The sequence below is a fragment of the Musa acuminata genome, chromosome BXJ2-11 (genome assembly GCF_036884655.1).
Source record: "Musa acuminata AAA Group cultivar baxijiao chromosome BXJ2-11, Cavendish_Baxijiao_AAA, whole genome shotgun sequence".
Taxonomy (NCBI): Eukaryota; Viridiplantae; Streptophyta; class Magnoliopsida; order Zingiberales; family Musaceae; genus Musa; species Musa acuminata.
This window is the reverse complement of record NC_088348.1, coordinates 31,565,987-31,703,050: the sequence shown is the minus strand read 5'-3', so window position 1 is coordinate 31,703,050 and position 137,064 is coordinate 31,565,987. Positions and strand designations below refer to the sequence as shown.

Here is a 137,064-nt window from a genome sequence, read left to right as displayed (position 1 = left end):
ACATGACGATTCAGCATATGATCCAAAAAGATCAGATCTCATCTCACCAATATCCCCAACATTCTCTACAACATTATAAGCAATCCCCTGTAAGATATATCTAGAAGTTGAAATAGGTAGAGAAGACGTTTACTGTCCTAAAAGGTATTTGTATGAATAGGACATATTAAAAAATAGTTGCTTGATAGTACCTCCTTCAGGTGGAGAAGCAATTTCTTTTTGATGCCTAGAAGAAGTTATTCCAGAACTAAAGTAGTATAATCAGTATCATCTAGTGCCAGACCTCTTTGAGATATTTGATCAGATATTTTAAGAGCCTCTTCTACTCTACCTTCCTTGCAGAATTCAGACATCAATGCATTGAATGTGACAGAATCAGGAACAATACCATTGTTCACCATTTCGTCAAGAAGTTTAGACGCTGCTTCAAGATTCCCCATTTTAGCATACCCTTGTATCAATACTGTATATGTGAACTTGTTTGGGGTTACACCAGCGACACACATTGCCTTGTAGACCTTGATTGCTTCATCCATTTGACCTGACCTACAGTATCCAGCAATAAGTGCAGTATAGGTCACCACATTCAAGCCCAAACCATTCTCCTTCATCAATTCAAAAATTCTTTTAGCCTCCTCTAAATATCCAGTGCAGCAGAAGCCATGCATAAGGGTACTATAAGTCACAAAATTTGGTAATATACCATTACTTTTCATTTCATCGACAAGATTAGAAGCCCCAGTAATATTGCCATTCTTGCAAAACCCACTCACAAGTGAGTTGTAGACAACAACATTTGCCTCTAAACCCCATGTACCCATCTCCTTTAGGAAGCTTTTAGCTTTATCAATTTCCTTAACCTTGCAATAGCCATCGATAATCATACTGCATGTAAAAAGATCCGGAACCAAATCTTCATCCTTTAGTTGATTCAAAAGTCCAATAGCCTCTTCCATTCTACCTAAACGGCATAAACCATGTATTAGAGTGTTCCAGGTAACAATATCTGGTTTAAATCCTCTTTTGATCATGTCATCCCATAGTTTAAACCCCTCGCAGATTTTCCCTTCTTTGCAGCATCCAGATATCAAGATATTATATGTCACTCTATCTGGTGCTATTCCCCTCTCGAGAATTGATTTGAGGAACCCTATTGCTTCCTTGATGTTTCCTGACTCACAAAGCCCATGAATCAATGCATTGGAAGTTGTAATATTCACACCAAATCCTTTCTCCAACATCTTGGACCAAATCTCTATGGCGTTTCGATGCTTCCCTTGCTTACAGAGCTCAACAATCAAAGCCGTCAAAAGAGAGTCATTAGGCCTTAAATTCCTCAGCAGCATCTCTCCAAGTAGCCTCACCGCACAATCTAATCTTTGTTCTTTAGTGACAAGCCAGAAAATAATAGAACCAAACAGCCCAGCATTTGCTTCCATCCCATTTGACAGAATTTCATCAAGAATATACTCAGCCTGCTTCATGTCCCCTGCATCGCACAAGCCTTGTACAATTATATTGTAGGTAACACAGTTCGGTTCTATACCTTTCGCCATCATTTCATCCCTCAACTTTAATGCCTCTGTGGGTCGTCCCATCTTACAGTGCCCATATATCAATGTATTATAGATAACCACACTTGGTGGAATTCCAATCTCTTCCATTTCAGTTAGGACAAGTTCCACATCGCCAAACCTATCCAATTTAACCAAGCCATTGATGAGAATACCAAATGTTACGATGCTTGGATTTATCGAGATTCTAACCATCTTCTCCTTCAATGCAAATGCCTCATTCAACATATTTCTCTTGCAAAGTCCATCAATCAGAGCATTGTAAGTTACAACGCTTGCAGAAATTCCGGACCTTTCCATATCCGAGAACAATGCCATAGCTTCCTCAACATTCCGTCTCTTGCAGAGGGCATCAATCAGTATGGTGTACGAGTAGACGTCAGGAGCAACAAACTGCTGCATTTGATCAAAAACCATGCGAGCATCCTCTAAATTCTTGGATTTCACCAGCGATACCAAAAGAAAATTGCAGGTCTTCAGAGACGGGCAGAGCCCCCGATCGACGAGGATTCTGAAGGCAATTAAGGCGAGCCCTCGGCCACGAAGCTGGGTGCAGCAGAGGTGGACAAGAAGATCGATCGCGGGCGAGTCGCTTGAGGGGACGGTGTCAGCAAGGGCGTGGATGATCTCGGAGAACCAATGATCCGGGTCATCGAGGAAGAGGGGGACGGCGGCGCGGGCGTCGAGGATGCGAAGTAGGAGAACCCGGGCCGCAGATGCGAGGTTGGATCGGAAGAGGGAGTGGAGGATGAGGGCGTAGGCGCGGGGGGTGAAGATGAAGCCACAGTGATCGGTGGCGAAGGAGAAGAAGCGAAGGGCGGGCTCGGGGTGGAGGGAGGAGCGGAGGTCGAGGAGGAGGCGTTCGAGGCGGCGAGGGCAGATGCGAGAGAGGGTCTCGCGGCAGAGGGCAGCATCGAAGGGGGCAGGGGAGAGGAGCAGGGAGAGGCTGCGACGGAGGGCGGCGTCGTCGTCGTCAGCGGCGGCGGCCGCGGAGGAGGAGGAGGAGGAGAAGGAATAGGCACGGATACAGTATAAAGGTTTGGTCCGATCGGGTGGCAGTCTGAGCGGCGGCGGCAATCGCAATCTCAATCTCATTGCGGTCCGATGGCACCGAGAGGAGGGACAGCGAGGTATTTAGAACACGGAAAAGATCGATTCGACGGCTGGGATGAGAGAGGACGGCGTTTCGCGAGACGGATGCTCGTGACACGCCGTTTGGAGAAGTAGCGAAGGAACGTATTTATGGCCACGAACGGGCCAAGTTGGACTCTGTTTTTATTGGTGTTGATCAAGTCCAACACGTACGTGGACGCATCCCGCGAGCCAATTACTAATGAACGCCATGGTTAGAGTTAAATCTCAGATGAATGGGCGGATGTTGCAGACATGGGCTGCATTCCGTGCAGAAGGATTACACGGGGTTTACTACTACATGGATTGTGTCCGAGAAATAAGCCCACTTCTGTTCGTCACAGTCGGATGCAAGCCGCGAGAGAATATGTTTCTCGAGACGGAAAAAAATAGAGATTATGTTACGTGATTCAGAAATTTAATCATCGATGATTTTATTTTTCTTAATATAAATTAATTATCATAAATAATATATTTTTTATTTAAATTATTAACTTCTTTATTTGTTAATATTTTCAATACAAAATTAATTAATTTTTCTAATGAATTATGTTATTTTTAGAAAGTAAATAGTTTAAATTCTATTTTTTGTGTGTGAATCATAAAAATAAATATTATAATGATATATATGTTCATGTATAAAGATAAAATAAAAATTAAATTATTTTTTACCTTTCGAGGTCAGGGTAAAAAATGGATTTTTAAGTATGTGCTAGTATTGCATTAGTATCTACACCGAGGTGGACACACCAATGTGTGAAAATTATGGTTGCTATCTCTCTTGGGTGAAAGTACTATAAGTTTGAGATAAAATTTAATCTCCTTACTCAAGTATTTGTTGAAAAGATTGGTAGGTAGATGTTCCTACGATATCAAAACCTTTTTCTAGCATCAAAAATATTATGGTAAGATGTCATTGGTCATCCCAACATGGTCTAAACTCATGTGCGCAAGGTTGTCAAGATACCACTGAGGTGAAAACGTCAAGCCATCAAAGTACCACCTATACGAAGATTAAGATTATTTCTTGACTCAATCCTTCCGACGCTCAAATTAACAACCCAAGATAGGGATATATAGTCGTGAGTGATCAAAAGTAATCCCTAATTTTATATTGTGTTAAAAAATAAACTCTTATACTTAGTCGTAAAGGAACAATATTATATATAATATTCCATGGAGAGACAACCCTCAACCATCTTTAACGATATTTCTTTAACATTAACAAAGTTGAGACAACTTAGAATCGTTTGCCTTTTTATTTTTGATGTCACGTAGAGAACATATATCGGATGATAAGTGATCGACGATATTCTCCTTATCAAATTCGTTATTTGTTTATCTTATAAACTAATCCAATTTCATTGAAGCAAAGTCACCCCATTAGTCATTATATTTAGTTGGTTTGGTTTATGAAAATATTAAAATTGATCATATGTATAGATTAGGAACGCTAGTTTGAAGATAAAACATTTGACAACAATAAAATATAAACTAATAGTACCACTCTTTCTTATTATCGAGTCTTCTTTCTCTTATCTTCAATGTAACTAAGTTTAAGCTACACCACTACGTATAATGCAAGTTCTTCTCTAATCAGAACAAGTTGTTTCCCTGTAGGGCAAAAAGACAGAGATGCTCATCGTCTTCGACAACCAATGGACTGTGTATTATGCTGCTCGTTGGAGACGTCCCAACCCCCAATAAGTCACCTTAGTTTCGTCGTACACTCCCGTCATCGTCTTCTTGCGGTCCCTTCGTACACAAAAGAAATCCATCCAGGGCTGCGGACACAACAGCGGCGGTGGGTGCCCCGTCGGATAAGGTGGGCCTCTGCGAGATGGACGGCCGATACGGGTCCTTCGCGGACACAGCGACGATGGGTGCCCGTGACCCCGCTTCCCCCTCATGCCACGAAGCTTCCTCAATCGTCGCCTGCCATATGCGCCCGAGTACCCGAGTTTGGAACCACCGCGTCCAATAATTCCCGGACTCCAAGCTGTCGGAAGACGGCTCACATGTTGTTCGTTGATATGCTTAGCTGAATTAGGAACGTAAACGAAGCTATTTTGCCGAGTCTTCTATGTATGACAATGTCTGATGGTGCTACCTCAGTCTCATAAAATATAAGGTTTGAGGCGCGACCAATCATGTCATGATACAACTACAGGAACATCAAAGTGATGTGCAGCTCTCGAGTGGGTTAACCTGCATGACTGTATTTTTTTGAATTGAAACGCGTTTTCGATTCGTTTTAATCTGCCTTTTTATTAGTGCTAAAAAATGAGGTTATAATGAGCAATTTGGACAACCAATTCTATAAAGCGGCAACTAAGTTTATTGGAAGTTGCAGCGATAAGCGTCTATATATAACCTATAGCAGTCTCGCAACAAGAAGAGAAGCAGCAGAAGAAGCAGAGAACATGGGGAACAGCCTCAGATGCTGTTTGGCTTGCGTTCTTCCCTGTGGCGCGCTGGACGTCATCCGAATCGTCCATCTCAATGGCCGAGTCGAGGAGTACAGCCGTCAGGTCTCCGCCGGAGAGATCCTGGCAGCCAACCCGAACCACATCATCAGCAAGCCGTGCTCCCAGGGAGTCACCCGCAAGATCTTGATCGTGTCGCCGGACTCGGACCTGAAGAGGGGCCATATCTACTTCTTGATTCCCGAATCAGCATTCCCAGGCCCTGCAGGCAAAGAGAGAAAGAAGAAGAGGCACCAGAAAACTGGTGGCGACGTGGCCGCTAAGGAGTCGGACCATGACAACGACCGCCTCTCAGCGATCGTCTCGGAGAAGAAGGCATGTCACCGCCGCCGGCGGAGTGGGCGGGTTGGCGTATGGAGGCCGCGTCTCGAGAGCATATCAGAAGTCTGAGATAAGATTTTTCGCTTCAGCATGTGGGTGGTGGAGCATGGCTTGCTGCTTCTTTCTCTCTCTCTCTCTCTCTCTCTCTCTTATTCTTATGTGGATATACACATAATCGTGATCACTTCATCTTTTTCCTCCCACTTGATGGAAACGAGTGGAAGTTGTGAATCCTTTTTGTAATCTATTCTTCAGAGAACAAAAGACACATCAGTTGGAGCGAAATGAAAGAGAAACTTTACTCCTTTTGAACCATACTATCATAATCTTTATCATTATGTAACAAATACAAGTGTTATGAGATGATGACAAGAGAGGAGATTACTCCCTTTGAACTCTTTGCTGGGCATGGCGAAGAGGTGGATGGAGAAACAGCAACCACATCATCCTGGAGAGAACCAAGAAACGAATCCATTTCTTATTACAAAATCCGATCTTTTCATATCAGTCACTGCATATATTTTTCTTCAGACTAAAATACGTTATTGCATATATTGTCATCAAATTTAATGTTGAAAGCATTGTTGCTATTCTTCTATTCTCTTGGAAAAAGTAGTAAAACAGTTGCTAAAGATAAAGGGAAAAAAAAGAAAAAGAATTGTTATCGGAAAGCCATATTTCCACCTTAATTTAGATGTTGCATATCGATGAGACTAACAATAGTTCTCTCACACCTTTAACTGGCCAACAAGGTTGATAAGATTAGCTTTTGTTTGGCCTCAAAGAAGTCTTGATCAAGGTACTGTCCTTTTAGGAATAGATAATGAAGGTATGGTCACCTAGTGGCCCATATATTTTGTTTGATGGCAAGTGGACAGATCTGACCATGTTTAATCTTTCATTAGGAATCCATGGAAGCATGGACTTCTCTCCCAAGTTCAAAGTTATCAAATCTTAATTAATATGGTGACCATGTGCAAGCATCCATGGCTTCTGATATGATATTGGGGATCATCGCAATGCAGCAGATTGCCCTTCAACCACAATGTTAAGAGCCTGCAAAACATAGGCTTCTGCTCGATGATTGCACACAGAGCACCTAATCAGTCTGATGTTAGATTTAGTGTTTAGGTTGCTATCTCTCGACATTTGGCATAGCTTACTTGTTAGAATGATCAATCATATGCAAAAACAAGAAGTGATCATGTTTAATTCCTGAACGGTGTAGGTTTTCCTAGCTCAGAAGCAGGGAGGCAGAATTTAATACCAAGGGTTGTCAGCTACAGCTAATTTGATTCCTTGCCAAGCGATGGTTAATTATAATAACCCTGAGTCAATTTGTTTCTATGGATTCTTTAAAATTTCGATGCCAAAAGAATTGCTTTTGTAGTTAATATTCGGTGCATGTATGCGTAAAAATCACTGTGACAACTAAGAAGTGTATTGATGGTTGTGACATACTTGTTTACTACTTCCAAAACCTATTGTTCCTTCAACTAGCTGTCATGCTACATTCTCACAGTATGGAACTCTTTCTTTAATCATTTATGAGAGTCAGGGTGCTAATGAAATGCCAAAACTAATGCCGATGACACTAAGTAACAAAGAGAGGTTTATTAAAATATGAACGAGCTAGTACCATTTCCGTACTTGATAAAAATGAGTGATTTCTTTATTTGTATCCCCCTTATCAAATTTAGCATACAATGTGCTACAAGAAGGGTGAATAAGTACTTGAATCCCATTGCTCTAAATTTTGGGCACTATAAAACAGTTGAAATTTTTTCTTTTTCATGCAAAAGATTCAGTTAAAAAAAAAAATTGCACTAAGATGAAATGCACAGCAAATATTTTCTGAGTAGAGCCAGATCAAGTAAGTAGAACAAAAGGTGCAAGAAATCTGAATAGCAGATGATGTACCTGAACACTTTTACCCATCAAAATAAAAGATTGGTGCATGCATGTCCTAATGAGTTGGCTATTTGAGGTGCGGCTCACCAGGTCTTGTTTGGCTCACGAACGAGGAGTCAACGACATGAATCTGTAGTTAAACAAAGAGAACAAATAACACAGAGTTAACCATGGATGTTCATTGTAAGATAACAATGCATGATATGACAATAAGGTAGTTGTACTAATCCTGGTATTTATAAATCAACCGGCTTCGGCTGGCAAGTATGATTTAATCGAACAAAAGGCCTTGCACATGGCACCGATGTCTATGGTTGGGAGTTCAGTAACAGATCATGCAGATGTATAATGTAATGGATAATGGAGATAAAACTGTAAGTCCAACCGCTTGTATGTAACCCACTTACTCCTTGCAGCTGCACAAATTTTACAAGCCAACAGGAGAACTGATGCACCACAATGCAATAGATCATTGCACTCTAGGACATCTCGATAATTATGCAAGCCTTCTTCATTCTTCCGCGTTTAGCACACATGTTGACTCTAGTATATCTCGATAGTTGGGACTTACGGCTTTGTTGTTGTTGTTGTTGTTGTTATCGACCAAAGTGACCAAAAACAAGCAGTCAGTATCTTGACTAAAGTGAAACTATTTGGCCTCAAACACATATCCAACATGCTTCTGAACGTGTCAAGCGCCTCTTCCAGCCTCTCGTCACCATTATACGCACTAATGATCCAGTCCAAGAGACAACATTTTTCACAGGCATATCCTCAAACAACATCTGAGCATGTTTTCACCAAAGAGAACAAACTGGTCTCAACAAACACACACACGTCGGTATTGAAATTTTACGCAGGCCTTGATCCGGAGACATCTTCCAGCGGATAAACGGAGACGAGTCCTCCGAGTAGCGGAAGAGGAGGCGGGCCGTGGGCGTGGGAGTGGGAGGGGTGTCCGGCCTTGAATTGAGAGGCGAGGAGGAGGTAGACGAGGAGTACACCGGACGAGACGAGGTAATTTGAGAGACCGAGAGCCCAATGAAGTTATCGAGGGGCAACCTACTGCGTTGGCCCATCAGTATCATACATCTTCGGGCCGTGCTACAGAAGACGGCAGGGTGATCGGCCCAGCTCTTGTCCAAGTTTAATCTTGACGTAGTTCTGTCGTCCACGGCCTCTCGGGACCCTACGTGAATTCCCCGATCAAGCTGGAGACGACAGTGATAGGCCAAAGTTAATGGGTCCCGCCATGAAGTATACCGAATTTCCTGTAGCAACCCATCCCACGAAGTCCATATAACCATAAACCCTTCCCTCCGCATCACTTTGTTGTTCGGTGGGAGGAAGCCACGCCGCCTCTTTCGATCTCTTCTTTCCCATATCATCGACCGCAACTTCTTCTTCTGGTATGCCTTCTCGGAAAGATCAGTTCTTCCTCGAACAATGCTAAAGAAATCCTATTGTCGGTCCTTGCATGTTAGATAATTGAATCGATCTTGATGCAGAATCAAAAACCTGTCGGAAACTTGTGCTTCTTTACGTGTTGATAAATACGATATAGATCAAACAATTTTGATGTTATCACTGTCTTTTGAATCTTTAATGTCTATGCTTACGTTATTCAGATTCCTGTAACTTTCTCGGCTTTTCTTCAGAATCTTAGAAGATATAACATGAAGGGAGAACAGGACGGTCTTCCAAAATTTCCTGCTCGAAAGGTGTTCGCTCTTTTCCCCCTGTGATGCTGTTAATGATCAGTCTCTGAGTTTAGATTGTTTATATGTTTATTTCCTTTAAGCAGATGAAGTTCACCCCTAAGATACCTCCTCGGAAGGCACCAAAGCCTCTCACAACTAAAACGTATGGTGTAGATTATTGAAAGCACTATATTTTTAATGCATTTCCTGGAACTTACATGATGCTTGCTTGTAGGGAAAAACCTGAAACCAAGGATGATGTTGTTGATAAGGAACTGCTCTCAAAGCTTAACCATGCGAAGGTAATTATTAATTAATATTTCAGCCACTTGAAGCTGTCCGCCCTGCCCTTTTTACGATAATTTCTTTGTTTGATTGGAGCCATGTCTTAGCAGGCTAACAATGGTCTCATGAGGAGATTTCCTAAGAGTGATAGAAAAGGTTAGAGATACTCAAATCAACTTTCTGTAAGACAAATTACTCAACTCTGGTTCTTAAAGGACTCTATTTTAATCTGCCTTGGGTATTTTCTCCAAAAAACATATTCTCTTAGTAGTTTCTTTTCATCGACTGACATGCTTTAGAGAACAAATGGTTTCATTCCTTTTCTAAAAAAGAAAATGTCATGACATTCTTATATTAATTGTAGGCTTTAATTCCTAAATTGTAATTTTCCTATGTCATAATGCTTCAAGAAAGCTTTTTCTTTTTTTTGCTCTATTTAGAGTAGAGCATCTCATGTGCAAGCAAGAAGTTGCACAATATGGAACGTAATAAATTGGCACATAAGCAGCCTTATGATACCTCTGTTTTGTGAAGAAGACACAATCATTCTTATAATTACTTCCACCTTGTAAATTAGAAACATTCTTTTCCTCTATGAGAAATGAATCATTCCGGGTGCAAGCAAAAGCCACATATAGAAAAATGCACCTTGTTTTTTTATTATTGGACCTATGAGTTGGGCATGAGAAGTCTCTCTGTGAGTTGGAAAGCTCTCAAATATGAGTTGTTTCTGATATTATTGGACCTAAATGCACAATTCATTATCTTGTTGCCCTCTACGAGTTATATTCATAATTGGATTGAAATATATGGATTTTCATAGTGCAGTTTCCTCAGTGATGTACAGAACATTCAATATTATTTAATATGTACAAGTTGCCCACAGATTAAGATCAAAGGCCTGAAAACCTCCTCACTATTCAGTTGTCACAAAATGACATAATTCATATAGAATGTTCTTTTTAATTCATAGGGTTTACTGATATTTCTTCTGCAGAATATTTAAACTGTGAGTCTGTGATCACAGGATTCTCAATGCTGACTGTTTCTTTTAAAGTCCAGTTATCTGTTTGTTCATTGCAGTTGGCCCGTCAGAAGTAGCATTTGGCCATGGAAGTTCCTCGTTAGCAAGGTCATTTCCCAAGGGTCGTGGTACAGGAATCCAAGATTCAGGTGCCGTTTTGATCATGAATTCATGTCTCTTTGATCTGCCCTAACAAGTCATTGAACAGCTGTTTTTTTTTTTTTTATTCCGGGGTATGTAGATGGCCTTGATGTACAGAAATTTGAGAAAGAATATGTCGAGCCTTGGGTGAGTATAGTAGCATTACTTCCACCAAATCATTCTTTATAAGTGACATCATAGTTCTACTGTTTTGTCTCTTGACAGGATTATGATCATTCATACTATCCTTCCACACTTCCCCTAAGAAGGCCCTACTCTGGGAACCCAGGTAAAAATTGGTTCCACTGTACTTTACACAATCATGCAGCAAGGAGAGACTTTTCAGCTGTGCCCGGTTTGTTTCAGAAATTCTTGATGAAGAGGAATTTGGGGAGGCTTCAGCAAGCTTGGGTATGGATGAAACTAAAATTGATTCAGCCGGGGAACTTGGTCTGATGGTATGAATTTTTAGCATAGCTCATACTCTTCCAGATGCATTGCTCTCATTAGCATCTCAATGACGATCATGGCAGGAGAAGAGGGAAGAAACACAAATGCTCTTCTTTCAGTTTCCTGCAAACCTTCCACTGCCAAAGCAACCTGCTGCATCCACAAACACTAAAGATGCTGCAGGCAAGATAGACCGTGCATTGAAGAAGGGCTGCAAATTGGAGGAGCTGCAACCGGGGTTTATGGGTAAACTATTGGTCTACAAGAGTGGGAAAGTCAAGATGAAGCTAGGAGATACACTGTTTGATGTGAGTTGCATTTTTTGTTGCTTGTATTCTTTTCTAAGCAGCTGATATGTTAGCCCTGCTTGCTAATTAGGATTCAATTTCTTCTTTGCAGGTTTCTCCTGGTTTATGCGGTTCATTCGCTCAAGATGTCGTAGCTATTAATACTAAAGACAAGCGCTGTTGTGTACTCGGGGAGATCGACAGGCGCGCGGTGGTGACCCCGGATATCGATGCTCTGTTGGACTCCATCAATGATCTTGATTGATGTTAACTTTCTAACCCCAAACTTTGATCAATTATGAATCAACTCCTTCGTAATCTCAGAGGTGCACAATCGAAAAATTAGTTTATTTTTTAATTTAATCATAGATGTATAACTTTTGGTTCCTGCTTTGCTTACCCACACGTATGCGGACATTTGACGGCATAAATAAAGGCCATTATCATGCTTTAGCAAGTTTGTGATCTTAGTACATTAGGAGTACATTGGGCAGCATCTTTAATTAGAGCTTAAATAGCATGATGTGCCAAATACCAGGTATAAAATCTCTAAACAAATTTGTTGCAAATGTTACAGGGAGAGCCTATCAAACATGGAGAATTGAAACTGTGTCGTGATAATGGTTAATTGTGATTCAAAACTGACTCGGCAAAATCGATATCTATGAAAACCTTTTTGCCATTCAGTTTGTGTGAACATCGAAAAAGGATTTAGAGGAGTCAGATGACATGTATTAAATTTGATCCATAAATTTAAGTTTTTATTGCTTTCTTATTTTCATGTTAATTATATTTTCTTTAACTATTTACTATTTTTATCTTACACATGAATATTTTTTAATAACTACATATATCGCATTAAAAGTTTTAAATCAGGACAATATGAATTAGGATGTCAGAACAAAAACCAAGCATCCGATATTGCATAAAATATTAGTAATTAATTATTTCTGCTATCTACTTATTTATATACACAATCCATCATTATATGTGTTCCTTTGAGACAGTAAAAGACTGCTTTTTTTGGTTGCAGATATTGGAAGGCAGAATGACAGAAAACAATAGAAACAATTTATATGCTCGCTTGCACTTTGGAGAAAGCTGCACAATTCTGTTCTACTATTTTTCTCCCATCTTTTAGAGACCCTTTTGCTCCTCCATTCTCCTTCTGGTTTTGCTCGTTGCTTAACTTCACATACACTTCTTAATAGCTTGCACCACTACTTGCCTCACCATCTGTGCATCCACGCTCTCATTCTGCGGCTGCCAGAAGAAAAAGAGAAGGATGAATGCCTTTTGAAATGAAATCTCAGAATTCAGCATTGTATTCTCAATGGTTCACTCACTATGCAGAATTCGACCTCTATCATTATTCTTGTATTTTTCACATTATACGCAAATTAATAATGCATGCGCTTCGGAGTTTCTTTCTTCATATGCTTTGTTTTAAGACAATATATGATATATATATATACATATACCAATTATAAGTCAATTGTGAAGTATTGTTTCATGTCGATATCGAACGTAACTAAACATCACTCGAACAAAATTGGGACATGATAAACCCTAATATAGATCCTATCTCCACTTAGAGATATAGTTTGCAGTAGGACCATGCACAATGACCAATTCTTTTGGACTTGATGCCATGTATCTTGTTCAAATACATGTTAATGCATGTAAGAGTGTGGAAACCTTCTTATGTATCTATCTTGTATTACCGGATTGATGAGAAAGGAGCAGTGTGGTCTGCACACCTCTGTAGATACACATAATTATGCAGGAGAAGAAAGCTACATCAAACATATAGTACACAAGCAGACACATCAATGAATGCGTTTATGCATGTAGCGAGAGAGCACAGTGTCTATGTGTAGAACATTACTGGAGGAGCACAGCTTGAACATCAGTCACCTTAGTTACTTGTGTATTATTATATATGAGGATGAGAGATGCATTAGCATGCTCATGTGTGGAGTATACTAGGAGTCTGGTGATGGAATTTATCTGCTTACTTCTCCTCCAACAGCTTCAAGACGAAATGAGTCGGCGGAGGAGATGGTCGCATCCAGCACATCAAGACCAAGTTCCTGGAATGCCTGGAGAACGGAGACAAGCATGCCCGGGCAGTTCTTGTCGGAGAATACATTGATCCAGAAACCCTTTTCTAGGGTTTCGACAGTAACCTGCAGGGATATTGTAGAGAAGTGAAACCAGGCCACCCGTGAGTTCTTCCATGTTCATATAGCCTACTACCGGAGAGTACCATGGGGAGGGAGCTTTCCTCCGCGAGATCTCGTTTGCATGCTTCCACCTTTTGCTTCAGCTCTTGGATGTATTTTGACGCGTCCACTATAATAGAAGCTTTGCTTAGCTACGTACGGGGAGAGCGTTAGATGATGCGGCAAAGTGTAATACCACAAGTACATGAAATCTGAGAATAAAAGAACGACAGTATCTGCGATCAGTACTAAGGTACCTTTTAAAGGATAACTGTACAGTTTAGATGTTGAAGTAATTTGTTTGTGCTTCCAATTATTCTCAAATTAATTGCAGTTCTTGGTCTAGATGGCATAAATGAGTTCGATACATTTGGATCGATCGACTCGTATGGGTTTCCATCCACTCCATGCTCTAATAGAAGAGGAGGATGGAAAAGGGACCATGTCAGAAGTTAGCAGTAAGGAACTATAGGATGACAGTAGGTTTTGCAGTTTGCAAATGGAAGAGAACAATCGGACGTCATTCGATAAATTACAGTGCGAAATAAGGAGTCAGAAAATGGTAGGAGGACTTTCAAACATGATGGAGATGCAGCAGCACAAATACATCAACAAGATACAACAATTATCGAGAAAATTAAGCGTATTACTGCGCTGGAGTTGGTGACAGATCGAAGCAGCTGCAGCTTCTCATGCAAGACAGCCTTCTTTTGATCTCTGGATGTCATCTTTCTTTGTTCCACCCCCGCGCTTCCCTTCCTCCGGCCTCTTCCGGAAAGGCCTGGAGGAGTAGCTTCGATAGAATATAATAGGGCAAGTCCGACACGATGTTGAGGTATCGTAGATTACTTTGCCTACGTCAGCTGTTACAGAAGGACAAACATCATTGCTGATAGAAACCTTTCGCGGGGATGAATTGCAATATTAGCTAACAATCCAATCATTATTTTGTTACATCACGCATGCAGTCTTGCTGTTACCTGAGAAAGCATGGGATGAGCTCCGACGGAATAATGGATAGCCAGCACAAAGTGTCCGTGAGGTCGACATCGCATTCCCCATCAAACTGCTGACTGCTTGGCCCACTGGGAACGGAGATGCACCAGCTGCAATAATTGAAGCCCAATTATGACTCACGAAACCCATTCCCACCACTACATGATGGTCCTTTCGCTTACAAACATTCACATAGCATCGGTTTACCGGCAGTCTTCTTAGAGTCAGTACCGTGAGTGAGACGAACGATGCTGGCGTGCTGTAGCGATGGAGCTCGTAGTGCTAGTGAAGTACTGCTTCATGCATATGCATATGCATGCACAAAGAGCAAGCAGAAACTTGGAACCAAATGCTAAGGGAGAGTTAAAAGTAGGAGAGTGGGGTAACGCGGAAAGAGGGAGAGGAATCTGAAGTGAGGTGCTCGTGATAGAGGCGGAAAGGAAAGCGTCGAGGGGGAGCTGTTTGGGTGTGCCAATGCGACGCGTGTTCTGATTTGGATCTTCTTTGCCACTCTGAGTTGTGAATGCCTCCAAACATCCCTCACGGGTATACTCTTATCGACTTCATTCATTCATTCATCAGCTTCGACTTGGCAGGAGTTGGAAGTGAGGATGATAGGTTGAACTATTCTGTATTAGACAGTTCACCTAATTGTTGTACATATGTTGGATTTTGTAGGTTGGGTTGAACACAATGGATGGGAAAGATGGATTTATCCCACGCATTTTATTCTGCAAATAATTTAATCTTAGACGATGCTGAAGCCCAGCTAGCAATAAAAATGAATGACAGAGTATGAATCATAAAACTATTCTAATTAGTTGGATGATGTTTGCAACATATTATGGCTTCTGTCTCCCACCCACAAGATGCAGACTCTCTGGCAGATGTACTACTCCTCCATCCACCAAGTGAAGAGCAGAGTACAAGTGTTTCGCACGATGATACGGAGGATGTCGGTGTAGAATGGAAAAAAGTTATTCTGAAGAGGAATAATTTTATTGGATGATACTTATTTATACCGAGTTTGATCGAAAGATTTTTCTTAATCATATACTTAAATTATTCAATCATATTAATTATTTAATTTTATAATTAATCATCAAATTATAGATTAATTGAGGATGTAAAAAATTGTAAAGATGTTATTTCGTATTTGATTTTATTATGATCTTTTATCATGCCCGTAAAATTGAGTTTCTATCAAGAATATTAATATTGGAATGATGTAATCAAAGTGTCTTTTAGAGCGAAAAAATTTATGAGGGAGTCTGTTAATTGATCAAAAGCATGAACGTGAGAAACACATAGTTAATATCCGATAACTTGATCTCTAACAAAGTGAAAATCGATGATATTTTTCATGCATGAGTAGAACACCGGATTGGCGTATAGGTAAGTGACACTAATATTATCATAGTATATTATAGGAGTAAATTAGGAGATGATGTCAAGTTCATGTAGTAGATTGGTAACCTAGTTGAATTCTGTAGCAGTTGTAGCTATGACTCGGTATTCAGCTTCAGTGGTAGATTTTACGATTGTGTTTTGTTTCTTGGAACTCCAATTGATTAGATTTATATAGAAGTGAGGAATATAATGTGAAAAGAATATCATTGTAAGTGTGTCTCTATTATGAACTTCTATCATGCTATTAGACTTTTGTCAAGGATATCAATCTTAGATCGATATAATTGAAATATCTTACGAGCGATGGGCTTTATGAGGGAGTTTACTAGTTAATCAGATGTATGTATGTGAGAAATACATAGTTAATATTTAACAATTTGTTCTCTAACGAAGTGGAAGTCAATAGCAATGTATTTGATGCATGAGTGAAACAAATTATTGGCGTAATGGTAGGTGACACCGATATTATTATAATATATTATAGAAGTGGATTTGGAGGTGATATCAAATTTCTATAATCGATTAGTGACCCAATTGAGTTCTGCAGTGATGGTAGCGATGACTCGATATTCAGCTTCAATTATGGATTTTGTAACTGTTTTTTATTTTTTAAAACTCTAACTGATTAGATTTACTCCAAGAAAGATAATGTCGGCTGAAGTAGATGTTTTATCATCAATATTACATACCCAATTAGCATCGACGAAGGTATAGAGATGAAGTGATGAGTGTTTACAAAAAAAAAATCTATGATTGAGAGTCCCCTTTAGATACTGTACGACTTGTTTTACTGTAGACAATGCATAGTAGAAAGTTGATGCACATGATAATTTGTTGACTACAAATGAAATATCTAGATATGTGAGATATAAGTCCTGTAAGGAGCCAAGTACTTGTCGGTACTGTGTGGGATCCATAATAGGGTTGTCATCATATAATTTGAGTGATTCAATAAAAGGGCTATTGATAATTATAGTGTAAGTTATTTCCTAAGTTATTTGGATTAAAGTTGTCATCATGATTGAAGGATTGACAATGTAATCGAGGATGATGGCACTACATATTACCCATGTGTATATGAGGCATCTTATTCGATCCTTTGTTGAAGTTTTTGTTACTTTGATTGTTAATTCTTTTAAATTTTTTACTGACTTAGGTTGTGATAATTAGTCATATCACCCTCTCTTCTTTTTTTAGATATATTTCATGATCAATCAACTTGTTATACTGTTCTTCAAATGACATAAGTGAGTCTCTTGCAAGAATTATTATCGTAAGTTCCTTATATTTATCTCCTAGGTTATTGAGAGTATAGACAATAACTTCTTCATCACTTAGGGGATGATCTATTAAAGTCAAGTCATCTATTATAATTTTTATATTTTACATATAATTAGCATTAGTACTTATCTGCTCAGATTGAGAGTTAGAGTATATGTTGACGTAAATATTATATCATCAGTATTGTTTGCCCAATCAATGTCGGTGAAAGCATGAAGATAAAGTGAAGAGTGTTTACGTAGAAAAAGTTCATGATTGAGAGTACCTTTAAGAAACCACATAATACGTTTTAGTATAAACTAATACATAATAGAGGGTCGATACATAAATTATGATAATTTATTAACTACAAACGAGATATCTGGACATGTAAGAGATAATTACTATAAGGAACAAAGTACTTGTCGATACTATGTGGGATCCATAGTAGGGTTATCATCGTATAATTTGAGTGATTCAGTGATGAAGAGTGAGGTAGCTACTTCTTTGGCTAAGACTTACGAGGAAGGAGGGCTCATTGAGATCTGTTGTCAGAGCAAGGAATGATCTATTGTAGATTGCTAGAGGACTTGTCAGATCAACGAGGTGGATGACTAATCATATTAGTAATGGAGAGGGGAACAATCATCGGAAGCAGTGGATCAAATCAACGTCAGTAGAGGTAGCAAATCATATCTGCATCGTCAGAGGACCAATCAACTCTATCATGCAGGTCGCGAAAGGGAGATTGTAACAATCTGGGTGGAGTAGTGATTGAGGAGGGCTCCTGCTTGGGCTCCGAGAGTGGGTCACGAAGGAGAAAGGAAGCCTTTGGTGCTTAAAGCAAGAAAACTCTAATACCATGTAGAATAAAAGTTGTTACGAAGTGGAACAATTTTATTCATTAAGATAATACGTATTTATACAAAATTTGAATTTTCCTCGCACTTAAATTACTCGATCACGTTTAAATGTATAATTGATCCTCGAATCATAGATTGATTGAGGATGTAAGAAATGCTAGAATATTATTCCATGTTTGCTTCCATCGTAATCTTCTATCAATCAATGATAATAAAATCGATTTGACTTGATTTGGATCTATATACAAAAGGAGTTTTTAATGATACAACCGAGAAGCTCTTGGTTGAAATAGGAGGAGACGAGGGTGAATATTATATAACCTCCATTTATCAAGGTTTGGTTTGCCTTTTATATATATCTGATTTAACCTATTAAAATATTTTACCGAGTGAAGGAATATTTTTTGAATATTTTATATTCGATAAACGTTGACATAACCTAATGATGACCGAAGGTCTTGACCACCTTATGCTGACGGGATTGACATGTGTCAAGCCCGGAAGAGAGGTAAATATTTCTCGCAACCTACATGTATGTTTGTGTATATTTGTATATGTATATGTATATGGATGGATAGTGACACCAAAATGTTGAGACAGACCGCATCTCGTGACATTGCCGTGATACAACGTCGATGACAGCTCAGTGGGAGGTGGAGGATAGCAATACGTACAGTGGTTGGATGGTTGTGGTGATGACTCTCACACCATTGTGGCTTACTAGGTTGTCTGCATGCCATTAGGGACAAACCATGCACGTACCCTTATTCCATTCACGTGTCTGCTCTACCACCCTAATCATTGGCATGCCCACGCACCAATCCACCCATTCACTTCTCGAGGGGTTTGCCACTACCACTCCATCGTAAGTTACCCAAATCCAAATCCAAGTCCATATTTACATGTTAATATCATATGTTAATAACATGTGATCACATCGGTATTTACATGGTATTCTATCGTCGATATATCCATATTGACATTCTTAGGTTAATAATATTTTATCTCGGAATAGCACCTCGATTTCAATATATTATTCTAATAATAAACATTGAAACATACTATGATGCCTCCATAAGATCGAACTTCAAGACAATATCTTGCTATTTTAGTGTGTGATACCAAAAAAGGTTAATCATTCAGAGCAAATTAATATAAATATATTAAAGATTTGAGACACACTCTGACAATATATTGTTATGATAATATATTGACACCATCCAATTTATATCTCTATATGATATGAGAAATGAGAAAAAAAAAAAATAAGGAGAAAACAAAGGTGATAAGAATAGTCACTCTGTTATCTTTTACTATTTATTTATCCCTTATCAAAATCACACAATAAATTTTCTGACTTAAAACAAAAAAAAAAGATTATCTATGGAACCTTTCCACCCTTTGAGACTCCAAAGTAGCGACTCTATTGGGCTAACCCTAGAAATAATTATTTATTGACAAACATGACATATATTGATCTCAAACTTGTTCATGATGTAAATCTCAAACTTCTCTTCATCAACCATGACAAACACGACAGATGTTAATCTCGGTTCTCTGTAACCATCTATAGTCGACTTTTTCGATCATAAAGTTTCCAAAATAAAAATTAAAATGAGGGACTAATTCCCTATTTTAATGTTCCCAGACAAGTGCTTCAAAGTCACAACAGATTGATCTTAATAAATTAGAGGACAGATGAAATAATCATGTTGTATAAGCAGCTCCGAAGCCATATGTATAAGCAGCCCTGCATTTAACTCCATAAAGAATACGATTGAGATTTAAGCTAATCAAAACCAATTGGAAAAACTCAACTTTCGAAGCTTCACAAGGTTTTCTTCTCCATTTATCTTATTTTCGCTCACTCTTCTCTGTCTATGACAATCCCTTGGGCTCTGAAACAAGTTCAAGGCATTAGGCCAGTGTAATAGAATTAGCAGAGACAACAAGAAGGATCAGAATACCTTGTCCACAATCATGAATGAGTTTCCACCACCATGGAATGATTAGAAGCTCATTTCTTCTATCTTCCTTACATAAATCTGAAAAACAAGGTTTGACAAGTATGCAAAGAGATATGCACATCGTGGAAGGTTTCATACATATCATGTCATCAATATTATGCAAAGAGATATACATTGATTGAAAATTTCAATCTTTAGATTGCCATAAATAATTTTACTAAACTTTCTTCTAACAAGAGATTCATATAGTAACTAGACTCTGTTGCGCCAGAGTTATTGTCAGAAACATCTACATTGATAGTCATTGTAGATGTAAATAGGGAAAACAATTGTATGTTAATTCTATTAACTAAAGAAGGTAGAACTTGATCAACCTTGTGTTGATACTAAAACATTATTTTACATATCAATGCTGTATCTCAGGTCTTTTGTTTGTAAGTTTCTATATACTGTAGTTGAGTTTGAGGGTCACATTAACACACTTCAAGAATGTTTTCAGATTAACATATACAGAATCTTACCAAGATTACAGCTCTTGTAGTGGATTTTGATTTCGAGTCAATGACAAATTTATAATGTTTTGTTAAGAAAACCTACAAAGGAAAAATGCATTTGATATCTTATATAACTGTGAAAAAATGAAAATGATGAAATTTCTGCAAGCTTGATGCACCTAATCATTCATGAAAATGGTGTTACACTCGAAGCACATCTAAATATGATTACGCAATATGAAAACCAAAGTATTACATTAGACTTCAACATCAAACGTGTCGACGTGATAATTCTAGCATGTTGTGGCAAAATATAGGAAATATTAGGTTAGTTAACTTGTCGACTAAGTTTACAGAGTCCTAAACTGCAAGGGACTGAAGTTGAACTGTGTCTGAGCTTCAACGATTTCTGAGCAAGGAAGTAGAGATCGAGTTCACAGTTCATGATTCCTAAGGAGAAGATTGTGTAAAAGGTGAACAATTTAGGAATGCTGTAAGGTAGACAAGATGCTAAAATATGGTAGATAGCATATGACATGCATAAGACATTAGAAGATTAAACAGGATTCACTTACAAGATCCAGTATAAGAGAGGCAAACGGACCCTTTCAAGACTTGATAGGCAGCAAAGTTCTCTAAGTTTTTTTGCCTAATATGCTTGCAAGGCCCAAGTTTTATCAGTAGACATTTGCTAATGTAAAACTCACTAGTAACAAACGACTCATATCTAAGAAGCCATGCATGACATTGAAAATTGTACAAGAATATGTCAATAGATATGAGCCAATATAATGCAAGACTTGAAGTAAAGAAATACAATAATGCCAAATTGATACTTCAATAGCAAAATGAAATATACATATGAAGAAACAGAAATATGACAACATTAGGAGCACAACCGTAAACTAAGACAGATATCCTCCACATTTACAATCAAAGCACAAGACTAAATTGCAGTCACAGAAACAGGTTCCAAGAAACTAATGGGAGACGAAAGATTGACTAATTCCAAAGCAGGAAATGTTATCAAACATCATTAGGTATACAAACAAAACTATATACGTTAAACCCACATCAACTGTTTATAAGACAGGATTCTATCTTGAAACTTCTTGGGGATATAGAGATGAAATCTGTCATATATTTCCATGAGTACAGAGCAATAAGAGTTATAAGAGCAGTTGAGAGTGTAAACATCATCCGCACCACAATATAATGAGCACCAACAAGAACAAAAAAAGGTTCCTCGTTTTCTTTAGGGTAAATGCACTATCAAGGAAGAAATACTAGCAACAAATATCTACAAAAGATTCACAAAGCTATTCTTTTAAGTACTAAAACAAAAAATATCTTGACAAGTTGAATTTCAATCGAAATACCTCGCACAGGATAACAGCCAATAATGAGTAGAATTAGGATCAGGAATTGATGTTCATTACATATATGACTTGATTGTTTGAGACTTCTCATGATCAAGAGATCACTCATCAGATCTATTTCAAAGTTGAAAGCTTCTTATCAATCCAGAACCTTTGGTGAAAAAGAACACAACGAAAAAGCAAGCGGTAGCAGAGTATCTGCACCGTCGAACGTTCAAAGTCTCCCTCGCAGCACAGAGGTGCATCTATGGGTTGGTGGCGGCCAAAATTGGTTTTGGAGCAGCAAACGTACCATCAAATGCAAGAAAACATGAAAATAATGCATTCAAGAGTGGAAGAGTTCAATTGCAACAACCAAAGTAACTGCCCGACATGGTTAATCCTTTGACATCACTTATTTCATTAAGAACAGCAAGCTCCTAATACAAGTAGCCAAGCATGCGTTGAACATAAAGATGCCGACAAGATTACGCAGTTAGTTTTGAGCATGGAGGGGAAAAGATGCGTTCTACCTTCGTTTTGCGTATACCTTCAGAGGCAGTGGAGCCAAGACCTTCGGAATCGAACAGACGTCCGTGTCGGAGGGGCCAGGGCAGCAACAACAATCTGCTTGTCGAAATGCCACAACGAGATCAGCAAAAACAATACCCAAAAAATCACTCCGGTAGAATCAACAAGAGAAAGAAGATTGCAAGCGCCAACCAACATTGTGAGAACTCATATGTTGCGTGGCTTTTCTCTGTCCGACGGCTGGTTTGCATAGGTAAAAGGTGATGTTGACGATCGATCCAATTGTCAAAGGTTAGTACATGACATGGCCCCGCAGCAATCGATGCTAATACGTCGTCTTCGGGATGCTCGATGGACCAAATTGGCTCCACCACATGGGAACATACATGATTGATGGGAGGTGTCCAACGGATGCATGTGGATGTCTCCTGAGTGGAATGGTTAATGTTTTTCCACTATTATTGATAATATTAATATAATATAAAAATACTGTAATTGAATCGTCTATAGAAAAAATGAAAAAAATATATATGAGAGAATAAGTGACTGAAGGTATTTTATTTATTAAAAAATATTATTAGAAAATTAGATATTTTTGAAAAAAAAATAATATTTTTCTCAAAAATTCACCCATAATTATTCACTCATCCCACTTTACATCTCATCTTGTTCAACTCCATGACGACCGACCCGACCCTCCATTTGGAGAATTAGTGTTATTCAAAAGAGTTAATTAGTTATTTTTAGTATTTCAGTCTTTGAGATCTTATACTTATGAAAGTAAAACATTGAGATAATTTTATAGGATTAAAAATAAAAAAGAGAAAGGAGTTTTAAATATTTTACATTTGTATTTCAATATAACTTTTAAAAATTAATTACAAAGGATAATCTATAATTAGTCATATTTAAAGTGACGATCGTGTGTGATGTGATGTGATGTTTAACCTCCCTTTGTACGAAGATTGATGTTGAAAAAATTTCTCATGTCATCCATCGAACACCTAAAAGGTTAACTTTTATAAAACATCCTTCTTTAGTTGTTAGTGGTCAAAGAAATATTATTTATTATTTATTATAATATAATCAATGTGACATATTCATGAATTGGCTTTTTGTCATTTTCGGTGGCATAATAGCCGTGTGACTCTCCACTTTTTCTTAATTTTGATCTTAATTTTGGATCGGCTTTCTCTACTTTTTCTTGTTTTTGGCATGAAAATAACATGGTTTAATATAGTTGATAAGACTTCGACGCAAGAAAATGACAACCGGCATTCGTCCCTACTGCTTTGCTGTTGTGGACTTTGATGAGAACACAAGCATAATAATGTGTTGGCAGTGGAGCAGCTTCTGGCTTGACATGGCTACCTACAAGGAAATTCCATGCACTGGGGAAGGCAAGAAAGATATGGTTGACCCCATGTAGATCGCATCACACACCAACTTAAATGATTGATGGCAACTTTTACTTTTGGACTCGGTTAGCTCATATGTCACATAGCTTCATGTGTCAAGGTTCCATATCATAGACAATCTATTGGTTTTAATTAATGTATTATTTCTTTTAGAACCACTAACCCACTACAACGCTTAAAGAAAAAAATAATAATTGTTACCTTTTTATTCCTACAATAAAAAATATAGTAAATACAATAATATTTGAAAAAAAAATATGAATTATTATTATTAATTTGAGCATCGACCACTCACTTTAGTATGTTACTATCACCCGAGAAGTCAGTCAAGTTAGGGACTTTGATGGATATTAATATGATTGACATGTGGGTCATTGACTCCCTACTTAAAATATATTAAACAATTATTAAATGGATCGTAAAATCCGGAATTAGATTTAAATATTTTGGATCAGTGATTTAATCTCAAAATTTTAATGCATCTAATTTGAATTCCTTCCTAAGGAGATGAACGATAGACTCATCTTTTTGAGTCACATGAAGCCTGTGGATTCACCTTTAGTCACTTTTCCTTCTGAGAGAAAGCAAATGTTAGGGAAGATGAGGTGATATGTGCTCGAGTCACAGGACGCCTATGGGTTTAACCGTTCAATAAATAAATACACTTTGACTTCCAAGAAAAGAATTACTACGACGAAAATAATAATAATAATGTAATTTCAGGGGAGGGGAGTGACAGAAAGCTAATCGTATCTGTTTTCTTGATATTTAGGCAATAAGCTCACTATGATCTTTCCATGTCAAAGATGTGTCACACAATAATAGCTCTGTCCTTTTCCCCTCCGGCACTGGTAATTCATCTGCCACACCTACGCTGTCATTTGGTGCCATGCAAACCATCCCAACGCTGTAGGTTTACGATGCAGCCATCACGAAAGCAACACCCACTCGGGCACCCCTCCTATATATGTCGACCCAATGATACATGTGGTGGCCTAGCCATCACAGGAACTCTCTGCGCTCCGATGGCTTCCTCTTCCACGGTCTTTGCCTCTGCAGCCTTGGTTCTACTTCTCCTTCTCGGCGGCACCTCTGCGCAGCTATCCACCAGCTTCTATTCCTCGTCGTGCCCCAAGCTGTTTAGCACGGTGAAACCCGTTGTCCAGTCTGCAATCTCGAAAGAGAAGCGGTTGGGTGCATCCGTCCTTCGCCTCTTCTTCCATGACTGCTTTGTTCTTGTAATCCTCCCTTGCCCACACAACATCAGCTGTGTCTCCTTCTTCTTCGCCCGGCATGTCTATGTTTCATGTACGCATGTATATACGTATACAGGGGTGCGATGGGTCGGTGCTGCTGGATGACACGCCCACCTTCACGGGGGAGAAGACCGCTAAGCCAAACAACAACTCCATCAGAGGGTTCGAAGTCATAGACCAAATCAAGACTGCGGTGGAGAAGGCGTGCCCGGGGGTGGTGTCGTGTGCGGATATCTTGGCGGTCGCTGCAAGAGATTCAGTAGTCATTGTGGGTAGTGCTGATGTTCTATCTGTATATGTCATTTAGAGTAAGCTTTTAATGGACCGAAGAAGAGCTCGTCTTGCAGCTCGGAGGGCCTAACTGGGATGTGAAGCTGGGGAGGAGGGACTCCAGGAGAGCAAGCATATCCAAAGCTAACAAGCAGATCCCCCCACCGACCTCATCGCTTAGCAATCTCATCTCCAAGTTCTCAGCCAAGGGTCTGTCAACTAAAGACATGGTCGCACTCTCTGGTAAGGATCGAAGCTATGGCAATGCAGAGAACACTTACTTTCGATGCATCATACAAACAACTTGCCAGAATATACGAACACAATAGATTCATCTAACATTACCTGCAGATTATTATATCAATCTGCACTCGCTTTTCTGTGCCATCAGCAGTGCAAGAGGTGATCGTGTCAAATTAAGGGTGCCCCTTATTACAAAGACATGAGTTGTCACCTTGCGATTGGCACATGAAAAGCGATAAAGTGATGGAACCATTCAACTTCAATTCATGAAGAAAAAGACGGGAATCTTCTGCCAAAGCACGAAATGGTTCGACTACTGTTCAGGAAGAAAAAAACAAGAATCATAGATTAGCATCGACCAACTTTTATCATTCGGTTCTCTTTGAATCTAAAGAATGACCAGTGGTAAGTATTGGAGACCGGAAACGCCACAACCCCAGGAGTAGAACTTAGAAACATAGATTATTAGTAGGGTTGGATCTAAGCTTTGAGATTGGTAATATAATTTACGACAAACTGATGCGGATTTATGAATTCAAAAGAAGAAGAAGAAGAAGAAGAAGAAGAAGAAGAAGAAAAAGAAGAAGAAGAAGAAGAAAACATCGTACTGATAGAATTGTGCTTCATAAAATCATCTTACTCATAGGAAGGATATAAATTATGGAGGAGAGAGGTAAGTTCTTAGGTTGTGTTAGCTTCTGCTTTCTTATCTAGTGGAGGTCAGGGGGTGTGTCGGCAGCGCTCGCCTGGTCCTACACTCGTGACTGTTGTCATCTTTCTCTTGCCCGGCAAAGGCATGTGCTCCCACAACCATAAAAGAAACGCCAATGGTTTAAAGACCAAGTAGAATCCTTAACGACTTAGTTATTGAAACAAATAGCAGAGATTATTAATGCGAGGGCTGTTGTTCTTGTTCTTCTTCTTCTTCTTCTACGTTCCCAGGTTCTCACACCATTGGCCTAGCAAGGTGCACGTCATTCCGGGGACACATCTACAACGACACCAACATCGACGCCTCTTTTGCCAAGAAGAGGCAGGCGAACTGCCCTAGCGCCTCCGGCTCCGGGGACAACAACCTGGCGCCGCTGGACCTGCAGACCCCCACCGCCTTCGACAACAACTACTACAAGAACCTCGTCCGCTTCAAGGGCCTCCTGCACTCGGATCAGCAGCTGTACAACGTCAGTGACTCCACCGACTCCCTGGTCAAGGCCTACATCAGCAGCACCGGCACCTTCTTCTCAGACTTCGTGTCGGGAATGATCAAGATGGGCGACATCAAGCCCCTCACAGGCTCCAACGGCGAGATCAGGAAGAACTGCAGGAAGATCAATTAACGAACCCTCTTCAGAGCATCGGATCAAGGCTTCAATTCCTGCAAGGTAATCGTACGTAGGGGACCTGCCCAACAGTTTGGGGACCCAGAGTTCTTACGCTTTCTTTGGCTCCTACCGAATGTGCTCATTGCCGTATTGTATTCATTAAAAGCATGTACTGTCGCTTGGTGTCTTCTGTTCGCAGCTTAATAGTTGAGATAATAAATGAATATTAAATCCTATCCTTCTCATTGTCTACTTCTTGACTGAGGTCAATTGTTTAGATCAATATTTCACAGTTATCGTTCTTGGGTTTACTATCTATCGGAAATCACTTGATCCAGCAAGATGAACGAGGAGAAATTTGTAGTCACCCAGTCAGAACTACGTTGAAAGTGGAAGGTGAGATCACCCTGGTTAACGCAAGGGATACAAATTTCGTCGAGCTACCATTCTATAGTTTGCGGAGACACATATAAAGAAAATAAGGTAAAAAGTGATTAAATGTTGAGATGGCCGAGTTGATCTAAGGCGCCAGATTAAGGTTCTGGTCCGAAAGGGCGTGGGTTCAAATCCCACTCTCAACACTTAATAAGTTCTTTTTGTCGATGTGAAGGAGTAATTAGATACTCACATGCTCCCAGTTGACTGGAATTAAATACAAGGTAACCTGTAGCTACCTTCGGTTCTTTGGCATTGAAAGAGCCACCTAAATTCCAGACCCATTTTGGTCATCGACTCATCGACCATATAGCAGCAGCAGGTCGAATGTTTCCAGTTTCTTAAATTGTTTGAAGTCACCGGATCAAATAAGGCATGACCGATGCATTTTGAGACACATTTCTATCGTTTTCATCCACACAGTTATCTTCCGAAGCCATATTATGATACGCCATTTGGTGAGAAGAAACAGAAACACATGTGAAAGCAACCATCAAACTGGACTGGCCGATGCTGATCACCATCCTGTCAAGTATGTGGAGTGACGAAGAGCAGAGGAGGAGAGCAACTTTCCAGGGAAACACTCTTTAAGCAGATCCTTTTCCGTGCTTCCGGACCAGTTTTTTCTTGTGATCACGGCGTCGACGGAATAGGCTGATGCGTGGGATCCGCTGTACCGGAAAGCAAAGCATGGATCTCGTTGATCCGCCATCCGAGTCGTCGTCGTCGTCGTTGTCGTCCCCCCCGGAGGAGAAGGAAGACCGCTGCAGAGAATTCGAGGAGCTTAATCGAGTGAAGGGGGAGGACGTTAACGAGGAGACCGGCGAGAAGGGCAATGGCGAACGCGGCATGCATGGCTTCCTTAGAATAATCCTGCGGAATAAGGTGGCTAGGACGCTGAACCTCGACGCCCTTCTCCTCTTCTTCTTGGTGGCCATGATCTTCCTGGGGTGGTGGAAGTGGGAGGGCGGCGGGGTGAGGGGAGGGAGTCCTGCGGCGGCTACGGTGGCCTTGGGCGTCCCCGGCTGCGACTCCCACACGAAGGGCACCGAGCCGGACGACACGCCATAGTAGACCCTGAAGGAAGGGGTGGCCGACAGGGAGCTTTCCTTGGAGAGGAGCCTGGCGTAGAAGTTGCCCTCCTGCTTGATGCGGAGAGGGCTGAGAGGCCGATCCGAGCTTTTGGCGAGCATGTCGCGACCTCGCTTCGACGTCAATTGTGGTGCAGCGATACCGTGCGTGGAGACCAACTTAACGAGTAGGAACCCCCGGCACAAATATTAATGCACCGAGTTGTGAGCCGCGCAACCTAACTTTCCACATATTGATAAGCTCCACTGCACATGCTGCTGCTCCACGACAGTATATCCACACACAGAGAGAGAGAGAGAGAGAGAGAGAGATGTATATATATATATATATATACTGTATGCAAATGAAGCACTACTGGATGATGATGACCTAGAACTTCTAACCCGTACAGCCAAATTGGACGACGGTCGCGTGCATTTACTTGGAGTGGTTGTTCTCAGGACAACGACGGCAGCGTGCGACCGACTCGGGTGGTCCGGTGAGGATAACGCCTATGTCGTAATTGGAGTAGTTAATCAGCCATTAATAACCATTTTCTCCAACACAAGTAGATTAATCTCATGAATTCTGGAAAGAAACGCAGTGCATGTTCTTTTTTGGAAAGAACAGAGCCCATATGACACCACGTCGATGTGTACGACATATTCCTGAAGAAAAGGATTGCTAGGATTACGAAAGGATGTCTAATGCAAGCATCGGACCGGAATAAAATTGGATGGTTGAGTGACATGGACGGAGATAAGCCATGTATTATATCACATTTCATCTGCCTGGAAATATATCTGTGGCGTGTTTTATCTCCTTGGAGTTGTGGACTGGCGTTCGCGCTGCCAAGACTCCCTAAGACGCTATCTAATATCGAGGAAGCTTTGGACGACCGGTAAATGGAGGAATTGGTGGATACGGCAAACATAGAACTGTGGCCGGAAAAGGAGCTCTCTTATCCTAACTACTGGGGACTGACACCCGCTCTGTTTTCCCATGCGTCGAGATCCACTGCCAAATCCTCTCACGACTTGGCAAACCCACTTGTTAGGTTGATGATGATAGCATCCGAGTGGGACCCAGCAATTGCGAAGGGTAAGAGACGATGATGAAGCACATATAAGCGAAGGGTGTTGAAACGGGTTCCAACCGAACTCTTAGGGCCCAACCCAATCGAATTTATTTTTTATTTGATTTAATTAAAGGAAAGTAGTTTTTGAGATTTTTCGGGCTGGCTATAATCGTTTAATAGTTTAAGATAATGAATTCGATCGAATTGATTTCTTTTTAAATTAAGATTGATTCGGTTCAGCTCAAATTATTAACCGAACTAAAGAAGAGTATATTTAATCGAACCCATTTATAGTCTTTAAAATTAAATCAATTTTAAACTAGTTTTAATAGAAAATATTTCAGCATCGCCCACGTGTCAACAATTAGTGACCATCGAAGAGTCGACATGGAACATGTACCCAACATGTGTTCGAAGAAAGCTTAACCAACTTGGGGAACGATGTATAACCAACTTCGTACCGTTTAAATCATATGAGTCGATGTCGCACGATAGGAGATCGGATAAATCGACTTACATTGTCAAGAGCACACAGACCAGCCGCTCACATGGTCATATCAAACGAAGTATTAACCATCATTAATGATCTAAGTACAATTGAGCCATCCCCATAGGTATAAATACCTAGTCTAAAAAGGAGGACCAAACCTTTTACATCAAAAACTCACTCACTAACTTAACGATGGAGTCAGGAATCTCTCTCCTGATATCGATCTGTTGTGCAGGATCATAGCATGGATGAAGCCGATCAAGTTCCACCTCGAGTCGATTACAAGGGTACAACAGAATCCCGAGAACCAACCCCCTAACCCGACTTCGTCCGTCAACCTCCTCGTTTCAAGAATCCATATGGATGACTTTATGCTTTTAAGTCAGGACCAAGCCATACCGACTATGAACGTGGAGGGCATAAGGTTACACACAAAGTTTGATTTTGATTCAATTTTAATTCGGTTTGATCTGTCAAATGGATTTGAAGATCCTACATGTACCAGTGCAGTACAAGAATGAGACCTAAACTATGAACATGGTGGGCTACTCTTGCGCTTTTGCTGTGGAAAATATTGCAATTTGGGCCCAACCCAACTCATATCAATGGCCGGAATAACTTGTTCCTTCCCCTCTTCGGAAGGTGATACATTCATAGTTTTCTTCAATAGGAGAAGAACGAATGAATCATTGGCTACTCAGGTTAGTCGATTGGACAATTATTTCAGTTAATTCGAGCTATAAAAGCCAAGCTATAGGAAGAACTAAATCAGTCAGCATTGTGGCCACTGATCATTGGATACATGACACGATGATTGTAATTTGTGCAACACAGTTTATCTTGGTTGGAAGACCAAATCACAAACAGTTGGCCGAGAAGAAATCGTACCTCCACTACGTAGTTGCACCATCCAAAGACAAGACAGGCAGAACTCGACGCAGTGATACACGACAGCGGCAACGCAGAGCCCGCACCTCTCTCTCTCTCTCTCTCTCTCTCTCTCTCTCTCTCTCTCTCTAGATTTCCCTAACATATGGCCTTCTCAGTGTTTCTGGAAAAACGATTGCTTCTTCTGAGGCCGAGGAATGGGGCTACACAGTGCAGCTTTTAGACGGTAGCTGCACCCCTCCCCGCTGGTGTCAAGCCTCGCCACACATGCCTCTGTGGCTTCCTTCATTATTGCTGCAGTCGCCTCGGAGCTTTCCTACACATCAATCTATCGCCTGACTCCAGTGTTTTGGAATTTGGACTGTCATTAGCGTTGCAATCCGGACACATCGACTGCATGCTAACATACCAACGAAGGCGGCAGGACTTGCTTGCATGGAAATGACGAAACATGGAGCAGACAGGTAAATCGAGAATCACATGGCATGAGTAGTTTAAAAAGGGATGGATCGAATCTGTGTTGCGGGCTCTGTTTCGGCTTATAGTAAGGTTGCTCGGTTGCGGGAGAAGACTGTGTACATCCGACCGCATCCGGTTGTTTCTTTCCCACCTTTATATGGAGTCGATTAGAATGAACAGAGGAACAACAACAAGTTTGCTTAGATAACAAGGCTCAGCACGAATCTGGGCTGTGGATTGCCGACGAGGAAGCTTAGCGTCGTATTAAATGGTGGAGAGAGGATGAGGAAGACCCATCCATGGTTGGTGGACGAACATTTATGTACCGTACCATCCGACAAGTCGTAGAAACAAAGAAGAAAGATAAAAGAAACATGCATGGTTGCTTGGTGATCAATCTAACACGAACACATTAGTAAATTGCTCTTCATGTCTCACCTGTGAATTAAGGGAGCCCAAACCATCTCATCCTTCATCCTTGTGTTCCTTCTTTCTTTTTCTTTTAAGCTCTTCTACTACATGGACCCCGCTGTGGGCTAAAGACACACCTCAGGTCTCTTTCTCACCCCACCACCACCACCCTCTTCTCCTCCCTATTTATCTTCTCCCTCCCTCCCATCCTCCCCTCCAAATCAAGAACCGCCTCATACACACACCAAGGATAACGAGTCTAGCCTTTCCCTTTCATCTTCTTGGAATCATCCTGTGTGTGGTCACTGTAGCTTTTGTGTTGGAAGGTTCTTGTGTGCATGTCTTCTATATTGGGTATCTCAGGCTTAGCTTTTGTGTGGCCGTTGTAGGTACTTTGGGAGCTTTGAGGTCACCACAGCGTTATGATGTTTCTAATTAGCTCTTCTGTTTCTTGTTTGTGGCCGGTTGAGACTGAGATGAGAAGAAAGCACTGAGAGCACAGAGTTTCCCCAGATAAGTTCTTTTGTGTTTCTGATGATCTAGAGTTCCTCGGATATCTTTCTTGTTTCGAGGTTTCAGTAGCATATTTCCTTCTCTCTGTCCTTGCCATGATACAGTAGCGTAGATCTAGGCTACTGCGAAGTAGTAAGCCTCTCTTCTTCTTCGTCGTCTTCTTGGTGGTCGAATTAGGATTCTGGGTGATGGGGAACTACAGGTTTAAGCTATCTGACATGATGCCGAATGCTTGGTTCTACAAGCTCAAAGACATGAGTCACAGAGCCAACAAGAACCGCAGCACGCCGCACCCCACGGGGAAAGGCCAGCCTTCAAGAGCAGCAACAAGCGCTACGCCGAAGCCATTCCCGCCACCACAGACTAAGCTCCTCCCCTATAGAGCTTCTTGCTACTACTCCAGCAGAACGGAAGCGGAGAGGTTTTCCTTCTCTCCAACTCGCACCAAGGCCTTGGACACCAATTTCCCCGTGGAATCACCACGGAAGTCCAAGAAGAGAAGCAGGAAGAAGCCCATCCGAGCTCCCACCAAGCCTAAGTTGGTCACCTCCTCTGTCTCCGCTGGCTGTAGCTGCAGAGCTTGGAAGACCGAGTCCGTTCCCGACTTCCCTGAGGTGGAGAGCCCGTTGCGTCAACGCGACTACTATATCGACGGCGAGGATCTCGAATTCCGAAAGAGCAACTTCGACGACGACTACGGATTCCAGTGTAATGACCAGTCCTCCCGGTCGAACTCCTGTAGCTGCAGATTTATATCCTCTCCGACCGATATCATCATCGATATGGATACCAAGACCTCGATCACTCCAAAACCGGAGAAGCTCGATGAGTTCGACTCGGTCTCAGAGCGCAGACTCCCTCCAATCATCACCAAGCCAGCAACGAAAGAACCGGAAGCAGTCAAATTCGAGGACAAAGATGTGGAGGAGGACAAGAAGCAATCCATGAAGCCCTCTCCCGGATTTCATCGTCTACGAATGCGAAACAACTCGCCACGGCTTTCAAGCAAGAAAGTTCAGGCTCACCGCAGCAGGAGGTGCACTGGGTCGACCATGACATCGGCCACCGCAATGCAGAAGAGGAAGGGCTTATCGGAGAGCTTCGCGGTGGTGAAGTCGTCGTCCAACCCTCACAGGGACTTCAAGGACTCTATGGTGGAGATGATAGTCGAGAACAACATCCGGGCATCGAAAGATCTGGAGGAACTGCTTGCTTGTTACCTGTCGCTGAACTCCAGGGAGTACCACGATGTCATCGTGAAGGTGTTCGAACAAATATGGTTTGATCTCACTAACATTAAGCTGTAGAACATTTCGTATGAGTCTATAATGTTAGAGCTATAAGCTATCTCGAACATCACATGCACATGGATTAGAGTTCCAACCCCTCTCATTAAGGATTCCACTTCGGCAGACGACCGAATGGTGGTATCAAAGGATCTAATTTTGGAACACCAACTAAAGCACTTGCTGAATTCTCTGTCAAAACCAAGCCAAAATTCTTGGCTGCACAACCTACAGCTTGATGCTGAAGGTCTCTAATTTAGTGCGAGACATGTATCTTTGTGAAAGAAGGAATTCCCAGTGTAAATGTCGAAGCAACAAGGTTTCAGCTGGCAGGCTACGATTGCGATCTCCATGGCCACGTCTAGTTATCAGAAAATTGTAGCAAAGAATAAGAAGAAGAAATCTCTTGTGAATCCGAACTGTGCCATGCCCTCCTCTACTCAGGAAGAAAAGTACAATGAGAGGATTCGATTGAGTTAACAGCATTGACTGACGCTGCCAATGACTGCTCATCTCAAACAGGGCAGGGAAGACCCTTTTAACCGCACAAAGAGTCTCTCAATGACTAAGCTTCCGCTCTGTCTCACCTATCCAAGGTCACCACATGAAACAAAGCTTCCCCGTCTTCACGGGCATCACCAGTATCCGTTTCTCACTAGGAACCTAAGGACAGCATTCAACGTGATAGAAACGCCCCCTCATGCAAGAGAGAGAGAGAGAGAGAGAGAGAGAGAGAGCTGACAGATTCTGGCAAGAACCCCAACTGAATCGACCGAGGGAGTCATAAATGCACCAACCCTGTAGCTGGTGTTCACTCAGATTCACCCAGGAAACAGATGTGCAGGCCTTGGTGAAGAAGGGTAAAACAGGACGCGAGAAAAAGGAGAAGACAGCCTCTGTAACTTTCGAAACCATCAATTTCCAGAACCATGCAAACAGAGAAACGTTCGAGTTAATGTGACCTGCCAAGTCAATTTACCCACAAGCATTCAATATGCTTTGGCTTCTTAATTGCACCCCACCTGCAGTTCCTTCTACGATTTCATCAGGTGTATAGCTTTTGAGACATCAAATCAAAAGATAGAATATCTGAGATTCTAAACAGAAATTAAAGACCGGCTTTAATACCATCATCCTCACCAACTCAAGCAAACAGTCGAGAGTAAATTGAGGATTTGACTTCTCAGAAACACCAGCTTTGCCCCATACGCCTACTTGGTGGCAATCTTATAGAACTGTCGATGAAGGTTCCGAAGAAACTTGAGCGGAATAAAAAAGGGGAAACTGGTTGGCAACTAGCACTTGCTTCTCTGCCTTTGATTCCTTTCCTCTTTATCTTACCCGGAGGACATTCTGACTGTTTTTTGTTTCTTCCGTACTTGGGTGTCGTGCTCCCCATGTGTTCTCCACAGCCAACATGGGATCAGATCCTTACCAGGATTCTTGCTTTGCCTCTGTCTTTGTTTCACAGGGATGAAATAGTTGGTGATGAAGTCTGCTACATTGTTCTTGGACACCATCAGATCCACCGACTTGGGCAGAGTGCTCGGTGTAGTTATCAATCGATTTATGCGCATACGACATGCAGATCGAGCGTCCCAATCTACTCCCTGAGATTAACCCGTGCAACTTCGGCCTCCGTTTATTTCCACTGCATGAATGAGGTCACGTAAACGGGGAATTGAGGCACGTCCGGGGACGGACGGGCGTCTACCACGAAAGGGGGTATATGGACCCCCCAAATCCCACTCACTTGTGATTGCCGGGCTATCTTTTCTGCACCCGGTCTCGATCGACCGGAGGAAAACCTTTTCATCTTTCATCCTGCAAACAGTTGGTGGATGTCTCTCGACATCCGGAGCTACACATTCACATGGGAAACAGTGAGTCATACCGACGACGGAAAGAGACAGAGCGCGCGAGATGCGAGTCACGGAAATAAGTGAACGAGGAGAAGGAAAAGATGTTTATGTAGGGCGAGCAGTGTAGATGGGGTGCCCACCGTCCATGCAATGTACACAAGGAGGGGAAGAAGCTGGGACCGTCCCCTGTTCCGCCACCACCTCCCCCCTCCCCAGTCTATCAATTACTCGTCGTTTCTCTCCCCACTCCCTCCCTCGTGATGTCAATCTGTCTGCGATAGGGTCGCCGGTCATTTCTGGGTCAAATTAGTTGGAGCACTGCAAAACCATCTGTCTTCTCATCTCCATCGCAGCTAAAAAGAGGTCGGAGCAAGCAATCATTGGCGATGACGAAGCCAAAGCAAGCGAGGGGGAAGGCGAAGAGTGGCCGGCCGGCCCATCCACCTGTCCATCCTTTTCCCGACAGGAGAAGATTGCAAATATTATGAGCGTACGTCATGGGAAAAAGGAAAACCATGGAAATAATCCAATGAGAAGAATAGATAGATTCTTTCGGTTCCCTCCCTCTCTCTCTCTCTTTTCGGCCGGTCCACCGAGTCATAACTTCGATCTCGGAGATGGGCGGTAGTCGGGTTGAGTCAAAATGACACGAACGTGGCCTAATTGTGGCCTCAAGTTCTCGACCACTGTACCGACGGGCCAATCGATCCCTACTTCGATTTGACCCATTTAATTCAGCTTTTTTATTGGATGTATTTGACTTGCTAACTCCACAGACACAGCAGTGGGGAGGGGCCATCGTCAGATCAACATCAAACGACGGAGGATGAGGACGAGAGCGACGCGTGGTTCCACGACTCGTGCAGGGATGAAACGGGAGACATGCCTGCGTAGATGCAGGTGGAGACCATATCTGATAGCACCCTCAATTATATTGTGTATTGCATTATCTCAACACCGGCATCGCCGCATCGACCGCAGCTTCCTCGTGCGTCGGGTTGCTTCGCTCCCTCAGGCGATGAACACGTAGCTCTTCCTTCCTAATCCTCTAATAATTGAAGACATCCTGAAGCATGAAGAGATAGCTGGTGACAGGGACTTCGATGAACGCGTCGTCGGCTCTACTGTGTCCTATTTGTCCTGTACGATCCATCCACTGTCAGCCTCATCCATTATCACTCAAATATTTCACGCAAATCGCACGAAACACTGAAATATCTGCGTAAAATAGCTTATGTTTGGATTCACAATTCAATACCTCATTAATGGACCGGTGCATCGGATGGGGTCTCAGCGAGCATATAGATCTGTGGGGACTAACTCATGAGTTAGCATACCTGAAATCATGATTTTGTGATGTTTAGAGTGTGGACCATGTGGTATGTACATCAACATATTTCCAGCTCTGTCGTTTTGCCGGCCATGGTGAATGAGATGTGGAGAGGAAGAGGGGAGGGACGTCGATGTACTACTCCATACGTGCTTTCTTCATGCAGGACCAGAAAACGAATGCAATTTCGACGCACATTTTTATGATTCGGAACGCCTTTGGACACGAGGGTGACATGGTTTAACCTCGGTCTCCTTTCCCACGCATGATCGCCTGTGTGTCTCCACACATGCACGTAAACTCACACCGAAAGGAGAGAAAACACTGCCATTCCATCGATCAATCAGGTGAAGAAAAACTAGTTTATAGATCAAGTTCGGGTCGTATACAGAAGGTTCCCTGTTACTAAAAATGGTCCCAGAGAGTGTGTTAATGGTCCCGGTCGATGAGGCCTGAGTTCACTTTCATCCCTGTGTTTTCATGATGATGAGGGGGAGGACGATAGTCCCCCATAACAAAATTAACACCGTCCAACTCGATATATCTGTCTATACAGTAATATGGTTCGATCCATTTTTCAAGTTAAATCCATTACAGTGTGCAGAGATATATATATATAGACAGAGAGAGAGAGAGAGAGAGAGAGAGAGAGAGAGAGAGAGAGAGAGAGAGAGAGAGAGAGAGAGAGAGAGAGAAAGAAAGAGAAAAATTAGGTGCGACTTGATGGAGCCATGTACCGATGTGGTGGTCCAAGAAAGATGAGGGGAAGGCAGGAATGTAGTTGGCTTTCAGAGAAATGAATGAATGACAAGTGACCTTCACATGGAAATCCTTTGGGGTCGTACCTCATGAGGACCACCGGATGTGGACTAGCAAAGTCAGCATGCAACACCGATCGATCACCAAATAATGAAGCAAAAAATTAATAGGAATTTTCTGCTTCCATTTTCTCCACTTCGATGTCGCTGGATCATATACTGTCTTTGGCATCAGGCATTTTGTTTGGGATCGAGGGCTGCATTGGTCCCGTCAAAGAAGACAATAAGTTCCTTCCTGCTCCGAAGGACACCCATTGATGAAGACAAAAAAGATATCATTGGCCACCGTAGACGTAGACAGATCGTCCATCCACATCCATGTCTTTGCGGATGTACGATCGATCAACGACAAGTTCTCTATGTATTTGTTGGCATCCTCATCTGAAGTTTCTCTTGTGATAATTTTGCATGAAATTAACCTCAAAAACTACAGCCATTGTGAATTCTCAATCTCTCTTTTGTCTCTTCCATCAGCTGGACACTTTGAATCACAATAAATTTTGTTAGTAGATTTCATAGTGTCAATAAGAAATCATGCATTTCCTGTCAATATCTTTTTCCGACTAAACTAGCTAATAACTTCATGTAGTTTGTTATCTTGTATTTTATATTGAGTGGCATATCTTTGTCATTTGTATTACCTTAATCTAATATGAAATGCAAAGAATTGCTATGTGAACCACGCCGTAGATAATTCTTAGATAGTACACAAGGAGAGCAACATGCAAATTAAGGCGTGTGTCAATGGAGTCGAGAAACATGCGTTGGAGACGACGACGGCCCTGTGGTTGAACCGTCACCGTCTTCTGCCACCCTATGCATTTGGCAGCTAACTCTCTACAACCACTCGATCGCCGCCGTCAATTTCCTCCATCTAAACCCCTGGCAAGCCTATACATCCAACGCGGACAAAGGAGTAGGGGGAGCATTAGGTGGCACGTCAATCGTGTCTCTTTCCTTGCCAACCGTGTCAACGATAAGTGTAACTACGTTCCATGAATTCTTGCTGGGGTGTACGATTCTAATGTCCATTACAGGGATGCCATTAAGCTCTATCCCTCGTCTCGTCGAAGAACGCCGGAGTTCTTCGACGTCGACTCAATTATTCTTCTTTGGTAGGTTCCGTGGTTCATTGCGAGTGCGTAATTCATATGTAAAGCTGGGTTCGCATGACGCCTGAATCTTACGTATACATGAAGCATACATATACAGAAAAGATTTCCAATCATCGAGGTCTGCACGAAGATCCTCGTGGGCTCTACGACAGTATCAAAGCTCGCATGCGTAGCATCATGATGATCCTATATTCTTATCTCTCCTTCCGGGAAAATAAGGCCGGGAGGCACACTCATCGGGGATGATGATGAGGATGAGGTTGATTCGAGGCACAAGAGACACAGGTAGGGCGGGGCCTGCTGCTACCAAGGTCATGTAGCTTTAGCTGCAGGAAACTAGATGTCGTCGGAGCTGGGGTTCCATCCTTGTGATTTGTTTACTGTTCCCACAAGTTTCGCAGGTCATGCTTTTAATGATTTGCTGTGCAGCGTAGCCATGCAAGCGTTCCACACCCGCTGGCGCCTGGAAAGCTACAAGTCCAAGGCGGCCGGCCGGTTGCGCGGAGGAAGAAACCAGCCAACGGTTCACTGTGTTGCTGCTGCTCTCTTGTCCCTGTCACTCAAAAACCACTACTGTTTGGTCCCTCGTTGATCTCCGGGGATCCAACGGATGCAGGGAAACATGGTCGCTGCGCATTCAATTCCGCTGGCCCGCCCATATGTTGACATCTCGATCACAATCATATCAGCTTTCACCGTTTCCACCCCCCGGCCTTTTTAGCAGTTCCTCTCTTGCGCTCGTAAAGATCGAGCTACTGGCACAAGCTTTCATGAGAAGACGAGTGTTGAGATGAATTGAGGGCCCGAAAGTGTTGAGATAGTCGGCCTTAATCTGCCAAAATAGGCCAATCATTCTGTAGGAGACAAACTGCACCTAATATACATTACATTATCTTCCCACTGTCATTTCTTTTTCGTGGCATTAATTTCGTCCTTTGCGTGTCCCGACTCAGACGATTAACAAAAGGAATCAGATCTCGTATGATTTGCTTGCCCCACTTGGGTGGAATCAGCTGTGGGGTGATGAGATCGATAGAAAATCTCAATGGTCATCGGCTGATTCATCAAGTAAAGCGTTTTTTTTACTACTTTGCAGCATTTCCGATATTTCTTTTTCCTTTTATTAGAATTCAAGATCGACAATTTGGCGTCGAGATTTTATAGAGTTGTGTGAATGCTCGAGCCCCAACCCAATGCATGGCCCGAGTTCAGGCCCAATTAGGCTCCCAGTCCAATCGAATTTGATTGAGGCTGAGGTTTGGGTCGACGCAAAACAATGTTTTTGGGGCATAAAGGAATGGTTTAACTAGTCAGATTTTAATGATGAGGAATGGGGAAGACATAATATCTGTGATGAAGTATTAATAAAGTAGATTTGGAGGATGATTCAAATTCGATTTGGGTCCTTTTTTCTCGAGGATGTTCATTGTGGAAGTCAGCTTAAAACTACGTTGAGAGTGTACTGACAAAGCTCCTCTGATGCTTAAGTCAACGAAATGACTCATACAAAGCCAAGCTTTATGAAGTCTAATTTGGAATAAAATAGAGTAATCAAAATGATTGATAAGTGACATATCTTTTTACAGTGGCATACTTAAGGCCTTTTATAGTGCTGTGATATTAGGAAGAATTGGAGGTGTAATTATGGATCTATGACTTATCCAAGTTATATATATGATAAATGCGCTAAATCCAAAAGAAATATGGACTCACTTTAGCTTTCACTTGTTAGGAATTAAAGGAGTCGAAATTTCGATCACATGATGTTGAGTCATAATGCACTTACCACGAAGATGTTAGTTGAGTTGCCAACAGCCAGACTGTCCAGCAAAACCTACTCTTTCACATTCATTAATGTTAACTTTCTTCTTTGGAGCTCCATTGGATCGACTCTGTTCAGCGTAGCAGACAACCGTAGAATTCGACATCAAGATCATCTAAGATAGAAGATCAAAAGAAACTTTTGACTTCACAGACAGCGGAGGAGATGGTAAATCTCCCGATCGAAGGGAAATATGTGAGAGGGCCAAGATGTTACCACAGTGACAAGAGATTTACTAGGTGAAAAGCTCTATCATGAGCTTTTCGGTGATCGGCAATGCAAAAGGACAGAGATGCATATGGTTCCACATGGGTTGGCATGGTGCACTTGGAACTGAACTAAGACCACGGGCGGCGGGCGGCGGGCGGCAGGCAGCAAGTCAATGGAGGCAGGCAAGAACACATGGTGGAATCCCATGCCATACTGTGTGTTACCAGGCCGCATGTGCCTTGGCATTGTCTGAAATGCCTCCCGATTCCCCTTAACTTGTGTTCTTCCCAACGTAGAACACAATAGAGAAGCATAGCAAGATAAATGGGGCCCTGTATTGATTGCCTAATCTGTGGTGGAATTATGTTTAGTGGGGGAGAGAATGGAAAGATAAATGGATAGACAAATTATTTTTTGATATATCATTTTAAGTTTTTCTCTTGGTGTGTTTTTGAGTTTTCTGCTCTTCCTTGTGACATACACAGTTAAGGTAAGGTGATGATGGGCAGATAGAAAACATTCATGCACATAGAATGCAAACGAAGTTACAAATTAATACATGTGGTTTGATAAGGCCTTCCCACAAGCCAATATCCATAAGGCAAATTATGTTTAGGAGGAGTAGCACCAAAGAGGGCTATCTATTCGTCTGCGGTAGAGCCTTAGCGGGTGCTACCGAAGCAACCTCGGCAATGGCGGTATAGGAGATAGTGGAGAAGAGAGAGAGAGAGAGAGAGAGAGAGAGAGAGTGGATGGAAGAGCTAAAATTGTCCTCCTTCGAAGGTCTGGCCGAACTGCCAATCGGTGGGCACGACATCGTAGCTGGTGATGGTCCGGCCGTCGCTGGTGGTGACTTGGAAGGAGAGGCTTTGGCCATCGAGATACGCGTTGCTCTGCCAGTTCTGGCCCCAGTTCCGGGACATCACCTGCCACCCGGTCCGGGAGCCCTTGATGGAGACCGCACACACGTCGCCGGCGCCCGCCACGTTGGTGATCAAGACCAGGTTGAAGTAGGAGTGGCCATTGATGGTGAACCTGACGCCTCCTTTCTTCGCGCATGGCACCCTGCCAAGTAGGCAACCATAGACATCATCAGTTACCGCTGTTCGTGCATGTGAGTCTGGCGAATGATTTCACTTGCCTTCTGAAGGCTACCGGCACGATCCCAGCCCGGTACTGAGCGATTTGCAGAAACGCCGGCTCGGCCATGTCGAAGTGCGGGCGAGGAGGATTGCACCACCCTCCATCATCGCTGGGAAGAGCGTAGTTTGGGGGGCAAAAGTTGGTGGCAGTGATCACGATCGAGCCCGGCAGGCACCACCGCGGGTCATCGTCGCACTTCAGCTCGTAACACGACCCGCAGCTGAGCCCGTCATTGAAAAGGGCCGTGCTCAGGGCGGCGGTGTTCGTGCCGTAACCTTGACTGTAGAGATCGCCATACCCACAAGCACCTCCTACATGACAAAAAGCAATCCATGTCTCATCAGATAAAAAGGATCCATGCGTCCGCGAGCAGCAGCAAGAAGCACTCACCCATTGTCCCAGAGGCGTCGCCGCCACCATAGAACGTCGCATGCGCGCTCTGCCAATCGTAAGAGTCACCCAGTGTTCCTCGGGCGAGGAAGCACGAGGAAGAGATGAGAAGAAAGAGCGCGTCGGAGAGAGAGAACCTGGGGATGGCCATCGAATGCGGAGATGGCGCGTTGGATTCCTTGTGGAAGGGAGGAGGGTTTTATAGAGGAGATAAAGGCGAGCGGCTTCGTAACTTTCCTTGCATGGGAGACTCAAGTTGGCGGGAACCCTGAAACATGTGGCAGCAGCAGCAGCAGATATCCAAATCAAGAGCACATGCAGATGTTCCAAAGAGAGTACCGAACTATGGAAGACAGGGACCGCCTTACCACCTGCACTGTTTGCTGTGAATACATAGAGTAAGCCATCCTCTCGATGCTCTCATCGATGGTGTGATTCCTAAGAGCAAGGATCGATCACAGGATACGTGATAAACAAGGCCAGGAATCTTGACGTGGCAGATTGTCCGTCATGTGATCTGTTCGATACGATCACTAAACGGACAGCCATCAATGCATGCATGCATGCATGCATGAATACTAACCAATATACTAACTGGGACGAGCAATGCAGATTGGGCTTCCAAAACGGAGGAAGAACACAGCAGCAGCCCTACCATGTTAGAAGCACATGGGTTTGCGGACATCGCGGTCAATCGGCTTGGCGTGGAGTGGTCTAATGTCTTTTTGGAGCCATTCTAATTGCAGACTGTGGCACATGACGATTCATCTCTCTCTCTCTCTCTCGCTCTCTCTCTCTGTGTTTTCGATCCAGAATAATTATAGAGATAAATAATGAAAAATATTAAATGAAGCATATCTTGTGTGGGCGAGTCCCTGTTGATTGATATGACATAAATGGACCGGATAACGGGACGAGGTACTTCATTCGTTCCTTCTCATCGTGTACGCAAAGATGCCCTATGAGAAACTACGCTGTGGATTACCGCGTCTGTCCTTATCATTTCCGCATCTGAAGGTTGAAGGATGATGCTTTTGGTGGCCAAAGCACGGACAGAGCAAGTGAGGTGGGCGACAACTTGTCGTCGCCATGCTCAGGTCAGACCATCTGCGTCTCTATTGCCGCTTATGCGTAATCAGTGGATAGTGTTCTCAAATGGCACTTGTCTTTCTTACTACAAACACAAGAAGAATCTCTACATGAATGAACTGTTGAGTTTGCTTCAGACAAAAGCAACTGGTTCGAAACAGCTTGGCGGATGCGAACGCTTCGTATTCCTCCAGAAACAAGACGATAGATAGATTTATCCTTTGACATTTACTTGCGTGGATTTTGATACCTTTTCAGATGTGTATAAGATTTCATGACTTGATGGATGATGAAGAGCATCTGCGGCGACGACGACATGTGGACTCTATAAGCCATCCCAACTGTCGGCAGAGACGACTCAACGAGATGGGAAGCTGAAAAGACCCTTTCCACTGCCACTGTATGCATGATTATAGTCGATTATAATAGAAGGGATCGGGCAGGAGAGGTTTTCACTTTAAACCTCGGTTCTTTGGTCGTTCTTACTTACCAGTGAGCTCATCTTCAAGATGTTGATCCAAACATGCACCTGATAATGGCTTTGATCGATGACATGCCACTAACGTTCTTGGAAATGCATGGCTATCATCATCAGCATCATGCAGTGGTTGTTTCAATATACAATCATAGATTGTATAGCCGATCGGATAATTCGCTTGACATTACGTCTTACCACGATTTTGATGCTTTCAATATCGTTCTCCTGTTGCCTTCTCTCTTTCTTTCTTTCGCTGCTCCTGTGCACCTACCTATCTGCACAGTGACAACGACCTTGGATTCTCCTGTGGTTCAGACATGGCACGAGCATCACGATGGAAATATAGTTGGGACAGCAAGAGAATCTTACGCTTGCTCGGAGTTGATGATTCTGTGATTTACCTGAATATGATTCACATAAGTAGGTTATACACACCCGTCAGCTATTCATGCGAGGCTGGAATTGGGTAAATTCCCATCTTCTTTCATAGTTGGATTCTCTTTAATATGTACACTTGCTTTATTAAGCTCTTTGGTCTAATATTAGGTTGAGCCGATCACGATTTTATGATTCTAAATTGAATCGGAATCGATGAGATGGTTCGATTCAGGATATGTGATCACTGAATCAAATCTTAAGATGAGTATGATGAATCTTTAATCATAGTGTTTAATTAAGAATTTAGACCTCACCATGAAACCTTATGAGATCAACACCGTCGAAGCCTACCAAACAAGTTCATGGGATTTTGGCCCCTACATCCATGGGCGGCGTCCATGAGTGTGACCTCCAGTCGATTTGGACGGTGGGAATCAAGAGGGGGATGTCGACTCCACAAGAGGGGTCTACGTCGAAGTAGCACCGACGCTCTCAAACATTGCTTCGTCGTCATCCAACCGGAGAGGATGACGAGCCTCACCCACTGCAGCATATGCGCTGCCTCGTTCGTTGCCTTCGACTCCCGCGGGAGGCGTTAAAGTCACCTGGACAGGACAGGGCACGTTTGGTGTCTGCAGTTGGTAAGCAGATGAGGTGAGGCCGTCAAAGGGACGCGTTAGCTACCGGTCTCCCCTTTAAAACGCCGACTGTTTCGAGCCTCTGTTCGCTCGTTCGATGTATCCCGCATGAATGGCCTAATGATTTTGATTCCTCTGCTCATCAATCAATCGATGTGAAACTGAATACATTTACCATGAAACGCCTACCAAATGTACTGCCCATGAAAGTTTTCCACCGCGCGGATGGACGAGAAAAGTGCTCACCGTCTTTCTAGCTTCGTCGTTCAAGTTCTTCGAATCATCGCCATGTGAGGTTTGGACAGTGAGCATCATCATCATGGCTTTAGAAATTCTCATAATAGTTGGATGAAGCATCCATAAAGGACTTCGACTACGAGGAAGAACTCATCTTCTTTTGACTTTCGATGTAAGTTTGAACTAGAATCGACTTTGGGACTTCTTGCTACTACTTCACTACTTTAGGATGCTTTGAATTTGTATCTTTTGATTTTATAAGTATAAAAGTGTGGAAGAGTCATATTCTTCCTTTTGGTTGGTTGACCTTAAAAGAAGATTAACCATGGTTTACTGTAACACTAAACTCCACAACAATCCCAATTAATCTTCCAGCTCAAAAGAAAGCATATCGCTTCAAAATTTTAATTTGTCAGGAAAAAAACACAGCATGTTTGTCATCAAAATTAAAAGTTTCAAGAACATCAACATAAAACAGAGTAAAGTACAGATTTGTCAGATAGTCATCAACACCAAAACAAATAATGAGAAGATGGCAATATCTACAAACAAGGAAGACACGGCATTCAGAAATTTGAATCACATATCTTAAATGAAAAATAATAATATCTCACAAAAAGAAGATGGAATCACTCATAGAACACCATCGTCCTTGAGAGAAGCTTGATGAAGTCGGGCTTTGGACAGATGAATCAAACTAAACATGTTGCTCACAGTCTTGCTAGGAATTGCAGCTGCCCTCACTTGCAGTGATAGAGTTATCTGGATTGAGAATCTCTGAGCCCTTTCTGATGTCTACTCCTGGAAGTACCATAAGGTGACCCTGCTGCATCATATTCGATGGCACACTGTTGTTATCAAGTTGAGACTGCTGAATCTGAGCTTGAAATTCAAAGCCTCGTTGATGATTTCGTGGTTGCTCCTGTGAAGGCATCACAAACGGTAAGAAAGGAAGGTTCATGAGTCCTAGATTATATGCCTCGCTTCTCTCCACTTTTTCCCCGGTTGCAATCTTAAGCCTTTCGACTTCCTGCTTCAACCCATCACTAATGCCTGAAGACAAATCATTAAAGAATGTTTCAGTTATAAAGAAGTTCCGATTTTATACAATTGTTCTAGAAGTATAATATCCTGCAAAGGAAGAGCACCATGACAACAAATTTTAAACACAAAATATTTGATTCTAGGGAGCAAAAGCAAACAAAATTTACTGGATTCTTCTACCAATAATTTTGTTCACCGGATATACCTTCAAAAAAATAAAGATGGTATAGAAGAGATGCTCCACCAGGAGAATTAACAAATGATGATATTTCTACAGAACAAAATCTAAGCTCCACCAGGGTTAAAAGGGTCTGCATGGAAATTTAAATACTTGTAAATTTAACAAAAGTCGTCCCAAGAATTGAGAAACTCCTTTTAAGCAAGCTAATATGCTGCAGTTCATAAATTCTTAAAGCTCCAACAGGATTCAAAGGGTCTGCATGGAAATTTAAATACTTGTAAATTTGACAAAAGTCAACCCAAGAATTGAGAAACCCCTTTTAAGCAAGCTAATATGCTGCTGTTCATAAATTCTTAAGCAGACCAGAAATGACTTAGCAAAAGGATATACCAGGAAACCTACATATTGCTGAAATGTTCTAGTAAAAATAATTCAATGCTCTGTAATGGTGATTTGACACCTTGCCATGCTTCAACATATAAAAAAGAAATCTAGAGTTAATCAATAATATCACTAAACAGTCATAAGATCAATGTATTATAACCAGGTTTGACTAAAAACCAAAAATGGTGCTTGATGTCAGGTTCCTTGTTACGGCTGTACATCTGGCCCAGAGAGGTGTTGTGCTGAGGGACAAAACTCCGAAAGGGAGGCTAAATTGGACATGGAAGTGGTAAGCATCAGTCAGTCACATGGGAGATCAGATTCATGAAAAACACATGACGGTGATGGCTAGGCAGATGGGTCCTGGGAAAGTATTCAAAGCCGCTTGCTGACCTAGTCTATTTGGACTTCATTGGGATGGCAATGATGCACCAAAATTATGTTGTACCTGCATCCCATGCCATCTTCCCCTTGATAGTGAACAAGTATGGATGGCTATCGATTACACCACTTATAAATGATCTCAGGAACTTATAGGCATCCTTACATGTAAACGAGATATTGGAACGTAAGAAAGAAGAAATAAAAGGGAGAGATGGAGAGGTAGGAAGAAGAACGAATAGAGAGAACGAGCATTTAGAATGTAATTTATCGATTGGTCAAAGTAAAAGAAATAATAGCTTGATAATTCTAAATATTCAAGTTATCCTTTCTCACTAATCTTTTCCAATCTCCATGATGCTCCTCAATGTTACACTCCCACCGCTGACACTTTATTTCACAACTCATCCATATATGACCCTAAAATATGTTCAATTTACCACCCACAATCACAAAAGACCCTGCACTAGAATTACCTACTCATCCGTGTGTGCCATCGTTGCATGTCACCCAGTATGGAGTTGCTTTTCCAACCCGAAGCACATCCTAAAAAGGACTCTAAAAGAAAGATAAGAAGATCTTGTAAAGTCAACTAGGCTCATATTTACAACATATAAATATGTGAAAAGGACATCAGTTAAGGAGAGTATATTGAGGCCATGAACCAGTTCTTGAATCAGGACTCTAGCAATAGAAGGGACCTCTCCTGTGTGTGCGCTTGTGATTGTTTCCATAATTGTCTGTCTACATGCTTGCATGTTTGTGTGAGTATACTGAATTTTGTAATGGCATACAACACATGCAAGACACCAACAGCAGAAAGCAGAAACTAACAGGTCAAGGAAAGGCTGGACACAGATAAAACATTCATGTATATGTTCTCTTCTTCTTAAAATTTTGTAATTTGAGAAAGATAAAAAACCTGACCATCATTCAACTGAGCTTGTTGCTCCATAGATTGTAGCCATAACTTCAGTCCTGCATTTTCAGTGGCCAACTCAGATATATCTTTCTGGAAAGAAGCAACAAAATTATAGAGATATTAGTCATATTTCTAAAGTTATCTGACAATTGAGAAGCATGAAGAAAAAGGCCTCAAACTTGTTAAATGCAGACCATAAAGCAGACAAATTCTTCCGAACGTGCAGTGTGAATATTTTAGTTTAAGGCAAGTGAACATGTTAATGGAACACATACTGACAGTATTAATTCAAATCATCCTGATTTTTTATGCACAATCCAATATCCATCTGTTGCTAAAAAGAAAAAAAATTGCTATCCATAAAAATTCAGTGGCTCAAACTAAACAACACATAGGCTGCACAAATAATATCATATCGTAGACAGAAGAGAAGACACGCATAGAGGAGAAATGGATTATTTTAAATGCAGAACATATACAAATTAAGAAAAGAGCATGCAACCAGACATTAGAATATATTTTATATGATTAATACCATATACAACTTATTACAACAGCTGCTAGTCCTTCACTTCCATAATTAAACTAACTATTCCTTTCCCTGTTAGAGTAACTAATGATGATAGAAAAGGAAATAAAACACTTGATCCCTAGCCAACTATAGATTCCTTCAAGTAATTCCAGCAGTACCGTTTGCCTTATGAGACACAATTCTCTTTAGGACTTGACATAAGATCTAACATTAGCCACAAATAGTTCCGACTTGTTGACTCTTTCTAATTCTTAGATAAACAGACTCTAACCAACTCCAGAAACGTGGACATTTACTAATCAAATCCAGTTGTTTTTTCATTCTCATTTGGATTCTTTTGTAAGACAAAACCAGTGATCTGTGGATAATCAGAAATACAGAGCCAACATATGTAAAACAAATTTATCCATAATCTGACTCAAACAAAGACCCATTACCTGAGACTAAAACCAAATCATCAACTGAGACGCAGCATAAACTTGACTAATCCTACGCATAAGCTGACAATGGTTGCAACTTAAGAACAAATCAAAACAGGCCAGCATGATGGAATTCACAAATCTAGTCCAACTAGAACCAAATTGCTTCATGGTTTTGATGGATGAACCGCCACTCCGGGATGCATCAGCAACAAGACTGTAGTGAGTCCGTAATGTAGCACATTAAACATACTAACATACTAATTGCCTTAACAAGCAAGAAGAAATAAATCACAAAAGAAAGTGAAAAAAAAAAACTTATAACAACCTGGAACAGTGTAAGCTGTGCTGAAAGAGTGGTAGCTTCGGTTTGAAGAGTCTGTACTTTTCGCTCAAGTTCTACAATATAATTTGCTTTCCGTTGTTTCGAGCGAGCTGCAGACTGACGATTTGCTAGAATTCTGCATATAGTCATGGAAAATAACTCAAAATATGCTTTTATACTAGCATACAAGCTTGGAGAAACATATGATAATAAATTCACAAATAAATGAATTTAATTGTGAGTCCATTTCACTCATCGCAAGAAATAACTCCGTGAAGAAAATGAGACTACAAGAAACTAAGTGAAATTGTGGAGGCAAGAAGATACAATTAGTACCTAATTGGCAATATCGAGTCCATAATTTAACCAAATTTTAAATATTTTGTAATTAAGGATATGGCTTCTCATCATATAATGTTTGTTTATATTGACTAACATGTTTCACTAAGGGAAATGTTTGACATGATTGGAGGTAGCCTCTCGAATAAAACCATCAACATAAAAGCTATCACTGTTAGGTATGCTCTCATGTTTCGAGATAAGGCAGCTCTGAATTATAAAATTTCTCAATTTGACAACTTGCCAACTTTTAGCTTATTTTCATTTAATTCATCTTGCTTGATGATCTAATCAATGGAAACAGGAAATTGACAAGATATTGAAGATATAGAAATAGAATCTGAGAAAGAGATGAAGCAACATCCTGATGGGGCAAGAGATGCACTTACAACTATCAAAGGATTACTCGAAAATAAGAGAAAGAGGAAGGAAACAACACAAGGATAACTTAAATCGTGGACTACTTCGTTGTACTCGATCAATTTCTAGTCGATCGTATCACTGGCAATCACAAAACCGTAATGCGGTCCACAAAAGCAAGTGGATGCGAGAAGCAATATAGGGAAGCATCCAACCCCCTCCGAAGAGAAAAATGAAACCCAATTCAAGCAATGCTGTCACGAACCCAACAAGAAGAAGAGTTCAGGCATCGGCGGAACCCTAATGAGACTGAAATGTTGGTGGAATGTGCAAACCTCTTGGCCCTCTTTGGGTCGATCACCGCCAATTCCGCAAGCTTCTCGGGCGGCATGGCTTTCTTGGCCTCCATCACGTCCCCGAACACTCCCTCGCCTCTAGAGCTGGACGCATCGACCGAGTTGCTGTGCCGATGCTTCGGCCGGGCGGCGGCATTGCCCTCGTTCCCCGACAAACAATCCACCGCCGACCGATCCCGAGGGCCCGAGTGCTCGGCTGCTTCCGAAGCGGGTGCTTCACCGTCCTCCATCCCCGATCCGATCTTCTCCACGTCCATGTAAGTCCGGAAGACGTCGTCCTCGGAGGCGGGGCCCAGATGGAGGTCCTCGGAGATCCGGAAGGCCAGCTCGGACTGGGCCCGCCGGTGGTGGGGTCCTCCGAAATGCGGCGCGGGATCAAGGTCGCCGCCGCCGCCGCACATAGACGGCGGCACGACGGGGGCGTTGGGGCAGGGGAGGTTGGGATTGGGAGTCGTCGGGGGAGGGATCAAGGATTTCGACGGCATTCGGCTGCCGCTTCGTCCGACGTTGATGATGCTTCTCCCTCTTCCTTAATTCGGACACAAGGCGAGGAAGCAAAAATTGGGGAGGAGGGAGAGAGATCTCCGGCAGCACACGAACTGTGGATGTCAGGAGAGACAGGGAGAGGGGGATAAACTCGGCTAACCCCCTCGGTAATAATAAGTATGTTCCTACTTTTTCATATTTAGGATCCTTTTTTTTTTTCTTTTTTGTTTCCCCGTATTGCCTTGTGTTGGTAATCTGTCTCCTTTATTTTCTTTGGTCCAGAATTCCACATGGACTTTTGTGAGCTTTAGGCACAGATGGTTTGCTTTGTTGGGATCTTCATGCTCTTTTTTTCAGCACCAAATTATATATATATAAATATATATATATATATATGATAATTTTTTTTTAAAAAAATATTTATTCTTATTTTTAAAAATATTTTTTATTTATTCTCATGAGAATATTTTTTTATTTTATAAAAGAAGAGATTACTCTTGATCTCTATCATATCATCCTATCACCATTTGTGTTTTCTTTTTGAACTACTCAGCGAGGAACGAAAGCGAAGAGAAAGCAAGCAAGAGCATGCTCCGAGATGATGGTGAGGGACTTAGTTCTCAAAAAAAAAAAATTTATATGAATGGATATTATATATAATTATGTCTTATATCATTAATCATGATTTCGATCAACATAAGTTATTAAGAGATGATGAATGAATGATCATGATTTATATCATCAGAATAAGGGTCGTTAACCTTCAAATGATTCAAATCGACCTTTCAGCATTATGCGCTATAGAATATTCATCATTTATTTGAATATTAAAATAATCTTATTTTATATGAGTATTAAAAATAATTATGAAAATATATTATGTTTGGTTCATAAATTCATCATTTAGATTTTTCACACATAATTTCATATATATTAGTCAAACTAGTTCAGCTCAAATCTATATAATTTTAAATCTTATTGTAGTCATGGTTGACTTCTGATTAAGTTAGCCATTTATCGATAATCTTAATGTTCTTTTCATTTACATTGAATTAAGCGGATTGAACTTATGCAAGAGCAAAAATTGAGAGATAAAATCTACTATTTGAGTAGGATATTCGATATAACCAATCATTCGTAACATGAAATTTTTTATACCCTAGTTTATTTTAGTGGGTGATTCAAGAAATTATAATTCTTTTAGTAAAATGAGTCCAAAAGGATATTTTTATCCATGGTTAATAAATCAATCATGTATTAATTTACTAAATAATTCGGATTACCTTTATATATGATTCGAGGTTCATGATGATCATCAACTTTAATACGGATTGTACCCTCAATAGATATCGACTCATGCCAATATAGATATCGAGATACGAATAAAATTATGTAATCTCGAATCAATAATAATAATAATAATAATAATAATAATAATAATAATAATAATAATAATAATAATAATAATAATAACGACGACGACGACGAGGACTATGATCCATTATTTGATCACTAGGGGACAAGCGTCACCTCAAAAAATCTCAATCCGACGAAGATATTTGCAAATGGTGTACACAAAAAAAATCAAAAGACACTCAGCTGTAAAGTCTAGCCATCATCCAATCATACAGACTCGGAAAGGGACTGCCCATTGTGACACACAACAGATGGCATCATCCCATCAGGTGGGTGTAGATATTTGATATGAACACCAGAAACAAAGCTCCTCCGAAACCTCATCAGACATACATACCACGAAGCTATCCAACAATTGATTCCTCTTCTGATGCTGCGACGATCGACGCCCGACTCTGGTCAGATATGATTGGGTGGGACAGTGATGCCTATACCAACTTCTCAACCCCCTCAACTATGTTGATTATGTTCAACTAATTCCCTTGTCATATGCTTCTATGATCGCTTCATCAGGAAGACTAACATCAATATCTGGTCATGTCCGTACAGGCTTTGTTGCACCTGCTCCTCCTTCACCAAATCCTCAATCCAAGCTTCCTAGACATATATATGATCTAACAGGTTGCTCTGTTACTGTCAGGGAAGAAGCAACCTCCTTTGGTATTTCGCGAGAAAGAGGGGGGAAGAAGAAAGAAGAGATGCTTCGCATCGTCCTATGCTCCTCCCTGTCACTGCACTAACGGACCATACGCCGATGCGGATGCCAGCCATGCGCCGGCTCCTCGACACAGTCCCCGACACACCACCACTTTTGTCCGATGGAGCCAAGCCAGGGGACGCTGGAGGCCCCGCCGACGCTTATTTCACTACCAGCGTGCCTGTCGTTCTAGCAGCACTGCTTTGTACTCTGGTATGTGCGCTGGGGCTGGGTTCCATCTTGCGGTGCGCGATCCGGTGCGCCCGCCCCCGTCTTACTCTCGAGATCCCCGAGGCGACGGCGGCTACCGGACTCGAGAAGAAGGCACTCCGCCAGATCCCGACGAAGGTGTACGGGCCGGGGGCCGGCGTCACGGCGACGGAGTGCCCGATATGTCTCGGAGAGTTCGGCGATGGGGAGAAGGTCCGGGTGCTGCCCAAGTGTCATCACGGGTTCCACGTCAAGTGCATCGACGCGTGGCTTGCGTTGCATCCTTCGTGCCCGACTTGCCGACGCTCGCTGCTCGACCAATGTGGGGCGGAGGCCGGAGATGGGACAATGGCGTCGCGGTAGTGTGAAGGGACCGACCATGGCGACCCTCTGTTTCCTCCAGAATGCATCGAGGAGCTCAATGCTAACTATTTGTCATTTCGGAAGACATAATGTTAATCTCTTTAGCACACAAACTCTTCGTACTTTAATACTTACTGCAGTTTATTTCAGACAAGTGATCCAAATCAAACCCTACAAATATCCGCTAAAAGTGTTCATCCTTTTGGTACGGGAAACATGATGTCGCATGCAACATGGATGAAACCTCACGCGGTACATCGCCTGGTACGAAATTTCACGATTATTTGTTCTTGCCCCATACGCGAAACTGGTCACCCAAAGAGCTACTGAGCGAGCATCGTCCCAAGGTTGTCAGCCAAGCTCTTCACAGTGGTTGGAGACACCGACCTAGTCCCACCCAAGTACCATTTCTGGATCATCTCAGCCACGTTTGGATTCTCCACCTTCGCCTTCGCTTCCTCCTTTCCCTCCGTCGCAAAGGATATCTGCAGAGGTAAAACCCAAACATATCAGTTTCGGCTTGATTCCTCTTTCTTCTTCTTCTTCTTTCCTCAGCCTTGAGAAGGGTTATATATGTGTATCCCGATCTGATATTTACCTCAGCAGTGCGAGAAGCTGCAGGGAAATGAAACGTTATCAGAGAATCCTTCTTGAAGTACTTCTTCTGGAAAAACTCGGTGACCTTTTCGAGTGCTTCCTCTTCTTCCTCTTCGTACTTGTCGATGGCTGCCAATCTGTCTCTCACAGCACTCTCGAGTTGCACACCGTACTGGGAACCTTTGATCTCCTTAATCACCACGATTCTGAAGCATTTTTCGACTGGAGCTGCACATGACGACGTAGAGTCATCAAGATAAATAGTCTGCAGCAAGCATACAAGGAACTGCAAACCTTCAACAAAGACCCGACTGTGGGAGCCATATCTTGCTCTGACCTAATGGTCATATGTAATTGTCACCTGAAACGACAGCATCAAAGAAGACATCATCTTCGGCTAGCTCGGATCCCTTTTTGCCCTTCCAATCCGCTAAATGCTGAATGATCTCCTTCTCCATGTAGATCCCAATCGCGTTATACTTGATCTGTAGAAAATGAATCTCGATGTCGGTGACGCCTGCGTCACAAGAACAACAAGAGTACAGGAGGCTTAATGGGTCGAAAGTTAGGGATGGTGTCCTTTCATCGAAGTTAGGGATGATGGGTCGAAATGAGTGCCGACTTACCATAGCCCAGGAGGCTTAATGGTTTGGTGACCGTGATCTCAGGAGCGAACGGGACTTGGTCCACCATCACCGTCTCCGATCCCACTGCCATATACAGAGTGCCAATGTCAAAGCGATCAAGTACTAATAATCGTTCTGGAAACCAAGAAAACTGGAAGAATAATTACTCGCTGATGAACACAATAAGACGAGAACCCGAAGGAGGGGAGTAGGAGAAAGCTGGAGAGGTGGAGACCAGTGTCTGAGGAGGAGAGAAGGGTGAAGAACGGGTCTTAAGAAGAGAGGTGGTAGTTGGGTGAAAGGCTTGTGCTAACTACTCTGCTCGCAGCGGACGATAAATGCGACTGCTACAGACATGAATGCTGCTGCTGCTGCTGCTGCTGCCCTGCGTGGTGGTAGGTACCAGAACGTCAACTTGTGACCACCCAATAGGTTAGTTGGGTTTCGAGGTGTACATGAACATAATGAGCGTTTATTTCTTGGCTTTTTAGCGATGTATGTGTTTCTTTCAGCATCTAAATCCTCTCACAAGTAGCTAAGTAATAAACCGATATCATATATGAATTAACATCTCGAAAGGATTTCGGTTGGGTTGCGATTGACGAATTCTTTAGTTGTATGTATGAAAAAGAAATTAGTGGATATATATTAGACTGATAACTATTAGGGGAAAATATAGTTTACGTCTTTGTCGGTCTAATATGGTCTTGATCCGTACGTGAGAAGTCATCCGGAATATAGCATGGTTTCTTTAGGCTTGTTATCTAAGAATATTTTTATGAATATTAAAAAAAAATAGTTTATAATCAATTCGAGCTGCTTATTGAACTTTCAAAAATATTCATGTAAATATTCTATATGGGAGGCAGTTCGTAACCGAACTACCCTTTGAACTTCTAGAAATATTTCTATAAATATTCTATAAAGGAAAAAACTCTAACTCGAGCTACCTTTTGAACTTCTATTCGCATAAGGTAGAGGGTGTGAGATTATCTATGCCTTTATCTTTTTATGGGCCTTCCGTGGCATTTACATGATGAGTGGTAGTTAATTGATTGTATATTCATTCTCAATAAGTATTTTAGGAATTCTAGAATTAGTGTTATAAGAGAACAAGAAATCATAATATAAAAAATCTTAGAAATTAATATTGGATTATTTTATAAACATCGTACGTATCTCTGGATCTTGAAAATGAAAATAAGATATGATGAATACTTTGGGTACTCATTGATATGTCTCTATAGAATCTAAAAATGATGAGAGAAATATATAAATTTATGTGAGAGAATATATAAGGATATTGTGCTTAAACTAAGATAATTCAATGATCTTATAAGTAATCTATGAAGAATTTAATTTTTAGAAACTTCTCCCCCTCACCAATAAAATGATATTAGAGCTAATGACTAGAGATTCATTAAAGATTGAGTGGCAAAAATTGGAAGTTATATAAATGAAAATATCTTTTTTCAGGAGACATAAAAAGAATCAAAATCTTATATTGACTTTCTAGGATATTTTTATTTATTTATATCTGATTGCCTTCTAATTTTTAAGTTCTTCTCTTCTACCTTTTCGATACCATGATTAAAATATTAAGGAAGAATTGTGTTACTCCTTTTGAATATTGATGAAGATATTCTTTTTTTTTCAAAAATTTTATAAAAATCAAATCTTCACATATTTTATAATCATCGATAATTTCTCCCTACTATAATTAAGGAAATGATTAAATTTGATTACCATGTAGACAAGTTAGGAATTCTACCAATCAATTAAATTATTAATTAATTTATTTCCTAATAAGTGGGTCAATTTGGTTTAGACTATCACTATACGATCTAGTTTGATTTTCTCTCTCTTTATTGGTTTGAACTCGGTTAATTAATTGAGTTAGTTTAGGATGCTTTTAGATCAACTTGATTAGTTCAAACCTATTTGAAATAATCGAGATCAATTAAATTTAAATTAGACTAGTCTAGAGTGATTCTAAACTATTTTTATAAAAATTTAAGGTTAATTCTATTAGGGCATAGTCGAATTGAGTTTGGTTTAAGTTAATTGAACTGTTTCAATTAGGATTTTGGTTGATTGAGGAGTATTGAGAGATTGATATTTTATGTCTTTATGATTTGATAAACTTAAAGGTTTTATATGAATATATCATTTGAAGATGATTATTAGTTTTTATTTTTTATTTTTAGTTTATAATATTGATATGATTGTTACCATGTAGTAGATATAACTAGGCTAGTGGTTCACATTAGAAGTATAATTTGTGAAATGAGCTATTAGCTCATCGTAGTGTGAAGCCACCAACGAACATAGTCTAGTAGGTCATACATCAAGCATGGTCTTTTATAATATTTGATCATATTGATTTCTTGAAGCATGCATGAGTGAATGGATAAATGTAAATGAATGATCTAGGACAAGTATGTCGATTCTCTTCGGGAGCTAGCGGGCTGTTAAACTTGATAGTTAAATTGTTCCTTCATCCGTTGTTGAGAGAAATTTATCTCGTAAAGCATGTCTCTCCATCTATTGTTGGAAGAGTACGCTATTGGGTATGATGTACGTTTTTGTTATATAATTATTATGTATATGTTATATGTGGTTGATATATGATTTTATTTATTACATAAGAAATTATCATCATTTTTTTTAATTCATAAGTTTTATCTATTAAATTATTAATATTTGTATATTATTTTTTATAATTTTTAGATATTCGGTTTTTGATAAATTTTTATCTTATACTTATTTTTAAAATAATTTATTATTTTGTAATAGATCTGAAGCTTGGATGGAAGAGACTTATGATCCTACCAAGAGAAAGGGATCATTTTTAAGTTAATAAAATATTTACTATTGTAAAAATAATGATTTGAATCAAAGGATAAAAAATATATATATTCTATAAATTATGAATAATAAAATGCTAATTTATTATATTTTATAAATACGTGATGTGATATGCTTTAATAGCAAAGGCAACCAGCAAATTGAATGGTTTGGAAAACAGTGATTTTACTTTATGGCGCATCTAATTTGTGATTGAAGCTTTCACTTAAGTTGACACCATGACGTGTGGCGCATCTAATTTGGTGCGTCCACGTTTCGATAGGAGACCACGAATGATACGAGACCAAATCTTATTCTTTCCTAAGGAACGATAATATTTATTTTTTAAAATATAAAATCAAAATATTAATCATAATTAATTATACAGAGTAATGTATAGTTACCCCTAATGACTTTTATGGCTCGAGCAAGATGACGTGGACACCGCTAAAGCTGTTTGAGTCTCCCAAATTTCTCGGGACATCAGTTTTTTCAAATATTCTTATAATATTTTTTCTTAAATATAATGAATTATGTCCATTGAATGAAAAAAAATAAGGAATATAAAATTATATTTGATTTCGAGCTCTCTTACATTTATATTATATAATAAAATAAGCTACAAGTTATCAAGAATTAGTAATAAATTAATAATATTTTGCACGGATCATAAGATGATACAAATATATATTTAATATATTTACATTTCGAATAAAATTATAATTGATTCAATACAAATAATACTTTTTAAAAAAATAAAAATTTAAAAAGCAAATCAACTCTAATTTTGTTGAAGCACAATGAAATCAATCACTTCATGGAGAAATTCAAAAAATTTATAATATCAAAATTTTGTTATTAAATTAAAAATTAATATTATATCATATTATAAGGTCATATTTAGTCCTAAATTGATTAGAGAGTTATAAAACCAATCTCTACTAAATAAATAAATATAAATGTGATTGTCTATCCTCATGAGTGCCCATACATACATACATACACACATATATATATATATATATATATATATATATATATATAATCATATTATAATAACATAATTAGTCCTAAATTAATTAGAAAAAAAAACTAAATATGATTGTCTATCTTCATGCGTGTGCTCATATGCATAAGCGCACACACACGATGTTTATCTTAAAGAAAAAAAGCATATGTCCTCCAATACATAAATTCTATTTATACACATATATATAATGTTAATCTTACAAAAATATCTACAATATATCATATTATAAGATCATATTTAGTCCTAAATTAATTAGAAAAGAAACTAAAAATAAGTGTCTATCTACACACGTGTGCCCACAAGCACATGCGCACATACACGATGTTTATCTTAAAGAAAAAAAAGCATCTATGTATGATGTGTCCCCTAATACACAAAAATATCTAAAATATTTAGTCCTAAATTAATTAGAGAAAGAACTAAATAAGATTGTCTATCTCCACGCATGTGCCCACAAGCACATGCGACGTTTATCTTAAAGAAAAAAAAAGCATTTATGTATTATGTGTCCGCCAATACATAAAAAACATCTAGAATATTTAGTCTTAAATTAATTAGAGAAAGAACTAAATATGATTGTCTATCTCCACGCATGTGCCCACAAGCACATGCGCGTGGGCACATGCGCACATACATGACGTCTATCTTAAAGAAAAAAAGAATCTATGTATGATGTGTCCCCCAATACATTAAAACATCTAGAATATTTTATCCTAAATTAATTAGAGAAAGAACTAAATATGATTGTCTATGTCCACGTATGTGCCCACAAGCACTTATGCATATACACGACGTTTATCTTAAAGAAAAAAAAATATTTATGTATGATGTGTCCCCTAATATATAAAAAACATCTAGAATAATTTGTCGTAAATTAATTAGAGAAAGAACTAAATATGATAGTCTATCTCCACGCATGTGCCCACAAGCACATGCACACATATACGACGTTTATTTTAAAGAAAATAAGCATCTATGTATGATGTGTCCCCCAAAACATAAAAAACATCTAGTATATTTTATCCTAAATTAATTAGAGAAAGAACTAAATATGATTGTCTATCTTCACGCATGTGCCCACAAGCACATACGCATATACATGATGTTTATCTTAAAGAAAAAAAGCATCTATGTATGATGTGTCCCCTAATACATAAAAGACATCTAGAATATTTTATCCTAAATTAATTAGAGAAAGAACTAAATATGATTTGTCTATCTCCACGCATGTGCCCACAAGCACATGCGCACATATACGACGTTTATCTTAAAGAAAATAAGCATCTATGTATGATGTGTCCCCCACTACACATAAAATATCTAAAATATTTTATACTAAATTAATTAAATAAAGAACTAAATATGATTGTTTATCTCCATGCATGCGCCCACAAGTACATGCACACATACACGACGTTTATCTTAAAGAAATAAAACATCAATGATGTATCACATACACGACATTTATCTTAAAAAAAAAAAAACATCAATGATGATCCTCCAATACAAAAAGCATTTAGAGTATTTAATGCAAGATACACACATATATATAATATTTGAAAAAATATTTATAATAAATCATTTGTTATATATTACTCTAGATACAAAAAAAATTCATAATGCATTCTCAACGCATAAAAGCATCCAGAATATTTAATGCACATTAAAGTATATTTTTTGCATTCACACGAAATAAATAAAAAATTTGAGACAATTGAGGAGGCCCAGTGCGCCCATGAAAGATATAAAACTATTTAAAATATTCGATATATCTCAAAGCATCTTATTTACACGTAATTTAATTATCCATTGTATCCGACTGGATTGACCAAACCAAACGCATCTGCCTTGACGAAAATGCAACCGAAGAATCAACTAATTATTTTTTCACACAGAAAACAATGGTTGAAATGTCAGATATTATGCCTTGAGATAGAAAAGCTCATATCCCGAAGCACATTGACAGAGAGAGAGAGAGCAAATAATAATCGATAAGGATTCGACACGGTGAATCCAATCATTGCATATGAACGCTGCTGCTGCTGCCTAACCCAAGAATTCGACACTGCCCTGCGCGGTAGGTAGCAGAACTTCTACTCGTGACCACCCAATATGTTATTTGGGTTTCCTTATGTGCATGCACATAAATAAGCGTTTATTTCAGCTTCTAAACTCTCTTCTAATGCCACCCTCTCACAGGTAGCTAAGTAATAAACCGATATCACATATGAATTAATATCGTGAAAAGGATGAGAAATCTTGAAAATTAAGATTCCATTGTTTTATAAGTATCATATGTATATCTCTATTTTAAAGAGAACGTAATATATGGGGAATACTTTGGGTGTACGTAAAATCATAATATATTATATGATACACGAAAAAAGGATTGAAATCAAATAACAACCAATCAAATTTTCGATGTCATATGGAAAAAAAACTTTATTTGATATGTAGGGTCATTGTTTTTGGATCACTAGACTCTACTTCTTCTCTCTTCCTATCCTTTCATAAGATTACTTAGATCGAAGAATTAGAGAGGAGAGGATGAGAGAAGAATTGTAATGTCTCAATGACTATCACGTTTTCACGTCTCGTGTCCGTCGTCCGTGTATGTCATCACATCACACGTCGTGTCGTAGTCCCTAAAAGGTCATGTTTATATATAGGCGAGAGCAGAGGATATAAGATATGTAATCATGGGAGTTCTTGCAAACAATGTAATCTCTTAAAGAATCATACCATAATTAAATTTTTTTCTTAATATCTTTCATCAAAATCCAATCAAATCTATAATATATCTTATCAATTAGATAGGACAGATGATTTAACATTGGGTGCTTCTTGATGTCTTTATAGGGTTTCTAAAAATGATGAGAGAAATATATAAAATCTTTATAATTTATATGAGAGGATAAATAAAAAGATTATACTATAATTTAATGATCTTGAAAGTACTCTTTGAATAATTTAGTTTTCAAGGAGGTCTCTCCCTCACCGATAAAGTGGTATCAGAGCTAATGATTGAAGATTCATGACTCACTCCAAAAAAACTTGGAAGTTATATAAACAAAAATATATTCTCTTAAGAGGCATAAAAAAAAAAAAAAAAGGTCAACTTTTTCATATATTTTAATTTATTTATCTCTGAATTCTCTTTTCATTTTCAAGTTCTTCTCTTCTCCCTTTTAGAATATCATGGTTAAAATATTAATGAACAACTGTGTTACTCGACTTCTTTTGAATATTGATGAAGATACTCTGTTCTCGAGATGGGAAGTCGGTGGAAGACAACCCCACGAAAGATGGGAGACCAAATCTTCTTCTTTCCCGAAGGAACGAGGACATCTACTAAACAACGTCAGTGGGATGCCGGAGAGCCATCATCGAATGGGAGGCCGCAAGAATGTTATTCGCCATCCATTCCATAATATAACATCTTTGATGTATTGTTCCCCACACAACAGAGCTCCATGTTAACAGGATGTGCTCCACAGGGGAGAAACAAAGACAAAGAGCAGTTTTATTCTTCAGATTCAAGGGTAGAGCGATTACGAGTAGTAAGACATCGTACGCTACAGATTACGAGTAGCCCTGTCGTCTTCATGCCACTAAACCTTACGATCAGAAGCTATATCTGATGCAGTGGCTCACCCTGTCCAAAGCAGAACACACCACCAAACTCTAATGCCTCAGGATTGAACTCCAAGTTTAAGCTATCAGCAGAAGCGTGGCAACCGGACGTGGCCGTGGAAACAGAATCGAAGTAAATCGGGAAGTCTGGAAATATTAGTTCCGTGGGAGAAGTCCATGGAGTCGAGTCATTTGGCAGCTCCTCGTCGCGTGAAGGGATGGGGGAGGGGAAGGACTTCTCTTGTACAGCATTCGATCCAAAGCTGATGACGCAGGGTGAGGGCGGACTGGGTGATGTGCTTCCGCCCACACACGCGTGCTGTCCCATGTAAGTGATCACGAACATAGAGGGGTCCTCCTCCGATCTCTGTACTTGTCTTGTGGCCTGGCAACCTCGGTCATATTTGTGGCCACATCTGTAGTAGCTCCTGAGAAGACCAGCTTCGACATAATCCAATGCGACAGATGCAAGCCATTTCAAGGAATATATTCAATATATTCCAAGCATTACGAATATAAATTATGAGATAATCAACCAAAAGAAAAAGACAGAGACCTTGGAAATTTTGAAGTGCAGATGTTCTTTTGCCCGTATTTTCGCCAAACATGACCATCATCCATCGTCTCTGATACAACTCTCGTGTTCGTACATGGATGAGCTCTGCATGGCAGAAGGAAACATCATCAGAGTCAACAAGAAAGACAGACACTGTATGATCAAAACTCCACTCTTATTTTTTTCTCTCGAATAAAAAAAAGCAGTTTGATGAATTAGCTTCTACAAAACTACAAGCAGGGAGAGAATTAGATTACCCGCGTCTGTAGCCATTTCTTCAGCATGATGCTAGGATTATTATGATGGAAAAACTACAAGCAGGGAGAGAATTTGATTACCTGCGTCTGTAGCCACTTTTACCGGGCTGGTGGAGCTTTCTCTTATCGCTGGATGCATCCAGTCTCCGTTCATCAGAAACACGAGTATTTGGCAGACCTTCTACCATCCCCTGAACTTCTAGTAAAGAAATTGGTCGAGAAAATGAGCTCAAAATCCTTGTCATGAGAGTTGCAGCAGTGGAAGCAGAGCCGCTCTTCAGCAGCGGCAGTATGTCCTGCAAAATGGTGTGGAGTTGGGTGGCCGACTCTTGACCCTCGATGAGATCTTTGAGCGACAGAGTCTTGAGATCCATCGCTTGCTCCTTATCCTCCTTTCGACAAGCGAGCCTTGTATCTTCGTCTTGCTTGCGTTCCATCAAAGGGTGCACGTACTGGGTTACGAGGAAGGGACTTAAAGGCGGTGGCGATGCATGAGATGAGCAGAGTTAAGGAACGTGGACAATAAAGCCCGACAGAGCGACCGTCACCGAGCTCACGTACGCCGATGCCGTCAAGAGGAGTCCTCCAGGAGCTTGGAATTCTGCATTCATTTCTAGCACAAGTGGATGAGATTCTCTCACTAAAGAAACTTTGATTCCCCTTCCTCTGTTTCGTAGATGCCATCGAGGATGCCGATGGGCAACGGATTCAGAGTTAAGCCTTCCAAGGAAGCTAAAACATGCCCGCCATTAGGGTTAGTTGAGGTATATTTATATATATTATTGTTGGATGCCCTCATGTGCATACATATTCTGTGCTCTATTATGAAATCATGGTAATTAATTCTAGATGGATTAAGGACTATCAATTCAATAAAAAATTATGTTACAACTTATCCAAAGCTTTGATATTTTTATATTTTTGATATGTTTTAATTTTTATTTTTTTCAAGAAATCTCAAATTTAAAGTCTTTTTTAAGACGAAAATAAACATGCTTATGACTAGCATTGTTAGAATATTAAATTATCTCCATCTCATTGTTAGAATATTAAATTAAATTTTTTAATTAAATATAATATTTTTGGTTTAGGAGTCTTAGCGAAGATAGAAGTCTCTATCGTAATTAAAATCAATGTTTTGAGTTTATCCCTCTATAAATAAAGGACTGAGAGAGAGGGCGTAAGAGTAAAATGATTGTCGAAAGAAAAATAGATGCCGTAAATACTTATCTCATTCGAGAGTCTTAATTATTATTTAACGTGAAAAATAACACTATAATAACTTATCTTAGTTATTATTTAATGAGAAAATATATTATTATTTAACGAGAGAAATAACACTATATATAGAGAATTAGAGCTATTTAGATAGATAACTAGTGATGTTAGAGAGAGACATTATAGAGAAAGAAAATATGAGGAGGAAAAAGATACTAGAGAGAGAGAGAGAGAAGAATTAATTACATCATCAAATTGATGAGGAGCAAATCTGATCATGGCAACTCATCAAATAAGAGGAGTAGGAGAAAGATGACGAACAGAAGAAGAAGTTATCACAACATCGATTAGTAAATAAAGAAAGCTTGCAAAGAAAAAGTTTGATCATCTTTAAAAGAAAAGATTGAAGACATAAATGATGATTTTTATAATTTATTTTAGATCTCGTTATTACCCATATTTGATAGAAAAGATTATTGGAGATGAAAAATAATGATGAAAACTTTTCTCATGTCAAAGGTCTTAAAAATATTTATTTTGGATTATTTTAAAGATAAATAGAGATTTAATAGTAAAAAAATATTTTTTAAGAAAGAGGAATATAAAAAAAAGCAGTGAAGCTTATCTTTCAATAAACTATATAAAAATATTGTTTTATGAATCTTTGAAGCTAAGACAGAAGAAGAGAAGCATTGTTGATTTTATAAAATATTTAAGAAAGATGTATATATATCCTTCTACAAAATAAATTAAAATATATATATTTATGTGGATACTATTTTATTGGGACAAATAATTATATTTTCGTTGGAGGTATGAAAGTGATTTTATCTTGGCATATAAAAGAAAATTTTATAAAAACCAACAATTAAAGATTCAAAAGAAAAGATGTCACTAATGTTGAAATAATCATCGTTATTTGAAGTTATAAAGTTTGAGAATATTCTATACTAATTAAATTGATTTTGTATTTAGAGATTGGTTCAAGAAATCTAACAAATTGATTCCAAACAAATCAATATTTTATAATTGAATCGGACCAATAAGATCGATTGAACATAAGAATGACTATTCTCAAAATTATGATATTTTAGAAAATAATTTACATAACAATAACATCGAGGAAGATTACATCAAACTTAGAAGTTTTTCATAATAATTTTTTAAAGTTTAATTTATAAAAAAAATTAAAATATTAAATTTAATTTTATAATTAATTTTTTTTAAATTTTAAGAATCTTAGTCAAGATATGAGTAAGTCAAAAGAGACCTATAGATAGAGATTGTGAGAGATGGTAAATAAGAATTTTGAAGTTTTGAAGCATCTTCTCTAATATATATATATATATATATATATATATATATATATATATATATATATATATATATATATATATATATATATATTATATCGACTAAAATATTTTCTAAAAAAATTTATGATAGATGTACATGTTATAAATTGTTCAAATTTAAAAAAAAATTCAAAAGATTTATTTGAAAAGTTGATTTCTTTTGTAGTTATTTTTCAAATGTTGTATCTTTTGAGAAAAATATCTATAAATAGATATTTGAGGGTAAATAATGAACATCTTTTTCATACTCTTCTTCTTTACTCTCCAAGTGACTGAATTAGACATTCTCTAATTCCTCTTTGAAGAATCTTTATTTTTTGCTTAATACAGATCTTCTTAAGGCTTGTCATATCTACTAAAACTATTTGTATCAAACTCATAGCAATCTTATTGAGAAGAAGGTGCAAATATCGTTTTTAGTAAAGTGTTTATACACGTTTCAAGCCTAAATATATTTCCTATAATATTATTGATCTTGTGTTTGTTATTTGTTTCCATAGTATTTTCATCTTCTTCTTTATCGTATTTTTTCAACAGTACATGTGGATTATAGGTTTAATCCTTATTTCTTGATGTCTAAATAAAATAATTCTTCAAACAAAATAAAATATATGTATTTTGTTCATAGTGCTTCTCGAATTTTATCTAGAAAACAATATTTTAGTATTTATGTGAGAATCCTGAGACTGAATTTGGATTAAATTAGTGAAAGGAGGGAGTGGTTCCCATGCAAGCATGATAGCATTTTATATTGATTGTTCATGTTTTGATATAAACTTGGTAGTATACAAAGTTAGGTGCTGTCATGCCTCCCAAGATGATGATGGTCAATCAAAGTCACGCCTACATGCGTAAAGGCTTACTTAGCAAGCTTTAGCCTCGTCGGCCGCATGGACCGAGGAACAGCTTTGACGAAGACGAAGACGACGATAAATCTATATATCTCGTGGTGAGTTTATCCAACAAGGAAACGAAGTTACACCGACGGTGACTTGGACGGAAAGGCACCCAAAAGAAACGAAAAAGAGACCTCCAAAACGCAATCTTCAGCTTCACAAGCGGTCTGCAACTCTCTTTTCCCCCAAGACTTCTTCGTATTCACATTTGCTCTATTCTTCTTACACATGAAGAACAAATAAAATGGGAGAGAGAAAACAAATCAATATAAAACCCACTATTTAGAATTTTGGGTCTCTCTTCCCCGTTTCAATGTCATATCTTATTTTACTTATCATTTGGGTATTCCGATATAGTTTTGACCATAGATCGATTTAAACTATAATCTAATCAAAACCGAACCAATTTGATGGTTCATTGGTTTCAAATTGAATCGAAACTAAACTTAGATGGTTGAGTTATACTTCTTAATTTTTAAGAACCGAAATCGATAATTTAGGATTTGTAAAAATATAAATTTTTTTATTTTAAATTATGATTTTGGTTTCATCGAAATTGTCGATCTCGAATTGAAACTATCGATTCTAGAACTAAGGTTTAAGTCATAGAAAAGATCTTATAGCAATACTATGTAGGTAATAATAATCAATTCTTTAATTAGCTAGACATAGGACTTGCTCCAAGCATGTTATGTTGAAGAAGGAAGAAAACTCTAATCCCACGCGGATTCTGATAATAAATGAATAACAAAGAATGAGACCGTCCAACCGACGTCATCACTTACCACCTTTTCTTCTTTGGGTTCAAACCCTGCGTTCTGACTGCATGATTTCCGACTTCTCACACACACCCACACCCACACCCACACCCACACTATATACATATATATATATATATATATATATATATATACACACACATAAAGCAGCTCTTCTTTTGGTTCCTATAAAAGCATTTCAGAATATCTATTATACTGTTCTCTAAAGCATCGTAGAGTAGAAACGTTACTCGTTCAACTAACCCCAGCATGATTCGATTGTTCGCTGGTTACAATGAGCAGACTTGAAGATATTACTCGTTCGGTGGAGGACTTTCACTCACATTTATCAGCTGCTGTCTATCTATCTCTTCAATCAATACATGCTATCCGTCATTGTCTTCAAATATGCATCCAGTTCGAGGGATTCCCATGACCATGGTAAGCTCAGTATCTCACCCTTCATGTCGAGTCCTGTGCCGGGAACTTCCTCGGGGGAAAAGAGCTGAATCAGCTCTTGATCACCATTGGACAGGCAGCTACTCTGGCTAGGGTTGGGAGTGGCAGCTGATGGGGGGCAAAAATGCTGGTGTTGGATGACGACCGAGGTTGTGTCATTGGAAGATGATTCCATCGCGTAAGGGAAGTTGGCGTCCATGTTATTCTTGCAGGTGTGTGCCATGCGGTAAACCACGCGATACTTGGGTGGATCAGCATCGCTCTCATCCCGTTGCACCGTCTTTGTGGCTGGGCATCCTTGATCTTTGCTGTAAGTGCACCGGAAGTAGCTTCTGCAGAGGAGAATATTTAGGACGATGGCATCGGTGATGCATCTCAAAACGCATTCCTCCTTTTCGTGAACCGACGTGAGATTTCAATTCTCATTCCCCAAATTTCAGGTTTATATATGTATATGATTCAGATTCCACTTGATCTGGTGAACAATACGCATGGATTTAGGGGAGGGATTACGTACTTTGGATGTGTGGCGCCATGGATACCCTTCTGCCCGTACTTCCTCCACTGGTACCCATCATACAGGACCGATGTGACTATCGGACGACAGTTCTCATTCCTCCTGCAAGCAAAAGCGGAAGCTAAGACTCGATCTATGCGAAGCTAAACACATCAGATCATAATACTGGAGTCTTCACAGAAGATCTCAGCTGCGGCATGAACAGATTTACCTTTTCTTGGGAACAACAGGCCAGTCGCTACCCTCAAAGCTCTTCCTTTTCTGATCATCTGCGCAGTGACCGGAGGCATCCAACGGCGTTGACCGGCGTCCACCAGCAGCCCGGAGCTTGGAAAGAGCCGAGTTATAGCACTTGATCATCTCCGTCAAGTGATCTATGGCCAGCTCCGACCAGCTACTGCTCGGAAGCAACGGCAGCAGAAAAGCTTGCAGTTGGCTCGTCAGCTCGTGTGCACGATTGATCTCCTCTATCACCGTCGCATGGTTGCATCCCGGCGACGTGTAGCGTGGAGCAACCATCTCCATCTCCATCAGTGATTTGATGAGCTTCTCCTCCCCCTTTCAGTAGTAGCTCAGCATATATAAAGCTCCTTCCAGTGGATGTCCACTAACCACCCAGACATCAACTAACGTATGTGAACGTATACGGTCTGTACGTACGTTCAAGCACCGTTACGTGTCCGGCAGCGACGTTCTATCATTTCGACGTGGGTGCCGATGTCTATTTCTAGCCGCCGCGGGACCCACGCCACATAATATATGTAGATTATACGATGCCAGGTTAGCACATACGTTATACGCATGGCATATGTGCCCATTACACGTATTGTGTGGATTGGTAGTACGAGTTATTACGCGGCTAACGAAGACGCGGTCAGACTCACGCGTGTCACGCCGGAATGAAACTACACGAAAGCAAAGGTCGGGGTGAGGTCTTTGTCATTGCGCAGCGTTTGGTCAACGCAAAGACAAATCGAGAACTGAAGTCGGCCACATCCACCGGCCTCTATTTATCTCCTTTACTAAATGGAACTTCGCGACGCCTTTGTGGACAAAGGAAAATAACCATACTATTAATCTCACAAAAAAAAGGGGGAAACATACAGATATATATTTAGTGTTGTGAATATACTATGTATGGTCCTCATCGATTGGGTGGACCAAAAAACCCTATTCTCGTAGTTGATGATACCGAGTAAATTTGATGTTTTGACTATCTCTACCTACAAAAGATTTGTTTAATAGATTATTGCAATAATTTAAGAATAAAAAATTAGTAATATTATTTTTTTCATCGAGATGTGATAATTGTTATTAATATTTGAAATCCTTTAATGCTCAAATTAGTTTTAATTCGATATAAAATAATATTATAAGTAGAGAAAACATGCTTATATTTATGTTGTATTTGAAGAGACTCTTTTTATGATGTTATAAAGAGAGCGTTGGATGCCTCAATCCATTAGTTACTGTGCACTTCTTCCGAAGTAGATACTTCTAGACAGAGGAAAAAAAGAGAGTAAAATATTAATAAAATAATCAAAATATTTCTAAACATAAAAACATCATTAAAATAAAATAAAATCACATACTTTTTATAGTATAGTTAATTGCTCTTAGTATTATAGTCTTTACGCTTTAAAAAATTATATTGATATTCTTATAATTATAAAAGTAAAACATCTAGGTCCGTTTATCCTATCGACTTCAATTTTACTAACAAAAATATGAAAACAAAAGGTAAAAAGATAATTTTAACGTTTCAATTAGTGGTGACAAAGGTAGTGACGGACGACCGCTAGGAGCCACAGGATAGTTATTGTAGATAACGAGAACAGTGGCGAGAGATAAGAGTTGCTTACATTTGTATCAATCTTGACACAATTATTGAGTGGCCCTTTCATCACTTTATATCTATATTATCATTAACCAATTATCGATCGACGAAAGGGCTACGAGATAACTACGTTAGAGTCAATGCAGATGTAGAGATTCTCTTACCTCTTATCATTGTTCTCCTTATCCATAATAACCACATATACTCTTTAACGGTTTCACCATCTCCTACTATCAATTGTAATTTTAAAATTATTATTATTATTTATTATTTTCATATTTTTGTTTATAAAATCGATGAAGTTAAGATAAATGGATATAGATATTTTACTTTTGTAATTATAAGAATGTTAATATAATTTTTCGAAATATTAATGATAGCTAACTACGTGATTAAGAGAACGACAAAAGTTTAAGCTTTGATACCCCCACATCGTGTTCCTGATTGCATGCAAGCAGTATTCTTCCGAGATCATGAATTCCTCCGCAAATGAGTTCTGTCAAACTCGTAAGCTATATTTAATGTTCAAAGATGACGAGCGACAGAAGAAAACAGTATTGCCAAGCACAATAATACTAATCAAAGTTATCACTAATTGTCTTCATCAACGAGTACAGTGCTCCTTCCTATGTCACACGATTCAGAATTGGCATGCTAAAAAGGAGTTGAACGTCAGAGAAAGAGAAATGAGAAAGATCTCTCGTTTTGGATGGTTGCGCACAAGAACACCAACCGAAGGACAAGGATACATAACAACATGACGAGATGCAGCATTGATTATTACTTGGCGGGTAAGTTTCTCCTGTGGTTCTCTCTCGCTCGGAAAGGGAGAGGAAGGGGGCTTGTGGACATGTCCTCTCTTCGTTCAGACACACGGTTGACTATACATTTGCAGTGACGACTGCTGACCGTCCCTTTCGGTCCTGGTCAATGGATATGCACAAAAGGCTCAAGTGTATAAAGTCATCTTCGTAGAATGTTCGATTACATCGTGTATAGGTAGGTAATAATGGAAGTCCAATCTGACAGATGTGTTAGTGTTGCCAAGTATCGTGGAGTCTTTATTAATGTATATGCCATATTACTTGGCGAACAAAGTTGTTTGTAGTTTTAGGAATTCAAATGCGAAAATAATCATGAAGGCAAGATTGGGAATTTTTATTCTACAATTATCCTTCCTATATTCTATAATTTTTAGGAAGAACATTTTAATGTTTCTAGTTTTTTCTTAGATAGATTATGAGAAATTTTCTTTTAGAATATATCGAAGGTTGTATAAGAGATTTGAAGCCTAGATTTAGATTAATCCCAAAACATAAGTAATGGGTGCATAAATATATATATATATATATATATATATATATATATATATATATATATATATATATATATATATATATATGTGTTGGCAAAATGTTCCATGGGTCAAACCATAGAATCCATGTGTTGAATGGTCAGACTAAAATGACCATCCAACAAATGAATGGATCCAAATGAGCAATTGATTTTATATTCCTAAGAGATTTGGACATTGCATCTCAAATTAACTATGACAAATCATGATTAACTATATTAAACTTAATATAATGATTACCATAAGTCTAACCTGACAACAGATATCACATAGCTTGTCTGGTTCGACAAAACTTTCATCGTAAAATCGTTATGAGTCGAACGACTTACAAAACCTAAGTCGCGATGTACTCGATACGACTCTTCTATCGCTCAAGTTTATCTAAAGTATAGAGTTTTGGTCTCGATATAATGAAAGATCAAGTTTGTAAATATTTCTGAAAAGAAATATTTATTTGTTCTGTGTGCCTATGGTTGCTGCTCCGAGAGCTAATGAATGAATGAATGACGTGGAAGGAGATGACGTCATTCATTTCGGTGTCTAAAGAATGGATGAGGCAGTCAACGGAGATGACGTTGACGTCAGCCGGCATGGTATGCATACAGTGTTGCAACCATCGTCCGTGATGACACAGTGGCCATCATTGACCGTCCTAGTCACACAAAATGTTTCCTCAAAAGCTTTATCGGTGAGATGCCGACGTAAAGTAAGGTCAGACGAAACGAAATTTTCATGAGAGAGGGTGTCTAGCTAGCCGTGATGTTATGGTTATCTATAGAATTTCGTGGTAATCCGATCGACAATCGAGCCATATAAATGTCATGTCAAAATAATACTTCAAAAAATATTTTCTTTATATCCTCGAGTGATAATTGGAGGAGCATTATACAAATATTTTCCTTGATTAACTTGTTTTAAAAATCAAGATCAATTGTCTATCCTTATCGATATTAATTTTTAAGCCGTAGGGACTACTCTTGTCTATGAAAACTTTTATTTTTATGTAAATCGATCGATCGTTCGTGAAACGAGCGACTAAGCATAAAATTGATCATTCGTTCGTGAAACGAGCAACTAAGTTCATAAAAACTCTCAAGTGAGCATTCGATCCTTCGTTCGAACCTTTTTCTTTCGATTACACACATTTTTTCGAGGTATATTGATTTATAATATCAATTTTAGAATCATATGGAACTAAAACTAAATCAATTACAAGTGATTCTATTTCTGAATGCGAATCGAAATAGTCTATTTTAATGTTTCAAGATATCACTAAATTATTGGAAGGAACATATTCATTATTTATAAGATTTTTTTTATCGGCTCGAAACTAAATTAGAACAATCGATTCTGATTTTGATTAAAAAAAAAAAAATCAAACCATCAAAACCCGACTCTAACTTGATTTAAAACCATTAAACCATCGATACGATTGGAGATCGGACTAGCAGCTCATGCAACCAAGACACCGATCCAATTAACCACGAATTCATCGATGGCCTACGTTCACCTTATCTCCCGTTGTGCTCGTATGATGCGCTGCATATATATCATTACAAGAAACAATGAGAGAAATTTGATCCACAAGGCAAAAGATGAAGTAAAGATCCCCGTATATGTTACCTTTGGTAGGTCCAATTTGAAAGGTAATCCCATCACGGCCACACAAGTGTGACGAGTGATTTCAGTATCCAACACAAGTGTAAGAGAACACAGGACTCCTGATTCAGTCCAATTCGGGCAGAATAAGCAGTCCATCACCATCTTTCAAAGACAAGCAGTGTTACGGACATCAAAATACATCAAAGAAATTGTCCCTTCAACTGATCGATAGTGTGCTAGGAAGCAGGACAAGAATCTGAATCGCTATCGGAATACAGCTCGATAGGCCTATTTCTGTTCAGATTTGCTTCGAGTGGTGGGAGGCCATCCTCACTATCAGAACCCGTTTCTTCTTTGCATTGTGATTTCGACTCTTGGTGGCTATCATCAGGTGTTGCGGTTCTGAATATAGCAGGCCTGCATCGATGAAAGAAACACACCAGTAGTAATATGGCTAGATGATGCACAGATCAGACAATGCAACATGGCAACCAAACAATGCATATAAACCAGAAATTTGTATTGGTCGATGGATTTTATACTGCATATAAACAAGCATAGAGTTGCTTGTTTTAGTTCTTTAAAAATCAAGTATAAAGGTTAAAGATACTACATAAACACCCTACAGTTTTCTGTCTTTATCGTATAAATGTTTACAGAACCGATGCATGAAAGCAAATTATGCAAACTCATGAATCATCAAGCAACTCACCAGTCCAAAGATTTTTCAAGTGCTCGAACTTGGTCATGGAAGAGAACTTGTGAAACCATACATGCTATCTTGCTACCTGACTCAAGGGCTTTCTCCCTTCCACTTTCATCTACCACAACGAAACTTCCTGGATGGTGGAAGCAATCCAATGTCACATATGGAGGCAATTCCACGTCCTTGACTAATGTTGACTAATATATGATATATAAGATAACAATAACACACTGCACATACAGCAGATTTTCCTTGTACTTTTGTATGTCCATGTCAGAAATTAAAAAAAAGACCCTTGATACATTCGCTTAAGCTACATACCTGTTTTAATCCAAAAGCTCTTCTGAAATTTGGCTGGAAATAAAGCGAGAGATTTAACACCTTTGGCATCCATGACCTAACAAAAGAGAAGACAGCGAAACGATTATAAGTTACTGGAGGTGAAGAAGCATCAGGTTAGTTAATATAAAGGAAACTCAAACTTGAATTTCCAACTTCAAAGAACAACCTACGTCTCAAACTGTAATCTACTTCAGCATATGGTTCTTGACAGGCTTGATACACACAGAGACTTTGCGAAGTATCACATTCAATTTTCATGTATTTTTTCAGGCATTTACAGAATACCAAGCAGGGCAAGAAGTGGATGTTGGTCTAAATTTTCAAATGCTAGAACTTAATGGACTATACTATAATCAAAGTTCTCTTTAATCCATCCTACATCATTTACTAACCAAAATACAACATCAATCAAGATTCTATGGGCTGGACTGATTGTTGCCTATATAAAGATGAGATAGATAAAATAACAATGACGCAAGAGTTAAGCTACAATACAGCCAATGTCACAACCATATGCATCATAGCTTGAAGCAAATATATCATGCGATGGCAACATGAATCGACAAACAACACAAAAACAATGCAAAGAGGTGGTTTCAAACCGGTAATCTTCAAACATCAGAAAAACTGGCCGCACTTGAAGAAGCCATCTATCAAGTAAACCCCTTTAGTGACACTAAAGAATCAGAACAACGACTGAAGAGTAAGGCACATGTAAAAGTCACCAATAATAATCTTGTGCTTCCTGGCAATCAAAGGATGCATTCAAAGATACTGCATTTATTGTAGTAATTCATCCATGTCAAGCATACCGCAAAATTCAATAAGAGATGCAACAAAAAGGAATCATTATCACATCAAGCAAAGGGGATTTTCTAATTTACTGTAACCTGTAGAAAACATGGGTGAAATTGTTAAGTATCAAGATTCATGCATCGATGTGCGCCATCACCCGACCTCGATAACGTTGGAGCCGCGAAGAGACACAACTTTCATGATGCCCTGGCCTTCTCGGAGCGAAATACCGTCCTCCTTCGACGCCCTCCTAATATTCTTTCTACCTGCCGCTTTCATGGTGCCGGCCCTTCCCCTCCGATACACGCAGCTCCGCCTTCCCTCCCTATAAAATCAGCAGCGGACTCTGGGAAACCGCACAGCTTCTCGTGCGAGATGAAGATGGCAATCGATGGATGTCGCAAACACAGAGATTACTGCAGTAACGAAAGCAAAATCTGACAAAGATCACAAATAAATAGGTAACCAAAAAAATATTCTCATCAATCGCGAGCACAAGAAGCAGGAGAGCAACCGCTTCCCGATCTGACAGCAGTTGAGCGGAGCGGCGCTCGGGCCGTCGCCGGACCTGCGTAACCCTAGAATGAGTAGAATTCCCGGGCCCGAGTACGATGGACGCCGCTATTTAACGTCCCCAAGTTTCTGGTTGGTCAAACAGTTGGGTCCCACGACACCTGTATTTTCTGGGGATCTACTTGGGTATGATTCAATTATTCCCATAATAATTTTCTTATATATTGTGAATTATATCCGTCGAACGAAAAAATTATGCATATAAAATTATAGTTGATTTTGACCTGTCATATATTTATATTAGATGATAAAGTAAGCAATAAGTACCCAAAATTAGTAATAAATTAATAATATTTTGCATTGTTAAAAATAAGCAATAAGTACATGTTTGATATATATTTACATTTCAAATAATATTATACTTGATTCAATTCAATTCAAATAAATCTAAATATTCTTTTGATTAATACAATTTAAAAATCAAATCAACTCCAATTTGGTTGAAGAACGATGAAATCAATCACTTTGTGGAGAAATATAAATATTTTGTGATATAAAATTTTATTAATAAATTAAAAAATAAATAATACATTATATAATAAAATCATAAATTGATTGGAGAATTGGAGAGTTAAAAGATATGCTAGGTTCCTTCATAAGAAAATAAATATTTCAGATATCTTATTTACGTGTGATATATCTATCCAAAATAAAACATCGAAAGCATATTTTTTTATATGCCATATGTTAACTCACACAAAAACATTCAAAAATATCAAAATATCCTATTTATATATGATATGTATATCCGATATTTTGGACACAAACTAACGAATTCCCCATCACTTATGATCATATTGTGTCAAGAAGAATTCTTTTACACAAACAACAAGCAGATACACACACACAAATATATATATATATATATATATATATAAAAGAGGAAGTAGGACGACAAGAATAGGGATAGCATCACAATGGATATCTCTGGTCTTTAAGATATCGAGAACCTCCTCCTCCTGGGCTTGGTCACATCCACCACAACACCGTCGTCCATGTTGGAAGTATCCTTTGATCCCTGCTTGAAAGGATTAAGCTTCCCCAGCGTCCGGGAAACCGAGGAGAAGAACATGGCCTTCTTGCTTCTGGCCTTGACTCCGCTCCCCTGTCCTCCCCCTCCTCCTCCTCGATGCATCTCCGACACATACATCTTCATCCGCGCCAGCTCCGATCGCAGGGCCTCGTTCTCCCTGATCAACGAGACGTCGGCATTCAGCCCGTGGTCTGGTCCCAGCGTTGCACCCGGTGCCCCAGCCGCTGCCTCATCCTCCATTCCACTCCTTTGCTTTAGTTGGTCGTAGTACAGAGCATGGAGGACAATTTGCAAGGGAAGCCGCTTGTTCTGCGAAGCATGGAGCCGGGCCTCGTACGACAGCTTCAACGGGTCTATCACACTGGACGCCTTCTCCCTCTCGATCTCGTCCAGCCCCGGGTGCGCCTGCGGTATATACCCAATTCAAGACCGATGGTAATTAGCTTGTGTTCCATGACTGAAAAGACTTCCTTGAGAGGGAGAAACATTCCTACACATGTAGGGTAATTTGGACCTTGAGATAGATGTCGACGGCGCGGTAGAGGTCGTCATCGAAGCGGCGAGCTGACTTGGGGAGAGCTCCCGCGATCCCCGTGAACTTGGACACTGAGAGTTCCTCATCTGACGCGATCTTCCCAACAAAGCTGTCGACGGTACGCGCCACCTTCTGAACCGCCGCGGAGCAGCCGGCGGCGCCACTATCTCCTTTGTAGACCGCCCCGCCCCCGCCGCCAGCCTCCCTCTCCGCGAAGCCGGCCACAATACGCCGCGCGGTTTCTAGATCCACGACACGCTCGCCGGCATAGTCTAGAGTGATGGTGAGGAGGTCGGCGACTGTCGCCTGGTCGAGGCAGGCGGAGGCCCGCCGCTCCAGCTCCCGCCGGCATCCCTCGGAGGCTTCGAGGAAGATGGCGGCCCGGAGAAGGTAGAAGATGAAGCCGACGGGAAGTGGGGCGTCGCAGTCGGGAAGGAGGATGGAAACAACGGACTCCAGAAGGCTGCGCTCCCGAGTCCCGTCTTTTCCGCCGGCTGGGGCGCTGGCGCCGGAGGAAGGGTGGAGGAGGTGGGGTAGGAAATTCTCAGCGTAGACGACAATGGCAGCAGCGAGGGATTTGGGGTCGGCGCCGCGGGATTTCATGGCGATGAGGATCATCTGGAGGGAGGTCGGGGAAAGAACGGCGAGCTCGCCGGCCCACCAGTTCGGTGGGGAACGCGTTGGGCGGTTCAACTCCTTGCACGCCTACAATTAAATTAATGCAAAAGGGTGGACGTAAAAGTAATTATATTGCTCGATTTCGAGGGTGATATAACACCATGCTAAATCAACGAGCATAAGTTAGACGACGAAGTCGTTATTAATATTATTGTGGGATTTGCTTAGATTTTATTGAATTATTATTTGTAATCTCTTGAGAAAAACAGCATATATATATATATATATATATATATATATATATATATATATATATATATATATATTGCTGCCAGTAATTAATTAAACAGCATGGATAATTATCGTTAGGAACCTTCAAGCTGATGGCATCAACGGAGCGCTGCACGACGCGGAGCGACTCGGCCATCGGGATGAGGGGGCCCTCGCACGACCGGAGCAACGCCACCGCCCCTGGTAGTGTCTTCACCGCCGCTTGGTTGATGAACTCCTCCGTCCTCGCCGCCAGGTTGCCACGGCAGTACTCTTCGGTCATCTGCAAGTACTCCGCCGCGCACCGCAGCGCCGCCACGTTGCGCACGGAGATCTCGAAGTTGACACCGTAGCAGAACTTGGCTACCCTCTCGAACACCTCTGCTCCGATCGACAGATCCGAGAGATCTATGCAGCTAAGGTTGGCGCTCTCCGACTCCATCACTTTCCTTCTGATGTACCCGCTCTTGGCCGCCAGCACGAACTGCATAACAAGGTCTACGAATTATTAGATAGAAGAAGATCATACATATGTGTGGGGGGAAGACTCGCGTACCTTATGGAGCTGAAAAGTAGCGTCTCCGATCTGGACGACGATGTCGCTTGGGATATCTTGTGAAAAATCCCTGGAATTTAGGAGAAATCAGGAATAGTTTACAGACAGAGCCATGGAGTGCTGCGCGTGCGAGTCAGAGAGAAGAGACAGTACCATTGGCTGGTTGTTTCCATGGCTGCAGAGAGACGAGAACTGAGGTCGGAAGAGGCCATGCCAAGCATAGAGCTGATCTACTCCCCGGCGAATAAGTACGAGCAGTACTGTTTTGCTTGGATATATAGCTGACTTGGAGACTTCTTAGCCACGTCTTGGTATGATGACGGATAGATGCCTACGATCCAAACCTTTGCCTTTTGCTTAGCCAGTAGAACTGCGTATTTCACTCTAATCTCTTGCTTATAGTTATGTAATTAACTATTCTCAATACAAATTGGGGGAAGATTAGGTGCGGTATCAAATCATGATATAATAAAATATTGTTTGAAATCAAGGAAAAATCCCTCGGAATACGGACAACCATAGCTTCACGTATAAATGGGACAGCCAATGTTCCACGTGATGCCGACGGGTCGAGCAGCGTGTAACCATGGCCACCAACAAAACGTATGCATATCCTGGTCAGCATCGTGCCACGTTGCCTATCCTGGTCTATCCAATTCGGCTCCGGATTCAACGCCGTCCCATAGTATCCGGAGGCATATAATTATTTTCGATTCGAAATCGTGACGTTACGTTTTTTTTGTTGAGATAGACATAATTTAATAGGATTCAACGTTGCTCATAAAGAATCGATTTTGATAGATTTGATAGATTTGATTATATTTTTAATATATCATGGTCCTCGATTAATCATAATTTAAAATTTAATTAATATATGTATGATGGGAGTATAATCGATTCTTTATGAGATGAACATAAGCTAAAACAAATAGTTCCTGCTGTTAGGGAAACAACTTGAGCCGTGGTCTCGGGGTTGACGCGGCGAAGTTCAGATTCGGATAATAGGGGATCTTCCTAGAACGACCCTTGAGTCCGCTGAGGTGGTCGGTTGTGATGGTCCGATCGGGACGGGATCGTCGTTTCCTCCGGGAGGGGGCTCCTCGCCTGAGTGTTTAGTGGGAGGTCACCGTCTTCACACAGGTCGGGTCGGGAAGCTCAACACGACCCCTCTGACGATCAAATTAAAAGATAGTGGAAGGGGAATTCTTTAGCTGAGTGGTGCTTTTTTCCTCTCCTCTCCCTTGGAGCACGAAGGTTTTTATAACGGGAGTTACCGTTGTTTGGTGTGCTTGATATGCCTGATGTGCCTGCTCATAGGATCGTACTCCTGGTAGCGTCTGACATCGATGCTGACGTAGTGTGAGGGATCAAGCCTGAATAGGGTGTTAATGTGCTTTGGTAGGCGTTTCGATTCGCGTTGATCGGGGGCCTCATCAAGTCGATAAAGGCGTGATACATCCCCTGATGCAGCTGATGTCACGTGAATCCTATCGTAATTATTACGCTCATCACTGCCAACGAGTCTCACTATTGCTCAAAAGAACATTTCGATTTCCATCGATTCGAGTTTAGGGTCGAGTCGATTTCGAACCGAACTTGAACCGGGTTTGAACTCAATAGAAACTCCAAGCAACCGAGCCCGAGCAGCTCGAAGCTCGGCTTCGGCTGGGCTCGGCTACAACCCTAGGCTTTGTTCCGCCGAAAACAATCGCTGTGGTGGAGTTCGTCGGCAGGCAACAAAGATCGTATAGAACTGCCGGAAACCCCGAGGCGGAGGCAGAGGCACGACGTCTTCGGAGAGGTCGATCTGCCAGAGACGGCGGGAAGGGAGTAATGAACTGGCTTCGTCGTGTATGTCGGCCGCTGCCGCGGACTCTGTTCTCCAGATCGAGCCTTCGTCATCCGTGTTCCGTAGGCCGCCGTGGTAACTGCGCTCTGATTGTAGGAGCCTTCTTGATCGGAAGTCGTGGGAGAAGGAGCGGTTTTGCGCCTCACCTCAGTGGATTCCCGTCGGTCTCGTATTCTACAGGATTGGCAAGTCACCCTTCTCTTCGTCTTCTTACCCTTTCCGCGTGGTTCCCTCTAGGTTCTTTTGTCGTTGATTTTGAGTCTTGGCATATTGATCGGTCCCGGTTAAAAGGGCGAGGCATGCGATGATTGGCACATTCTTTGGTGAGATACTATTGGATTCAACTTCTGATTCGAAGTTGCCATCTTGATGATGAATGTTGTCTCTGAAACATAATCACGTTATCGAGTATTTTATTGAAGATTAAATTTTGTTATTACTTCGGAATGAGGGAATGAAATCATGTCGGGTTGGTTTATATATATTGAGATTGGAGCCGATGCTTAGCTTAGAATTCTTGGAATACATGGTTGCACACTCGCATAAAAAATATGAAGTTGGTTTTGACATAAGCAGAGCTTCAAAATAACAGCAGTAATGCTGTATTTAGCTGTTATGAGAAAATTCATATAGCAGAGTAAAATTAAAATGGACCAAGGCCTGAAAAATGAAGTGCACATAGTGAATAATGTGAAAAAAAATACACGTTTATAGAGACATAATATCTAGTCATGAAATGTCTAGCATGTAATAGACTAGATACTGGCGTATTCTTCATAGATGTTAAAGTGGCTTACTAAGTTACTAGAATGCTGAAAGTGTGTCCTATGATGTGATCATTGCATTAGAGTTCATGGATTCTTGAATCTACTCCAAAAATCACATCATATGTGCATGCCCACATCTCATGAATCAGATGAAGCTTTCTAGTGTTTAATTAAAATATCATCAGAAATGGACCCTCTTGTTTTCACTCCATACTTATATCATATTGTAACACATCATGGTAATGTATTTGTTGTATATAACGTTGTAAAATTATTTTCCAATGCTCCGGTTATGTACTTCTTGTATCTTTGTTTTGTCATGCGATCAGTTCCATTGTATCCATTCACATGCTAATATCCATGCTTATTCAAGAATACAATACTCCCGTGTTGTGTGTTCTATATATGGAGCAACAAATACAGGAGTAGGAAAGGCTTGCCATTACAAAATTGACTTGACCCTGGTTGCCTTAGACCTGGATTCACAGAACAACTTGTCAGAAATATAACTGGGATATACAGTACACTGATGAAAATTGGCTTCGGCTAATACATATGATTCATGAGCAAACTGAGTGTGGAGGATGTAGAATGATTTCAAGATAACTATCCATTTCCAATTCTTTCTTCCCATGTCTTATCTGTATTTTCTAATTCTGCTATAAAATCTCTAAAGCCCCACAAAACCAATCCTACAACTGGCTGTTCAAACCTTCTCCATCTCTTAATATTCCTTCTCATTTACTTCTATCAACCTACAAGTGGTATACCCAACAACCCACAAAAAATCCTTGTCATCTAACAACTTATCATTGCCTTGAACTGCTGGATATTTGGTCTCATCATTGCAATGACATTTTCTACATTAAACGAAGCAACCTAAATAACCAATTAAAATTACTTAGAAGAAGTCGCCTTCAACGCCCTATCTCATTCCACAAGTTCAGGATCTATTTGAATCTTATGTTTTGTGTTTTCATTGCTGGTATTCTTTCCACTTAGATGAAGTGTGCTTTCAGCGGAATCTTCATTATTCCTCTATTCCCTTCCTATGCCCTATTTTTTTGTACTCTATCCCCATACAGGTTGTCCTACTTTTAGATGGAAATTATTTAAGTAGATTGCCATGTACTAATAATTGTTACAAGGTAGAATTAAGCAACCATATACAATACTTCCATAACTGCTTAAAATTATGTAAAACAGTTCATTCCATCATGGTTCTGCTGATTTTTAGATTTTGTTCCCTGCATGAGGTCTGTTTACAGTCGTGTACTTTTTGTGTAACTAAAAAATTTTACCTGCAGAGATACATCTTGGGTGTCCCACTTGTTCACAATGTTTTATGCAATAACATGACCATTGGCTCTATATTTTCAACTCTGTTTTCACATTCCATTACAACACAGGTTTCTGTTGAACAAGAAAATGCGATTAAGGCTTTGGAACTCTTTATTTCTACCGAGAAGGATGAGTCAATTTCAGTTAAGGAAATCTGTACTATTTATATTGAGAAACTCTGTAGATCAGGCAATCTGTCAGATGGTGCTTATTTGTTAAGACATTTGCACAGTAGAGACATCAATGTGTGTCTGAATACCTATAACATTCTTCTTACGGCAATAGTTGAATCAAATAATTTCAGTCTTTTCTCCGAGGTCTTCAAGAGTTTGCTAATATCTAATCTGCCTCCTGATATTACCTCGTATAACAAAGTTGCAGAGGCTTTTCAGAAAGTGGCTGATTCAGATCTGGTAGTCAACTTCGTCAAAGATGTGTGTGACATTACATTTGGTAAAGATCCTACTGTCATAAACAGGATCATTTTCGTGATCGCCAAATTTGGGCAGATTGACAAATGCTTGATGATATTTCAAATGTTGAAGAATCTGGATTCAAAAGTGGACACGGTTACATTTAATACAGTTTTAGCGATATTGGGCAAAGCAGGTCGAATAAATGAGATGATGGCTGAATTTATGGTTATGAAAGATCTTGGGCATATTCCTGATATGATTACTTATAGCACCTTAATCAACTGTCTGCGGAGGCTTGGTAGGCTTGATCTTTGCAAGACCATTGCAACTGAAATGCTTGAGCAAGGATTTGAGATGGACTTGCTTACTTACACTGCCCTAGTTGATGTATATGGACGGGCAGGGCATGTTGAAGATGCAGTTGGGACATTTGAAGAGATGAAGAAATCTCAACATCCTTCTGTTTATGCCTATCGTTCAGTTATCAGTGACTTGAAAAGGGCAGGAAAATTTGAATTAGCACTACGTTTATCTGCAGAAATGAACTCGAGCACTACAAAGCTTGCTGGTCCTGAAGATTTTAAACAGAAAAGAAAGAGCAGATGGAAGATTAAGCAAGTTGGTTAAGGTCTCGCTTATGGTTTTCTCTTTGAAGTTCTATTTTTGCTGTTTCAAAGTTGATGATTGAAAAAGTCATTAGTTCTTGGGTGGTATCTTTTAGCAACTGAGTTTTCTTCTTCAATGCAAAATACACAAAATAAAGCAATTCTCTTATTGGAAAATTTACTGAGAGGAAAGACACAGATACCATACCGGAAAAATGATCTCACTAGCAAGCACAAACTTCTGCTACTCTTTCAAGAATCTTCTTGTGGGATCTGAACACTCATGAAGAAAATGTTTTGGCCTATGGATGCCCTCTAGAAAATATTATGGGTTGACTTATGGACAAATATGAGCTCACCAGGTGCATTGTGGACTGTATTAGTGAATTGGAGTTTGTTTGGCATGTAACATGATGGTGTATCTTAGCCAATCTCTTGTTGATAAGATTGAAAGCAAGATTTCATCCTAATCTTCTACACTTTTGAGTCTGAGATGTGTTCTTGTTTTTGGCTGTATCTAAATGGAACATCAAACTGTACCATGAAAGTAGCATCTAGAAAACTGTCGACAGGTTCATCTTATGACACATCGAAAACCAAATATTAACCTTTTCAATTTGCTAGTGAAGATGTTATATTGAATCAAGTGGTATTAACTTTGTTTAATAATCATCATTCCGATCTTTAGAAATCACACGACTAAGAAATGCAAAAAAAACTTGCGCAGAAACCTATATACAGTGCAAAAGCCAAATAATTTCAGAAAAATATCATATCAACCATAAACACAACTTTCGATCGAGTAATCCTTCGTTAAGTCACCATAAATACCACATCCAACCAGCGCATTGACAGTGAATGCACATTATGTGTTGGGCATGACAGGCTTCTATACATTAATTACGATAATTGAAGGATAATGACTCTTCTAAATAGGACATAAGTTGATAATAATCTTTAGTATGATCTTATCAAGATGTAACCCTTCATAATATCTCATTTATCAAATTATGAAATCAAATAGAGATTGTGGGTAATATCAATCATTTTATATCTTCTACCTAAACCGAACTCTATATCTACTAAACAAATTTGATGTAATCCATATAAGTATGATATTGCTATTTTTTTTTCTTCTTGTCCTCTTTTTTTATTTTTTTCTCAATATCAAGAGGATGACGAGCGAGATCTCGAGAGACGTTCGTAAGGATGAAATAAGGGATTACGAGAAAATAAAATAAAATTGATAATATGAGAATCATAAATAGTAAAATAATATTTTTTTATTCTTTAATATTAATAATAAAGAGATTATCAATAGTAAAAAAATTATAAATAGCAAGCTTCTTATAACTATCTCTCAACATTAAATTAAAAAAAATATTGCCCCATGCCGGGCCGCCCTCGCCACCCGCCGACGTCGCGGGCGGGCCGGTCGGTGTGCTTAATGCGTCAAACAATAATGCGAAGTTGCCAAGTATATGTCTACACACGTGTGAGGTGAAAGGGCTTCCAAACAAGAAACCCAATAAAGCCCTAGCAAGCACAGTATGTGTCTTTCTCAACTTATTTCACTTTCACATGATGATTTTGATTTTTTTTTTTATCAGACAAACCTCTCACTATAATTTTTTTTATGAAACAGCAGAAAAGAAAATTGAAGAAAAGGAGAGGACCAATTTAGTTTATCATATATTAAAAAAATGATTATTTTAGGGATTACTTTACATGTGTAATTTATTACATGGTAACATCTAGAATATTTTAATTTAATTTTCTAGATTAAGAAACTAATGTAAAAAATTAAAAGAAATCAAATTATGATTATGATTAAAAAATATAAATTCTGATTGAAGATGTTGTAGAGCTTTTAGGTCCATCAACAAAATAAAATGAACAAAAGAGAAGAAGATTATTTTTCAATTGAAATCAAGAATATTATTTCTTCAAATTTTATTAATATGATATTTGTATTTCTATGTTTCTTTTTTCTTATCTTTAGTATCTTAATAATTAGTTATCTTTAGTATATAATGTAATTAATTATCTTTAGTATCTCGGTTCCATATTTTAAAAAGTTACATTCCGATTCTTATATTTATGAAAGTAAAATATTTAATTTTATTTTTTCTTACAGTATCGATTCTATAGATAGAAATACTACGTGTGCTCAATGATAAACTGAAGAGAGGTGGAATCAGTATGTGTTCAGTGATAAATTCTATGATATTTTTAGATTATTCGAGATGATATGTAATTAGCCGAAATAATCCTTACAGGATACATAATTACGGTAATATCCTCTGTATCAGTTCTTGTGATTATTCTCGCGCTTCGTCCTCCTCCTCAGCTCCTCCAGAACCGAGTGCGCGGTGCAGTAGGCGATCGCCTGCACGGTGACCATGGGGTTCACCCCGAGCGCCGTGGGGAGCACGCTGGCGTCCGCCACGAACAGCCCCTCCACCTCCCACGTCTCCCCCCGGGAGTTCACGGCCGACGTCCTCGGATGTATACCCATCCGGCAGCTCCCCATCTGGTGAGCCGAGTAGACCGGCGTCGACAGATCCATCAGATCTTTCCCGCTTGTCGCTTTCACGAACCTCTCGAACTGGTGCGAGCTCGCCGACCTGACGTTTAGCCGGTCGCCATGGCAGTGCTGCGTCCCGATCTCCTCTGCCCCTGCGGCTGCCATGATACGCAGGATCTTCTCCAGTCCCCTCTGAAGGTTCTTCTCGTCCGCCGCCCCCAAGCGATACCGGATGCATCCCGATGCGTCCACCGTGCCGGACCCTCTGTCCCTGGCCAGGGCAAATATGTGGGTGGTGCGCGAGAACCGCGCCATCCTGTCCTTGTAGTCGGCACCGGACAACCACGGGGTGGCCACTGAGAACAACCCCGGGTGCAGTGCCGGCGTCTGGATCACCGCGCCGTACCCGGACGACGCGAAGTTGGAAACGACCGTCGACATCGTCGTGAGGATCGCGCCTTCGTAACTGGTGATCTTCTCCTGGTTCTCTTTGCTCGGCTGCCACCTCGAATCGGACTCGGGGAAGTAGCCCCACGACATCACCACCGGATGGAGGTGGAGGTGCCTCCCGATGTTTGCATTCCGAAGGCCACTCTTCTTCAGTAGCACCGGCGTGTTGAGTGCCCCGCATGCGACGACGGTCACCTTGGACCTGATGATGCACCTTTCCTTCTTCCCCCTCCAGCCATCCCTGAACTCGAAGACGACCCCGGCGGCGACGTTCTTGTTCCTTCCCGCGTCCGCGTGCAGAACCCTGAGGGCTCTGCTACCCGGAATGATCACGCCGTTTCCTGACTCAGCCATGTCAACGAGCCACGTCTCAGACGTCCCTTTCTTGCTCCCGTCCCTGCACCCGAAGCAACACCAGCCGCAGTCGTGGTCGGGCGGCGCGTTCTGCCCAACCGTTTGCACCGGGTATCCGAGCTCGGCGCACCCCCTCCGAAGGACGGCGTTGGCGAGGCTCTCGTGGCGGACTTCGCACTGGACGCCCATGCGACCACTTACGGCATCCAAGGCCTCAGCGTAGACGTCGCTGTCGAAGAGCTCCAGCCCGTGCTCATGCCGCCACTCGGATATCACGTGGTCCGGGGTGCGAATGGACGCCGACCAATTGACCGCCGAACCGCCACCGACGGTGGAGCCAGAGAGGACGAACACTCCCAAGTCCTCGGTGGTGAGGACGCCGCAGCCCTCGTACATGTGATCCAGAGTGTGGCGCTCGAGCAGGGTGAGATTGGTCCGGGCGTGGTAGCCACCTTTCTCCAGGACGACGACCTTAAAGCCAGCCTTGGCGAGGACTCCAGCGACCACCCCGCCGCCGGACCCTGATCCAACGACCACAGCGTCGCAGTAGATGGTAGGAAGGGGTTTGCTCTTCAAGCCGTCAGGTTGGCTTTGGGAGGTGACGAGGGAGAGGCCAGCTCTGGACAGGGACGTGCAGAGGACATCCTTTGGGCCCGCCATGTGTACCAGTGCCTTGTAGAGCGGCCCGTATCGTGCTCCCTCCTCCTCCTCCTCCTCCTCCTCCTCCTCCGAGCTGCTCTTAATTGCCCGCTTAGGATCGGGCCCGACGTAGCCAATCGCCTCCCAAGCGGGGTTCTCATTCTTCTCGTTCAGCTGCCCATGATCATCTGGAGTTAGATCTTGTAATGGTAAATAACAGTGGAACTTTTGTCATTATGAGATTTGTTTCATATACGGTATAAATCATAGAGAGATATTTTAAGCCAAATCTCAACTCAAGGAACTTGTATCCGACTCGATGCAGAATAATGAGCAGTACTGTTCTGATGTCGAACACAACAAAAAAAAGGGTTTTATTTTTTATATTAAAGAAAGAAGAAAGGATATATTATTTTGGAATTTTCTGAGCAAATTAAGAAGAAAATGATGTTGGAGAAATAATAAATGAGAATGGGATGATAAGAATGCTTACGTTACATTCTATACATAATTCGATTCAATACATTTTTGACGAAATAACCTTTTATCCACACGTATATTTGATCGACTACTAAAAGAAGCAAGTTAGTGCACGAGGCATTTAGTGCACTGTTGGAAGGTCAACGTCGAGCTGAATCTGAAAGGATGACCATTTTACTTTGGATCCTTTAAAGTCAACTTTGTTTTTGGGTCCTTATAGAAAGATCTCTTAAAACCTAATAATGTTTGTAAATCAATATCAACCTGATGTGCGCCCTGCAGCTGCGCACTGTGCTTAGTTACCGTGCCCAACCATCTCAATGTGTTTTGTGGAGCTAATTCCGACCGCCAGAGCGGCAATGTGACAGAGCGATGATAAGAAGCGCTCACCTGGGTGAAGTAGAAGAGGACGACGAGAGCCTTGAAGCCCTTGTACAACACCCGAAGCAAGAAGATGCAGCTCATGGACCACGACCGGATGATCTTCTCCCGCCGCGCCGCCTCCACTTCCGGGAAGCTCCGGAAGAAAGGGAAACGGCAGGAGAGGCTGTTCGTGCCGCAGAGGATGAACGTGCCGAACCACGTCGATAGAAGCCACAGCGCGAGCCTCAGCTGCCACAGCCGAGGATGTTGGAGCCTCTCGGATAAGTACCCTCCCAACTGCACACGGTGAACGTTCGTTATTGGTCGGTGGCTAACCAGCAACTACCAAAAGCTGAATTGTTGAACCAGTGGTGGCCGTACAACTTCCGGTGTTCCGATCATGGACGCGGAGTTAGCGTAGTAGGTTCGGAGGGACTGGTGGGGAGCGTGGGGGACATGGATGGAGGGGAGGAAGGCGTCGCATACGGCCGCGAGGGAGTCCTTTTCTCGGCTGCTGAGGCGGTTTACTGGCGCCGCATCCGGTCCGCCCCGCGACGGCCAGGACTCCCCGGCCTCCAAGTCCTTCACGGCTCCCGTAAGGGAGGCTTCGTCGGCGACCGTGGTTCGATTCACTCGAACTTCGTGCTCTCGACCCATTGCTTCTTCGCCTCCTCTTCTTTTTGGTTCCCAAGGTTGCACACACAGGCCCTATGAAGAAGAAGAAGAAGAAGAAGAAGAAGAAGAAGAAGAAGAAGTTGACGATAGATGCATGAGAAGTGCAACAAGATGGATGTATAAAAGCCTCGTCGATCGCCTCACCGGTGAACATTAATTTGGCTTGCCCACTCCCTCTACCAAAGTCAGACTCTTCACAAACGACACAATGGAAATGCTTAAGAGGTGCAGATAGTGAGGTGGGCATAAGCTCGCTGGTCCTGCCGATAAGTTGTATACACGTGAGAGATTCAACATACACAAAAAAAAGCTTCTAGCATTAAAATCCATTTAATATTTAATCGACTATTTATTTTCTCACTCTAAGAAATTTTGCCAAGTGCTAATGGACAACATTGACTTTTTCAACTCTCTAACCAATGTAGATTTTTTCTTATTTATTTATTATATTAATTGCTCTATGTAGATTTGAATATGATGAGATCTATCAAAAACTATGCAATATGCTCTTATATACAGTTGAATATGAGATCCATCAACTTTGGAATAGTATCCTAATTACCAGAATATTTCAATAGAAACAATATAAGATTAACTTGAATAAAATCTTTTTTTTTCTTTGGGGGAGGGAAAAAAAAGTGGACAAAAAAAGCCAGAATTGGAGACTTGATCGAATAATTTGAATCTTAAAAATGATCTAAATACCTTCTACCATATATTATCAAATATATCTATTCTTAAAGAATAAAATTTTATTATAAATATGTTATTCTTTGTTCTTATTGCTTTTAAAATTAAATTATAGGATTTATTATTATTCTCTAAAAAAACCTACTAATTGACTCCTCGATTCAATTAGGCAATCTAAATAACATTAAAGGGGGAGCGTTAACCGTTTACATCGATGCTCGGAGGTCGAGATGGGATGTGATCGTCGAAGGGCCTACCACCGACGAAGCTTTGCGAAAGTTGCTCTCGAGAGTGAATTGCTTGTTTCTCCGAGCCAATCAGTCATCTAAACCCTTTCTTGTCAATCCTTTTGCCCCCTTCTTTCCATCCAGAAAACTCAACCACCGTCCTTCACCAACTCGAAGAGGCCGGGAAGAGAGCAGCAGCTGCCGAGCGCAGATTAATGGAGAGACAGAGACAGCGAGAAAAAGTAGGATTTGCGAACCAATTACAGACGATGATTGACCAAACTTGCGTTGGATCTGCAAACATAGATTAACAAGTGTTTCATCGTCGAAACTAAAAACACCACCTTATTCTTTTTGAGATTGGAAGTTGAGCCACGTAAAACACCACCTTCCATAAATTGGCTGCTTCAAACGACGGCAGCCCGCCCGGTCCGGTCGATGGCGGAAGTCCCACAGTCAACAGTGGAGACAAAAACTTTGGCCTAGAGGTCCAGGTGAGGGAGACAGCATTTAGCCTGCAGTCTCCGGCGGACGTCTCGTCATCATGCAATAAAAGAACATCGACTTTTGTGCCAAGGTGTGAGAGATTGCCACCACGGCTGCCGCACCATAAGAAAGCTGACAGCGAACAGTTCGACTCTTAAAGTTGCTAGCTCGGGTGGCCAGGACAGATGGACCCACCTCGAGAGTGATTGGTTCATCGGTCGATGGTGGCGAGCTTCGGAGATTCAACGGAGCAGTTCGTCGGTAGGCTGTGATAACATCTGTTGAGATGTAGCAATTCCACGGCGTTGCAGATACTCTTCGATTCCATTCGATCGTACGAAGACTTAAAGTCATTCATTTCTGATTTCAAGATAACAAATCTACCGAAACATCTCATGATTTGATTGGATTGTAGAAAGAGGAAGTGTTAATTGCGCCAGCCAGTTGCTGCCACACGGTATCCGAATCACATCTCTGACTATTCCAGACTCTGTTGGGTGGGCACGGCGTAGCCAGACGTCGACCGACGACATAAAGCTTAAGTGGACACCATAACGTACATGCAAACGCCTGGTTCATCGCTGTGCCACGCGATTAAGCACCGTAGCTAAATCTACAGTTAGTGCTGTGCACAGGTTTGAATATTCTGAATCGACAAGTGTTGTAGCCAACCACGAGCTTGCAGAAGCATTGCCGTCGTGGCCGACGTCAGCTGGATTCCAGAGGTCGTGTAGGCGATACCTACGCAACGGTGGTGATGATTGCACCTCATGCAAGTGGCAACGGATGATGATTGAGGCGTGGCGACGACCTGCGCATATTCTTTAGAAATTATTTTTTTTAATTATAAAATTTATTAATTAAATTTATTTTAATCAAATATTTTGATCGGATTTCATCATAATTATATTTTAAATATTTAATTGAATTTAAATTCGATCAATTGATTTAATTTTGATTTAATTTAAAGTTTTAATTAAATTCGAAGAAAGTCAAATTTTGATTAATTTTAATTTTGATTGATTTAATTGGATTGATGTTTAATCATTTTTGAGCCTGCTCAATTAAACATGATTAATTAGTATAAAGGTTTAATAAATATTAAAAAAATATAAATTATAATTTTTTTATAGTTTTTATATGATTTATTAATTAAATTTTATATATTATAAATAAAAATCTAATTATTATTGTATTAGTCTTGTAGTAATCAAAGTAACTTGGATCAATAATTTATAAAATTATATTAAAAAATTAATCTTAAATAATATTAAAAAATATTCATAATGATACACTTGATTAGAAGATTTAGATAATTTTAAAGAAAAATCTACTTTCTAATTATGTGATAGGGTAGGATGATATTGATTTGCATATTCTTATAGTTCAGAATCGTGTACCCAAAAGTAATAAATTATTTTACGATGATAACATCAGTTCTACATGAATATTTTTTGTGTGAACATGGATATGCTAATATTTCACCTAAAAATAAAATATAAATTAATATTAATAGTTCAATATTATTTGAAAAAACTCAAAATATTAATATTATATTATTGCAATAGTACTTCCTTCATTATTTTTTGGTAAATATCCTTATATTTTTTAGATTAAATTATTATAAATGACTTGAAAATAAATAATTTACATTGGGTGAATTAGATCTTGATTAAATTAGTTGAAAGAATCACCAACTTAAGGGCTAATTACATACTACCTCCTCTGATTAATTACCTTTAATATCTTGATCCCTACACTTAAAAAAGTTTTATTGGCATCTATCTATATAATTATAAAAGTAAAATATATATGTCTATTTAACCTAACATTGTTGTTTTTATCAACGAAAATATTAAAAAAAAGAGTAAAAAGATAATTTTAATGTTTTAGCTAGTGGTGGCGGACGATGACATCACTAGGAGCTGTGGATGACTATTATGGATGAGACGAGCAACAATAAGAGGTGAGAGTTGCTTTGCAGCTACGTTGACATTGACGCAATTATCAAGCAATCCTTTTGCCACACTACATCTGTATTAGCATCAATGTGGTTGTCGAGTAATGAAGGGACTATCAATGCGACTGTCAAGCAGCATCGCTTTGAGTTGTACCACTTAGCATTTACATCGATGACTCTTTCGCTACTCAATATCTGTTGTAGAAAAATATGTATAGCGAAAGAATAGAAAAAATAAAAACTCAAATTTATCAAAAAGATGTTCATCGTCGTATTGATGCACAAAATATGTAAAAATCGAAAACTACATATCAAAAAGATAATTATATTTTACCTAGGGATGGCGGTTGGGGATGAGAATTCTTTTGTACATTTATTTTGGATCGTCGAACAATTTGAAATCGAGTGCTGTTCATAGGGTTTGATCGATCATTCTACATTGTAATCTTGTTTTCTCATTTTATTAGTCTATTTTATTTCTCATACTCTCTGAACAATCTATCATGCTACCTAACTTGATATCTTAGATTTACGTCGTCTTTCTTATGACCTTTAAAGTGCTTTGTCTGGATAGGGGCATCACAGAGCCAATTTGATTTGTCTCATTCCTTAAGACCTTGTTGATATCTTAGATTTATTTTATCGTTTTGTTTTCAAACTCTTTTGCAACTTAGAAACCTTTAAACATTCCTACTAACTAAAGTATGATAGAGAAGTTGTCGGAGATACCTTACTGTCTTATTCTATCTTACAAGAAACCTCTCGGTCGAAGAAACCAATCCCGTGATCATCGACTCCATCAAGCAAAGAACTACAAACCCAATCAAATGATCTCACATCAATGGACCACTCACTTCTAATCATCTAGAAAGATCACCTCACTTGTCAAATTAAATAGACATTATTTTGGCCGTTAATTTGGCCTCCAAAGAGAAGGTGATAACGACGATTGAAAATATTCATGTATGAAATTATATATATATATATATATATAAAAGATTTAGAGAATAATTTCATATCGCTAAGAATTGAAAGAATCCGATTATGTATACTTGGTTAAATTGGTATTTGACCTGCTAACCTTGACCAATTTGACTGAAACTAATCATCTTAAATTTCCAACACAAACTAAAACTTCCATTAACCAAATGGCAAATAGAACCACAACCAGAGCTGCCAATATCATATGGATACATGTATGCTTTCTTCAATTACATAGTCGCGTGCACTCCTGAGACTAGCTCATTAATATACTTGCTAAACCAGCTAGAAGTTCAATCCCAACAAAAAATGGTACGTGCAGCACCACACTCAAGGTAAATTTCCTACAGTTTCACATCACATTATCTGCAAAATTATGTTTTCATTCAGCCTCCGAATCATCGGTATCACTATCCAGGTACATCTCCACCGCTTCACTGTGGGTAACCGCTGCATCGTCTTCTTGTCTTCTTGTTTCATCTTCTCGGGCTCTCTCAGCTTCTCGCTCTATTGCAACATCAAGCCTATCGCTGACCACCTCCCATGAAACGAGTTTTTCCAAAAAGATGGAAACATAATCAGCTCTTCGATTCTGCAGAACAAATGCTCTCAAATGTGATGCTGTTCACGTTTATTCCAAGTGCGCATGCATAAACCAGAGTTTATGGGAACTGACCTCGTAATCAAGATAGTAAGCGTGCTGTGTGGCCAAACAAAATTTGCATCAGGGTCAAGTTACAAAGCAATCTGGAAAGGTTAAAGTAAAATAATTCATAGAAGAATTTACCTCCCAGACATCGATGGCAAGGAGTGGCTGCAACAAGACAACAATTTCTGGTTAGAACTGAACTAATCAGTAGAGATTACATAATATGAATTACAATAAGGTAAACAGAGAACCAAAGTTGTCACAAATATAATTTGAATATGGATAGAAATATCATCTTACTGACACAGTGACTTAATGATGCAGATCTAGCCAAATGCCTAAAAATTTAAAAACGATCAAGATGTGGTGTTAATAATCACAGGGGCTGTGATACCAATCATAATGATGTATGGTTAACCTACCGGTTCAATAGTTTGTATTCAATTAGAGTGATCTAATTAAACTACCAGCTCAACAATTTGTAAAACATGAAGCTTGTCTGTAATGCTTAAAGACCAAGTTATTAAACGAAGGCAAGTTCACCCATACTGAAGAACCCATTCTTTCTTCTTAATGCTAGATTCGATGAACAAGTTTGGTTTGCAACTAAAGGAATCATTTCTGCAGCACAAGAAAGTTGGATCAGGATATCAAGAATCTAAATTCCTCCTAGTTATTATTATTGTATCCACTAACAGTCAAATATTTCAAGCAAATCTTGTACTTCCTAAAAAGATTCAAAAAGATTATATTTAATTCTAACACAGAGTTCTTTAAAGAGATACATACAATTAATAGGGCATAGCAATATAGATATGAATATACATGCAATCATTTATAGTTTTCCTTTCAATTTTTTTTTTTTTGTCAATTTGATTTTGTACGAGATCTATCACGCTATCTTTGCCTTTTGATAAGTCCAAATATCAAAATCCTAGTTGCCAATCTATAAGAAAAGAGAAAAAAGAAAACAGATTTGGTGTAATTTTATTTATACTTCCGTACAACAAGCCAAACGCTAGAAAAACACAAACTTAAGTTAACAGAGGAGAAATGACAATGTGCGTCGGATATCCAATGTGTATTATCATTCTCGAAATAAACACAGTCAAACAAGAAACTGGTGGCAGATCTAAATGGGGAAAAAATGATGTTTTGTTAAACCCTAGATTCATGGTTCCAGTGATCCCAACCCTGCTACATACGTAAACTTATATCATGATCAAGGATTCAAATTTTGAATCGTACCACCCGTACCGGGCGGTACATACCAGTCTGCCCACTACCAGGCAATACGCTCGATAAAGCCCCGTATCAGACGATACGGGGTTGTATTGGGCGGTAACGATCGAAATTTCGATCGTTACCACCCGGTACAAATTTCGACCGTTACCGCACGATACACATCGACAAGGTATAAGTCAAATTTATGTACGGAAGGGGAAGAGCAAGGCAGTGGATAAATTCGAGTAGATGCGATAGAGCCTACACAATGTAGACACAGAACAAAACTCATCGTATTTACAACCGTTGTATTATGGAGAATCTTACGACTAGCAACAGTAAGATGATAGTTGGTAATACTTCTCCGAGCAACACTATGATACGGAGCAGGAGATCAGTAGCAAAAGTAGAAGCTCAGACATTCACCGATACATACCTCAAGAGTCGCCTCAAACACATGTGATTCATGATGATCAACCTACGATTATCATCACATTGATGCACCAATAGCATATGGTGTATCAATAGATTATGTCGTGGGATCAATTTCAGGATTGGGTTTAACAAACATATCGAGGACCTCGATCCACCATCCGTGGAGGCTTATCGTTCGTTTTGGTGGTAGAATCAGCAATTGGGTATATCTACATATATGATTATTTAATTCATTTGAATTTTCAAGTCTATATTGTAACAAAATAATCTAATAATTCAAATAATTTTCTATAGATAATTGAATATTAACAGAAGGACAATTCGTAATTGATCGAAATTGTGAACCTTGCACAAGGCTATTCCTTAAAGCCTGAAAAAAATATGTGACACTATTCTTACCTAATTTACATTGATTTTGCTAAACATATACTAAATGTATATTTATTTCTAACTTAAAAACTCTATCCTAACTTTTTTTTTCTTTTTTTAAGTACTTTCAGAAGATTTTACGTCTAAATTAGGCGTACCGCTCGATACACTGTACCATAATTCCAAAATGGTACGAAATTCCAAATCTTGATCATGATTATCTCAACAAATAACATTTTATAGAAATAATATTGTATACAGTGGGTAATTCACAAGAACAATTGTAAAATTGTTAAGTCACATAAAACCAAAATGAAAATTTTAATTGGAGATAACACTTACAGAGTAATCCCAAACGATAGGATTCACTGCATTTGGAGACTTTAGCACAACAAGCTTGTTGTCCTTTTCTGAAGGACATGGATTAACAGCATTCCCAACATCTAATCTGTTTGCCTTGTCTGATATAGAAAAAAGCAGGAAGATAAAATCCAATTAAAACCACATTTTTCTTAAATTAATTTTTAGCAGCAGTGCCCTCAGAGATAGAGCAGGTCATGACTTACAGACAAGCCAAGCCCACCCAGAACCAAATTGTGTCAGTGCAGCTCTTTTAAATTCTTCCAACATTCTATCAAATGAACCAAAGTCCCTCTCGATGAGTTCCATAAGCCTTCCAGATGGTCGTCCTCCACCGCCTGGCTTGATGGATTGCCAGAAAAAATCATGATTCCAAACCTAGCAGTAGCACATCCAGAAAGCAAATGAATCACAAACAGCAAGAATGTAAAAGAAAGATAGTGCCAAACATCACTCAATTTGAGTCCTTACAGTTATTTGACACAAGACCTGGACGTCCTACCTAAGCCATTCTAAATTATTCAACAGTGCAAGCTAGAAGAGGCAAACTCACAAGCACATTGCGCGCACCAAAGAATGTTCTACTAGAAATGCACAACAGCAGGGTACCACAGCCAGTAATTGAATCAGATTGACTAATTCACACGCAACACGGACACAAGTGTAAGCGTGATGCATTTAATTTTGTTTTCTTGGAATGGCAAGCAAAAAGACGCCGAGACGGCTGGAAAGAAGATAAAGACAAGAAGTAGGAGTCTCCAGGGTGTCAGGATGATTGGTTACTGTTACCTGGGCGGCATGGACGAAGAGAGGGAGGGGGTTGCCCTTGTTGTAGGAGACGACGACGATCTCGTCCAGTCCCATTCCGTCCAGGTCCGTCCCCGCGATAAGATTGTTGAGGGAGGCAACATGGGCACGGTGATGCCTTCCCCAGTGGTATTCCAACGTCTCGCGGCTCATGTGTGGCTCCAAAGAGCTCTGTGCCCACCACCACCAGATGAGAAAAGAATGAGCCATCATGCCGGACAGACAGAGGAGGAGGTAGAATTCAAATGCGCTACGGCAAAATCATATTTTGCTATTGCGTGGTAACTAGTCAGATTTACCAAGGAGTAGGGAGGAGGCTTCAGTTCCAATTGGGCGGCGATTCGTGCACACCGAGGAAGGCGTCGGCCGCCTTCCCTCTGCCACGAGAACTGGTAAGGTCAGAACAAGAAGAAGAAAGGAAGGAGTGTGAGAAGGAAGGAGTCGCAAACCTTAATCTTCGACCACCGGAATGACAGTGGCGGCGGCGGCAAGCTCGCCCTCACTCCTCCACAACAAGAAAGAGTGTGATGCTGCATGCTTCTTTCAGCTTTCCCCCTCCGCCGGAGATGCTTTGGGTTATCTCCTCTGGCTTATTTCTTCCTTTCGGGGGGATGGCCGCTGCAGAGGAGATGGACGATCCAACGGTGCCCACCAAATGTGTGATGACGGACACTTGATTTATTATATCAAATAATATAAATGACGAATTCGAATATGAGATCAATAATACCCAATCAATTCAAAATTAATATGTCTTAAACTAATAATTTTTTTATTTTATCTTTTCTAAATTACATTTAATATTATATTTATCTTCCAGAATTTAAAATTTTAGAAAATTGTGCAATGAAAGTATATGACTATAAAAAAAAGTAAATTAAATTTCAGCATAAAAAATAAAACTTCAATCAAAATTAATTATTTATATAATTAATTAAGTAAAGTTTACGGCTCCGCCGCTCTCTCTCTCTCTCTCTCTCTCTCTCTCTCTCTCTCGTTTTGTTCCCTTATTCAAGGTTGTGCTATCGAACACTCCTTTATGCCTGAACGAAAGATTAGATCTTTGAAGGAAACAGAATAAAGGGTGGTTCGAAACCTGCAAAAACATCATCAACCTGAAAGAGACGGAGATCAAATGCGCATCGGAGAAAGGAGAAGGAGCGACGAAAGTGAGGAATCCATGTTGGAGAAGAGGATCACGTGCAGAGGTAATGAGGGTCGAAGCCGGGCCTCTGCACGTGACCTGCTTCTCCAACAAGGGTCTCCTCACCTAAACAAGACCGTCCACGGACGCCTTCGAAGCATCAGTCGCAAGGGCGGCACCTCCTCTTATACAGTAGCACTACACAGGGGGAGAGGAGGAGGGAATGGAGTATAGGAATGGATCTGGCAATGGGAGAAACGTATGGAGCATGGAATGGGGAGGCCCCTCCGCCAGTCTCAGTGTTGGGCCTGCAATGCCAAAGCACAGAATCCTCCTCCTCCTCCTCCTCCTCCTCCTCCTCCTCCTCCTCCTCTCGCTCCTTCCCTGACGTTGTTCGTTTCTCTACAAACGTACAACCATGGCAAGGCAACCCACCTAATTATTGGAAGATTAATGATGGTGTTGCATCAATGATAGATATTGAGTGCAAGGAGCCACCCATTTAATGTTCTCTTGTTTCTCTTCACGCCTGGTTGACGCGAGGTGAGGAGTGGGGCTCCATTCGTTAGAGATTCGAGGATAATATGATCGAAATGTGGACAACTCTAAGCCTTCATATTTGCTTTGCTCCTATTAATCCATGTATCATCATGCTATCCATATCAATACAATTCACTAAGAACGACAATCCATCGTAGGATAACGAGGACAAAGATTACTTGGTAAACATCACCGGCAACAAGCACACGCAATATGGTAGCAGCTTCCAACCACATGAGATTGTGCAAACAACAACGAATGGGACACGATGAGAAGGAAAAGTCCAAAGTAAGAGCAACCTTAGTCAGCTAAGCAACATCCTATGTTGTTGTTGTCCGTTTAAACGTACGTCAAAGCGTGTCATCGCTTTCGTAAATTCTATTTTAACCACATTTAATTGGCCGTGTTATTTTGTTGCAACATCAACTTCATCTACAAGTTCGTAATCCCCGTTTCCCTTACATCAACATGATTATGGTAGATCACCAGCTATTCCATGGATCCAGCTTGATGGAATCTTCATTGACATGATGGGCCGGGCTGGCCCAATGTTGGTTGGGTATCCTTTTTGACTCAAACCTAATGATTAGTTGGTAGAGCGCCGCATAATTTATATTATGTTGATCTAATGTGCAGTAAATAACGTCGCATCTCCGAGCTTTAATTCATTTTTTGTTCTTCATGCCCTTTGGGCCCCACTCTGTGGACTTCTCGTATCCTAAGAAAATGTCGCGTGGGGTCAACAGAGCTGCCTAATTTGACACGTCACTAATGGAAAGTTCGCTCCGTGTCCTCCCAGACATGGAGCCCACACGTCACGTCAGTAGTGCCCTGTGTGGCCCACTTCGCAGGAGCCAGAACTCTGGGCAGAGAAGAAGCGTTGACGTGTGCACCGGAGTGTCGCCGGAAGCGTGTGGGGCAAGCAGTTCTACTAAGCTTTTCTTGCAGTAGGTAGAATGCATTAGCGCGTTGCAGCTTTTCCTACGCACGCCACCCCCTACGTAGACATGCCCGATCGAGCTCGATATCCTCGCCAGTCGCTGTTGCTGCCAAGTCGGTCGGTGGAGGTAGAGACCACAAAACTTGAACATGAAGGAGTTGACTACGAAGTCGTCTTCGCTAGGGAAGAAGAATGGCATCTGAGAATGGAATCTCGGTGGTCCAAATGCCCCAAGCATCACCGCCGGCTTGTAAGACGAAACGCTTCTGCGAGCGCAATCCAATTCAGCTTCTTCCTCCTCCTGTAAAGATCGTGGCAGCACTTCGCTTGCTATTAGATCTCTCTCTATATATACGTATCTCAAATCCTCTGCTTCAGCTTCAATCGTCAACCCTGACCAGCTACATATAGCTAAAGTAAGACGGTCATCCATGGACGAGATCTTGGTGGTGCCGTTCCCGCACGCGGGGCACATCTTCCCGGCCACCCAACTCAGCGCTCACCTGGCCCGCCGCAATTACAAGGTCACCCTCCTCCTCCCCTCCTCCTCCTCCGCCTCCTCTCCTCCCCACCCTCTCGTCCGAATCGTTGACTTCTCCCTTCCCCCCACTAACCGCATCCAGCCCCAGCTCCTGGAGGACACCCTCCACGACCTCCTCGCCGGATTCTTCCAGCATTTCGGCTTAGAACGCCACCACGACGCCTCCTTTCCTTCCTCTCTGCCTCGTAAACCTCCCCTCTGCGTCATCGTCGACGACATGATCAGCGGCCTCATCGACACCTGCGTCCAGCACCGGGTCCCGGTCGTCAGCTTCTTCACTTCCGGCGCCTGCGCGGCCGCTCTCGACCACGCAACCTGGGAACTCTCACCGGAGGACTTCGCCTCTGCTCCCCTCTCCACCGCCGTCACCATCCCGGATCTGCCCGCCGAGATGGCCCTTACTACCTCCGACATCAGCAGCCGGCACCAGCCCTTCGGCGGGCCCGGCAGCGTCGGTGGGCCCCGACGACGGAGGGGGATAGCTGGGGCGGACGGTGCGGTCGCGCTGCTTGTCAACACGTGCGACGAGCTGGAGCGTCCGTTCCTGGATTACGTCGCCAAGAAGGCGGGGAAGCCAACGTGGGGCGTGGGCCCGCTGCTGCCGGACCAGTTCTGGGCGGCGGCCGGACCGGTGCGAGATGGCGAGGTCCGATCGGGACACGAGTTCGGCGTCGACGAGAAGGAGCTGGTGGAGTGGTTGGACGCGAAGCCGCCGAGGTCGGTGATCTACGTCTCGTTCGGGTCACTGGTGAGCCCCGCGGACGACGAGCTTTCCCAGCTCGCGGCCGCTCTGGACGAGTCGAACCGACCCTTCCTCTGGGTCATGCAGACCAAGTCGAGGAAGTTTGACCCGGCGGGGCAACCGATAGAGGCCACCGGCGACAGTGGTAACGGCTTCTTTTCCGCAGAGGCGGTGGCGAGGCGAACCGAGGGGAGGGGGCGGGGGATGGTGATCCGGGGGTGGGCGCCGCAGCTGCTGATCCTGGGCCACCCGTCGGTAGGGGGTTTCGTGAGCCATTGCGGGTGGAACTCTACGGTGGAGGCGCTGGTGTGTGGGGTGCCGATGTTAACGTGGCCGGTGCGAGGGGATCAGCACCACAACGCTAAGCTGGTGGTGCGCCGCCTGGGGACCGGATGCGCGATCCGCAACTCCGAGAACTGCAGCTCAGCGGCGGCTTTGACGAAGGAAGACGTGGTGGCGGGGATCGAGAGGGTGATGGTCGACGATGGCATCAGGAAGCGCGCGGCTTCGGTGCGGGCCGTCTTCGCCGGCGGGTTTCCTGAGAGTTCCACCTCTTCCTTGGATGACTTTTTGGCGTCACTCTCGTTAGAGTAGCTGTACTAATTCAGCTTAGAGCAAATCCCTCGGTATCCTTTCCCCATCTCATCATACCTTCAGAGGGCGAGAGGAGGGGAAGTGGGAAGTGTGTCGCGTAGAGATGTCAAAATATCGTTGTGCCTATCGATTGAATGCAAGTCACTTTCTTCTCACAGTTCAGTGCAAAACGGATGGTTCATCTGGATTTTGTAGTGTAGAAATTGGTGAGGCCGAACTGCATTAGGCTATATTTTGGTACATGTATTGACGTTGTCAGGGAGGGACGCAACCAATACAGAAGAGTGCCATCCATATTATGGAGAAAACAACAGACGATAATATGGCGGATGGGTTAATCGATTCAGAGCAATTACAATAGCAACACACTCAAGTAATCGGTCACAGGTGAAAGAAACAGGCTCTCATCTTGTCGACGGCAGCTGGCCAGAGCGGTTCCCTGTTCCTAAAACTAATGGCCGCGCACAGGAGGACGAGGACGAAGACCCAGATCAGGAGGTCCATGACCAACCAGGTATTGGCTTGCGACGACATGAAGGCGAGCACAAGGCTGGAGTAGGCCACGGCGAAGGGCAAGCGAACGAGGCGGGAGGCGACGGGCACACCAATGAGCAGGGCGAGCGTCATGAGCATGGAGTTGCCGAACCCCACCCAGCTTGCCGTCATGAAAATCCAGTACCTCTTGCGGTGCTTGTCGCGCAGGATGGAGTCGCCGGCCTCGTGCCCGTTGCTGTCATCTTGGTAGTACCCGCCCGGGAGATTGGTTCCCAACTGATAGGTGAGCGCGGTTATGAGCGTCGCCACCACCAACAGAGTGTTGCTGTCGTTGTGATCCCAGCCATGGTCCTGCTGCGGCTGCGGCTGTGGCTGTGGCGCTGTCTCTTCTTGGTTCCTTTGCTGGTGTGGCGCGGCGTTGCCCATCTGACCCATCTCAACGTTGATGGGAATCTGCGTCTGCCCAGACATCGGAGATGAAGATGAAGATGATGATTCTGATTCTTCCATAATTAATATAGTTGGATGCTTATCTTCATGGATTGGTAGGCGACGGCCGTAGCGTAACATCGATCTGATGACTTGACTTGGAACCTTCGAAGTACCATCGACCTGATATCAGAGAATATGTAAAAGAAAACGAGGACAAGTTACGGGTAAACCCCTCTTAGAAAGCGCATACGGATGCTTTGAACTCGTCAAGCTTAGTGGTCCTGATGCTCTCTCTAGGCAACATCATTGGGACTATGAATATATACTTGGAGTTGACAGTACACGAACCTGATCACTGGGGTGATATGAACTGTTAATAGGTAGTCAATCTACACTTCCATATGCAAACCATCTATGGTTTATTATCCGTAGCCCTCCAACGGTTCTTGGCTTTGCGACTTCTATGCGAACAAGTTTATTCTATCGCAACATTAGAAAACGCAAACGCTACAATTCGAATCAAAGTAGCGCAGTAAGTCGGTCACAAAATAACGGAGTCCCTTTCGTCATCCAATAATACAAATAGGCAAGACTTGAAAGATCGGAGAGTTGGAAGTAAAACCAGAATGATTCACTTGTATAAGGTGGTGAAGAAACACCGCTACGCGTGGGAACAATGAATCCAATACTGTCAGCCAACAGCTTATACATTGGGAGCACTCGCTTCGAGAACTGGTACTAGAGCAGATGACAGCTCCACATGGGATACACGGACAGCACCGATAAGCCGTTCCGGAAGCTCCTCATAAGTGTTTGCCTGTGAACAAAGCATCACTAATCAAAGATGACATATGTAGAAAATCATAAAAAATTTACAGCATCAATTTGTATCTTTCAAGAGGAAAAGGAATTAGTTCACGCTTCATTATGTTCTGATATCAGACCTATGAACTCGGTGCTGAATTCCTTGCCAAGGTAGTCATTGCTAACACAAGTTCAACATGTGGTCTCAAGCTCAGAAGGACCAGCTCCAACTAGTTGGTGGATACTGACAATTAGTCATTTATGATAAGGCAAGCAAGCGAGCCATCTTGCTAGGCCAGGATAATTATAAGCTTATAACTGCCTTATTGTGCTTATTTAATCAACAAGCAGGAATTTTCATAATTTCTAAGCCTAAATTTTCATGGTGAATGACAACTCAATGCAAGATGGAGAAATGAAAACATTTGTTAGATGTCCTTCCGTCAAAAAAAAAAAAAGTTTTCAACAGAAAAACTTGTGATGTGACAAATAGAAAATTAAAATTTCAACTAGAGGACAATATTGAATTTTGATTTAGATATAAGAAAAGTTCACTGCATTATACCACTCGGTATGAGGGTATATATCGATCCAATAGGAGACTGGTACGAGCGATATATCAATACGCTCCTGTGTACCATGTGTCATTATGCTTGATACGACTTGTTATAACTTAGTACATAACATACAAATAGTTGGTTGATACATTGGTAGAGATCAGTAAAAGTTTTCACTTTTTTATAGGATTGTACAACCATCGACTTTGATGGCATGCAAATAGATACATGAAAATTGAATAGAAATTACACCAAATAACCCTTATAAGAGAGACCAAATACTTTGGTTCTGCTTAATGACGTCTGTTAATAGGACCAAATCATCCATTGCTAGAACATATTTGTGCAATAACATCTCTCAGTTCAAGCAAACTAATAAGCAATGATTTCAATAGGTGCTCGAGCGAGGTGAGGCCCGAGCGTCTCGCTTCATTTCTAGGTGGTATGCTTCAAAGAGGCGTCGCCTGGGTGCTCGCCCGAGCCCAAGCGTCGATGCTTCGGGCGAGCGCTCGGGTTAAACTAGGCAACCAAACTAACGTTTTAGGTCTGGTTCGGTCTTTAGTGCTTTAGTTGGTTCAATCGAACCAACTAAAGCACCGATATCACCCTTCCTCTTGCAACTTCCCAACCCTAACCCTGGTCGCCGCTCTCGTGCTCGCTTCTACCACTGCCACTGTCGCCACTCGTCATTCCTACTCCCGCTGTCATTGCTCGCTACTCCCACTACCACTGCCACTATAGTCGCTCGCCACTCCTGCTCCTGCTGCTCACTGCTATCACTATCGCAACCACTGTCGTCGCTCGCTGCCCCCGCTCCCGTTGTCGTTACTTTTAGTCAGCAGCCTCGATCTTCCTCTTACTCACACTCTTCTCACTTTGATAGTATACTATTAACAATATATTAATAGTATTTTACTAATTGCATATTAGTAATAGTATTTTTATTTATTAGATTAATAATATAATATTTTAATTTTAATACTATTAATTTTTATTTATTTGAAATTATTGTTATTGTTTTGAATTTTGAGACTTTTTGTTAATGTGATATTGTGATTTTACAAGATTTTTTAATTTAATATCATATTTTTTATTTAAATAATTATATTTATTAATTATATTATATATTTTATATTTTAGCATCTAGAGGCGCGCCTCGGACATTTTTGGACCTTGACGTCTTTTGACGCCTAGCGCTTTTTAAATCACTGTTAATAGGAGAATTCAACTTCAACTTTTCTAATAATATCAACAACATAGAAGTATGCATGCCATCATATGATGTGGTGTATCTATTTAGGATATAGGAGTACCTGCACAAGAAAAGCCATGTCAACTACTAATGTTGTAATCACACCAAAAACAAGCCCCAGAACGCCATTAGCCACTGTAGAAGAACCAATATCGACATCAATCTGCACCAGATAATGACTGTTAGTCATCATGCACATATTAGCTCTGATTTAGAATTCAATTTTTTCCAACACTGCTATGGACATTAGAGAATAGTTTCCTGTGGTAACTTACTTCCAGGTAATCTGGTCCACGAATGTACGTACAGTCAACTGCTTTACCTAATAAACAGGGAGTGCTTCCAACACTCTGGCGCACAATCCAGGAGCCCTGCACAGAAATGTACTCGAACTAAAATGCATCGCCTACATGTTGCAGGGAAGCCTTACAGGCTATCTCATGTCATTTGATGAAATCCCACTTAGCGTGAGGAGGAAACATATCGTAAAAAAACTAATAATAGAGACATTGTTGTGTACTTGTGTAATTTGACTTCATGATTCAGATTTGATCGGCTTAAGTAGGACAGAGATTAAAAGCTTCTTGAAGAAGATGACAACCTTGGGAACGGCTGGAATAAGCTTGAACCTACTATTTCGGTACTCATCATCACCATCAACAAAAAGCTGCAGCAGTGATCCAGGAACCAGTGGTTTTGACACAAAGTAGAAGACCATACTATAATGAGTCGAAGCTGGAACCTGCAAATAACATGAAATTCATTTCTCACACTACTTCAGAGTCTTTAGACACCCAGAAAAAAAAATTTGCATTAACAAAATAACCATCTGTTGTCTGAAATCTTGAATTTGCTTGGAGATGCTACACAATCTCTGAGAAACTATAACCTTAGCATATAAATAAATATATATATATATATATATATATACATATATATGTATATGTATATATATATAATGTTCAAGGATGCAGATAACAAGCAGACAAGTCTAGGACTGTCCTATTCTCCTGTCAAGTTGATTTACAACTAAAGGAACAATTTTTAGAAATGCATACGTCACATATTTAAGAATTAACTCAGGAATATATGTGTGTAACTGTGTATCAACTTTCATACCACATTATAGAGACCCAGAAACCAAACAAATTCTAAGATGCAGATCTTTCACAGTCTGTAGATCTTTTAAAAGTTCTTGAGAGCATACTTTATCCTACACGAGAATGACCAATGCATTCACATATGAATTATTGAACTATAATTCTGTAATTGATATATTTGAGATCTTATGAATTACGCAAATACCATACAAGATTATATCTGAGATCACATTTGCTTTATACCACTACTCAAGTAGTAAACAAGAGTCAATTAGTATCAACAGAGGAAATATGTTAAACAATAATATATTTTGAAATGAATGGAAGCTTACTTGCACATTTATCACCAATGAGAATAGTCCCTTCTCGGAGGCAACCTACATTTCCAATGTAAAACTAAGAACCTAACAGTGAAACCTCAATTTTATTTTTTGTGGCGCATGATATGAGAACATATGTAAATTGTATTTCAAAGCAAATATATACAAAACGTTTAAACTATTAAACTGCATTTCAATAATAACCAGTCAGTTATTAAAGATATTCTAACAAAAAAACCTTAATTTTACAAGTATAATATTTCATGTAAAAATCATGAAGAAAGAACTTAATGCATGCGTTAAAATTTAATATATATTGGGTCGTTTCCTAATAACTTAAGCTTTTGGGAGTATTGATAACACATTCAAAATATTTATCAGGTATCAAAACAGATTGAGTTTGACTCTTGTATTTGCTCCTTTATATTTCACGATGTTTAACTATAATTTGTACAATACACTTCTCTTTAATTGGCTTGTACCATGCTCTTGGGCTCAGTTTTATGTCACACCTAATCCCATTTGTAGATAAGATGGGATGTTAGAGTTTAATATATATCGGGTCCCTTCCTAAAACTTAAAGCTTTTGGGATTACTGGTAACCCAGCTATTTATCAGTTAATCAGGGTCTTCACTAAATGCCAAACCACAGTTAGAGATAGTTAACTGATGATCCAGCAAATAAAGCCAACTGGCATTTTGCTATTGCTTTCAGCCAACTCAGGCATAACAGATTAGAGGCATTGATCATTTGTAGAAATTGGCCCTCATATACATTAACACAATACGAATCATGACAAGTTTATCCTCATTACTGTGGGCAACATTAGCCTCTACATCAGGCAGTAACCTTGGCCTCAACTATATAGTGAAGTGTCAGTCATTATACGATGCCAAGCAAGAAAAATGGAAGGATTTGTAGTTGGGATCAGAACTTACTAGAATATTAAAAGTGAATCAGTGAATGCTGAATTGCAGTTCATATATGCAAAAACTTTTTTCAAACTGAGTTGGACAAGTAAAATTTAAAAGAATGAAAAAGATAAAAACAGTTAGATGAGGATTGATCTTGTTTTTAGCTTATAGAAGCAGCCAACAGACAAATTCCTAGAAATTCATATAGAATAAACTAGTTAATATTCAGACTTCCTTACAGCATATTGGAAATATGTTTAAAAGGGTTTCAATGCGAAATTGTTAGTTTTCAGAGAAATAATAGCTTGGAAGACTGGTAAGCCTTGCTTCCCTGCAAAATAAGAAACATAAGAAATAATAAATTTTGATCACAAAACGTTTACCACAAATCACTCCTTTGGGCTCTGATCTTACACCATGAAAAAAGAAGAATAAATTCATATTTTATGCTTTTAGGATCAAATAAGAAATGTTACACCCATCATGAAATAAGAAAATTGGAGATTCAACCTTATATATTATCCACATTGATGTGTCATATAAAAAAAAACTAAATGTTACAATCCAGGGGATTCAATCTCATTGGAACCAGTCTGTACTGACCGGTATTTACCAGTCCTATTGGGCACCAAGACACTGACCATCCCATTTCAGAGTCTGGTCCCTTTTTCTTCAAACAACATATGTTTTTTATCGGAATATTTCTTTTAGGCCCTCATGACTATAATGGCTCATAACTTGCAGGTCTGTCTCCCTCTCTATGTCGTCACCCATCTGCCATCACCTGTTGCTTACCACACACCTCATATTTGGTACTTCTCATCCTCTCCTCCTCTTCTCCCTTTCCTCCCTCTTCCCTCTTCCCCCTCCCCACCTCCACACACGACACCACCCCTACCCCCCAGCCCCCCCCCTGGAAATGTACATTCCTGGAAAATCTACAAGTTGTTTTTCTAAATACAGTTCAATATGGCTCAAAAATAGATAGTGTGTACTGGAGTTCTAGCTACTGAATTCTTAGAACTAGAAAATTCTTCTATCTACTTGATAGAAGATGAGATTCCACAAGTCCATAATTAGATACATTAAACATTAAGGACTTCCATATTAGCTTCATTACATGCTGCTCTCTTTTAGCTGCAAGAACTGATATTGAGCTAAAGCAAAATCCAGAAACTCTAAAGAAGTTTTGATATCATTATTCTCCAAGTACGTGTAATATCAACCAGATAGTCGGATCCACTGCAGAGAGATCATGGATAAAATTATACAGAACATGGGTAGCTTTCTAAAAAAAATCAGATAGTTGCTTTGAGGCAGTCGCCTTTGAGGATAAGTAATCATCGTTAGTTAAAATTTGAATCTATGAGATTGTTCTTAAATAATACTTCCTCTTTTGTCATAATATGAAAAATGCAATTGTTCCAAACAAATTGCAGGCCCTTATCAGCCATTAGAGTTATAATATTTCCTCAAGAACACTCTAACTGCACATTTCAAGATTTCAGAATGACTGGATGATCACCGTTGTATTGGTTAAGTTCAGAAATTTCAATAAGAATTTTTTAGTAATTGAACAAATAATCTTTAAAGAGAAACTTAGACAAATAGTCAGTATCGAGCTACTGAACCTCAATGCCATTCATAAAACTTTTATAACAAACAAAACTAAAATGCAGATTTAGTAACAATTTAGTAATCTTCAGTCTCCCAACAAGAGCAAAAAAAGAATGAAATATTAAGCTTATAATGCTGCAGAAGAGACGCTTACTTGGACTGCACAGCCTTTTCGCCTAGCAACATGGTCGATTCGCTTGACATCCTTGAACCAATCAACAGCTACAAGCTCCATTAGATGCTTTCCTGCAGGAATCTGCAATCCACAGAGTAGAAATTTTAATAGCAAGATCTAAAGTATCATTTAATGACATCCAAAACCAACTATACACAATATAGAAAAGCATAATGAGACCTTAGTCTTGTCATATATGAATTGTTTACTTCGAACTCTGAAATTGTTCCCGTCCGATATTCTCCAACAATTACGGCTTTTGTCAAGGTCATCACGCCGTAAGTTGCCAGAAAATTCTGATAAATCAATTGAAGCTGAAGGTTCCTCATCCAAAACTAGAGGAATTCAGAATACAACTATTAGGAACCAGCCCAACTTTAATCTCAATTACAAAATTATGAAATGGGTAAACATAATATACAAACCAGCCTTATTAAACTCATTTTCAAGTTTGATTGGATAAACCTGCAGACATTGCAACACTGTCATCAATACAAATAAGGCAAAAATATTAACACAAAGTCACTAATAGTAGCAGCCTTCCAACCTCTTGTTCAGGCTCTGGAATTTGATAATCTTCATCATCATCAGAGTCTTCATCCAACATTACATGATGTCTGCTAGCACCATGCATTTGATACTGTGAAGAATTCGGCTGAACAGAATTTTCCTGTGTTTTCCTATCCTTCTTAATAGGAGCTGTTTCTGCAGTCATATTGACCATCAATGGCATCTTTGAGACATCATAATTTTCATCTGTTTGGGAGAACCATTCACGGAGCCCTGCCATAAGAAAAGGTGTAAGCACTCATCAGAACATTAGAAGACACCGATAGCTATAATAGTGAGTAAGCAGTAACTTTGATGAACTAACTCAGGTGGTTATCTATTAAAAATTTAAACACTAGAAGATAAAGAGGACAATGCACATATGCAGCAAAGATATCTTTTTCTAGCCAGCAAAAGTATATCACAAAAAGGTCTTCTTTGTTCGCTAATTATCAAGGCAGCATATGCTGCAGAAGAAATATATGATACCATGGGCAATGTGATCATATGTTGAAGCAAGAAATTTACTTGAATTATGACATCCTAGGCACTGCTGAAGAAACTGAAACAAACTAGAATTGGCTGCTACCCTGGGAGTTACAATGTCTAGTGGACAATTAAGACCTGATGATATTCATCTAATCATTGTTACAATATTTCAGGAGAGAAAGTAACACCCATATCAGCATCATTTATTTGGTAACATTTCTATTAATTGAAGGTCAAGTCTTATGGGCTCTTTTAGACGGTGACTACGAAGAAAATACAATGTAAACTTCAGATATAAAGTTAAAAATTCAAGGAAACTACACAAGGACAATACTCTTAAATGCATTACTTGGAAAAGAATTAGGAAAAGACTAGAATATTAATGTCATAGGATAAGGGTTGTTGAGTCTGAACCAGTGATCCAAAATGCTTAAGTCCAAATTAATAGTGGTATAGCCCATCAAACATCTACACGTCAATCTAACTTTTAACCAACTTTCAATGCGGACTAAACCAAGGTGTAACAATTCAACTAGCCAAAAGTGATGGACAATGGTAGTGTTCGACTAGGAAATTGTTCTGCAGTAACAAGAATATTAGTACAATTACAAGGACATTCTACTGGCATAAGTACATGCCTTGCATAAATCTTTTTTGCATTAGGATTTTGACTTGTTCTTAGTGAGATATCTGTCCTTCTGAGTCATCCTCTCATGTACCTAAGTGACTCTTCAGATTTGAAATCTTTTGTTGGTAAGGATAACCATCTAAATAGTTTCGTTCACATTTAAACTTCGAATATAAACTTAATCGATTGAACACCATGTTATATTAAGTATATGAAATAAGATTTTGAAATCAGCAAAAAAATTGTGAGATCCTAATTATGCTAAATGAAAATACCCAGTGGCACATATATGATTATCTCTTAAATCACGGTTTTAGTTTAAATCAGACCATGAACTAATTAAATGTTCTCATTCACCCAAATATTCACTAGTACAGCCCAGTAAAGGGGTATCCATGAACAAGAAGGTCATGCTTTCAGAAACCAAATGTTACCTTACATTAAAATTTTCACATTCACCATTTAAAGTATTTACATTTTACGCCATATGAATATAACTATTTCAAGGAGAGGGTGGAACAAGAGTACTCCAAAATTTAGTTCAAAAGTTATGAAACCTAAAGTTACTCATTTTCCAAATTTATCATTCTACTTTTCTGTTTCTTATAGTAGGCTTACACTTCCCTCTTGCCACCGATCCACCAGTCTCAGTTTTATCAGTTGGCGAACACCCACTAAAAAATGATAATATCATATTCTCTCCCTTTCCTATCAAATTGATTTTTATGAACAACATACATCAAATAAAACCATAACTCTACCTTCTCGAACCTACATTCATCACATAATGCATGCTTAGATTGCTTTTACTTATTTAAGATTTCAGTTGGTCATTTCAGGGAAATACTTTTTCATGTAACCAGCAGCATATTTTATGATCGGAACTTAATTAGTAAATATATGCTCATGGTTTCTAACTTTCTATAGTCTATTTTATACTGAACAACACAATAACAAGCCATACTGTCATGACAATGCAATTATCTGTTATAAACATATTGACTATTCTTGTTTCACCATCCCTAGATGAGATAATTTAGAAAAAAAAATCAGGTACCTGACTATTTCAGGCTTAGGATAACTTTTTATTCCAATATTTATAAACACAGAGTTTGCAGAAATAATCCAACTATACCAAAACTAGGAATCAGTTGTATCAAACTAGAATGAGCATAACTTGTTGAACAATACATTCCATTAGAATAAAAAATTTTCTTCTACTTATCCCCCAATGGAACAGGAAAAAATTCTCGGGCAAAGTAATTATGAACCACAATGCATGCTAAGCAACTAAACAGCATTAATAATCAAAAGTAAAGTTGTTTTAAAAGAAAAGCGAAAAGAAAAAGATAAATCAAGTCTAAACATGTCTCAATAAAGACATCTGCTATGAAATAGAGAAACAATTAAATTATTATAGTTAGAGAGGATCAGTACCAGCAACACTGTTCAACATCTGAATCAAACAATGTTGCTGAAATGATGGGAAATAACCAACGCCCCATCCTTTCAGATCAATTTGCATAAGATATTGTACTTGTGTCCGCAGTCTTCCATTGCAAGTTTTTAGGGGGGAAATTTTGAAACCCCCACCTTGAGAAAGAAAATAATTAAATACATTTTCAGATAACTGAAAATATTTACAATACAATAGACAAGTGCATATACAAATAAATAACAAATGTTTTTAAAGTAACAAAGCACGTGGAAATATACTCTCAACATGGGCTCTAACGAATCCTGGCTGTGGACTACAATTTACATGCTCCCTTGATCGGAATAAAACAACTGCAAGAACCTACAATCAGTTTTTGGGATTCCTAACAATGGCAAACATCAAGGCATGTTACAAACAAGAAAACAAATGAGACTAACATTCTCACCATAACTTCCATCATCATTACGTCTCCAATAACGCACATAACATAGATCACGAGGCCACACAAACCTGCCAAATAATCTCCATTCTTATTCATCGCAGAATCATAGGCATAAATCCTTCTAACAAGTAACAAGTATCTTTGTGAACAGTTCAAGATTCCTTGCAAAGCTAAATACACAATATCTTATGAAAGTGGCATGTTGAATGATTATGAGTTCACAAGTTAGCAAAAATATATAAGGCAGTGATTTAAAAAGCGCTAGGCGCCAAAAGGCGCTAAAGTCCAAAAACGCCCGAGGCGCTAGGCGCTCGCCTGAGCGAAGCGAGACACTAAAATATAAAAATATATAATATAATTAATAAATATAATTATTTAAAATTTTAAATAAAAATATGCTATTAAATTAAGAAAATTAACAGTATTAAAATCAAAATAATATATTATTAATCTAATAAATACAAATACACTATTATTAGTATACTAATAACAGTATACTGTATACTGTTAACAGTATACAGAAGGAGTAAAAGGAAGAGGAGTGTAAGGGAGGGCTGACTGAAAAAAGAGGAAGCGGCAGCGGGAGTGTAAGGAGGCAGCGGCAGCGACAACGGGAGTGTAAGGAGGCAACGGGAGTGGGAGCGGGAGCGACGACAACAGCGAGCAATGACGAGCAGCGACAACGGCAGCGGTAGCGAGCAGCGATAACGGCAGCAGCAACGAGCAGGGTTAGGGTTGGGCAGCGATAGCTGATATCGGTTTTAGTTGGTTCAATTGAACCAACTAAACACCGGAGACCGAACCAGACCTAAAATCCTGGTTCGGTCGCCTGGTTTAACCCAGGCGCTCGCCCTAGGCGCTCGACGCCTCTTTAAAGCGCGCCGCCTGGAAGTGAAGCGAGGCGCTCAGGCCTCGTCTCGCCTCGCCCGAGCACCTAGGCGAGCGCCCGAGCGCCATTTTAAGTCATTGATATAAGGTTGCAACACAAGACTAATAGATATATAATTATGTAGTGCAAAAATTTAAATCTCGATCTGGTACCAATTTTAGTAATTTACTGGACATATATGATATTGGCACCCCGGGTGGTATACTGATCCATATTGCACACTATCACTCAAAAAATTTAATAAAATATTATAAAATACTGACCGGTATGGGATCTTATAATCCGATATCAGTCCTTTGTCATACCAGTTAGTACCAATCGTTATACAACATAACCTAGATTACAGCAGTACCAGCAACTAATTACTTATGTACCAAGTACCAACCATTATTTGAAACTATGATATAGTGTACAGATTACATTTGTTGATAAATCCTAGATTATAGCAGTACTAGCAAGTAATTTCTTATGTACTGACTGCCTGACTGGTATTTGGAACCATGATGGTACACTATAGCAGTACTAGCAACTTTTTTTTTTTTTTGTCTACATGCCATACCAAATCTTTTGATAGGACTAGCTCAAAATGGTGACTTGTCAGAGATCGAAAACTTACCAACAATCGTATCCAATATCCTGCACTGATGGTAGCCTCATGCGTGCATCAGATTCAGCCCTATCAAATAGGACACAATCTTACTTTTTGACATACTATAGCAACAGGTGATGGAATTTGGGGCCGAAAATGGTGATCAAGAAGCCTAAAGGTTGCTTCCCTTCACTCACATGGAGATTGACGATAGCCTTCTAGAGATTGTTAGCATGTCTCATGAATCCACTTGATCTGAAAAATTATGTTTGTTTCAACTTGAGGTATCTAAATTAGGCCTCATGAGCTGCTTCTTGCAATCCACTCATAACTCAAAAAAAAATTCCCCTTGACAATAACTTCCATGTAAACTATGTTAGGATATGCCTCTCATAATAAGGCTTCATTCCTTGGAGCAAAAGTACTTCCAATGGACTTAAATGACAAACAGTTTAATTTTTGTTCTGGGAATTTCAAGCGTTGTTATATACTAAATCATTAGAAAAAAGGTTTCCTATTTTATAATTTCATCGCCTCGCAATTCATCCAATTCCAAAAAGAAAAAAATGGAATTATTTAAATTCAGATTCTGATGTCAGACAACCTACCTTAACTATACCATATTTGTGAAAGGAGTCATGGACAAGAAGTAGAGTATAAGATAATTTTGCTTCCTAATACATCAGCTGAGATGGATGAAAACCAGCCCAAAAATTACTGAAAACAAGAAGTCTAATCCTACTAGTGCATGAAGAGACTGGGTCAATCCTGTCCTACCAACTTTGTTACGAGCAGGTTGGAAGCTTCTTTCTCCTATATTATTCCAACTAGAATTGAACTAAAAATATCTTTGAATTGGACAGCTTGTCTTTCCTTTTCCTACTCCAGCTAGGAGTTCTGTTAGAGCTGCTTTATCCATTTTCAAGCTATTTTGGGTCAATCTGAAGAATATCTTTATTTGAATTTTCCTATAATTCTCACTTAATGAAATCATCTATTCTTATATAAGGAGCATAAAAACATTAAGTATACCATTACTTGGGTCTTCTCATAATATAAATTCTAATAAAAAATTTCTGTCATAAGATCTTTCAATCTATTTTTTCCTCTCTTACGCTAAGAAGTGTGCTTCGGTTAACTAGTCTAATAGAACAGAAGATAAGTAAGTACCTATAACTATAATCTAATCTAGAAACATAATCTTATGTGAGCTACACATATATGGGCATATTTAATATGGTAAAGAAAAAAGTACATGTTTACAAAAGCTATGCTATCAAAATTCACAAATGACGTAGCTAGGCACTACATCTGCATATTGTCTCTCTGAAAGAAGAAGTTAAGGTATTAGTACTTTCACTTCAAGATTAAACAAGAAGACAATTTAATTGCACAACCCCAGTGATCACGCATGTTTCTGGAGCTGGCAAAAGAACAAGGTATGCAGCAGCTATAGCAATTTAAGTCCTCTTCGATGCGCTTAAAAAAAGAATTACACTGGAAACCAGTCCAGCTGCAGCCTATGGTAGAGTATTGCAGTATGTCCATCCACCTCCTCAACTAAACTACCATACTGAAAGCTGCAATCCCACCTGCAAAAGCAACAGAGGGAAACAGATTAAATCAGATATCATACAAATGACTATCTTTAAGTATAAGCTCACTCAAATCGCGTTCCATCCATCCTCATCACAAGCTGGAATATAGATTCGCATGTTGCTTCCATGATGCCAACAGCTTTCATTGCTTTACTACAACTCCTTGGCTGTGTTGGAAAATGATTTACATCAATGAAAAGGCTAATGAATTAATTATATCATGAACATTTAGTGTAAACATGTATTACTCACGTACAAGATAATCTACTTCTACAAGCTCCTCAAAGATGCGAAGCCCTGAAATCAACACAAATCATTAAAACAAAAGCAGACAGTAGTTCTTATAATTCTTCAGGCTACAATTTGCTGTAAAATGCAGAAAACAAATAAGATATTAGGAACATGGAAAGATAGAAAAAGAATCAGAGAAATATTTCACCATTTTGGCATCTTACAAGACGCCAATGTTTCCTAGAAAAGACTTGATCAGAGTTGTTCTCACTTAACAAGCCTGAATCAACATCACAGGTCCAATCAGGTACAGAATCAGGAAAACCTACAAACCAGAAAGTGATGGCCACACTGTACTCTATATGCCACCAAAAAACAGAACATATGTTGCAAATTCATAAATCTAATCGATGTTAGCCCTTACCATTTCCTATGGTTATTCTCCGTGATAAAGTAGGACGGCTCTCTTCTTCTTCTTCAGGACTACACCTACAAGAAATATTAGGAAACTAAAAGATTTTGACATGGCATATATAAATTTCATTACATCTTTTTCATAAAATCAATGCAAGGTAATCAACACTGAGATGAGATTGTGACTAGCAAGAAAGAAGACATTCCACCATACTATATATAAAATAACAACAATCTGTATGAGTACCAAGACATGTAGAAAAAGGTTAAGATATGCACTCACAATATCCAAAAGTTAAGAACAGGAATAGGTTCCTTATAATTATCAAGCATCCTTATAGTTCAGTTCTCATTGAAACTTCATTCCGTATCTGCTTACGAACAAACAGTAGAATTTTCAGCAACAATTCAGCAAAATTAAATTACTACATTTTTTTTTACATCCATTTATGTCTTAAAATTCTTTTTGTGGCCAACAATTAAGAGGCATGGATGCATAACAAATGGATAATATGTATCTTTGCACAGAAATCTTGGCAAATTGGTATCTAGCACATACTAATAATAACATCTGATAGATTTTCATGTTTGCAAATATTAATAGATATGTCATATGTCACACCTATCAATGTTCATCTCAAAGCAAGTATCCTTTCAACTTCTGTATGAGATCAGATTAGGGATACATATACAAGCACACATGCAGAATGTTATCCTAACAGTCCAATTTATGTAAGAGACTATAAGTAAAATTTGCATTTTTTGTTGTCAAATATCAATACTCTAATAAACTTAGTATAGAAGGTATATATTATATTGTCAGTAGAATGGTAGGCTTAAATTCTAAATCACACCAGATTCAGTATCTAAGATAAATAGACAAAAGCATGTTTTCCACTAAACTCTCATCAAATATCCCAGAAAACACATGAGAATATATGATAAAAGAAAGAAACATCAAGGCAAATCTGCATCAAGGCAAATGACATCTAAAGTATCATTTTACCAAAGACAAAAGAAAAAAGCATAAATTAATGGTAGATCAAGTGATAATGCTTCCACTATGTCATGTATTCTTAAAACAACATCAGTAAATAATTGTAAAAACATATTACATCATTACTTACTGACTTTCCCGATCAGAGGAGGAAGCATTTCTTCCATCATCCGCCATAGGTCCATATGGAATTGAAGCATATACCTTGTTTCCATTAGCTGTTATGAAATCTTGCTGCTTGTAGGAAGAGATGAACAATTGAGTAATCCAAAATAATTATATATGTGCAAATGAATCAATATAAAGTGTCATTTACCTTAAATACCAGTTCAACAACCTCTTTATATAACTCTATACAAAAAATTATTCATCAACCAAATGATCCAAATGAGGTTCCAATTTGAATGGCATTCCAATGGTCTAAACAAAAACAAAGGTTCCATATCTAGTTAATTTTGCATGCCAGGTGGGGAACAAACACATTATTCTAATTTATCAGTACCCAGACCCCTTATTCCATTGCAAAAATCAAAGTTGCCTAGAATACACATGCTTCCAATCCATGTTGATTAATCATGATTTAATAGGGTGCATAATGCAGTCACTAATTTGATTTATTTATAATACTTTGAAAGTTTGTATAGTTAATTGCTTGTGTTTCAATAACTTTTCATGCTGATTTTTTTCATGTAAAAAAGTTCCTGTTACACCTTAATCTAAGGTTTAAAGAAAGAAGAAGCATTCCTTGTGTTCTATTTCTTTATGTTTCTTTATCAGCAGTGTTCATCTACATTGATAATGAGGTAAAACTAATGTTTAAAAACTATCCAATAATTCTAGGGTAGTTTTGTACGTAAGATCCTCTAAATGCCAAAAAAGGAACCACATGTTTGTTATATTATAATCAAAAGATATACCTGAGAGTTTTGTTTGTAGAAAATAAATGCTTTAAAGAGGCTTCAAGATCTCAAAATCTTCTAAGTGTTTCCTTTTATTGGAACAAAATGGTTCTAACTTACAACTATGCTATTATTAATACTTTTAATTTTTTATTGTAACAACCTGCACTAGGAAAGTAGTCTTAAATATAGAACATTATATGTTCACTGGATAGCAAGAAGATGATATAGCTAATGAAATTGTTACTTAATACCTGATCAATAACAAGCTCAATTTTCTCCTTCCAGATCAGAGCCTCCTGAATGTTAAATGCTGCCATCTGGTTCAAAAAGAAAACCAGTATTAAGAATAATAATATGCAGCACAAGAACACACAAAAAGATGTAAAATATGGGTCACTTGCCTATAATGAAGAAAATTATATAACATAGGTGACAGATTGAACACCTATTAATGGGAAATTTTACAAAGGATCTGTTTAGAACACCCCAGTTGACAACAGAATAAATGAATACACGACTCTTCCAGCAACCAGCAGGGGTGAAGCAAAAATACAACAAGGAGGGCCAAGAACATTTATAGTGGCTTGCAAACGAAAATAAAAAGATCTTTAAGTTGCGATTGGTGACAATTTTACAAAGCAACTGTCTACAACACTTCAGTTTGAAGGAATATATATACATATATACATATAAATATATACATACATATATATATATATACATACATATATATATATATACATACATATATATATATATACATACATACATATATATATATACATACATACATATATATATATACATACATACATATATATATATACATACATACATATATATATATACATACATACATATATATATACATACATATATATATACATACATATATATATACATACATATATATATACATACATATATATATATATATATATATATATATATATATATATATATATATGACTTCCAGTAACTAGCAGGGATGAAGTGTCAAAGCAAGATCTTTACATCAAGGAGGGCCAAGAATGTTTATTGTGGTTTGCAAAGGAAATAAAAGGATCCAAAAGCTATCTATTGGATTGAGCTAATTTAAATAAATAAACTATTTAAAATGAAATATATAAAATTAATTTATATGTTCTATTTAATTTACTAATTAAGCGTATGCATAAATTATTAGTATTTATCAGGAAAGTGTATTTCATTTTTGACATTCAGATAAATCAAAAGGAGGACTATTTGAAGCATTATTATACAATTTATCTTATGGATCAGCACTACTAACAAGTCTCTTTGCTTGGTATCAGAGTATGATTGCTCCTTGCAATCAAAGTGACCAAGTCTCGAGTCAGGGAAACTACTTCTTTATTGTACATTGATGCTCCCAGACCTTGTATTGGTAGAGTCTTATACGGTTGACTGCCCTTTTAATCAGAACAATACCCTCCCTAGACAAATCCCATGACTCTAATAACAACTTTTGAATTTATGAAAACTGTGGCACTGCTTGCAGTCATGTTAGTTTTCTATAGCTAAATAACAATTTCTATTAAAGCAATACAATTCTTAAACAAAATGGAAATATATTTCAGCCTTGTTGATAATCACACAAATAGAAGGTCCAAAGTGGATAAAAGGGGCTCTACTTTGTGAAGTTAAGCAACTTAAGTCAGCACAAACCATAATCTGATGATACTTCTCTTTCTTGTTGTAAACACATAAAACATACACCATCTGCACATTAAAATAAGAAAATCAACACATGTCATTATAAAGGAGAGGAACAACAAATTCTATCAGATCTAAAAATCGAAGAGAAATTAAATAACAAATTAATCAACACATTTTATTGATACAAAACATAAATGAAAAAAGTATAAGAATCAAAGGTATGTGCAGAAGCAAGACAAATTTGAATTTTCTACAATAAAGAATCGTCTTTAGTGAGACTAAGACATATTTATTGGTGCCATACATGTCACTTACTTGCATAAAAAATATTAGAACATAAGAAGCAACTCTGAACTGTTAATAAACGGTGGAAAATTATTGAAACCCAACAAAAAATAATGATATTATATATTGAATTATTATGGTTAAAAGTTTATACTGCTGGTACACCAAAACTGCCTTAAGTTAGCATGTATAAGGATGTTATTCAGACAAGGTTTTGGAGATCTAAGACTTCAAGTACATGAGTATATGCTATATCTAAGATATTGAAAAAAAGAATGTCAAATTCATAAACATAATCTTTGGTATTATCAGGACAATGTTCTGTCCGCAAAACGTGGTCATAGAACAGTGCATACACGAAGCTGTTAAAATCATAGCATTCATGAAATTAACTGGCATTAAGCCAGAACTCTAAATTGAATGAGAGGTATGTTTAGTGTTCCTTCAGAAATCAGGCTTTCTCCACTTAAAGAAGAAGAAGGCTTACATGTCCGTGGTGCATTTTAAGCCCCCTATCCTCCACTCTGCAGTTTCCATCTATAAGAAGTGTCTTGATCGGAAGCTGGATAATGGTAAACACGCTGAGACAGTTCAGTATTTCAATTAAGAAAATATTAAGGCACAACGGATAAACAAAAAGAACTCCTAATCCAACTGAGTCCAGACGAAATAAGAGAAAACATCAATACAAGAATTAGGAAAAAGAAACCAAAGGAGTGATGCGGTACCATGATATCCTGAGGTTTCCTCTTGTAGTACGCGAGCATTCTGGTCTCGAGAACGAAGTACCGCATATGGATGAACGAGCGTCCGATCTTCCTCCTCCCGAAACGGACCATCCATCCCTCATAAACCACCTTCGACATATTCTCACTCCTTCCCAGACGCGCCTAACCTCGATACTATTCCGACAAATCCCACACTCTACGGCGTCATAATCGGAACGATCAATCAAATATCAAAGGGAGCGAGTACGGCAAGCAGAGTTGGCCCTAGCCCACCGACAACCCAAGGTTCCTCAAGCTGAAGCCAAAAACCCCGCGATTAACACAGATCTTAACTCGTTCTCCAACCCCGAGTACAACAACACGACCGGATCTCCAGGAAAAGAGAATACCCACGCAACGGCTACGTGGATCGAAGGGATCGATCGGCTCGGCCGAGGCAGACTCCGACGATGAGATCGCGAGATCCTTTTCAGGAAGAAGGAAAGCGATGAGAGACTGAAAGGAACGGAGGAGGAGGGACTTGGTTGGCTTTAGATGTAGACAAAGGAGGGCGCGGCGCAGAACAAAGCATAAGGAGGTAGACACAGCGCCTACAAGCGAACACGAAAACGGCCTTCTATTTCCGGTGTATGGAAGAACGAATAAATAGGAGGCACAAAATTCTTAAAAAGAACCGGGAACAGAAAATAGAATTTTAATTTCGAGAAAAGAGAAATAGGGACAATATCGACGACATGTGGGCATCAGCCAAGCTGTTTGATGGCAATATCAGCGACGGCAGACCTACCACTTACACGTCAGCCAGATTCGAATCATCGTTTACCTGATCCCGGATTCGCCGTCTCGTCTAGAGGCACACGAAACGGGTACGAGTCTTCTTCTTGGATCGTCAACCGGGCGGGCTCGGTCGGAGGGGAGTGTAATAGAAGCTTCGAGCGCGTCGGACCTCGAAACCGCTCCACGTCAGGACTCTTTTGCACTTCCCTTGGGATATTGTTTCCTTTTATTCCTTTTTCATGGTTTATATCGTTCGTACGGTAAGAATTATTCTTTTCGGAAAATATTTTTGGGACTATTGCCATGTCGTCCTGTTTCTTGATAAGTCAACTTAATGCTAATATCTTGTCACCGACTGTTAACAAGCATAGTTCTTTAGTAGTAATTTTTAGCAATTAAAACTAAGTACTACAGTTTTTCAAACTTCTATAAAGTTCGTAAACACTTTATCATATTATAAGACGTCGGCTTTTAAAAAATTATTACCTACATAGGTGCATTTACTTTCTAATCAGATTCAATTCTGTTCTACTCCGATGAATATTTTCGAACGGGACCGGCGTTGACAGCATCGGAATCAGTCGATCAGGGGCAACTGTTGAAAAAAATATGATAAAGAAGATGATAAAAATACTATACAAATAAATAATAAACATAAATCGTGAATACTATAAAAAATATTTAGGCTTGAAATATGTATAAATATTTTTCTAAAAATAATATTTATACCCACTTCTCAATAAAATTATTATACGTTTGATGTAAATAATTTTAATAGATATGACAAGTCTTTAAGGGCAAACAATAAAAAATCTTCAAAGAAAAATTAAAGAATATCTAATTCAATCACTTGAAAAATATAAAAAAATATATTTATAATTTATCCTCAAATATCTATTTATAGATATTTTCTTGAAAGAGATCATCTTTTCAAATAAATATTTTAAATTTTTTTTTTTAATTTGAACAATTTATAACAGCAACTTGAACGAGACGGCGCTGCCGCCGCTGCCGCCGCCGCCGCTGTAAGGAAAAGTCGGAACACGACACGAGGAGCGAGAGGCTGGGCCTTGGCCGCGAGGGCCGGGACGGGGTTTGGTGAAGGCGGTAGGAAAGAAGGCAGAGCCCTGTGAGGTGGGTCACCCCGACGGAAGTACTCGGGCGACGTCTTCGACGCTTCCATGTATCTGTGTGGCGATAGCAGCTTGAGAATGGTATTTCGAAGACAACCAGCCGAGCAAACGTAGATTCCGATTTGATTACTGAGAACAAGAGCAAGGAATAAACGGAGAGGGCTCGATCAAGCGTTTTGTTTTGCAGAACGAACGCGAGAGTTCAATAGCATCCGATTCTCCCTTGTCCGGGCCAAGGAAAAGCTTTTGCCCAACGCAGAAGGAAAGACGATGCTGACCGCTTCTCTCTGACGCCCCGTCCAACTATTTATATGCGCCTCGTCTCGTCGCCCGACTCATGGAACAAAGGATCTGTGCAGGGTGAATTCAGGAACCGCTCCATGGCTCAAATACTCAAACGACTATGGGAGAGGGTCCAAGGCAAGTGATGCTTCCCTTCTTTCCTTCTTGTTGTTTGATGAAATGTGCGTGTGGTTTCCAGCGTCGATTTCCGGGCGTTTTGGTTGTTTTAGTTGGGACTTCTTTAGGGTGATATTATTAGAGCCGACGGATATTGGCTGAAGGGAGAGATCTTAATTCGTTCAGACATTTCCATAACATCATTACGTCTACAATAATCGTATTATAACACGAAGATATCATGAAAATGTTGCATCAACAACGACTAACTGGTAATAAATAACACCAATTTGTGAAATTTTTTTCTCATCAATTGTTGGTCTTTTCTGTGTGGGCTCAGTGATTCTGTAACGGATGATACACCTGTTGGCGTTCACATGAAATTGTTCTAAATAAGACATTGCAGTATGCTGAAAAACTTATCAAAGTGAAAAAGCATGCATGTTCCAGTTCATCATAGCCCCTAACAATCACCAAAATGCCTACGCTTATAATATAATCTGCTAGTTCTTTGTTATAATATGGAAGACCAACAAACTAGGACTTTGTGAGTTATTGGATTATTCTACTTTAAGACCTTGCACCTTCTATGTTGCAATAGCATATTATTTCTGTGACTTATCAATCTTATTGCTGGTCATTTTGAACTCGTGTTCAAAGTCGGGCATATTGCAGCTACATCCCTTCCTTTGCCTTAGAAACAGGACGAATGCATCCAGTTTCTAACCTATCATCCTTCAATTGAATCTGAAAAATATAATGAATAGCTGCCAAGTTGTTCGAAACCTTCTCTCACACCTCCCTGTCAATGCAAATGATTATTATATTAGAAACCTCAAAATCATCTTATACTAATTCGAGGTATCAGCTGACCTCAATATAAATCATAGCAAAGTCATATGTATGGCATTAATGCGTTTGGTGGAGACTGTGATAAGGCTATGGATATGTCAGAATATTGGCCGGGGAACTTTTGTATGGTGGTGTTCTTACTAAAGGAAGGTTGGATGATGATAGACTAGCTCCGTGAGGTGCCAACTGCCTTACAATGGGTGGTAGAATGATAAAGAATTCTGGTGAATAGTTCTACTCTCAGCCATTCTTTGCATAACATGTCAATCTATTATAAGTGACCAAAATGGGTTGTCCCAGCATGTGAAATGAGATATTGGGCATTATCGCTTTTGGTTGTTTCATCGAAAAAAAGAAATCATAAATGTGTTCTTTTTCTTGATTAACCTTACATTAACTATCCCAATTTTCAACACCAGTTTAATTTTCTTTTTGCTAGGTCTTCTTTGACAAATTTGTTTGCATCAGACTTCAGTCAGGACCCCCCTGACATTGTATGAACTTCAAGCCAGTTTATTCCCTTTTTTTTCCTCCTCACTTTGCTCTACAAGCAAGGAATTGGGATGGAATGAATTGGTATGACCATGGCATGCATACTTATTTGCATGTTGCTAAATCATAACTCAAACTTGGTTGACTTTTCTTTCCCAGACCTTTTCAATTCTCGAAAGATCTTCAAACAATGAAGTCCTAACAAGATTTGCATTTTAACTGTATTTTTCTCTTTCTGTTGATGAACGCCTCTTGGCACTATAATTTCTCTGTTTATAGACCAGTTTGTGAAGGCACAATGTCAAGTTCAGAGTAAATACATGTGCAAAATAACGAGTTATAATACATAGATAGGTGAGCAGTTCTACTCTGCATTGAGGTAGCCTGTAATCATTATTCTTGTATTTGATTGTGTTGACATTCATGTCTTTCTATAATATGATGCAGGCAAGTGGCATCTGAAGATAATATGTAGCCATGTTTTTAACCAATATGCTGGTAATAAGCCACTCATGGCGTTGGAAAAGCTCCACGTTGCAACATTACGGGTTTTTGAGTAAGCTTTTTGTATCCTTTCTGCCTAATTTTTTTTAAAGTATTTTCAGAATATGGTTTTAGTATGTTATTATGTTGATTTAAATTGCAGCTCTCTGAACAAGAATCTCCTCGGTCCTCATAAGCAACCTCCATCTGCATCGGCTATTGCCAACAAAGAAAAAGTACGGTGTAATTTCATATCTTCATGATCGATGAATCTTGTGAATAATGGAGCACTTGCAAAGTTTCTGTTGTTAGTATCTGAAAAGTCAAAATTTGTCGATTGGTACAAAAGGATCATATAGCATGTTGAGGTACATATGGAGTTAGAAACGTATAGACCTGGTGATAGTGTTTTTCAATCATAATATCCATCTTCTGAATGTTTTATGTAGTTCTGCAAACTTGTAAGGACACTAGAGCCAGAAACGTGACATTCTTTATAAATTCCTGAGAGTCAATTAATTACCAGGAAAGAACAAAATGAGTTCCTCAACATAGGGTAAAATGCTCATGCATCTACATTTGCAACCTTAGTGTTCCTATAATTACTTATGAACTTACCGCTCACATGTACTGAAATGAAACATGTTAATATCATATCTCAGTGAGGGAAGGCCTAGCAATAGTTGAGGTCTATAACAAAACAGATATATGACAGTAGCACATTGCATATTGGGAATCAGATCATTTGAATAGCGTTACAACATTTCTTGCTTAAACTTACCTGTGGTTGTTTACAAATGCAGGAGTACAGGAAGACCAAAACTGAAATAAACGAGAATGAGTTCTATGAAACAATTTTGGAATGGACAAGTAAAGATTTGCGCATATATACGGTGAATAAAATCATTCTTGCTTGTCTGGCATCGCCCGCGCTGACCATCGTGACAAAGAACGCGGGCAAGCGAGTGCCAAGGATCGGACATGTCGTGGAGAAGATTCCAGCTCCTGTGTTATTCTCAGCTTACTCTGCGTTGCTTGTGTTCCTCCCAGATATCCGTGTTGAGTAGGAGAAAGTATCCAAGTTTAAACAACTTCCCTGGTGTGTTCAAGCAGGATCAGTATCACTATGTTTTGTGATGTTTTATAAGGACTGTATTACAAGAACAATTAAATAAATATGCGACAAGCTGGATAGCTTCTGTGCAGAATGGTATTACATATTAATTTGGGTGATTTTACGATTGAAATATCAGCTTTTATATCGGGACGCTTTGATCATTAAAGACAGAATACAAGGCAATTGCAGTGAACATTGCCAGATTCTTTTAATGCATATACTATTATTTATGTGCAACTTGTAACGACGATTGGTGGTGGCTTTGTGGTTGAGAGCTGTAATCTGGGATTGAGGATATCTATCTGGTGGGGAGAAAGCCTCGGCTGTCCGAACATGACCAATCGGCACGCCCACAGGAAGGCAGCATGGTTGAAGTCTACATCTAGTACTAAAAGCATGTGACGGGCGCGTCATTCACGGGACGCAGCCAGCCACGCAGGAACGGAACCTACCAATTCCAATTCAACCTGACGTCGCCGTTGCCCCTGTCTTCCTAATCCAAAGAATCCGTCTCCAATAAAATAAATAATATGGTAATTAAATAAAATATATATAAGATGTAGAAGGTAATACGAGCCATTCCTTTATCTTTTCCTTTTTCCTTTTCCTTCGTTCATGCATCATCAGATCGTCCTCAACCTTTGGTCGTCGTCTCCAGATCCGTAGCTCCGAGCAACGCAGCAGCAAGCGCCGCACCGCCCCCTTCACTCCTTGTCTCTTCGTCCCCTTCGAACCACTTTCAATCCAGAGAGAGCGCGAGGAAGGATCGAGATTAAGAAAAGATAGTGACCACCTATGTTTCCTTTTCGTCGCCCCCCGTAATAATACGCCTTTTGCCTCTTCTGATATCGCAATCATTTCCTCGGGTTCAGGGCGGTGCCACCCTAAGACCTCCACACGCACCCTTACTCACCAGGTACGTCCTTCCCATCCCAAACCCGAAAGAGAATGAAAAGCTGAGGAGGAGACCTAATCTTAGTCTAATTCTCCAACTCTAGTTCAGTAATCGGATCTGTTTCTGCCGGTGTCGGAGAAAGTGAGAGAGCAAAAGTAGGGAAAGAAACACGTTGCCCTACTCATGTTTAGTTTGGATCTCCTTTTCCTCCCTTTTTCCTCTTCCAAAATCGTATGACTGTTTTGCTGGTTTGTTCATTTAATCTCTCTCCGGTATTCTGATGATTTTGGTTTACCTTTTCTTTCCCGCTTTTATTTATGATAATTACGTTCTTTATTTCTAGAGCAGGACGAAGCTTGTGAAGGAAGAAGACGATCGCGATCTCATCCGTATGGAGTCAACGCGTCGGTGGGTTCCGTTGTAATTTCGTCGGAGATCCACGGGTGGATCGGAAGGGAAGGGAAGGGAAGGGAAGGGAAGAGGAAGGGAGGGAAGGGGAGGGTCGGTCACACGAGCGAGGCGACGATTAGGTCATAATTGCCATCGATTGATCGTACATGGGATCGTTCAAGGGTCACGTGCTGCCGGGCAGCCTGTTCCTGGTGGTAGGCGTGTGGCACGTGTGGAGCTCTGTGTTCCGGTACGTGTCGGAGCCGCCGGGCGCCTTCCGGGTTCGGGCGTGGAGCCCGGTGGGCCGGGGCAAGGCCCGGCACCTGGAGCTGTACGTGGTGGCCGGCGGGGCCTTCCTCGACATGTGCGTGGAGCTGCTCTACTCCACCCACCTCCGTTGGTTCGTCGGTCCCGAGCGGATCCTCAACCCCGCTCACATGAACGACTTCGAGCACGGTGGCATGCTACTCATGTTCTTCGTCTACGGCGCCCTCGCCCTCGTCTCCGAGAAGACCAGGTCAGATTTATCTTCCTTCGTCTTCCTCTGTGCACATCTTTAAAACTGACTCGAGGAAACCATAGACTGGGTCATAGATAGTGAGTTTGGACGGTGGTCCAGTGGAAATCTGGTTCTTGTAGATGCAACGCAGCATTAGAAGCCTGATTTGTCTACACTTGTTTGACCAAAGAGATCGTCGGGAGAAGGAAATGAAAGTCTAAATGCATTGGATTCGTTGATTTATTTATCCGACTCGATTGCTTTCTCGTGGCACTTTGTGCGCCTCGCTTTTCCCGGAGCTGTTTGTGGCTTATATTGCTTTGCATTGGACAATGAAATTTATGTCCTTGTCCGGTCTTAACACACACCCCCCCAACATTATTGGCGTTGTCAGAAGCAGAGCTGTCCGAGAATAGCTCAAGCCCGTCAAGTATTTTTCTTTTTCTCTTTTGTGCACTTAGGAGACATAGGTGTTCACAACAGGTTAGGATTCCAGACTGGGGAATAAATTCTACGCTTTCATTGCCATATCTAAGCATTATGGGCTGATGGTTGTGTTGCATGCAGTTGTAAGTAAGGTCCCAATTCAGAACTTCTCTGGAGATTGATAAGAATCCGCCAGTCACTTTATGCCTTCTTTATGATTGGAATACCTTTATGAGATTGAAAAGAGATGCGATAACGACATTATCTTTTCTTTTAATGTTTGTCAGTGTTGAGGGCAAATTCTTAAGGTTTAAATTTCAGCAATAATAATAATTACACCTTTTCTTGTGGTCGGAGACAATTTGCTTTAGAAGCTGGTTTTGAGAGTTCTTCGATGCCATGGCATCATATTTCTGGTTGATATATTGTATTTGTTAACAGTGATAAACCATACTCCGATGACAGGTATTTACGTTTGCCGGAGGGGGCATTGTGCCTGATAGGTGCTGCTGCATTCAGCTCGGAGTATCTGCTGTTCTACTTCCACTCAACCACTCACAAGGGATTGGAGGGTTATTACCACCTCCTGCTCGTCCTCCTCATCGCTCTCTGCATCGCCTCTGCGATTGCGGGTGCCCTCTTCCCCACCAGCTTCGCGGCGGACCTCACCAACGGAATCTCAATCACTCTCCAGGGCTTGTGGTTCTACCAAACAGCCTTCACTCTTTATGGTCCCATGATGCCCGAGGGCTGTCGCCTCGATGGCAATGACATCGCCTGCCACTCACATGACAACCAGGTCCGAGGGGAGCTGCTTGCCAACGTCCAGCTCTTTTCGCTCATCCTGCTCGTTTTGGTCTTCGTGCTCGGATCCTACGCTGTAGCTGCATCCCGGTACGGACATCCGGATCTCAGTAGGTCGCATGCAGGCGAAGAGCATACAGCGGGAAGCGGTGGTTGGAATTTTGGTACTCACCTCCGCACGGGAACGACCCTCGAGGAGGTTTCTGCCCATTGAGGGACGGAGCACACAAAACTCTGTGCTGGTTGTAAACTGGTGAAGGCAGTACAAACTGTTTTCAGTCTCTCCTTCTCTTTCTTCCATTTACTTTCTTCTTGGAGGATGGCACGATCCCAGACTTGGTCGAGCATTCTTGGTGGATTTCATGCGCTAGAGTGGAGCAAGTTCTTTGATTTGTTGCAGGGGTTCTTTGTTTCCTGCGCGCTCCGTTTGGGCAGAGATGTTGCTGTTGTTGGTCTGATTGTCTTGTGCATCACAGACGTCCCACAAATGTTTCTTGGACTTGATCGAAGATAAGGGGAAGGAACATAGGCAAAAAGACCATTCTATATACTATTTACTACTCTGTTATCATTAGTAGCACAATGATTGAAGAACAAGGTCAAGGAAAATAGACAAAAAAAAGTAGTTCTATTATTCGTTGCAGGGGTTCTTTGTTTACCGCGGTTAAGCTGCTGAGTGCCTGCGATTTTTGTGCTTGCGTTTTCAAGTCTTAGTGAGAGAGACAGCGACCGGTGGCAATGGCGCAACATTAGTTTGTCCCCACAATGGACTGTGATGTCGAATTATGAGCCCCGCCCGACACACCGAATGATCGACTTTGTGGCAGTACCATCGGGTTAGTATAACGATTTAAGTCTCGTTATACTCGATACACCTCCACGTCTACGGATAAGATGAGTGCGAGATTACGAGCAACACCGCAAGTGATTTTGATGGAGACGCTGGATGGGATGAAGAGTAGAGCTAGTTTATCTCAAAATTGAGTTGTAAGCATAAAAATCGATATGTACCCTTTGAATTATTATGTAAAAATATTTAATATTAAAAATTAAAATTAAATAATGATAAATCAAATTTATGATGTGTACTCTTTGATATCATTCAGAAAATATTTATCTGATTTGTAGATATATCATCGTCAGATCCGAAAACTACTACTAATCTCTCAATGACTTAACTTGATTAATATTTTTTTTTTACCATTCTCTATGTAATCTTCCATTTATTTGCTATTTTATAGGAATCTTATATTATCATATTTATCTTTGATTAGGAAATAAAATATATCCCTTTAAATTTTTTTAGATAAATAATAAAATATTCAAGAATAATCCTTGAATATCATTTCTTTTTATATAATTTAAAGACTTATATCTCAATCCTAAATATGTAAATATCTTAAATTGAATTTTCTACTAGTCCATAACTCAAAAAAGGTTGATGAAATTGACTTAAGTAGGAACCCCGTTCAAGATATATATAATTATCCTTAGAGTTTCTCGTTACTTTGATCCAGGTACAGAAGAATAACTTATCATGTTCTTTACTATATCCTTAAGAGTATAATTTTATATGTTAATAATCCTATTCTACTATAGCACATTTAGTAAAATATATTGAGTACAAATACTACACTTTTTCAATAATCTAGCAAAAATATTAGAATTATGATTGGGCTCATCATAAATATCATAAAATTTATCACCCATATTAGACTTGATAATTTTTAACTTTTCTATCTAATTATCTCTCGATTGAATTTATATACACATAAAAGTATATTAGATAGTCATATTTCAATAGGTAATATATAAAAGTGATAAGATATCTCTATTAATTAAAATAAAGAATATAAAGTGACCCACAAATATAAGCATATATAATCTCAAGGAATTCATGAAATTACGCTTCATTCCTATACAAACTCTATTATAGGATCATTATTAACTCAAGATTCATATTAATCTTATACAAACTATCAAACAAAATTTAAATGTTAATGTTTATGAAATCATAAATATACTAATTTTACGATCACCAAAAGAGAAATAATATCATGATAATTCTAGATTAAAAAATTTCTAGAATTATAGAAACATAATATCAAATGAATTATCATCTCTAAGCATAAGCAATAAGTATCATTTATTATTACTTTTGCCTTAAGATGATTCTCTATAACAATAAATAATTTATACTCTTTTAATTCTCATATTAAAATGAATCTCTAGTATTGGTAATATGAGTTGAAGTACCAAGTATCAAAAAAAGACTTCTATAACATTTGATTCGAAACATACAAAGATCATACTTATATCTTTTCCTTTCGAACCCTAATCATTTTTCACGTGACCTTTCTCATCGTAGAAGTAGCACTTTATAATAAATTTTTTTTATTAGTTTATATATCAATTATAAACTCAGTTGATTTATTTGATAAATTATGATTCAATCTTTTCTTATTACCTACTCCTTAAATGGTATCAAAAATATTGTGAGTCTTTCTTATTTTAGTCTTAATTTTTCATATACATATATACTAGTTAGTTCATTTAATTTTTACTTATCCTTAATTTTATTATAGTAAATTATCAATGAGTTAAACTAAAAAAAAATTAAGAATAAATTATATGAGAAAAGATTCAATTATATTCATCACTAATATTCTTGAGCATATAGTTTTATCAATCATATTCAGAATATAATCTTAAATCCCTCAAATACATTTATACAGAATTTTAATCAATTCTTTCACTAATATATTAGCTAATGATTTATTAATAAATTTAAATTAATCTTTAATATTCCATTGCACTAGTTGTATACTATAATAAAATCTAAATATAATTAGCAATTATCATAAAATTGAGTCTTTAGATCTTTTTTGATCATTTATTCTAATTATTTAAACTTGTAGTTATGTTTGTGATTTTTTCAACTAGTTCGATTAAGGTATAACATAGTCAATGTAAATTATATATGCTTAAGTTATTTATAATAAATTTTAAAAATATAGGAATATTTATAAGAATGCAATGAAGAAAGTACCATTGTAATAAAATAAAATAATATTAGTTCTTTAATTTTTTTAAAGTAAATATTGAACTATGGATATCATCTCTATCTACACCTTTGAGTGTAATATTATTATATCTAGTATTGTATAAGATTATTTATAAAGGACTGATATACATGTGGTATAGTATTGCTACCTTTGGTATACAAGCATAAGCTACAAGGATATTCAAAACTATATTATCCTATTATATCAAATAATTATTCGAAGCAAATTCTACTTTCAGATTATTTAAATCTCCTAATTATGTATATCATTATGATTATTATTTGTTTCCTTATATTATTTAGAACCAATTTTTTAATATAATAAGTTATTAATTTAGGCATTTTGATGGTTATAAATTCAATATAATAATATAATAAATAATTTAAAATATTTTATAAATAATAAAAGTTATTATAATTCATATCTCATATGCCTATCATTCTAAGTCACTTTAGTAGCTACCAATTATATAAAACTTAGGGATATGAGTTACAAATAATATTCATCAAACATTTTAATCTAATTTATTTAAAATAATAATAATAATAAATGATAATCATAGTAATTATTAAATATTAATCAGCATAAAGGAAAACTTATTATTATTATCATGATAAATCATAAATTATACATTTATATAAAAAATAAATATTATTTCATAATTATAAATATATACATATGAATAAACAAACAAATATTAAGAACAATAATTAGATTTTTATTTATCATATACAAAATTTTATCAATATGTCATATGAGAAATTTATAAAAAATAGTAATTTATATATTTTTTAAATTTCATATGAAACTCTTATATTAGTCAATCTTATTTAATTGGGTAAACCCAAAATTAAGATACCCAAATTAGACTCATAGATTTGAGCCAACCGTTCACCAACTAGGCTCATGAAAATTAAAATTGATCAAAATTTAATTTCAAATAAAACTTAATTGATCGAATCTAAGTCTAGTCAAATAGTCAAAATATAGTCATGATCAAGTTCGATCAAAATATTTGATTAAAATAAATCAAATTAGTCTATTTATAATTAATGATATAAGTAAAAAAAATTAATTTCTTATAGGCAAAACTATAATTTTACTTGGGATATATAATAGAAATATCTAATTACTAAAGGGTATAATTATCAAAGTTAAATTTAAGGACATATACTAGAATTTTAATTTTTGAGGGATAAAAATATCCTTTTTTAAAAAAATCCTATATCGTTGGTGGTGCACCGTTGTCCCCTTACGGCGGCGTAATTATTCGCAGGTGGCTGACTAGTGACCTCATCGTCACCACACTATGTCGTTGAGCCCATACATAGATATGTACTGATTAGCGACACACTATCATCATGCTGTGTTGTGTCACCGTACCCACACGTAGTTGTGCACACATGCTGCTCAATGACCACTATGATCATTGCGGTGCATGGCTATGCCCACTCTTCCACCTATGTAGTCATTGGCCTTCGGCGTCCAGTTGACACCAGCAATGACAAGCAAATGCCACTGTAATGGTGCTATTGTAGTCACCATAGGTAATAGTGTTATTGCAACTATCACACATAATGGTGTTGTTGCAGCTGTCGCATGCAATGATGTTGTTGCAATCATCGCAGCCACGACAGGTAGTGGTGTTGTTGTAGTCGACGCACGTAGTGGAGCTGTTACAATCATCACAACCACTTACGACCAAGGCAGGTCAGGCGTCGCAAGGCTACTGCACATTGGCAGTCGTGATATGGCCTCATCGACTTTTACACCTTATAGCACTTCTACTATGTTCGCAATCGTTGCCTATGACTAGGCTAGCACCACCGGAGGTTATCGCCCTTAATAATATTATTAGTGATAATAAGCTATCGACAGTAGTTCATTGACCAAACACGAGGAACCTCGCATCACCCATAAGCAAGCGATAAGACGAACTAGATATAAAAGTATATCGACAATGCAAATGGATCGTTTCAGTATCATAAATCAATACTGAATAACATCATTTCGCAAGCGAAGTGTGCTAATAAATCAACCTAAATACAAAATAGATTTGAAATACTTTTATGATATAGAGTATTGGATTTTAAAACATGGATCTGATATCAATTGTAAGTATAAAAACCATGATTATGATACTATTATACAAAAACTTTAATGTCAAAAACTGAAATCAAATAACAATTGGTTAAATTTATGATGCATATTTTTTAATATCATTTAGAAAGTTTTTATTTGATCCACGAGTGCATCGTCATCGAATTTGAAAATTATAGTAATGTCGATCTGCAAGGAGATCCAGACTAATCTTCTCATATCTTCATATCATTTACATAACCACTATGAGCAATGAATTTGGGACAATAAAATGACAAAAAATCTGTTATATCATAATAATGTCATATATCCACATAAATGATAAATAATTAGGAGAGTCAATTTCATTAAGATTATTTTTAAGGAATCATATTATAATTAAGATAATCATAATTAGATATCAATTAGATCTATAATATATCTTTTAAAATCATACGATGATGTGACACTACTTATACATACCCATCGACCAATAGCAACGGATTAACTCGCGACTGCACATGATTGAAGAAGGCAACCGATATATGGTTGGAGGTTGGAGTTATTGATGGATGCACTATGTTCGACCATCCATCGACCAACCTCATTCAGATCTTATAGTGCCAGGAATCAGACAGCCGAAAAGAAATGTTCCACGTACCGTATGCACGAAACAGAATGATACGATTCCCACAGGTGTATAGCGGCCACCGGAAATCCCAATGATAGCGGGCATAGCAAGGATTTCTCTTAACGTTTCCGGAGCACTCGTGGGTTTCGTTCAGCACTGTCCAAGCCATGGCTGAAGAGTCAACGCCCGGCCATCACATCATATCTATAAACATATAGGGAGAGAAAAGACCGAGCAACGGCCGCCCTGCCTGTTGCATGCACCTCCGCACTTTTGGGAAGCCCAACTCTGCTCCAACTCAGGTTGAGTAGAGTTGACATGGATCAGATTTCACACTACAACAACGTGAGATTATTATCTTAGCTCATCTTGGATCGTAAACACATGAATATTTCTAAATTTTTATCTATTTCATATATAGATTATGATAACAATCAAGATATCTCGTGATAACAATCGCAACAATCAGAGCCTTCGCGGCGACCACGCCACGCCCTTCCTCTGCCTAGAAGTGTCGCTCTCGCCGTCCATACCACAGCAGCCCTCTCTACCGCAGCAGCTATAGCAGCAGTGATCTGCTCTTCTCCCAAGCTGCTGTCCTCTGCTTCTTCTTCACCTCGATAAGCAGCATCCGGAACCATTTCCAAGTTCCCAACTGTAGTTGTAACAACTGCAGATTTTTTCATCTAATCGTTGAAGAATTTTTTTTTATCTAGTTGCTACAGATTTTTTTTTTTCTTTCACCTAATCGCTGTAACTTCCTCGCCCATCGCTTCAACCTCCTCGCTGCAGCCTCCTCTGCAGTGCATCGCTTGACTGCTACAACCTCCTCTGCAATGCATCACTGCAACCTCCTCTGCAGTGTATCGATGCATCGCTGCAACCTCCTCTGCAGTGCATCGATGCATCGCTGCAACCTCCTCTGCAGTGCATCGCTGTAGCTTCCTCGCCCATCGCTTCAACCTCATCGCTGCAACCTCCTCTGCAGTGTATCGCTGCAACCTCCTCTGCAGTGCATCACTGCAGCCTCCTCTGCAGTGCATCGCTGCAGCCTCCTGCAGTTCATCGCTGCAGCCTCCTGCAGTTCATCGCTGCAGCCTCCTCGCTGCAATTCATCGCTGCAGCTTCCTCGCTGCAGCTTCATCGCTGCAGTTCATCGCTGCAGCCTCCTCTGCAGCGCATCGATTTGCTTTTCTTCTATTTGGCTATGATCTCCTAGGTTACGTTGATGGCTCTCTCCAGCGTCCACCTGAAATGGTGACGAACCTAGTCCAGTGCCAAATCCAGCCCACAAACTATGGTTATGCCAAGATCGTCTCATCCTTCAAGCTATTCAAGTCTCGGTTGTTGGATCCCTTGCCCTACTCATTTCTTCATGTGACATTGCTGCCGAAGCTTAGTGCAAGTTGCAAACCACCCTAGTCAATCGTTTTCGCACTCACATGCTTAGTCTTCTGTCTAATCTACGACTATGGCGGAAACGAAGACATCATCATCGGTGACGGTAACGGACTCCTCATTACTCATACTGGTTCTATAATGCTTAATTCACATAGCACTTCATTTACGCTAGATGATATTTTGTGTGCACCCCACATTAAACGAAACCTCATTTTTGTTTCTTAATTCTGCAAACAAAATCATATCTCAATTAAATTCTTTCCGAACTCCTTTCTTATCAAGGATTTAAACACGGGGGCACCCTTGGTCCGAGGCCAGAGTAAAGACAACATTTATGAGTGGCCGTCAGTTCCACAAATCACCCAACCTACTACCTACTCTTCGGTCGCAGTTTCAACTGATGTGTGGCATCGTCGTCTTGGTCATTCCTCAACTTTTATTTAGCAAAAATTACTTTCCCATTATTTTTTTCCGACGCTTACAACCAATAACAT

At 39.6% G+C, this 137,064-nt stretch overlaps 22 protein-coding genes, 1 long non-coding RNA gene and 1 other non-coding gene across 59 annotated transcripts in view; 9 read left to right on the top strand and 15 right to left on the bottom strand.

Annotated features, from left to right (window-relative positions):
- The window catches only part of LOC135626853 (pentatricopeptide repeat-containing protein At4g19440, chloroplastic-like), a 5,143-nt gene extending 2,371 nt beyond the window's left edge, over nt 1-2,772 (bottom strand). For 5 of the 6 annotated variants that reach the window (XM_065132597.1, XM_065132598.1, XM_065132595.1 and 2 more), the window contains exons 1-2: nt 192-2,772; nt 1-87 (exon numbers count right to left, since the gene is read on the bottom strand). The exon at nt 1-87 is cut by the window's left edge and continues 218 nt beyond it. In XM_065132597.1, the coding sequence (XP_064988669.1) occupies nt 237-2,669 (2,433 nt within the window). In that variant the 5' untranslated portion in view covers nt 2,670-2,772 and the 3' untranslated portion in view covers nt 1-87; nt 192-236. The remainder of the gene's footprint in view (nt 88-191) is intronic. The other variant, XM_065132599.1, reaches the window with a different exon arrangement.
- Nucleotides 2,773-5,020: 2,248 nt separating this feature from the next.
- Nucleotides 5,021-8,530, bottom strand: LOC135626851 (uncharacterized). Its single transcript, XR_010492477.1, has 3 exons — nt 7,831-8,530; nt 7,433-7,553; nt 5,021-5,960 (listed from the first exon to the last, which is right to left on the bottom strand). It is a non-coding gene; the product is annotated as an uncharacterized LOC135626851 (long non-coding RNA).
- Nucleotides 8,531-8,696: 166 nt separating this feature from the next.
- LOC135626849 (uncharacterized) lies at nt 8,697-12,481 on the top strand. 2 transcript variants are annotated; one of them, XR_010492476.1, is made up of 12 exons: nt 8,697-8,832; nt 9,082-9,144; nt 9,228-9,286; nt 9,359-9,425; nt 9,519-9,564; nt 10,492-10,581; nt 10,674-10,720; nt 10,799-10,862; nt 10,940-11,031; nt 11,107-11,331; nt 11,423-11,636; nt 12,344-12,481. XR_010492476.1 is itself a non-coding variant. In XM_065132592.1 (11 exons), exons 2-11 carry the CDS (start codon nt 9,100-9,102, stop codon nt 11,573-11,575), a joined length of 888 nt encoding a protein of 295 aa, XP_064988664.1. In that variant the 5' UTR covers nt 8,712-8,832; nt 9,082-9,099; the 3' UTR covers nt 11,576-11,778. The 2 variants fall into 2 exon arrangements, 1 of the variants encoding a protein (XP_064988664.1); XM_065132592.1 differs by lacking the exon at nt 12,344-12,481 and having other exon boundaries at nt 8,712-8,832; nt 11,423-11,778.
- Nucleotides 12,232-14,339, bottom strand: LOC135626850 (transcription factor SCREAM2-like). The gene is made up of 4 exons (XM_065132593.1): nt 14,186-14,339; nt 13,580-13,687; nt 13,329-13,499; nt 12,232-12,573 (listed from the first exon to the last, which is right to left on the bottom strand). The coding sequence occupies exons 1-4, from the start codon at nt 14,261-14,263 to the stop codon at nt 12,502-12,504; spliced, it is 429 nt and encodes a 142-aa protein (XP_064988665.1). The 5' UTR covers nt 14,264-14,339; the 3' UTR covers nt 12,232-12,501.
- Nucleotides 14,340-24,692: 10,353 nt separating this feature from the next.
- On the top strand, nt 24,693-27,159 carry LOC103972232 (peroxidase 4). The gene is made up of 4 exons (XM_009386498.2): nt 24,693-25,070; nt 25,165-25,356; nt 25,436-25,601; nt 26,544-27,159. Exons 1-4 carry the CDS (start codon nt 24,753-24,755, stop codon nt 26,936-26,938), a joined length of 1,071 nt encoding a protein of 356 aa, XP_009384773.2. The 5' UTR covers nt 24,693-24,752; the 3' UTR covers nt 26,939-27,159.
- A 264-nt stretch (nt 27,160-27,423) lies between these two features.
- Nucleotides 27,424-27,504, top strand: TRNAL-AAG (transfer RNA leucine (anticodon AAG)). The gene has a single exon. It is a non-coding gene; the product is annotated as a tRNA-Leu (tRNA).
- A 441-nt stretch (nt 27,505-27,945) lies between these two features.
- On the bottom strand, nt 27,946-28,551 carry LOC103972652 (uncharacterized). Its single transcript, XM_009386996.3, has one exon. It carries the CDS (start codon nt 28,549-28,551, stop codon nt 27,946-27,948), a length of 606 nt encoding a protein of 201 aa, XP_009385271.2.
- A 3,421-nt stretch (nt 28,552-31,972) lies between these two features.
- Nucleotides 31,973-33,622, top strand: LOC135626848 (transcription repressor OFP2-like). Its single transcript, XM_065132591.1, has one exon. The coding sequence runs from the start codon at nt 32,457-32,459 to the stop codon at nt 33,573-33,575; it is 1,119 nt and encodes a 372-aa protein (XP_064988663.1). The 5' UTR covers nt 31,973-32,456; the 3' UTR covers nt 33,576-33,622.
- Nucleotides 33,623-41,219: 7,597 nt separating this feature from the next.
- Nucleotides 41,220-42,439, bottom strand: LOC135627329 (expansin-A2-like). Its single transcript, XM_065133389.1, has 3 exons — nt 42,245-42,439; nt 41,853-42,165; nt 41,220-41,776 (listed from the first exon to the last, which is right to left on the bottom strand). Exons 1-3 carry the CDS (start codon nt 42,393-42,395, stop codon nt 41,473-41,475), a joined length of 768 nt encoding a protein of 255 aa, XP_064989461.1. The 5' UTR covers nt 42,396-42,439; the 3' UTR covers nt 41,220-41,472.
- Nucleotides 42,440-45,508: 3,069 nt separating this feature from the next.
- Nucleotides 45,509-50,970, bottom strand: LOC103972229 (transcription factor RF2b-like). Its single transcript, XM_009386495.3, has 4 exons — nt 50,287-50,970; nt 49,256-49,388; nt 47,982-48,066; nt 45,509-46,117 (listed from the first exon to the last, which is right to left on the bottom strand). Exons 1-4 carry the CDS (start codon nt 50,790-50,792, stop codon nt 45,786-45,788), a joined length of 1,056 nt encoding a protein of 351 aa, XP_009384770.2. The 5' UTR covers nt 50,793-50,970; the 3' UTR covers nt 45,509-45,785.
- A 1,535-nt stretch (nt 50,971-52,505) lies between these two features.
- LOC135626847 (RING-H2 finger protein ATL73-like) lies at nt 52,506-53,633 on the top strand. Of its 3 annotated transcripts, none has more exons than XM_065132579.1 (2): nt 52,506-52,622; nt 52,850-53,633. In XM_065132579.1, exon 2 carries the CDS (start codon nt 52,925-52,927, stop codon nt 53,477-53,479), a length of 555 nt encoding a protein of 184 aa, XP_064988651.1. In that variant the 5' UTR covers nt 52,506-52,622; nt 52,850-52,924; the 3' UTR covers nt 53,480-53,633. The 3 variants fall into 3 exon arrangements, with proteins under 3 accessions (XP_064988651.1, XP_064988650.1, XP_064988649.1); XM_065132578.1 differs by having other exon boundaries at nt 52,546-52,622; nt 52,759-53,633; XM_065132577.1 differs by having other exon boundaries at nt 52,603-52,748.
- LOC103972228 (chalcone isomerase-like protein 2) lies at nt 53,600-55,010 on the bottom strand. 2 transcript variants are annotated; one of them, XM_009386492.3, is made up of 5 exons: nt 54,870-55,010; nt 54,703-54,786; nt 54,438-54,593; nt 54,078-54,304; nt 53,600-53,964 (listed from the first exon to the last, which is right to left on the bottom strand). In XM_009386492.3, coding segments are annotated over exons 1-5 (630 nt in total). In that variant the 5' UTR covers nt 54,871-55,010; the 3' UTR covers nt 53,600-53,802. The 2 variants fall into 2 exon arrangements, with proteins under 2 accessions (XP_009384767.2, XP_009384766.2); XM_009386491.2 differs by lacking the exon at nt 54,870-55,010 and having other exon boundaries at nt 54,703-54,793.
- A 7,200-nt stretch (nt 55,011-62,210) lies between these two features.
- Nucleotides 62,211-63,399, bottom strand: LOC135627602 (probable WRKY transcription factor 70). Its single transcript, XM_065133727.1, has 3 exons — nt 63,107-63,399; nt 62,769-62,873; nt 62,211-62,640 (listed from the first exon to the last, which is right to left on the bottom strand). Exons 1-3 carry the CDS (start codon nt 63,397-63,399, stop codon nt 62,211-62,213), a joined length of 828 nt encoding a protein of 275 aa, XP_064989799.1.
- Nucleotides 63,400-67,403: 4,004 nt separating this feature from the next.
- On the bottom strand, nt 67,404-68,775 carry LOC103972225 (transcription factor WRKY45-2). Its single transcript, XM_009386488.3, has 3 exons — nt 68,440-68,775; nt 68,229-68,330; nt 67,404-68,043 (listed from the first exon to the last, which is right to left on the bottom strand). Exons 1-3 carry the CDS (start codon nt 68,757-68,759, stop codon nt 67,629-67,631), a joined length of 837 nt encoding a protein of 278 aa, XP_009384763.3. The 5' UTR covers nt 68,760-68,775; the 3' UTR covers nt 67,404-67,628.
- A 4,022-nt stretch (nt 68,776-72,797) lies between these two features.
- LOC135627315 (uncharacterized) lies at nt 72,798-75,496 on the bottom strand. Of its 3 annotated transcripts, XR_010492585.1 has the most exons (6): nt 75,379-75,496; nt 75,027-75,280; nt 74,049-74,124; nt 73,734-73,860; nt 73,043-73,438; nt 72,798-72,958 (listed from the first exon to the last, which is right to left on the bottom strand). XR_010492585.1 is itself a non-coding variant. In XM_065133363.1 (5 exons), exons 2-5 carry the CDS (start codon nt 75,141-75,143, stop codon nt 73,258-73,260), a joined length of 501 nt encoding a protein of 166 aa, XP_064989435.1. In that variant the 5' UTR covers nt 75,144-75,280; nt 75,379-75,496; the 3' UTR covers nt 73,016-73,257. The 3 variants fall into 3 exon arrangements, 2 of the variants coding, with proteins under 2 accessions (XP_064989435.1, XP_064989436.1); XM_065133363.1 differs by lacking the exon at nt 72,798-72,958 and having other exon boundaries at nt 73,016-73,438; XM_065133364.1 differs by lacking the exon at nt 72,798-72,958 and having other exon boundaries at nt 73,016-73,438; nt 75,027-75,301; nt 75,379-75,471.
- Nucleotides 75,497-76,205: 709 nt separating this feature from the next.
- LOC103972223 (root phototropism protein 2) lies at nt 76,206-78,768 on the bottom strand. Of its 2 annotated transcripts, none has more exons than XM_065132576.1 (5): nt 78,603-78,768; nt 78,450-78,519; nt 77,997-78,391; nt 76,985-77,710; nt 76,206-76,875 (listed from the first exon to the last, which is right to left on the bottom strand). In XM_065132576.1, exons 3-5 carry the CDS (start codon nt 78,381-78,383, stop codon nt 76,372-76,374), a joined length of 1,617 nt encoding a protein of 538 aa, XP_064988648.1. In that variant the 5' UTR covers nt 78,384-78,391; nt 78,450-78,519; nt 78,603-78,768; the 3' UTR covers nt 76,206-76,371. The 2 variants fall into 2 exon arrangements, with proteins under 2 accessions (XP_064988648.1, XP_009384759.2); XM_009386484.3 differs by having other exon boundaries at nt 77,997-78,377; nt 78,603-78,759.
- A 1,317-nt stretch (nt 78,769-80,085) lies between these two features.
- Nucleotides 80,086-83,906, top strand: LOC135627041 (pentatricopeptide repeat-containing protein At1g11900-like). The gene is made up of 2 exons (XM_065132992.1): nt 80,086-80,483; nt 82,475-83,906. Exons 1-2 carry the CDS (start codon nt 80,283-80,285, stop codon nt 83,447-83,449), a joined length of 1,176 nt encoding a protein of 391 aa, XP_064989064.1. The 5' UTR covers nt 80,086-80,282; the 3' UTR covers nt 83,450-83,906.
- A 1,728-nt stretch (nt 83,907-85,634) lies between these two features.
- Nucleotides 85,635-89,931, bottom strand: LOC135627173 (long-chain-alcohol oxidase FAO4A-like). The gene is made up of 5 exons (XM_065133173.1): nt 89,816-89,931; nt 89,060-89,175; nt 88,622-88,948; nt 88,268-88,537; nt 85,635-87,571 (listed from the first exon to the last, which is right to left on the bottom strand). Exons 3-5 carry the CDS (start codon nt 88,895-88,897, stop codon nt 85,736-85,738), a joined length of 2,382 nt encoding a protein of 793 aa, XP_064989245.1. The 5' UTR covers nt 88,898-88,948; nt 89,060-89,175; nt 89,816-89,931; the 3' UTR covers nt 85,635-85,735.
- A 3,457-nt stretch (nt 89,932-93,388) lies between these two features.
- Nucleotides 93,389-97,774, bottom strand: FSD1A-1 (superoxide dismutase [Fe], chloroplastic). Its single transcript, XM_009386480.3, has 8 exons — nt 97,553-97,774; nt 97,403-97,480; nt 97,086-97,274; nt 96,503-96,674; nt 96,279-96,397; nt 94,047-94,073; nt 93,936-93,959; nt 93,389-93,851 (listed from the first exon to the last, which is right to left on the bottom strand). Exons 1-8 carry the CDS (start codon nt 97,637-97,639, stop codon nt 93,642-93,644), a joined length of 906 nt encoding a protein of 301 aa, XP_009384755.2. The 5' UTR covers nt 97,640-97,774; the 3' UTR covers nt 93,389-93,641.
- A 1,925-nt stretch (nt 97,775-99,699) lies between these two features.
- LOC135626844 (UDP-glycosyltransferase 73C4-like) lies at nt 99,700-101,759 on the top strand. The gene has a single exon (XM_065132574.1). The coding sequence runs from the start codon at nt 100,159-100,161 to the stop codon at nt 101,602-101,604; it is 1,446 nt and encodes a 481-aa protein (XP_064988646.1). The 5' UTR covers nt 99,700-100,158; the 3' UTR covers nt 101,605-101,759.
- Nucleotides 101,760-101,917: 158 nt separating this feature from the next.
- LOC103972217 (uncharacterized) lies at nt 101,918-103,010 on the bottom strand. Its single transcript, XM_009386478.3, has 2 exons — nt 102,880-103,010; nt 101,918-102,711 (listed from the first exon to the last, which is right to left on the bottom strand). Exon 2 carries the CDS (start codon nt 102,667-102,669, stop codon nt 101,986-101,988), a length of 684 nt encoding a protein of 227 aa, XP_009384753.2. The 5' UTR covers nt 102,670-102,711; nt 102,880-103,010; the 3' UTR covers nt 101,918-101,985.
- A 58-nt stretch (nt 103,011-103,068) lies between these two features.
- LOC103972216 (protein ENHANCED DISEASE RESISTANCE 2-like) lies at nt 103,069-121,801 on the bottom strand. 19 transcript variants are annotated; one of them, XM_018820741.2, is made up of 22 exons: nt 121,128-121,795; nt 120,887-120,961; nt 120,124-120,177; nt 118,689-118,754; nt 117,666-117,769; nt 116,549-116,613; nt 116,333-116,449; nt 116,150-116,190; nt 115,960-116,060; nt 115,792-115,887; nt 112,813-112,885; nt 112,654-112,735; nt 112,375-112,530; nt 109,819-110,054; nt 109,697-109,736; nt 109,452-109,606; nt 109,251-109,352; nt 106,577-106,621; nt 105,746-105,886; nt 105,420-105,515; nt 105,206-105,307; nt 103,069-103,348 (listed from the first exon to the last, which is right to left on the bottom strand). In XM_018820741.2, the coding sequence occupies exons 1-22, from the start codon at nt 121,263-121,265 to the stop codon at nt 103,235-103,237; spliced, it is 2,199 nt and encodes a 732-aa protein (XP_018676286.2). In that variant the 5' UTR covers nt 121,266-121,795; the 3' UTR covers nt 103,069-103,234. The 19 variants fall into 19 exon arrangements, with proteins under 19 accessions (XP_018676286.2, XP_064988632.1, XP_009384747.2 ...); XM_065132560.1 differs by having other exon boundaries at nt 116,333-116,404; nt 121,128-121,794; XM_009386472.3 differs by having other exon boundaries at nt 112,654-112,725; nt 112,821-112,885; nt 121,128-121,790.
- A 1,101-nt stretch (nt 121,802-122,902) lies between these two features.
- On the top strand, nt 122,903-126,510 carry LOC103972215 (uncharacterized). The gene is made up of 4 exons (XM_009386471.2): nt 122,903-123,457; nt 125,228-125,336; nt 125,427-125,499; nt 126,067-126,510. Exons 1-4 carry the CDS (start codon nt 123,349-123,351, stop codon nt 126,328-126,330), a joined length of 555 nt encoding a protein of 184 aa, XP_009384746.2. The 5' UTR covers nt 122,903-123,348; the 3' UTR covers nt 126,331-126,510.
- A 432-nt stretch (nt 126,511-126,942) lies between these two features.
- Nucleotides 126,943-130,037, top strand: LOC103972214 (uncharacterized). Of its 6 annotated transcripts, none has more exons than XM_065132557.1 (4): nt 126,943-127,296; nt 127,384-127,523; nt 127,624-128,182; nt 129,056-130,037. In XM_065132557.1, the coding sequence occupies exons 3-4, from the start codon at nt 127,833-127,835 to the stop codon at nt 129,606-129,608; spliced, it is 903 nt and encodes a 300-aa protein (XP_064988629.1). In that variant the 5' UTR covers nt 126,943-127,296; nt 127,384-127,523; nt 127,624-127,832; the 3' UTR covers nt 129,609-130,037. The 6 variants fall into 6 exon arrangements, with proteins under 6 accessions (XP_064988629.1, XP_064988630.1, XP_009384741.2 ...); XM_065132558.1 differs by having other exon boundaries at nt 127,379-127,430; XM_009386466.3 differs by having other exon boundaries at nt 127,379-127,523.
- Nucleotides 130,038-137,064: the final 7,027 nt, after the last annotated feature.

Coding starts and splice junctions, on each gene's coding strand:
- FSD1A-1 (XM_009386480.3), bottom strand. CDS start 97,639: ATGCAGCATCACACTCTTTCTTGTTGTGGAGGAGTGAGGGCGAGCTTG. Junction 96,398..96,502: donor TGGGTGGGCTTGGCTTGTCT/GTAAGTCATGAC, acceptor TTTCTATATCAG/ACAAGGCAAACAGATTAGAT. Junction 93,852..93,935: donor CTTACTATCTTGATTACGAG/GTCAGTTCCCAT, acceptor TTTGTTCTGCAG/AATCGAAGAGCTGATTATGT.
- LOC103972232 (XM_009386498.2), top strand. CDS start 24,753: ATGCAGCCATCACGAAAGCAACACCCACTCGGGCACCCCTCCTATATA. Junction 25,357..25,435: donor CAAGAGATTCAGTAGTCATT/GTGGGTAGTGCT, acceptor CTCGTCTTGCAG/CTCGGAGGGCCTAACTGGGA. Junction 25,602..26,543: donor AGACATGGTCGCACTCTCTG/GTAAGGATCGAA, acceptor CTACGTTCCCAG/GTTCTCACACCATTGGCCTA.
- LOC135626850 (XM_065132593.1), bottom strand. CDS start 14,263: ATGACATCCAGAGATCAAAAGAAGGCTGTCTTGCATGAGAAGCTGCAG. Junction 13,688..14,185: donor CTGTCACCAACTCCAGCGCA/GTAATACGCTTA, acceptor CCCCGTACGTAG/CTAAGCAAAGCTTCTATTAT. Junction 12,574..13,328: donor TTGAAGCTGTTGGAGGAGAA/GTAAGCAGATAA, acceptor TTCTTCTGGCAG/CCGCAGAATGAGAGCGTGGA.
- LOC103972229 (XM_009386495.3), bottom strand. CDS start 50,792: ATGCCGTCGAAATCCTTGATCCCTCCCCCGACGACTCCCAATCCCAAC. Junction 49,389..50,286: donor GACCCAAAGAGGGCCAAGAG/GTTTGCACATTC, acceptor GACTATATGCAG/AATTCTAGCAAATCGTCAGT. Junction 48,067..49,255: donor CACAGCTTACACTGTTCCAG/GTTGTTATAAGT, acceptor GCTTCTTTCCAG/AAAGATATATCTGAGTTGGC.
- LOC103972223 (XM_009386484.3), bottom strand. CDS start 78,670: ATGCTTGGCATGGCCTCTTCCGACCTCAGTTCTCGTCTCTCTGCAGCC. Junction 78,520..78,602: donor ATGGAAACAACCAGCCAATG/GTACTGTCTCTT, acceptor CCTAAATTCCAG/GGATTTTTCACAAGATATCC. Junction 77,711..77,996: donor TTGATGCCATCAGCTTGAAG/GTTCCTAACGAT, acceptor ATTTAATTGTAG/GCGTGCAAGGAGTTGAACCG.
- LOC103972214 (XM_009386465.3), top strand. CDS start 127,833: ATGGGATCGTTCAAGGGTCACGTGCTGCCGGGCAGCCTGTTCCTGGTG. Junction 128,183..129,055: donor CTCGTCTCCGAGAAGACCAG/GTCAGATTTATC, acceptor CTCCGATGACAG/GTATTTACGTTTGCCGGAGG.
- LOC135626847 (XM_065132577.1), top strand. CDS start 52,707: ATGATCGCTTCATCAGGAAGACTAACATCAATATCTGGTCAT. Junction 52,749..52,849: donor TAACATCAATATCTGGTCAT/GTCCGTACAGGC, acceptor TGTTACTGTCAG/GGAAGAAGCAACCTCCTTTG.
- LOC135626848 (XM_065132591.1), top strand. CDS start 32,457: ATGGGGAACTACAGGTTTAAGCTATCTGACATGATGCCGAATGCTTGG.
- LOC103972217 (XM_009386478.3), bottom strand. CDS start 102,669: ATGTTACGCTACGGCCGTCGCCTACCAATCCATGAAGATAAGCATCCA.
- LOC135627329 (XM_065133389.1), bottom strand. CDS start 42,395: ATGGCCATCCCCAGGTTCTCTCTCTCCGACGCGCTCTTTCTTCTCATC. Junction 42,166..42,244: donor CGACGCCTCTGGGACAATGG/GTGAGTGCTTCT, acceptor TTTGTCATGTAG/GAGGTGCTTGTGGGTATGGC. Junction 41,777..41,852: donor GTGCCGGTAGCCTTCAGAAG/GCAAGTGAAATC, acceptor CCTACTTGGCAG/GGTGCCATGCGCGAAGAAAG.
- LOC135626849 (XM_065132592.1), top strand. CDS start 9,100: ATGAAGGGAGAACAGGACGGTCTTCCAAAATTTCCTGCTCGAAAG. Junction 9,287..9,358: donor AAGCCTCTCACAACTAAAAC/GTATGGTGTAGA, acceptor GCTTGCTTGTAG/GGAAAAACCTGAAACCAAGG. Junction 9,565..10,491: donor TCCTAAGAGTGATAGAAAAG/GTTAGAGATACT, acceptor TGTTCATTGCAG/TTGGCCCGTCAGAAGTAGCA.
- LOC135627315 (XM_065133363.1), bottom strand. CDS start 75,143: ATGAAAGCGGCAGGTAGAAAGAATATTAGGAGGGCGTCGAAGGAGGAC. Junction 74,125..75,026: donor GCGGCTCCAACGTTATCGAG/GTCGGGTGATGG, acceptor CTCTTTTGTTAG/GTCATGGATGCCAAAGGTGT. Junction 73,861..74,048: donor GAGCTTTTGGATTAAAACAG/GTATGTAGCTTA, acceptor TCCACCATCCAG/GAAGTTTCGTTGTGGTAGAT.
- LOC103972215 (XM_009386471.2), top strand. CDS start 123,349: ATGCGCCTCGTCTCGTCGCCCGACTCATGGAACAAAGGATCTGTGCAG. Junction 125,337..125,426: donor GCAACATTACGGGTTTTTGA/GTAAGCTTTTTG, acceptor TTTAAATTGCAG/CTCTCTGAACAAGAATCTCC. Junction 125,500..126,066: donor CTATTGCCAACAAAGAAAAA/GTACGGTGTAAT, acceptor TTACAAATGCAG/GAGTACAGGAAGACCAAAAC.
- LOC103972228 (XM_009386491.2), bottom strand. CDS start 54,793: ATGGCAGTGGGATCGGAGACGGTGATGGTGGACCAAGTCCCGTTCGCT. Junction 54,305..54,437: donor CTTTGATGCTGTCGTTTCAG/GTGACAATTACA, acceptor CGTCATGTGCAG/CTCCAGTCGAAAAATGCTTC. Junction 53,965..54,077: donor CAGCTTCTCGCACTGCTGAG/GTAAATATCAGA, acceptor TTACCTCTGCAG/ATATCCTTTGCGACGGAGGG.
- LOC135627041 (XM_065132992.1), top strand. CDS start 80,283: ATGAACTGGCTTCGTCGTGTATGTCGGCCGCTGCCGCGGACTCTGTTC. Junction 80,484..82,474: donor TCTCGTATTCTACAGGATTG/GCAAGTCACCCT, acceptor ATTACAACACAG/GTTTCTGTTGAACAAGAAAA.
- LOC135626844 (XM_065132574.1), top strand. CDS start 100,159: ATGGACGAGATCTTGGTGGTGCCGTTCCCGCACGCGGGGCACATCTTC.
- LOC135627602 (XM_065133727.1), bottom strand. CDS start 63,399: ATGGATCTCAAGACTCTGTCGCTCAAAGATCTCATCGAGGGTCAAGAG. Junction 62,874..63,106: donor AAAAGTGGCTACAGACGCAG/GTAATCAAATTC, acceptor TCTGCCATGCAG/AGCTCATCCATGTACGAACA. Junction 62,641..62,768: donor TGCACTTCAAAATTTCCAAG/GTCTCTGTCTTT, acceptor TGGTCTTCTCAG/GAGCTACTACAGATGTGGCC.
- LOC103972652 (XM_009386996.3), bottom strand. CDS start 28,551: ATGCTCGCCAAAAGCTCGGATCGGCCTCTCAGCCCTCTCCGCATCAAG.
- LOC103972225 (XM_009386488.3), bottom strand. CDS start 68,759: ATGGAGATGGAGATGGTTGCTCCACGCTACACGTCGCCGGGATGCAAC. Junction 68,331..68,439: donor CCTGTTGTTCCCAAGAAAAG/GTAAATCTGTTC, acceptor TTTTGCTTGCAG/GAGGAATGAGAACTGTCGTC. Junction 68,044..68,228: donor CATGGCGCCACACATCCAAA/GTACGTAATCCC, acceptor TCTCCTCTGCAG/AAGCTACTTCCGGTGCACTT.
- LOC135627173 (XM_065133173.1), bottom strand. CDS start 88,897: ATGGGTCGAGAGCACGAAGTTCGAGTGAATCGAACCACGGTCGCCGAC. Junction 88,538..88,621: donor TGATCGGAACACCGGAAGTT/GTACGGCCACCA, acceptor CACCGTGTGCAG/TTGGGAGGGTACTTATCCGA. Junction 87,572..88,267: donor TCCTCTTCTACTTCACCCAG/GTGAGCGCTTCT, acceptor GATCATGGGCAG/CTGAACGAGAAGAATGAGAA.
- LOC103972216 (XM_018820741.2), bottom strand. CDS start 121,265: ATGTCGAAGGTGGTTTATGAGGGATGGATGGTCCGTTTCGGGAGGAGG. Junction 120,178..120,886: donor TTAAAATGCACCACGGACAT/GTAAGCCTTCTT, acceptor TTTAATGTGCAG/ATGGTGTATGTTTTATGTGT. Junction 118,755..120,123: donor AGAAGTATCATCAGATTATG/GTTTGTGCTGAC, acceptor TTTTTGAACCAG/ATGGCAGCATTTAACATTCA.